This window comes from Populus alba, chromosome 1, assembly GCF_005239225.2.
Source record: "Populus alba chromosome 1, ASM523922v2, whole genome shotgun sequence".
Lineage (NCBI taxonomy): Eukaryota > Viridiplantae > Streptophyta > Magnoliopsida > Malpighiales > Salicaceae > Populus > Populus alba.
The window spans coordinates 29882428-30009548 of NC_133284.1; the positions used below are offsets into that span (position 1 = coordinate 29882428).

The 127121-nt window shown below is 34.0% G+C and overlaps 11 protein-coding genes across 25 annotated transcripts; 4 read left to right on the forward strand and 7 right to left on the reverse strand.

The window, feature by feature from the left end:
* Positions 1 to 3435: 3435 nt before the first annotated feature.
* Positions 3436 to 8228, reverse strand: LOC118032930 (probable magnesium transporter NIPA6). Of its 5 annotated transcripts, none has more exons than XM_035037733.2 (9): positions 7879 to 8221; positions 7733 to 7789; positions 7214 to 7304; positions 6943 to 7103; positions 6732 to 6859; positions 6108 to 6245; positions 4928 to 5020; positions 4386 to 4506; positions 3436 to 4261 (listed from the first exon to the last, which is right to left on the reverse strand). In XM_035037733.2, the coding sequence occupies exons 1-9, from the start codon at positions 8006 to 8008 to the stop codon at positions 4131 to 4133; spliced, it is 1050 nt and encodes a 349-aa protein (XP_034893624.1). In that variant the 5' UTR covers positions 8009 to 8221; the 3' UTR covers positions 3436 to 4130. The 5 variants fall into 5 exon arrangements, 3 of the variants coding, with proteins under 3 accessions (XP_034893624.1, XP_034893625.1, XP_073262480.1); XR_004684744.2 differs by lacking the exon at positions 3436 to 4261 and adding an exon at positions 5168 to 5341 and having other exon boundaries at positions 4490 to 4506; positions 7879 to 8228; XM_035037734.2 differs by lacking the exon at positions 7214 to 7304 and having other exon boundaries at positions 7879 to 8018.
* Positions 8229 to 12130: 3902 nt separating this feature from the next.
* Positions 12131 to 18775, reverse strand: LOC118032933 (exosome complex component RRP45A). Of its 6 annotated transcripts, none has more exons than XM_035037737.2 (11): positions 18625 to 18775; positions 18261 to 18431; positions 17713 to 17922; positions 17311 to 17406; positions 17057 to 17171; positions 15702 to 15782; positions 15403 to 15591; positions 14901 to 15193; positions 14307 to 14365; positions 13216 to 13461; positions 12131 to 12805 (listed from the first exon to the last, which is right to left on the reverse strand). In XM_035037737.2, the coding sequence occupies exons 2-10, from the start codon at positions 18395 to 18397 to the stop codon at positions 13250 to 13252; spliced, it is 1392 nt and encodes a 463-aa protein (XP_034893628.1). In that variant the 5' UTR covers positions 18398 to 18431; positions 18625 to 18775; the 3' UTR covers positions 12131 to 12805; positions 13216 to 13249. The 6 variants fall into 6 exon arrangements, with proteins under 6 accessions (XP_034893628.1, XP_034893630.1, XP_034893629.1 ...); XM_035037739.2 differs by having other exon boundaries at positions 18629 to 18745; XM_035037738.2 differs by having other exon boundaries at positions 18578 to 18677.
* A 1514-nt stretch (positions 18776 to 20289) lies between these two features.
* Positions 20290 to 24953, reverse strand: LOC118033013 (serine--glyoxylate aminotransferase). Of its 2 annotated transcripts, none has more exons than XM_035037847.2 (6): positions 24797 to 24953; positions 23571 to 23783; positions 23035 to 23319; positions 21733 to 22099; positions 21413 to 21623; positions 20290 to 20614 (listed from the first exon to the last, which is right to left on the reverse strand). In XM_035037847.2, exons 2-6 carry the CDS (start codon positions 23773 to 23775, stop codon positions 20477 to 20479), a joined length of 1206 nt encoding a protein of 401 aa, XP_034893738.1. In that variant the 5' UTR covers positions 23776 to 23783; positions 24797 to 24953; the 3' UTR covers positions 20290 to 20476. The 2 variants fall into 2 exon arrangements, with proteins under 2 accessions (XP_034893738.1, XP_034893740.1); XM_035037849.2 differs by having other exon boundaries at positions 23571 to 23804; positions 24797 to 24952.
* A 2046-nt stretch (positions 24954 to 26999) lies between these two features.
* On the reverse strand, positions 27000 to 43075 carry LOC118033012 (protein CHROMATIN REMODELING 5). Of its 4 annotated transcripts, none has more exons than XM_035037841.2 (31): positions 42738 to 43075; positions 41093 to 41898; positions 40881 to 40948; positions 40091 to 40534; positions 38960 to 39184; positions 38670 to 38753; positions 38155 to 38214; positions 37940 to 38043; positions 37656 to 37707; positions 37488 to 37551; positions 36930 to 37023; positions 36749 to 36836; positions 36517 to 36651; positions 35169 to 35360; positions 35002 to 35069; positions 34320 to 34413; positions 34107 to 34231; positions 33952 to 34015; positions 33504 to 33716; positions 32533 to 32775; positions 32324 to 32434; positions 32059 to 32145; positions 31675 to 31854; positions 30872 to 30952; positions 30471 to 30728; positions 29753 to 29908; positions 29463 to 29640; positions 29193 to 29374; positions 28302 to 28655; positions 28100 to 28193; positions 27000 to 28017 (listed from the first exon to the last, which is right to left on the reverse strand). In XM_035037841.2, the coding sequence occupies exons 2-31, from the start codon at positions 41793 to 41795 to the stop codon at positions 27515 to 27517; spliced, it is 5304 nt and encodes a 1767-aa protein (XP_034893732.1). In that variant the 5' UTR covers positions 41796 to 41898; positions 42738 to 43075; the 3' UTR covers positions 27000 to 27514. The 4 variants fall into 4 exon arrangements, with proteins under 4 accessions (XP_034893732.1, XP_073265029.1, XP_034893731.1 ...); XM_073408928.1 differs by having other exon boundaries at positions 40881 to 40945; positions 41093 to 41912; XM_035037840.2 differs by having other exon boundaries at positions 41093 to 41912.
* Positions 43076 to 61793: 18718 nt separating this feature from the next.
* Positions 61794 to 65844, forward strand: LOC118032885 (signal recognition particle subunit SRP54 2). Its single transcript, XM_035037670.2, has 9 exons — positions 61794 to 62196; positions 62274 to 62373; positions 62477 to 62630; positions 62714 to 62864; positions 62971 to 63119; positions 63209 to 63309; positions 63423 to 63580; positions 65012 to 65126; positions 65257 to 65844. The coding sequence occupies exons 1-9, from the start codon at positions 61966 to 61968 to the stop codon at positions 65583 to 65585; spliced, it is 1488 nt and encodes a 495-aa protein (XP_034893561.1). The 5' UTR covers positions 61794 to 61965; the 3' UTR covers positions 65586 to 65844.
* Positions 65845 to 66724: 880 nt separating this feature from the next.
* Positions 66725 to 71287, reverse strand: LOC118032978 (phytochromobilin:ferredoxin oxidoreductase, chloroplastic). The gene is made up of 8 exons (XM_035037790.2): positions 70873 to 71287; positions 69786 to 69902; positions 69128 to 69222; positions 68611 to 68704; positions 68374 to 68505; positions 68095 to 68199; positions 67241 to 67291; positions 66725 to 67156 (listed from the first exon to the last, which is right to left on the reverse strand). Exons 1-8 carry the CDS (start codon positions 71104 to 71106, stop codon positions 66968 to 66970), a joined length of 1017 nt encoding a protein of 338 aa, XP_034893681.1. The 5' UTR covers positions 71107 to 71287; the 3' UTR covers positions 66725 to 66967.
* Positions 71288 to 76216: 4929 nt separating this feature from the next.
* Positions 76217 to 79350, forward strand: LOC118032976 (sugar transport protein 14). The gene is made up of 4 exons (XM_035037788.2): positions 76217 to 76805; positions 77614 to 77936; positions 78020 to 78649; positions 78741 to 79350. The coding sequence occupies exons 1-4, from the start codon at positions 76664 to 76666 to the stop codon at positions 79194 to 79196; spliced, it is 1551 nt and encodes a 516-aa protein (XP_034893679.1). The 5' UTR covers positions 76217 to 76663; the 3' UTR covers positions 79197 to 79350.
* A 141-nt stretch (positions 79351 to 79491) lies between these two features.
* On the reverse strand, positions 79492 to 85833 carry LOC118032977 (uncharacterized protein At5g02240). Its single transcript, XM_035037789.2, has 9 exons — positions 85414 to 85833; positions 82685 to 82797; positions 82473 to 82526; positions 82280 to 82364; positions 82037 to 82142; positions 81449 to 81535; positions 81235 to 81332; positions 80511 to 80620; positions 79492 to 79870 (listed from the first exon to the last, which is right to left on the reverse strand). The coding sequence occupies exons 1-9, from the start codon at positions 85712 to 85714 to the stop codon at positions 79805 to 79807; spliced, it is 1020 nt and encodes a 339-aa protein (XP_034893680.1). The 5' UTR covers positions 85715 to 85833; the 3' UTR covers positions 79492 to 79804.
* A 2244-nt stretch (positions 85834 to 88077) lies between these two features.
* On the forward strand, positions 88078 to 93288 carry LOC118032975 (pseudouridine-5'-phosphate glycosidase). 2 transcript variants are annotated; one of them, XM_035037787.2, is made up of 13 exons: positions 88078 to 88260; positions 88328 to 88424; positions 88684 to 88794; positions 89599 to 89681; positions 90199 to 90258; positions 90365 to 90416; positions 90684 to 90790; positions 90870 to 90947; positions 91587 to 91632; positions 91736 to 91856; positions 91953 to 92038; positions 92192 to 92275; positions 92814 to 93288. In XM_035037787.2, exons 1-13 carry the CDS (start codon positions 88183 to 88185, stop codon positions 92825 to 92827), a joined length of 1017 nt encoding a protein of 338 aa, XP_034893678.1. In that variant the 5' UTR covers positions 88078 to 88182; the 3' UTR covers positions 92828 to 93288. The 2 variants fall into 2 exon arrangements, with proteins under 2 accessions (XP_034893678.1, XP_034893677.1); XM_035037786.2 differs by having other exon boundaries at positions 88080 to 88260; positions 90365 to 90425.
* A 3992-nt stretch (positions 93289 to 97280) lies between these two features.
* On the reverse strand, positions 97281 to 98387 carry LOC118032973 (protein GAST1). Its single transcript, XM_035037782.2, has 4 exons — positions 98045 to 98387; positions 97895 to 97951; positions 97763 to 97796; positions 97281 to 97657 (listed from the first exon to the last, which is right to left on the reverse strand). The coding sequence occupies exons 1-4, from the start codon at positions 98117 to 98119 to the stop codon at positions 97476 to 97478; spliced, it is 348 nt and encodes a 115-aa protein (XP_034893673.1). The 5' UTR covers positions 98120 to 98387; the 3' UTR covers positions 97281 to 97475.
* Positions 98388 to 100152: 1765 nt separating this feature from the next.
* Positions 100153 to 108491, forward strand: LOC118032974 (nuclear cap-binding protein subunit 1). Its single transcript, XM_035037783.2, has 5 exons — positions 100153 to 100990; positions 101460 to 101522; positions 101805 to 101981; positions 102736 to 102871; positions 107980 to 108491. The coding sequence occupies exons 1-4, from the start codon at positions 100961 to 100963 to the stop codon at positions 102757 to 102759; spliced, it is 294 nt and encodes a 97-aa protein (XP_034893674.1). The 5' UTR covers positions 100153 to 100960; the 3' UTR covers positions 102760 to 102871; positions 107980 to 108491.
* The last annotated feature ends 18630 nt before the right edge of the window (positions 108492 to 127121 follow it).

Consider the following 127121-nt stretch of genomic DNA (forward strand, 5'->3'; position numbering starts at 1 on the left):
AACCAACTAAACAAATAAAGAATCTTTATTAGTTTTATTGGCCTTTTACTACAATAGTCATAACATTAACATTGAGTTTAAATAATTCATCACATAAATATTCCTTGTTCATATACATCTCACTCTTGATGACGATAAACTCACTGGACTCATGAATCAAACTAAACCCATTCTTAGTTCTTAGTTGGTAGCAAGAAGAAAACCAAGTTCTTTTGAATATCAAAAGCATTAACCACATTATTCATAGTCTTTTTTTTAGATGTCATCCTAGCACTTTTTGGCCTCGGATTTTGCACATTAAAGAGTTATTTAGGAATAATTATTCTTCATCAATAGTTAGCTCAGAAAAATTATTCTGTCAAAACATACATGATAGATGGTTTTTATATCAATCCATCACTTTTTAGCATTGTTCATCAAATTACTTCTAACATAACTACAATAAACTTAATGAGTCCCTCGATAACATTTTGAATCATGTTACTTGGTGTATTATTCCTTTCACTATAACAATTGTCTTTAATGTGGTGTCTTGGCTTGTAGTAAACAGAACAAGTTTCTTTGAACTTTTTTATTTATTTTTGCCACCATAACTATTATAACCCTTGTAATAACTTGTTCTATCATGCTTTCTATTTTAAAAATATAAAAAATAATACACTTGAACACAAATTAATCAGATGCCAATTGTGCAAGGACAAGAAATTTAATAAATGTGCTAACTATTTAATAAATATCCCCTCGATAAGTGGGCTAGAATCTTAAATTATTCTCGGCAATTCCTAACTTTCACTAAACTATTTTTCAAATTTGCACACTACAATTCTTCACGGATGCACAAATAAAGTAAACATAGAACTATGAACTTGCCCAGAAGCATATTTTTAAGCAAGCAGAACATAAAGGTGCACAATATTTGGACTTAACAGAACAGAAGCAAACCAATTAATAGTAGAAGATAAACACATAATACCCAGATACTTTACTTGAAGATGTACATCAAGTCAAGAATCAATTCTCTAACCTTAAAATATATGTTTTTGTCTGCTCTTCGGTGCTAACAATGTAATTACAATATTATTTTACAGGCTTATATAATCTTTTATCCTTAATAGTATAGCTAAAAATAAACTGGGAATCAAAATTTATATGTTACTATGTAAGAATTTAAACACATAAACCTGCATTTTGATGAAAAAAATATGATGGGATATATACTTGTGAGTGGAGTACAGTTCGAGCAAAGAACTCATTGAGAAGCTCAGCAAGCAAAAGGAGAGTCTAATCATTATGTGTTTTCAGGAGTATCATGACAGTAATTTCTAGCTGAAACTTGAAAAGGAGGGTGCGAGCAGAAATAATGACCAATGATCAGCTAGTGTCTTTATTAATTTATAGAGAGTCATGAATTATGATAAATAATATCCGTACTTAATTAGTTGTGCTATTGCTTGTTCGATTTAGTGACCAAGAGTGAATTGATTGACACGTTCACGTGCGATCTTGTTAAAAAACAATTAATGGTTTTTTCAACCCTATCTTAAATGTGAAAAAATACGTTGTTAAATTATTAAACCATAAAAAAAATTAAGTGAAATAGAGAGATGATGACATTTTATATTAACCTAAATTAACATGCAAACTTTACAATTTAGATAATGGATACAACCACGTTGAACTAACTTGGATGGACAATTTATTTCTATTTTTTCTTTCTTTGTTCTCTTCTTGGTTGGACCTTGATTGGGTCTTGGTTGGGTCTTGATTGACATCTAGTTGGATTAAATATAAAACTAAATTGAAGAGTTATAAAAGAATTAGAGATGAAATTTAAGAAATATATAAATGTTAAAGAATAAAATTTAAAAAAAATACATGAGCATAAAAAAAGAAAAAAGAAAAAACCATGCAAGCTCCTATGAATCTTTTAAATCTGGATTAATTTTCCAAATCCACAACCCGTGAAATCTTAAATTAGGGTCCAACTAAGAAGCTCCATTCCTATCAAATTTAAAATTGAAGAATGAAATCGAAAAAATATTTCAATCTAGGAAATTTGCCAATGTAAAAAAAAACAAAAAAAAAACAATGACCAAATTCAACATAAAAATAAAATAAAATCAAATGTCAAGCGATGAAATTAAAATATAAATTCAATTAAAAAAATGATTCAAAACAAAACAAATAGCAATAAAAAAATAAAAACCAAATATGTAAAGATGAAAATTTTGAAGGAGGATGGAAAGGAATTCAATTTTATAAATCATTTCAAATAAAACAAATAATAATTAAAATAACATGGACCACATCTGAAGAAAAACAAATTGAAGAGTTAGTCTGAAATTTTAGAGGTCGAACATTGAAATCAAAAAGGGAAAAGAAAAAAAAGAAAAAAAAAAGAGAAAACAACCATCAAGGTCAAATCATAGGCCATTGGCCACACGTGCTGCCCAAAAATGAAGGGGATGTTAAGCCTAAGCAAACCCTGCCATGGAAGTCAGGCCTATGCTAGCTTTCAGGAGACATTACATGCATTGCTTGAGGAGTGCACACACCTCCCACACACTTGCAAGTACATTGTATGCGTCAATTATTTTTTTTTTAAATAATATTTTATATTTAGTAAAAGATTAAATTGCCCTTATTTTACTTTATTATAACAAAAAAAAAATAAACTAAGAGGAAAAGAGGGGAAAACCCTTGAGGCATTGTAAAAATTTTACCTTTAAAGATAATATTGTCATTTTATTGTGCTAAAGAAAGTGAAAAAACTAAAAAGTGATGTAATTATTGTATTTTTAAAGAATTTTCTTTTAAGAGTGATGTAATTATTGTATTTTTTTTAAAAAAAATGAAAAAATAATTTTATTCTCATTTGATAATAATCAAGGCGCCTTGAAAGGAAAAAAAAACCCAATTTACAACCCCCACCCCCCAAAAAAAAAAAAAAAAAGGGCAATTGATTGTTTTTTAGGAATGACAAAATAATAATTAGTGGATAGTGAAACGCATCTATTTTAAGGGTATTGGTTTATTAAAATGTTAATCAAATTGAGCTCTTTTAAATTGAATTACCTGCCAATAAAACTTGCAAATTGAATCTTTCAATTGCTGGATTAGAACATCAAGTTCTTATAATTAGAGATCACAAGTTTAATTATTGAGTTCTTCTTTTATAACTTTGAGTTGCCTTGTTATAATGTTTTTAAAAGATTATATATATATATATATATATTCATCTACTTATTTTGGTTTTCTGATATATATATATTCATCTACTTATTTTGGTGAACATGTAAATCCACTTAGTTCCAACAATTAAAAAAACATCAGGTTAATGTTAATAGCTGCTGCTGCTTCTTTTTTCTCTCTCTCTATACGTATCTGCATCAGCATACTGTAATTGAAGTTAAAATAAATAAATAACACCGTTGGTAGGCCTGTGGAATGAAGAATAATATTTCATTTTCACAATTCCTGTCTTGCTAAAATGACAAAGATACACGCCTCATTCTTTGCTCAATTATTATAAGAAATCAAACAATCTACAAACAAATATAATACTACAAGAATCTCTGGTTTTGCCTGTTCTCGAAGAAAGGAACCTATGGGACAAGGTTACCTAACAACAGATACTAACTCAGAGCTCAAGTTTCCAATATACCAGTTGCAGGGCATAGACACCATCCAAACCCTTCTTCACTAAAATAGGTTTCAGGGTCTTCTGATCACTCTCTTTACTCCGCCATTGACAATTAAAGAAGCTGAATAAACCATCCTTTACATTGGCAATCCCAAACACACTGTACAAGTATCACTAGATTCAGAGTTTCCTCGTCTCAGATTCAAGTGCAATTCACTTGTAGATCACAAGTGAAATGAAGACATGCTACTCCACCAGGGTTATTGAATAATTTCTCCCATAACTTATAGAAAAAAAAGAAAATTAAGAAAACGAGATTTCAAGGATTTCTGAGGGACACAAAATGTTCGTTCGCTTTCTGTTTGGAAGTAACCAGACATTCTGTGGTAACAAAACCATCGCACAGGAATGCTGTCAAAGAGTCTGAGATACGGATTGTGCCTTGCATGAACTTACATGAAGGAGGGATTCTTTTTGAGGTACACATCTAGTGCATTTCTTGTCTCTGAAAGAAAACTGCTTCATCAGGTAACAAATTTTCCTCCTCATGCTTCATAAATTCTCCATTTCCATTGCAAAGTCGGGCAGATAATGGAGGGGATAAAGATGCATAACTACCTGATTTATTTGAACATTCACAGCCACATAAAATTTGTAAAAAAGATAGAGAATATTGCTCGTAATTCAAAGTTGATTAAAATGATCTGGTGGAAATCAAAGAGAAAGGGTCTGAACAAAGCACCTCTAAAGGATGAACTTCTTTCAAACTCTCTGGTTGTGTGTAATACGATGGTCCCTGAGAGAACAACAATGAAGCCACATATTTCTGATATGATGCTTCCCACATTCTGGCCATCCCAATCCTGATATGATGTATTTTATCAATAGATAAAGTCAAATCAGAAACAGGATCAGAAATGATACATTTTACTGTTTGAAATCCGGGTCTGGAGAAGAAAAATTGGACGGATCCCAAACTAAGCCTAATGGCAGCATCCTCAACCAGATTACTAGGCTTGTCATAGCAAGTGAGGCCAAAAAAATCACACAAAGAAACAGATTTGCTAGAAAGACATCATTAAATAATTGCATCTTAGAATTCAGTCAAGAAATTTTATTTATCCCATCATGCATTGATTTACAAATCCATGCTTCAGAAAGATGAAGCTACATTAGCGTTCTGCCAGTGAAATCCAATTAAAATGAAAAGGCACTAGCAAAAATGTAGAAAGTAATGATATAAATGCAATAACACAGTGTAAGCTTCCTTACAAGAGTTCTTACCTTGAACATGATTACACTGGCAAGAATTGTAAGTGACGTGAACATGACATAATAAATGGGGGAGACAACTGCAGTATTGAACGTATCGAGTGCCTGAAACACCAAAGATTGCAGTTTTTAAGCAAAAAAGAATTTCAGATACAAGATACATTCTAACCGTCTTTAGGGTCTAGATTCACAGCAAATATGCAGCACGTATGTATGTAAAAACCAGAAAAGTTGCAGTTTTGGGATAAACACAATTTGATAGTTTCTTTTCTGGCTTCAGAAGTATCATTTGTTCCCAGCCACCATATCTCTGAGAGAATTATCCATGAATGAAAGGTGCGCTTATAGCTATGGCCTATGGAGCGATCCAGCACTTCACCTAAGAAGTTTTTTGTAGGTTAGTGGGATGTTGATAGTGACAGCCTCCTGAGACAAAATTAATAAGTCAACTGTACTGGGGAACACTTGATCAATTTGGGAAGGTTTTTTTATAACTTGATGCTTGTTGCATTTAATATCATTGTCAATCATCATATTAAATGCACAGATCAGCTTTACAACTCATTTTCTAGCAATCCTATTATACAGAATCTATATTTGGAAGTGGTTGCTCCCTCCACTCATTTCTGTTTGTGAAGTTTTAGTGAAATTATGACTACTACTTAACTATCTTTAACTTTAACATGGTATCCTGGTTGAAAGTAAAGGTTAAGGAGGTAATGAAGGCAGGATTAGCCTACAAACTCGTGCATTCCACTTGGAGATTAGGATAGGCTAAAATTGATTGGATTGGAATTTCTTTGGAGAAAGACATGATAGCGTGAGAATCAAGACAGAGAAAAAATGGCAATGCAACAAATGGGCTCATAATTCAATGATGCTCTTGCAAGCAAGAGGGGTGAGATCTAGAGCTCAAGTCTCAACTTTGTCGATCCATCATATGTGTAGAATTGGAAGAATGTCAAATATTCTGGACAGCAACTAGCTGCCGAGTAAAACAATGGCAAAAGGTGCACCGGGTCATGCCATATGTCCAACAGCAAGTCAAATTCATTGGACATCACTGCTTAAAGATATGAGTGATTTAAGTAAAAGATCAGGAAAGCAAGCAATCCTGAACATAGAGAAAAGACATCTAAAAGGAAGCAATACAGAAAATAGAAGATCAAGGAGAAATCTCCACATTTCTAACCTTGTTTAGATAATTCATTTGCGTGATGACACATGTGGCCACAATAAACACAAAGAACCAAGTCTCTGGATAGAGTAATTGGTTGTTTCCTTCAAACGTTAATTTCAGTGCAGTTCCAACAGCCTTAACACTCATCACCTGCACATGATATGGAGACAACGTATTACAGAAAATTAAACAAAAGGAAGTGAGGTTTACTCAATTCTTCCATCCTAGTCAAAGAGGATAAATATTCAAGCAATTGTATTGGCCAAAGCCCCATTACATAAACATGCAACATCATTGCACTCAGGGAAATATTTCCCACCTTATGTTGGCCAAGAAACAGAACTGATAACATTTTTATCAATCACCAGGTTTAAAATTATCATAGGAAAGTTCTTTCTGCACATAATTAAATTTGTGTTCATTGAGTAGTGAATTTCCGAAGCAATTCAATGATTGCAGACCTTTTCACTTCAAAACGAATGAAACTCCATCCCCATCAATGCAGAATGGTTTGTTAATTTATTGAGTTATTTTATTTTTTAATGCAGATTGAAATGAAAGAAAACTGTATCTACATCCATAAATTTGGTCTTATAATTGAAAATAAAAGTACCATTGCTGGTTCAGATGATTTACCGAAAGAGAACCCATAAATGAGCAGATGCCGGTGAACACTAACACATTTGAGTGACCACATTGTGGAGCAAAATGGAAGATCAGAATGAAAACCAACACAATCACTGAACCCACATAAAGCAAAAAGGCTGCAACAGATGATAACAAGGTAAGTTAACAAAAAGAACAATTTAAATCAAAGAAATACAAGCATGTGAAGTTGCAAACTAACCTGGTTGAGTAGCCATACTCCATATTTCCTGCACAGAAGTTATAGGGCGCTCCTGTGGTGCATGGATCACAATTACAATAGAACCAGCAATGCACATCACACAACCCAAGATCCCTAGTTGGTGTAACTTCTCATTCAAGATAAAGTGAGCCAACACAGCACTATACCATTAAAAAATAAAAATAAAACACAAGAAATGTGGTTAAGAAGAGATTTAATATAAAAATTCCAAAAGTTTCAGTATGCAATACTAACTTAACAAAAGATAAACCTGACAATAATACTCAACGCGCCGAGGGGGGTTACAAGAACTGCTGGAGCAAACGCATATGCAACAAAGTTTGCAACCTCTCCAACAATCACTATATGAGAAACCATACAAAAGGAGATATTCTACGAACAATCAGCGATTATCAGATGGCAATTACAAATCACAATTCCCGTACCCGTAACCAACTACCACTCCTCAATTTGACTAGAACAAGAAAACTCAATCAATTCATAAGCTACCAAATGAAAAAAGAAATCGACTTAAAAAAAATCTTAGTAACATTAAGCTGACCAATGTAAGAACCTGAATTCAATGACATAACGAATCATTAACTTTCACAATTACATCAAAAGAATCACAAGATACAACCAACTTATAAAAAAACAAAAACAAAACACCTATTCATTTCCAAAGAATAAGACAACATGATCATAACAATTTGCAGTTCCCGCACAAGAAATACATAAAGTTTTCCCAAAACCAAAAGAGAAGTCGTTAACAAAGAAAAGGCCAACTTACTTGTGATCATGCCCAACCACCATAGTGGCTCTAAGAGATATGAGAACCCACCAACACCTAAAAATCCAAACCAAACCAAACCCATTTCACAAAACCAAAAACCCATTTCAAAAAACCAGAAAAAGAAGAAAAAGAAATTTTTTTACCAGCTCTAGCACCAGAAGCTGCAGCAGCTCTTCTAAGGCCTTTCTTTTTAATAATGAAGCTAGCACCAATAAACGCACTTGACGACAAAGCCAAAACAAACCCTTTCAAATTGTCTTGAGAGAAACCCATTTGAAGGGCTCTTCTATTCCCTTCCCTTCCCCTTCTCTTCTTTGTATTTGTTCGTTTATTATTATGATGCTGATGCTCGTTTCCTTCTCTTCATCTGCCAATCAATCATTGACTGCGTTCACTTTCCGATTTGTTAATAATAAGAGAATAAGAAATACGCTGCTCTCTTGTCTTTTATATAAAAATGAAGAAGAAAGACAATATCTTTTTTGTTTCTTTCTTTCAGTTTTAATCCACGGAGGTCTTAAATTTAGACCTTCTTTGTTTTTAATGGAGAAATGCCGTTTTTAAAAAAGGTTATTTTTTTTAAAATATTTTTAGATGATATGCTAAAAATAATTTTTTTAAAAAAAATTATTATTTTAATATATTTTAAAAAAACAATAATTATCCCAATTATTTTAATATTTGTATTACACACTAGTCTTTTAATGTTATTAGTAACATTTGTTATACTAATAGTTTTTTTCTATATGTGATAGTGGATAATTTTTTGGTATGGTTATTAAATCTAATCATTTAACCTTAAAAAATCTCAATTTAATTTTTTTTATTTAATTTAAGTAACTAAATTTTAAATTATGTAAAAATTATTTTAATATGATTTAATTAATTTTATGGTTTCAAAAACAATCCAGATAATTTATAAAAAAAAATATGATTTGATTTTTTAAAAAAATCAACATAATATTTTTTAATAAATATTAAGACATTGATATATTAAATCATGACTATATTTTACTTAATGATATAAAAAACATGATTTTATTGAACAAATTTTTTTAAAAAAATTATATTTTACTTAATTATATGATAATAAAAATAAATACTCATGAAATTAAACATTAATTAAATATATAAAAAAATGTTTATCTGAAACTGTGATGATTTCATATATAATAAAAAAAAAAAAACTTAAACAAATTACAAACATAAATTCTAAATGAATCAAATGTTAAAGAATATGAAATTAATATAAAAAGTTTCTGAAAAAAAAAAAAAGAGAAAAATAGAATTAAAAATGAAGCAAAGAAACTATTTTGCTATGTTGTTAAACTTAACCCAACGAATCAATTTTAAAATCTTTCGATTCCAATTCTTTATCTAACCCGGGTTTAAAATTAATTTATATGAGAGTTTACTTACTTGAGTTGGCTAGTTTAAAGACAACACGATAACAAGTAAAAACTTGGTTTAGTTTTTAAGAAATAAAGATGATATCGTTTTTTTTTTTAATGAGATGGCATGTCCGCGCTCTACCGCGGATTTATAAAACAAATGTACTTGATAGTATTATAATTATAAATCAACATTAAATAAGTAATACAAACTAAAGGTATGATGGAGCTAATATTCCATGACGGTAAAAAAAAGAAGAAGAAGTTGTGTTGGTGATAAAAAAACTAGAGACTGAACAAAATGATTTGTAGCAATCCATAGAGTTTTGTGAAGAAAAATACAATATTTTCCCATATGATTTAGCTTTTTTGTTAATAAAAAGAAAAAAAAAAAAAAGAAAAATACAAATCTATATTCTCTACCAATTTGATATTAAAAAAAAATCGACAAAGATAATTTTAGAAAGAAAAAAAACTCATGAGAAAAAACATTGTAAGCAATTGATAATGTTTTGCGAGGAAAACTACAGTGTTTTCCCCAATAAAATCGACAAAGATAATTTTAAAAAAAATCATTAAAAAACACCATTTAGAGAAATATTGTTGCAATTCATAGTGTTTTGTAAAAAAAACCACAATGCTTTTTTCATATAATTTAGCTTTATTATAATTATAATTCTTAACCTAACTCAATATTAAAAAAAAAAATCAACAAAGATAATTTTGAAAAAAATTATACATAAAAAAATCATGTGGAAAAATACTGCAGCAATTCACAATGTTTTTAAAAAAAATTACAAAACTAAATTCTCAATTAATCAATATTAAAAAAAATAAAATCGATAGAAACAATTTAAAAAAAAAAACATAACAAAAAAAATACAAAAAACCAAGAAAGAAAAACCATGTTGGAAACACTATAGCAATTCATAATGTTTTGTGATGAAAGTTATAGTGCTTCCTCACACAATTAAGCCTTATTTATAATTACTTGCAATTGTAATTCTCAACCAGCTCAATATTAAAAAAATAAAATTGACAAAGATAATTTTAAAAAATTTATAAGAAAAAAAAAACCATGTAGAAAGGCATTATAGCAATCCATAATGTTTTATGAGAAAAGCTATGGTGCTTTCCCCACATGATTAAACTTTATTAAAAAGCTAAATTCTAACCAGCTTAATATTAAAAAAATAAAATTGAAAAAAGATAATTTTGAAAAAAATTATTACAAAAAATAAAACAAAAAGAAACAGGAAAAAACTATGTGAGGAAAAACTGTAGCAATCCACAGTGTTTTATTAGGAAAACTACAGTATTTTCCCCACATGATTTAGCCTTTGTATTATTGTAATTCTCAAACAGCTCAATATTAAAAAAAAAAAATTAACAAAGACAATTTAAAAAAAAAAAAAAACCATGCGGGGAAAACACTGTAGCAATCCACAGTAATTTGCAAGGAAAGCTACAATGCTTTCCCTATATATTGTAACTGTAATTCTTAGCCAGCTCAACATAAAAAAATAAAATCGGCAAAGATAATTTTGAAATTAAAAAAAAAAAAAAAAACATTGTGAGAAACTGTAGCAATTCATAGTATTTTAAAGGTAAAAAATTACAATGCTAAATTTTTAACTAGTTTAATATTAAAAAAAATAAATCGACAAAGATAATTTAAAAAAAAAAAAAAAAAAAAAGGGGAAAGTATTGTAGCAATCCACATTAACACAGTAACATGTGAAGAAAACTACAGTACATTCCCCGCATGTTCAAGTTCTATATATAATTTTAAAATGACGATATATTAAATTGATTTAGACTACATGAACTAACTTGTAGAACTCAAGACAAAGATCATGGAACTTTGTTTTTTTGTACTATTTTTTAATTCATGATATGATAAAAAAAAAAAAATTAGACGCTTATAAAAATTGAGCATCATCTATATATCGAGATATTTATATAAGACTGTGATAATCTTGTAGAAAACAAACCGAAACAAATAATGATAACTAATTCAAAATCAATAAAGAGTTGAAAGATGAAATTATAATTCAAGATCAATAAAATGTTAGATGATGAAATTGAGTGAAAAAAATTAATTATAAGTAGAATTAAAAAATAAAAAAAAAAAAATAGAAAAAAAAAAAAAAAAAAAACCTGAACCATGAAGCTACATAAACTTTTCCATTCCAAATTTAGTAGAGAGTATAATTAATACACAGTACATTTGGCTGTGTTCTTGGCATCTTTCTTCTTCATGTAAATTATACTTTCTATTTCTAAAAACAACTATATTAATTAAAGTATTCAGTTTAACCCTTCAGTTCTAAAACACTTATATGATGCTTATGTTCTTTTTTACTACTATTATTCATGACAAGTGCATTTTCAGATCACTTTTTATATGCTAAAACTAAATTTTTTTAATTAAATTTTAAACAGATAATCTATATCTAAATTAATACATATTTAAAAATATATATTTTTATCAGTAGTCGGGTTTGAATTTTTGCAGACACAAGAACATATACATACAAGTGAAAGCAAGGACATGAAAATGGAGGGTTTTATCCCTTGCTTACAAATGGGATCCTTTTCCCGACAAAACAAGTTAACGGCAATCTACATTTTCCACGTTTATCCACACACCATGATCATCCATGATTGAGGTGGTGACAAGCGACCCATTTGAAGAGCACATGAAACCACCTTGCTTGTAATCTACCTTCTACAGTACCGACACTGCAATTACGTGTTTTAGCTTCCCATTCATCAATAATGGCGGGCAGAGAGGATGCCAACTCCAAAGGACCATGTATCATCAGTTTTGCGGTGGAAAACATAGCATGTTTGCATTCAGGCTGGGGCGTCGGCTTGTCCTAAAGCCAGGAGTCTCGCCCACTTGAAACATCACCGCATTTCCCGGTGCATGGCATCAGGAGAATAACAAAAGTAACAGAAGAAACTATTAAGGATATAATGCATTTTGAAAAAATTAATCAATCGCATGAGAAGAAGATATGTAAAGAAATGAAATGATACATATTCAGCAGAGAGGCTTGCATATCAGGGTTTGCACCAGGCTTGGTTGAATGGATGTTTCCTATTCCTGTATTGCTTGAAACAGAGAATGCTTCCTCCTATTCAATGAGGAATACGGCGAAACAAACCGACCAACCGACCGACCCCTCGAGAAGAGATCGGCAGCCAAGAGATACCTGATTAAATCACAATTCTTCTCTACAGAGGAGAATGACCGTTTGAATTCATTCCTCTACCTAACTATATGTATTAAGGAAACAAAAATACTTGAACACAGTAAGAAGCGGCATTTGGCGTCAAAGCAAAGCACCGTTGCCACTGAAACAGCATCTCTAAAAAGTTAACCTACTATCCAAAATTCCAAAGCAATAAATGGCCGAACAATGGGCAACTTAAGCAGCACTAGCAAAGTTGGTGACAACACTCATGCAGCCAACACAACATGTGAAACTCCATTAGCATTAGCGAGAGAAACATTCAGAGAGTTTAGAAAAGCTTCTTTCAGGTCTTCACTTGTGTATATCCTGGCTGCTGCTGATTCATTGTCTTCTACTGTTGAATATGAAGTAAAAGATTTCAAAACCAGTGACCCTCCATCATAACAAATGGATTGAAGGAAGCATGTTTCAAGAATCTGAAAAGGATCAACCATCAGTACAATGAATATCCAAGGTGGTAATTCACTTCATTAAAAGAAGAATGCACAAAATTTGTCAGGAGGAACCAACACATGATATGGCACTGATATTCCACTCATTTAAGATGGTTTTAGAAAAGAACGAGGGCAGGTTTCTCTCTCTCTCTCTCTCTCTCTGATAACTACCGTCCACAAAAACAAAACAAACAATTATACAGCAATTTGCTTTAGGAAAGACTTGATGTTAGCCTCTCCTTGCACCTCCCAACCCCTTCTCCTTCCAGCAGGAAGCACAATACAAGAAATAAATGTTTCAAATACTACCAAACAGTCCATCTGAGTGTTATACAGAGTGGTGATACACGGAGCTTCCATACAAATAAAAATAAAAGCTTTCACTGATATACCTGCAAGGTCGATGTTTTCTGCTCAGAAGTTCATCTAACTTGCATTCATGCTGGAAGCCCTCTTTCTCCTCTTGTTCTTGGGCTTCACGGCATCCTTCAAAGTTTTCTCTCCATTCGTTTCCAGTGCAGTTCCAGATGTATCTGTAGCTAAAGTGGCTTGTTTAATATCTTCTGTTGGTTTCTCTGTGTCCATTTTGGGACTATTTTCCTTGCTTTCTTTTTGTTCCATATGCTGCGCTGATATTCCTGCATGTTTCACACGCAAGTTAGTGATGCATACTCTCTGTATCCCATCACAGAATCATCCAAGTAGACTGCATACATGCAGGAATCAAAAAGGATTGGAATGTAACCCTTCCAATGCATTTCAAAGCTGGAACATATGATTCCACGACCACTAATAAGCTATATGTTGCTTTGGCACACAAACAGAATTAAAAAAAAAAAAAAGTACACCAGGTTGCCTGTTTTAAAAAAATATAAGCATTCGCATTGCATGTATGGGTTCATTATCCACTATTTAATTAATGATCAAAGCAGCTGCGCACAGGTGGAAGGTTTGCAGCCACTGTAAGGTCGTCAATGTATTAGATTAATCTATTATAACTGCACCCTGTTCTATGGAATAAGTCTATTACTCTACTCCCCTACACCCAAATGCCCAGGCATTAAAAATGTACCATTAATTCACAGAAAATGCTATGCCTCAAAATAATGAAGGCTATAACTCTAGCCATAGAACAATGGAATGGCAGGAGATCTGCTGTCTCCTTGTCAGCTAATTCATGCAGCACCAACTAGCCATTCTGTATCCTATCGAAAAAATAAATACTGGAATGGCAGGAGATCTGCAGTCTCCTTGTTTGCTTTGTGAAATGTATTCGAGAGTTGTCTTCCCAGCCAAAAAGAACTAGTCTAAGTCTGCTTTGAATTGCCTTTGATGGGGAAGTTTTGCTTCACACTTTTATACAGTATTACAAATGAGTGAACTATGAATGAAGCTTGTAGGGAAAAAGAGCAAAACCATTTACAAGCAGGATAGAAGCGAAGGTAATTTTCATACTTCTAAGAAAATTGTACAAGTTGCATACCACGTGAGGCTACATTAGCTTTCAGGGAATCATCATCAACACCCTTCAAATAAGGATCCCTGAGGAGAGAAGAAGATCTGTGTCACTAATTATAAGTAATTATTCAAAGATAGGAAACAAATGAAGTTGAAAATTCCTTAAACCATATAGAATAGAGTTTCAAAAGGCTCAAGAACAAGAAGAAAGGTCTATTATAATCCTATAGGATTTCTAATTACCACAAAACCAGGACAGCTTGATAACTAACCAACTTATGAAGTGGTTAATTAGAACCCATTTCCACATCTCTTCACTCTCTCTTTCCATAAGTTGTGATCATACAGACTTGAATCCATTATACGGAGCCATAAACTAATATTAAAGTACATAACTGAGAAAAGGTCTGGAAACTAATGTTATTAAACTATGTTAGGGCCAAGAGATCCTTACCCAGTAATCATATTCATCATTCAGTCAACTTTTCTTCCATTTCCAACAAAATGCACACTTGTTATGCTAAGCTCATGATTATGATTTTAGCAATAGATGTAAAATCTTCTTCTGGCAGAGATAGTTTGTGCTTTAAAAAAATATCAGAAAGTGCTAGCACCATACCAGCTTGATGTACCCCCAAGAAAACTCACAGCATTGCTCTCTCCTCGACTTGTTCCACCTTGTTCAGATGATTTGATATCACCATCATTGTCATTACTTCTACTGCTGCAGGTTTCCTCAGATACCACCCTCAATCTCTCCATATGATGCCTCGACAACTCACTACCTCCCACCTGCTCAACAGTTTTATTTTGCTCTTTTACATCACTACCAGCTACACTAACATTGCCAGCAGCAGAAGTAGGGTGGCGCTTGATCTTGCGCAATGCTCTCTCTGTGCTGTATGCTTCAACCTCCATCAATTCACATGATAAAATTAGATTTGGATCAAAAGACATAGTCCCATGGCTACATCCTTGAAAAAGTAGCAAATTGACAGAGAAAAAGAGTAGATTGCATTAAAAGTGCATGAATATTTGGTATCAAAAAAGAAATGGCACCTCAACTTTTGAAATCTTTTTAAGAGAATAAGCTCACTGCATTATTAAGAGAATAAACTCACTGCATTATTTATCTTCTTTGTTATGGATTCAGCACTCATAGAAGCAAGTTGCAAACAATGCATAATAACACTCTGTGGCACACCCTCCCCTCCAGCTTTCTGAATTGAACAAATATCACCAATTGCATTAACTGTTACAGTCATTCTTCCACCCATAACAGCCTCCTCACTGTGGGTAGGATCAACCACCTACATAGCACTCATTCAGATTAAAAGAACTGGCTGGTGAGCTTCTCGAACTCAACATCAATATGCATAGGGAGTGAACACAAAAGAATCTAAAGGACAAATCTGCTCACCATTTTGCCCTGACTGCCTAAAAATGCAAAAGTTATTGCTATAGGGAGATGGTGGACTATCAAAGGAAGTGGTTCTCTTTCCTGTCACAATGCAATGAATAACAATCAACTTAACAATATGAAAAATGCAATGATGAAAGTTAATAAAACATCTGAAATGTTGCTGCCACAACAATATCATTAAAGCCTACAACATTTACTGGGAGAAGAAAAAAGGAAGATGCAGACTTTCTAACAAGGACTTATTAATATCCAGATCAGAGTAACTGGTCCATTTGTTATGTGGACAAGTTCAAGATGCAGATCATGGAAACATGGCCACTTATGAGATATGAAGCGTTCCTCTCTCTGTGACTTTCTAGAGACCCTATTAAAGAGTGTTGTATTAGACTCTTATTCTGAAGGAAAACAGTTGATTTAAAATACAATGCCTGAGCCTGACTTTCAAGAGAACAATTGCACTCAGCATCAGAGATGAAAGCTTTCAATTACTTCTACTGAGCCAATGACATGGTTATTTCGATGGAAGGAAATACACACAGCTGCAATGCCTGAGGATGGTGAACATAGTTCTAGTGAGCATTCCCTGGTATTACCCTTATTCTAAACAAGACACATTCCAATCTTCATTGTGTACTTCCAAGTCCCTATTATAGGAAACTTCGAGGACATTAAGCTCCAAACTTTAAGAGAATAATTTTAGTTCAGCATAGCATGAAGAATCGCAGTTTCTAGGATTATCATTCTGTTAAGACCTCTTAGATACCCTGCGTGGAACAAAATGACTTGAACAAAATGAATTATTGCGTGTAAACCAAAGGGATGACACAATAACCAAGAAGGCACGAAGCTTTCTAACAATCATGGCAGATTAATGCACATTGCTAATCTATATAATTTATCAAATGACCTTATGAGAAGAAACAAAAATTCTTCATGAAGTCTATCACATGCATTATGATGAAGCCATTTTTCACTCCAAATCCACACTTATGTGATCAATCTGATACATGAACGCGTATGGGGTTGGAAGGCACTCTGATCATCTATAATTGTGTATACAGGCAACCGGAATGATAGCTAGGCAAAGTAGGGTAGTCAGCCTAAAAGTTCTTGAGTGTGAAATGATAAACAAAATCAGTTTAACAGGTATTTATTTTACTATTTTCCGAAGTATCAATTCAGAGAGTTATCCAAAATTTCAGAGACAGATACAGTACAACTACAATAAGGGGTACATTTTACAGGCCAAGTTGGTTCTTCAAGGTAAAAACTCAAAACTAAGAAAATGCTTCCTTGGTAAAAATTCAAGCTTCCATTACAAGTGAATATTTAAAAGCATTAAATGAGCCAACCTCTGGTGGATGTACTGTTACTTCTTGACCATCATCACCACCTAAAGTGCATTCTGGTCTTCGAAATGTTAAGAGAGCAGCCAAAGCAGCAATATTGGCAGCATCAACAAGATTTCTGTTTGCAGGATAGATGAGATAACTATTAGGTATTAGTAAAAGAGGAAATAAAGCACAGATCTGCAGAAGAACTTAATGAGAGAAATTTCTAAGATATGAAAAATAAAAAATTTAACATTAAAAAAATAATAGCTTACCCCCCATTATCTAAGATATGAAGGTCAATACGAATGGCCCACACTAATTTTCCTGAAAGAACACAAAGAGATTCTGTATCCACAGCCCTGCTCTCCCTGAAAGGTCAATTAAATATTCAAATGAAGTTAAACCATCTTATAAAAACATTTGTATTCTTCTGAAGGATTAACATATGTTTCATGTGCAGCGCTGACACTTGCTATGAAGGCCCCACCATGGTAATCCTTTATGAGAAATGTATGATTATGAAAATGCAAGTGAACACACATATACACCTAGCTTGTACAGATATGATATTCTTAGGGAAACATTTCTTGATAAAACCGCCAACAAAGAATAACATCAAGCCAGTAAACAAGAGAAATTCTGCTCAAACAAATACAAGTAAAGAGATTAATCACCTTAGACCACGATCTACTATTCGACCCAACTCCACTGCAGATTCCCCAGGGTGGCCTGGCTCAAATGAAGGATCAGCCATTGGAGAGAACTCTGTGAAAATCAAAAGCATCCCTTCATTCTGTCGGTCTTGATAAGGTTGAACTAATTGACCTGTCACAAAACCCATTACATGAGTCTGTCCTAGATGCACCTCTGATGACCCATCTTCTCTGCAAATTCACAATGAACAACATACCATTCAATCAAAATCAACACCCAATATAATAATTTCAGCCATGAACTTTGCAATCTTCAGAAATAAAACCACACTATGGCAAGACACCAGCAATTATGACACGATAACAACTCGTCAAAGAGACCCCAATATTCTTTTCCTCTTGCAGCTCCTATGCGTCATTGAAACAAAACTACATCAACTTTTTTATAATAAAAAACAGGCATAACAATACAGTAAAATGTGGAAAACCAAAAGGAGAGCTTGAAAGATGAAACATAAACTCAAGAACAAAAGAAGTACAGAAAAAAAATGTACTAACAAGCCACTCGCCTGCCAAACTTGATGGTAATTTTACGATACTCAAGAGGATTGCGACCATCAATTCTAAGGTTTGAAGCCAAAGCAGTCTCTATGAATTTCTTCTCGTTCACTGTTAATCTCCATGTATTCGCTAATCTTCCATCCATTGTATTCTATGCTTTCTCAAATTCTACTATCAAACTAAACCCAAAAAAAAAAAAAAAAAACACTTTAGGTTCTCTCTCAAGTACTAGAACAAACAGTTTACAAGCAAAAACTAACGAAGCTAAAGGATAGGAAAAACAAGAAATTGCAAGGCAAGAGAAGTGGGTTTTGCAAATGCAGACAGAAAGTTGAAGCAGAAGAAAACACAGGAGTGATTGCACCAAGTTACTTGCTGTTTTGTTAGCTGTCGAGAGCTCAGGCTTCAGATGAATGAGCTCAGAATTTTCCAAGTTTCGACCACCTTAAAAGCCACAACCCTAACGTCTATTTTTCACTTCTGCTCTCCAGTCACAGATAAGCGGGCTTGGCTAATGGTCCAGTGGGCCGCTCAGTCCGGATAACTAGGTCTAAATACATCCTTAAGTATTTATCTTCGGTTACCTTCTATATGGTTTATTAAAAACTCAAATAAAATTACAAAAAAACACTCCAAAAATGGTTGTTGTCCGACTCAGTTCTATGCCCCGTTTAGGATTACAAATCAAATGAAAGTTGATTAAAAAGAATTAAAATTATTTATTTTTAATATATATATATATATATATATTTTTTTTTTTTTTGAATTGTTTTAATATTAAAAAAAATTAAAAAAATATATATTTTTAGACAAAAAAAAAAAAAAAAACTTCAAAAAACAATTCTTATAATACTCTCCAGCACCTTGCAAATAAACTCGTGAAATAAATTTGGTTAAATTTATTTTTATATTTAAAAAGTTTTAGTGAATTCAGCATTATTTGACTAAAATAAATTAAATTATAAGATATCTATCAATTAGATTTTTGAAATGTTTTAAAATATAAAAAAAAATAAACATTTTCATACTTTTTCAAAAAATAAAATATTATCTTAAACTTTTCAAGTTTTAATTATAATTGTTGAACAATCCATCAGGGTTTAACTTATATAAAAAAAAATTAGTGATTAAATTATAGAATCAATTTATGATTTAGTTGATCAATTCGGACATGATTTTTTTCCAAAACAATTGTAATTCATTTTTTTTTTAAATTTTTCTTTAGTTTTGCCCTCCTTTAATTGATTTAAAACCAATTCAAATTAAAACTTGAGTGGATAAAATTGTAACTTTATTGAATTAACCTTTTAGAGTAAGCCGGGTTTAACTGAATGTAGTTTTAGAGTGTTTAATATTACAGTTGCGTTATGATTTGAAAAAAATTATTTTATAAAATTTACTTTTAATTTTAATAACGAGAGAATTAGCCACAGCTTTCTGGTGTATTTTAGTGTTCCATGTCCTTTTCTGCTGCAGATGACATACCCCGCCGGTAATTTTTTTTAAAAAGTCTTTTTTTCCCTGCTCTGTCCTTCCAAGAAGCCACGAAAATTAGTAAATCTCTTATCACTGATTCCTGGGGAAACCTAAGCTAAAATCGTGTTTATGTAAGATCCACAGAATGATGAGCTACAGAGATTCCAAGTAACGTGAGAGATATTTCAGAAACATCAAATTAAATGACCCTCTTACTCTCATCTAGCAATAAGCATTAGGATTTGAAGCTATGTTTTGTAAAAACAAGAGAATTTATGCATCTGTAAAGAAAAACAGATTGAGAGGCACAAGTCAATCAAGAAACTACAGCCATGTGAAATAAGTATCTCTCCATATAGTTTCCTCAGCATCCATGAACTCCAAATATTGCTACCACCAAGTCCTAGGTCTCATCGGTATGATTTGACATACAGTGATTGCTCTTATAACCAAAATATATAGCACAAGTTAGTTCCAACTAGTACTTGTATAATTATTATCTGCATCATAAGTACCTGTCTTGTTGATGAATTACTAGATAATACATTAAATGTACAAGTATTCTCTAAAAAAGAAAACTAGACTTTGATTTGATGTTTCAGATACACGATACTGTAAGGAGCAGAGATTTCCATAAAGAGACCTTTGGAGTCTCAATTAGTACAAGCACGGGAAGGAAAACATTCATATTTTAGAGTTTCTGGAAGCGAATAGCAGAAAAAGAATAATTACATTGATGGTATGTGAATCAAATCCTGGAAGCGATCAGAGGGGTACTGTTCTGCAGAAAAGCACAAGCAGCTGCTACTCCACTTCCCAACTTTACAGGGTAACCAACATCCTTGAGTATCATCTCCACTCCGGCAAGGCAGCCCAGCAATTGCAACTGAGAAAAGAAATTAAATGCAGAGAAGGAATGAAGCAGAGCAACCATAAAAATGACTTTTTGGTGGGTTATAGGCAAGGAAATATTAATGAAAATGCTTGACAGATCATGTTGCACAGGAAGAGAATGAGGGCCTAATTCAGGAATCAGGATCCATTTGGCAGAGTTATGACTGTCTTGACACTAACAATTTATCATGACTGATAATTAAGATTCAGTTTATCCGCTACTACATCATAGTTATAAAAGCAAAAGGTTGAATTTTTGATAGAACTACAGCTACTTAATCGAGTATATTGTTATCAGAACTGAAAAGATATTCAGACAAGAATTGAAGTTTAAACAGTAATAGGATTTTTATATCTTTAGTTTAGCTCTGAACCCCATGAAACCCTTCAGATGCTATTATGACTCTTAAGAATCTGAGTCTTTAAACATTCCAAAGCAGTCTCCCTGCCCACAATTACCAGTTCAAAAGGCTGATAGGAAACAAATTGAAGCTCCCACTGGCAACAAGATGCATTGACCTCTTACCGTTGATCATATTCTTTTTTCCCTTGATGCATGACTGATGAATTCATTCATGACAGGCAAATTGTTTCATGATTCTCTAATACAATTTGAAGGACAGTTTTTTGTTTTATTATTTATTTTTTGTGCATTATTTGTTGCTGCTGCCAGCAGTGTCTTCATGTGCTCAAATATCCTTCTTGGATTTATTCATAAAATGGTTGTCTGAATGATGTTTAATGAATCACTAAATGCACATGCCAATGGATATGGAAAAATGAAGGTTACCTCGTTCAGGTTGCCAAGATGCCCTATTCTGAAAACCTTGCCAGCTACTTTGTTGAGACCCAAACCTAAGCTTAAGTTGTATCTTTTCCATCCCCTCCTAACAATTTCTGCACTATCAATGTATGGGGGAACAAGAACTGCAGTCACTGTGTCACTGAACCATTCCTCCTTTTGAGTACAGTTCTTCAAACCCCACGCCTCCACAGCAAGCCTACATTTTAAGATTCAAAGAGTCATGACTTGGCATCTGTCCGACGAAACAATAATTTAGATAACTTAATTGAAAGGAAAACATTAAAGTGGAAGAGGAAAGGAGTAACCTTGTTGCTTTTCCTAGACGAGCATGCCTTGCAATCACATTGTCGAGTCCTTCCACGAAAAGGAGGTCCAGCGCTTCTCTTAGTCCATACAGCAATTGGATGGAAGGGGTATATGGCCAAAATGTTCCAAGCTTGTAGAACTTCAAATAGTCCTTCCAGTCAAAGAATACTCTAAACGACTTGGCAGTTTCAGATGCCTCAAGAGCTTTGGGGCTTGCACACACGATACCCATCCCGGTAGGAAGAGAGAGAGCCTTTTGAGAGCCGGTTAAAGCCACATCTACTCCCCATTCATCCATACGGAAATCAAGAGCACAAATGGAGGACACCCCATCAACAAGGAAGAGAGCTGGATGCCTGTAGTCATCTGAATCATAAAAAAACATGTGATTGATTTTAAGTGATGGAGATTAAAATTAAACGATGAAAGAACTGAATTATCATGTCCCAAAGCCACAGAATCGGGAAAAAGCTGAATGCTGACACACAACTTTATGTTGTTTGTCAAATAAAGCACAACAATCAAAATAAATAGTAAGTTTAGAATTGATCGTTTCCAATAAATGGGTGAGGAACATGATATTTTCCATGTATCTTGCACTGCATAAGCTCTACCCCATAAAATTCCAGCACAAAGTACGCTGGAGTATGCCTCCCTCGAGCATTTTGAGCTCTATTGATTTATAAGTGCTATGAAAAGCTTCTCATCCCTAGCGAGATGGACAATTTTAAGCAAGGATCACAATTCAGTTTTGATCTATATGTACTCGAACTTATCATCCGAGTACAATGCATTATCTACATTCTATTAATGCATTTATTAGGGGATAGGTAGAAGAAGCGCAACATCACTGGAGCAAACATAATAAGCATTAGAATATACCCACCGTAAGAAGTGCTATTTTGCTTCGGGGGAACCTACATCATGCTTGAAGATCAGAATACAAGTGGGACAGCACTTTCGAGTATCAACCCAAAACTCTCGGGTAGTTGGGGATTTTTCTCTATATATATAGGTGCCTCAGTCGGTCCCCTTGCAACTGAATCTGATGCAGGTGTAGCTTTCATGATCCAGAACTTAGAAAAACACAATATGCCAACGACACTTATAGGATTATATATTGATATCAACGCATATTTTAGCTAGTCTGTGTTGGAAAAGATCCTTGATTTCTCCTGAGAAAAATCTAAGCAAGCAATATAACAATCAAGGATATTAACATGCATAGGGATTCATACGAGGAGGCACTTTATTATTGCAGCTAAGGTTTTCCACTGATAGGCGTTATCATACACACTTACCAAGTATTTTTCTAACTTTAGCCAAGTTGTTGGTAACTCCAGTTGCTGTCTCATTGTGAACAATGCAAACAGCCTTAATGGTATGCGCAGTATCTTCCGCAAGTTTTGAGGCTAGGATGTCAAGGTTGGCACCTTGACCCCAGTCGCTCTCTACAACATCAACATTGAAACCAAGGCGTTTTTGCTGATCAATCCAGAGCAAGCTGAATTGGCCTATCAGGAAAGATACAGTTCGATCTCCAGGAGACAATGTGTTGGTAAGTGCACTCTCCCATGCACCAGTGCCTGAACCAAAATAGCAATGTCAACTAACACAAACTACGATTAGCTAAATAACATAGAAGTAATCGCCAGTTATTTCGTTCCTTCAATAAGATGGCATAAGTTAGCAAATACTTCCAAAAACAAATTTTACTGTAACCAGGTAAAATCAAGACATAGTAGTATCCAGGGATTCTGAAGCATTTTGCTGGATTTGTGCAGCAGATTAACTACAAACATTTTAGAACTTTAAGTCTTGGTCGTGATGAAAGTACCTGTGGTTGGGATGATAAATGGAGTTCCTGAGGTAGTCTTGAAAATCTTCTTCACATCCTCAAGAAGAGTTTTAGTCATTGCTGGAACTGCTGGAGAACGGTAATCCTCATTGTTCCTGTTCATTGCCCTCAGGACTGATTCAGGAATATTAACCGGCCCTGGAACAAACAGATGATTCCTTCCTGGTCCATAAAAGTAGTCCATCTTCCCCCCTATGGAAAATCACCAACAAACTATTTTTGTGTCAACGCACTAAAATTTTAGAATTTCATTCTAAGCAGTTTCATTTGGACAATTCATGCAGTGCTGTTGACTTCAAAATAGGCAAGTTCATTCATAATGGTCTGATTTTAACTCCATTGAAGACATTAAATAGACAAATGATAGCAAAATAACCGTATTCTAATTCCCTAAATTTCCAGCCAGCGATCCTGCAATTTAAATTTGAGACGATTAAGTGGATTTTTCAAGTTTAACCACACGGATGACTCCTTGGAATATCATTGTCTACTTCTTATAGGTTGCTTCTATATATATATATATATATATATATATATATAAAACAAAAAAACAAAACAAAACAAAAATCATTAAAAAATCGACACTAAATTAAATTTGAAACACAACATGATCTTAACTACATCTGGTATCTACCTCTAGTTCTTCTACTTCCAATACAAATTGAGTATTTCTTAAAATAGAGAGTGCATCAGCACATCATGTCTTAATCATGCGTTTCTTTTTTCTAAGAAGTTCGATTGTACATGGAAATGTAAAGCATGCTGCGTGCTTATCAAGAAAACACAGATAATTTCTATCAACACGTTCATGCTATCACATATTATAAGAATTAATGAAAATATATCATGCCAATAATTTACACAATCAGCTTTCAACTTCTTAAAGAAAACAATCTTTTTCTTTTCTTTTCTGCAGTGGGAGTAGAGGAACCAAAACAAGATTGAAAGCAGTAACATAGTAGGTGTATTTGTGTGGCTTGAGTCCGTGTCTAAATTTAGTGTAACTCACGAGCAATCAAAACAAAACCATACCTCTGCTAAGCTAAGAACAGAAACATAAAAGATATGATGATATATACAACAGATATACTCAAAAACATAGGCACAGAAGGATGGGAATAACAGGAGAGAGCACTGTTTTCAGGGATTACATGCCTGATTGTGGTGACTTTTGATCAAAAGTTAGTAGAGAAACGAGTCTTTACCTGTTATCTTTTTTCTCTTTCCTTGGCAGAGTGTGGAGGGGACGAGTGCCTGTAGTAAGATGCCAAGGAAGATTTCAGTTTAATAAGAGGGCGGGAGAGCCAATCATTGTCCCTTGCGGGCTCATCTTTTCACTGAGTTGGCAGATAAGAGTGAACCTATTGGAATCCCGCGGCTAAGAATGACTTGACATGTTGGCCTGCGTTGAATCTCCAGTAACACTGCATATTTTCTAGTTTAGGGTTTTTCTTTCTCTTATTTGCATCGGTATCCCTCTATTTTACTGTCCTTTTCTTCTGCCTTTGAAGTATTTGGCCAAGTGAAATACTTAGCATTAAATGTTAGATGAAATTCAACAATGTTCTATATTTAAGAACCCTTTTCAAGTTCATACAAGAACCAGAATATCACTTATAGTCATAGTTTCAATACTCTCGTTCTTCATTTCAATAGAGATAGTAAAGCTTCAAGTTAGAGAGCCTTAATATTGTCACCATTGAATCATAAAAAGCTTGGAAAAAGGAAATCGAGATGGACTAATTTCCATTCAAGCGAGTCCTCGTCTTCTCCTTCAAACATGAAATACTAGAAATCATATCCAATCATCATCATCTTCTTGTCATTTACTCTAGCTTTTTGCTGTGTTATTGTGATTAGGGCATAAGGGAAAATTATATCTTCAATTGGTGGGCACAAAACAGATTGTAAAATATCAGGGCTGTTAGAAGAATAATACTTAAACTATCTATTTTGCCAAGCAAAACTAAGTGTTCATCTAATTTTTCAAAGATTCGGAATGATAGCCTTATTTTGGCACTATATGCATGGTTTTTGGAAGAAGGTGGTATGAGGTTGAGAAAGCAATGTGAAAGATAATGTGATAAAGGGTCATCAACCACACCTCTCCTGTGGTGTTTATGACCACACAGCACCTTTCAATCTTGTTCCTTATACTTCCTTTTCATCACACTTGTTTCTGCCTTGAGTTTTTTGACGGTTGGACTTTGTGGGGCTCCCTTACTTTTTTTTTTTTTCTGGAGATTACTTCCCTTGTGTGGCCTCTCGTGAACGATATGATACGGTGGTGTTATTTTGCCCTCATGTCTTTCACAAATTTCCAGCCATACAAGTGAGATTAAGTTACTTAAATTGACAAAAAAAAAAAAATTAATGACCCTGCACACTTCAGGAAAACAAAAATATCCGGCAATTTATAATCTTCAGGAATTACAGCTTTCCTAGTTGTCCTCCAAACATGAGAAAACTCTTCTGACAAGTTACTGTGACTAATCCCGTGCCCCAGCTAGGATGAAAACAAAAACAACCCGCACTAGCAGGAGGCAGATTATCTGGTACAAACAATTAATGGCTAGATGATTAATGATATTAGATTAATCGACCCTCTGTGGACAAGCTAGCATCCATACTTTCAATTAAAAGGTTTGTCCGCGAGCATGCGGGAAGAAGAAGAGGGTCAAAAGACCATTGCGCTGGACAAACTCTACAAGCAATTGAATGGACATGCAGCACAGCTTCTGAAAAAATTAGACCCAGACTAGGGTTTAATATACAGGAGCACGAGAACTAATAACCTTTCAACATCTGAAATCCTGGGAAAAAGTAGCATCAACGATATGGAAGGGCGGACCACTTAATCGACAAATAGCTATTTGCATCATCAAGACGTAGTTGCTCGCACAGAGGAAAATCTCAATTTCAAGTTTGCAGATACCAACATTCCACAATTCTAATGCAAAGCACTCCCAGATGTTAAAATTAGCCTAGTTTATAACAGATAGCATCGGTCAACACAGAACTCCACAAGGAAAACAGGAAAGCGAGGTCATAACAGCACCTCACATATCTGTCTACAGCTTTTGGGTAGTCTCTCTTGACTCCACCTACATTCATAGGTGATAACAGCAGCTTTTCAGTTTTCACCTCTGATCCATGGCCAAGGCAATTTCATTTTTCTGCATTATAAAGGTGAGGGCAAGTATACATCCCAGCACTTCATATAGACTGAAAAATAACTTGCAGCGTCATATAGCAGAAAGCAAAATGAAAAGTGAAAAAAAAGGCATTATCTAACACTACTGTCATGTGTATAGTAGAGCTGGATCAGTTTAAAAGCAGACAATAATAATACCACATCAGAAGCAAAGCTAAAATCCAACAAAATGCCAGAAACAGAACTCAACCATCAGCACAATTACAAGTTTTATTAGTGTCAGACAAGACTAACACAAGGTTCATAATATTGAAAAACTGAAATTATTAAAGGTAAAATGGAAGGAAAATTATGCAAAAATGATAATGTACACTTCTCTAAAGGCGAATGAAGATGTTCCGCTCATTTATGTATATTTCAAATTGAATGAGATTTTAATATTTCTTTCCCTAACTCTTTCACTATATTCGTAAAACAAATTACTTGACTCATTTCCTAACAAACAAAAAATTGTAGCACAACCACATGCATCTTGCTCATGTCAATTGATTTTGGCCATTCCCTCGGCTTGCCTTTTGTACAATTATGCAGATTCCTCATCCAAAGGATATTTCAGTTAAGCCAGAAAGAAACCAAATAGGAATTGGCACCTTCTTACCGTGATGTTTGAAAAGAATTCCACAGTATAGCCAATGACTCAAGAAGTAACCGGCTAGGGGAAACATACAGGCTGAAGCCTTTTTAACCAGTTGCTCTCCTTCCACTAAGCCTACTTTATACCTGAAGTGAAATTTTGTTTTGGAGTAAAACCAGTTTGACGTGCTCGAAGAGGTCTCTCAATAAAAGGCCTATTATCAGCTGGTCCAGCCCCAAGAATCCCCAATGAGTTAGGGTCAGATAAACGGGTACCATTACTAATAGGTCTTTGTAAGGGGGGCTGAAATTGGGGTTGAATATCAGCTTCAGCTCTTCTGCGTCGTTTCCACGCTTCAAATTTCCCAGCATCATGACCTCTGTTTATTGGTTCTGACATTGGATAGGCTGATGCATTTTTATACCCTCTTTGCCTCTCAAAATTACGAGAAAGGGGTGGAAAATTGTTGGAATCACCGTCTTTGTCAACAGAACCATATGCAGCACCATTGGCATGAGATGGTCCAACCCCTGCATCTTCCTCTTGCTCTTGTTTAAGTTTCGAATAAATCTGACGAAGTCTCTCACCGGATAAATTTGAAAAAGTTGAAACGTACTTCCATAATCGCATAGTCATTCCTGAGAAGACATTGATTTAAAAGAAAATAAGTGGCAGAGCACCAAAAGTAATTGAATATGTGCAGGATGGAGAAACACATACTATCTTGTTTATAAAGCTCTGCCTCGTATTCGTAGACAATTTGGTCTATTCTCCGTCCAATAAGCTGTAAATAATTCCTTATTTTTGAAAGCACCTGCAAGATAAGGTTGAACATAAACTTCTAGCATACAAAAATAAAAATTGCTAGACAATGGACTAAAAATTGCTAGACAATGGACTATCAGAACAAAAGATGTTGTACCTTTTCCTTTGGAAGGTCAGCACTGGTAGTCTGCAACTTGTTAAGACGTTTCAGGGTTTTAATTTCATCAAACATGACTTCTTCACACCATTCCATCCATTTTACTTCCTTGAACTGCTCACATAATTCCTCATTGTCTGACATCTCACCCTCCTCTTTTGCTAACTGTTCAACTCTCTGGGGTCTCTGAGGCCTGTTCTTGTTTGTTTGTACACTCACCATTACAGACCCAGGCTTCACTTTCTTGTCCCTGCCCCGAGCTGCAGAGAAGTTCAAAACATTCTCTCTCTCCTTCTTGGAGGCCTTCCGACCACCCTTAGCATTTGCATTCTTTCCACCAACAGCTGCAAGTTCCTGATTGAAAAGGAGAGGTATCAGAACATAAAATCCACTGCACTTTGTAATTAGATGTGAGATAGAACTGTAATGAACAATTAAAAAACAGGGAAGCACTTATGGAATTACTTCCATATTTAGACAAGCATATTATAAGCAACAGATGATGAAACTTCAAGTCTTGAGCCTGCACACTTTTGTCTGCCAAACTGCGTAGCTTGCTCAATTAATTTACTCATGTATGCTCTGGCAATTTTTAAATGGTAACCAGAAGTTTAACAATAAACATAGTATACAAGTATTGTAAGGTTGGCTGCGAATTTCAAGACTTGAGCTTGCACAATTGTCCGTGGAACTATGAAGCTAGCTAGATGAATAGACTTGTGTCTGCTGTGGCAATTGTTTGAATGGTAACCTCAAGTTTCACAATAGAACATAGCATAAAAGCATAATGGAAACATAACTTAGCAAGGCTGACTGCAAGAAACTGGATGAAGGCATAAAGAAAGCCCTGCATTACTTTTGGGTTTTCCTGCTTTCTGAATCATAGCTTACCATCTCCAGGAGTGCATTAGCACGTTCCTTCAAGTTTGGAGCACGTGGTAGAAAGGTCTCATGATGCTGGAGTTCGGCTGGAGCAATCTTCTTCGAAAGGCCAAGCCTTTCATCTAACCGTATCTTCTCCCAATTGCCAAATCCATGAAAGTGAATTCCCAGAAGCAACCTCGCATCATCAACTAAGGAAATACCATAACCAATCAGCTAAAGGAAACCAATCTATCATTATCCTCTAAGATAATAATACAAAAAACAGGAAACACGTACTCTGATTCCAGCCACATCCCTTAGACCAGTTTGAAGGCTTCAGGTCCGTCAAAACTCGAAATTGTGCAATGGGATTTTCATAACGGCTAATTCGCTTTGCTAGCAGCTGAAGTACTTGCACACGGCTCAATAGATCATTTGCCTTCACAGCGGCACCAAAAAAATCCAACAAAGGACCCTGAAGTAAATCCCATTTGAAATTGTTGTATCAGAGAAACTTATTATGGTATTCAACCACATACAGACAAGATGCAGCCCCAACAAACAGTGTGCATTGTCAGAAAACCAACCTTTGGGTCCAGATTTCCAACTTCAACTGCTTCTCTACAACCTTCAACCAAAGCATCAAAAAGCTCTATCTGTTCTTCAGGGGGGGCTGCTGCCACTGTTCCACCAACCTCCTCAACTATCAAGTCTATTTGGTTCAAGTTCCCGAACTTCATCACCTAATTCAAAACGATAAGAAAAGAGAGACAATCCAAGATTTAAGAAGGAAAGGCCAGCAGCTACATCTGTTAATTAAAATGAAAAAAAAAGGCAAGAAAAAAGAGCTGTCTCATAAACTTCCAAGATGGCAGAAGCACTCCAAGCTTGACCCGTTCTCGCATTTCAGCAAGTTTTCCATTAGGATGACAATGGCAGGTCAGAAAAATAAGAAAACTGATTCTGACTGGCTAAATTTGTCTAGCGAGTTGGAAAAAATAAGGGGAAGAAAAGAAAAACAATATTCTACCAACAAATTCACAACATAAGAAAGAAATGAGGGTTAAAAACCAATCCTAGCATTAAGAAAGTAAGAAGGCTGAAATTATCTACAAAGGATGAATTTGCTGATTATAGTATAAATTAAATTGCAAAACTAGTTGAGGAATCTGAAAACATTGGTTATTACTTGACAAATCCAATAACAGAAAATGTAGGTATGCGAGGCTCTAGACTGTCTAAAACAAGGATTTGTTTTCACTTTTAACAATCTAAGAAATTCAAAAGATAAATTAAGAGCCATACCACACGAGAAAAACGTAAAGCATCTCTCTTAGGCAGATTCCCATGAGACCATTCTCTTACTTGAGCGGATGCTCCCTCAATCATTGATGCTAGGGGGGTAGAATAATCTGCTTTGCGACGCTTCTGCACTCTCTCCTGTGGTTCTGATGCTTCCAAACCTTTCTTTTTCCGTTTGTTACTTCTCTCATTACTTCTCTCAGGTTGATTATCCTCCTTGTAACTCTTAATATTTCTTGCAGCCCGAGGAGCTAAAGCTTCCTGCAAAAAAATATTACTCAAATAAAAGCTGTGATAGTTGCAAAAAAAATGAACTGAAATTCACTAGTCATATTAAAAAAAAAAATGTTTAAGTGGTCAAATCTATAAAATCTTAAATCAAATTCAGCAAAAGAGATGCATACTTCAGCCTCAGTTACAGCATCTGGTTTTATCCATCGACTCCAGAAACTCCCATCATCTTCAGCACTACAAAAATTTGCAACCTGAATAAAATCCAAAAATTAAATCAATCAGCAAACTTAATTGTAAGGGCATCAATAAATATGACAATGCATCCCTATGCAAACCAGCACCCACCCACCTCCACATCCACCAAATAAAATGTCTCCATACACAATTGAGGTTGTGCTTACTTTGGTGCATGTTTGGTATTGTGGTGTGGGGTATTTTTTAAAAGTGTTTTTCACCTAAAAAAGCATCAAAATGATTTTTTTTATATATAATTTTTTTTTATATCAGCACATATCATCAAAAAACACTAAAAAAACATCAATTTGATATTTTTTCCAAAGTAAATGCACTTTTAAAAAACACCTAAAAGCAGAAGTTACCGCACTCACAAAAAGGATGAATGGGCAACAAAAACTTTTCTTACCTTAAAAGCACCCAACAATTCAAGTGAGGAAATTTGTCCTATTCAGCATTCTCTATCTTCATCGAACTTATAACCAATATTTCTCTCCCGTACATCCAGGTATTGGACCCGTGATGCACAATACTTAGTTTAGTTCAATTTAATTCAAAATCAATTTGATGTTGGGGTGCATGATACAATTTTTAAACTATCATTTTACCCACTTTTTACACTCTTAAAACTACCCCAAAGTAAATGTGGCGGCAGCCTGGATATAATCAAAATAGAGAGAGTACATAAATAGGCAGGCGGCAGCATTCTAACAGTGAAAATAACAAGTTATTTACTTACCTTAAAAGCACCCAACAATTCATTCCCATCCTCTCCTTCAGCTTCCTTCTCTTCAACTTTCTCCGCTCGTTCAAGAATTTCATCAATATCCATACTCAAGAGTCTTTTCTTACTTTCTTCATCATTGTCCTCTTTAAAAAGTTCCTCGGCCCCAAATCTTAAAATTGCTGAGAGCTCATTCTGCAATCAAAAAAGGCGGAAAAAAATTTATGTGCAATAGTTCCAAGGGACGATAATGCAGCAGCAAATAGCAGAATTTTAGAATATCACAAAAATCATAAAAAGAAGAACTCAACCTACAGTTCAATACCCATATTTATGCTTAGAAATATAGGCTAGTACCAAAAAAACATGGACACAACTATGGTTTGATTGTGTTCTTACTTTGTCAAAATAACTCCCTTTTTTTGCTTCTTTCTTTTCCAATCTACCCTCTGCGTTCAGTTTTTGGATCACCAAATGGTCAAGAACCTGTAAAGAACACATGCAGCACAAAAGACAAGTAAAATAACCGAGTTGCATATTATTAGACAGCATCACAGAATGTCAAAATTTTAAATGACTATTGTTTTTGTGTGTCTCTGCAAATAACGACTGTTAGGATGAAAGAAATGAGAAGCACTAATAGACATCAGCTTCACAAAACTACCATCTTTTTCTTAGCTCTCTCTAGGATATCTTCCTCAACGCTTTTGCTTGTCACAAATCTATAGATGTTAACAACTTCTTGCTGCCCAATCCTATGAGCTCTACTCATTGCCTGATACATCATCAAACGATTAAGTTAAGCAATGTATGTTTCCCCTAAATAATTCAACAGGAAGACATGAAGGAAAAAGGTTGTTGTTGTGCTCCAACCTGCAGGTCATTTTGAGGATTCCAGTCTGAATCAAATATTATAACTGTGTCAGCAGTTGCAAGATTGATGCCTAACCCACCAGCCCGAGTTGAAAGAAGGAAGCAGAAATCATCACTGCCAGGTGCATTGAAATGGTCCATTGCCTGCTGACGCAACTCAGCCTTTGTGCTACCATCAAGCCTTTGAAACTGGAACCCTCTGAGTGACATGTACTGAGACAGTATATCCAACATTCTGACCATCTGCAGCAGTTGGTTAATACCACAATTCATTAGTCACTTCATGTCTATGTGCCAATTAAGTTGAAATAAATTAGTTCAAATAATGCATCCAAGACAATGTTTCTATAATGGATATTTACATGATTAAACTCAATTTGACACAATAATCATCATAACACGCATAAAATTATCATCACAACCCACTGCAAAGACTTCAGCTACATGTCATTTCAGGCTAGAACTTGGTACTTGTCTTGATTTGTGAGATAGAATGGAATTTTAAGAGTGGAAAAGAAGATGTGTCAAGGAAGGTGAGTATAAGCAGTTCCCAAGTAGACAGCCCTGGTACCTGGCAAATGCCCAAACAATTTATCTACTAAACAAAGGCTGACGTCCATATGCAATATTTGTTCCCTGCTATACCAAATTATCCAAATTTAACTAAAGACAATAAATCACGAATATCAAGAAAATGCCTGATATCAATTGAACATGCTGTTTGTCAAGAAAATAAGTTTCATTAAATTTTAAAATTGTAAATTGTATACCAATAACATAAGAAAATGTTGAAGCGACCATTGTTTACCCTCCAGATAATTAATCAGCTTATCCACATTTAACTGAGAGGCTGACCCAAAATGAAAGAGATCATAATATCATTTATAGTTAGAAGGCATGCCTAAATAACATACAGTCAGAAAATATGTCTGTCCAAGGGGCATAACAACAAAAATGCTTTTGAAAAAAACCTGGGAAAAAATCAGGACACGATGTTTTGTCTTGTGCAATCTGACAAGTAGTTTGTCAAGTATAACTAGCTTTCCACTGCTTAAGATAATCCTCTCCAGTTTACTGCTATCATTGGTACTGATGTCCCCGCCATAACCATGATCTGCACTTTCAAATAGGAAAGGGTGATTGCAGCATTTCTTCAACTCTACCACAATATTCAGAAGTGAGACCTGAAAACATAAAACTGATACTGTCAATTTTCAACACAATACAAAGGAGCATATAACTTCAGTCAGTTCTTATCCATGAAAGCAGTGCCTCTGCCATCTTTTCAATCCCAACAGATAGAGCATCATCAAGAATGTTTTGACTTGAAATTCTAGTGATGTCACAAATAGCTGTAAAACTTACTTTCCAAGCCTAGAGTTAAGGGATAATATCCATAACTTCATCATAGATACTAACCTGATTCCCACGAACTCCTTTGTTCAGGTCCTGGAAGTTACGTTCCAAAATCCATTTATAGTATCTGAACACATGCAAACCCAACAAATTACAAAAGTTGTGAACAAACAATCCAGAAGAATGTCCTTTTATCACAAATTGAAAACATCACTCACTGTTTCTGTAGAGGAGACATTTCAACCCTCAGAATGCGCTCTATTTTTGGAGGCAAGGATTTCTCCACATCCTTGATGACTCTTCTGAGAATGTGAGGCCTCAATTCCATGTGAAGATTAGCGAGCTAAAAAGAAAAACAAAAGAAAATCATTTATGCGAAGAACAATATGTGTATGCCAACAGCGATGAGCAAAAATGACAGCGTACTGTACCTCAATTTCATTAAAAGAGCTAAGATTCTTATAATTGTGAATAAAATCATCCTTGCTCCTAAACTTGTCAGGATCAAGGAAATGAAGCAAAGCCCTAGCATATTATGAGAAAAAACAAAAAATCAATTGGTGCAAGCAAACAAGAGAGATATGCAGCAACTGAGGGAGGAAACACTTTATAGGAAAAGGTCACAAAAAATAATAATCATCAATGAACTTCATTTTACAAAACAAAGCAATGAAGACGGCTCTCATGTAATGCTGGTTTGCAAGCTATTGTAAACAATCAGCAGAACCAACAGATCAATCACCTCCTAAAGATTTCCAAATGCAAAGTATGCACAAAAATAGATCTGACCAACATTAAAATATCATGATTAGTATCATCAGTTCTCCCCAGACAAAAGGTGCTTTGTTCGGGCATGTTTAATAATGTGCCTAAATGAGAGTTAAATGAAAGAAATACAAAAAAAAACGTGAGTAGAACATGTGAATGCATGAGCAGCTCTTATCTCAAAAGGTGGTAAAATAAAGATTATATGAAAAAAATCTATGCTATAAACAGTTTCCTAAACTTCACAGGCCTTCATAGTTATTACATCTGGGCATGAATTTGGCACACAATAATTTAAGTTTGACTATCAGAAATTATAGTAGTGGAATTGAGAAAATAAATAAATACCATAGCTCTTCCACACTGTTCTGTAATGGAGTGCCAGTAATTAGCAACTTGTTCTTGGTGCTAAATTCCTGTAGAGGAAAAAAATGACATATCCTAATAACAACCAAAAGAATCAATCACAGCATGCATACAAATGCAGAACAAAATTATTTGGGAAATGCCACTACCAAAAGAGTTGTGTACAACTGCGCTTCACTGTTCTTTAACCTATGAGCTTCATCAACCATTAAATAATTCCACTTGATCTTAGAAAGCACTGCCTTATCCTTCAAAACAACTTCATATGTGGTCAGCAGAGTACTGAATTTTATAGGCCGCCCAACTTTCTTATCATTGTAAAATTCATGCTGCTGACAAACCTGGAACCAAGCCACAAAACATCTTGGGATCAGATAAAAGAGCACAACAACTATTGGTGGCAGAAACCAAAATCCTTTTCTATCTGGGTCTTTATCCCTACCATCCCGTTTGTTAAAAGAATGAGGCCATTAAGACTCTGGGTTGGAGTTTTGACCATACCAGTGGATAACAAACCCCAAGTCTCAGAAGGAAACAAAGGAGAGAAATCCAAAAGCCCTGTCACATGACAGTATGAGAGTTACACAGACCCAAACTAATCAACTATTGAGGCATCATGCACTGGTGCCGGAGAATGCTACTGGTGCAAGATTTTCTTAGGTCATGGAAGACAATGTTTGCATCATGGTGATGAACCAGATCATGAGGTCATGGCTTCCAGCATGGATTACACTTCTATTAACAAAGACATCAAAAGTTCCCCCCACCCCGCAGTTGACTGAGTATGGTCAACCATCAGCGCTTCTCAAGGGAAAAAAAAAAGGCTAGTGGCACGCATATACAGTTGTCACAATGACAACTAAATCAGGGCTTTTGAGCTTTCAGCTATCCCACACCTTCCCCAGATCAAGAGATTTTGGAAACTTGAGCTTTAATAGCATGGACCACTTGATAAGCAACAATTTCTTTTTTATTTTTGGATAAAAGAAGAACGCGCCATTAGAACAAAGAAATTACACAGAACAGAGCTTGAGAATATGAAATATTTCTAAAAAGTGAAAAGGAAGATGATCTGGATCAAAATGATAAAGCATCCCAATATCCTTGATTGATTCCTAGATAAGTGACCCTAAAAGTACCTGGGCATGACACTGACAAGAAACCAAGAAATTAAAGTAACTTTTAGATTGATTTTTTTTATTACTTCTGGAACTCTGTGGTCGAACTATTATGGTTCTCATTTACCAGCACTGATAAGATAAAACCAGCAGTTTGTACAATCTTTGAACCTTCTAAGTGCTTATAGTTGATAGAATGTCACATGATAAATAACAAATAATAGTGATAGTGATATAACAATAACTTAAACAAATCTTATAATTTTTAAGATCCAAAAATATAATTTATATTGCAGAAAGAAATTAAAGATTGAATGCCAACATTAACACCCAATTAAACTAAATACATTTACCTCAAAGACAAGAAAATATGACTAACCTCTCGACTAGCACGTGTACCAACATATACTATAACATTCATATCAGGAAGCCACTTTCTAAATTCTTTAGCCCAGTTAGACAAAGTGGATAAAGGTACAACAACAAGAAAAGGCCCAGAGATCTGCTGCCCATTCTGCAAATGGAAAAAAAAAGAAATTTCCGTAACATGACAAATGAACATGATATAAAACTACAAGGTTGACTGAAAAAAGAAAAGCAAAAAGCTTTACCTGCAAAAAACCGAGCATGGAAACTGACTGGACTGTTTTTCCAAGACCCATTTCATCAGCTAAAATAACATTTGTATTGTTTCTCCAACTGCGAATGCAAGAGACTAATTAGGAAATTTAATAATAACATTATGTTTCAAGTTAATCAACAATTTTCCCTTCAAGCAAATGATAACCACACCTGTTAACTAGAAAATTCAAACCCTCGAGCTGGTAATCACGAAGCTTTCCTCCTCTCAACCATTCAGGCTGTTCTTCAAGCTTCCTTAAACTTGCTAAGAAGAAAACAAAATGCTCACTCATTTAACTTCTATATTTGCAATGTGCCACACTAAATAACATGCAGGGAACATGAGTAACAACGAGTACAGCTGGTTTCACTCGTGATACAACAAAGAAAAAAATTGAAAAGATGTGCAAGTTTTTTAATCGAATAAGGAGCTATCCTAGCAAAAATAGGAGTCAGAAATTGAAAGAAAACAAAAAGATATTTGACTATTAGAAAAGGGAAAAAAAATACAAAAATGATGATGCAACCATGAAAAAATAAAACCGAGTACAAATTGCTAGAAGGACAGTGACATGAAGCAGCAAAGTGAAAACAATCAACCCTCAGTTTTCTGAACAGAAAACTTTAACATTTTAGATTATAATACCACACATATTACATGTCATAATTATCCAGCTTTTCAACCAAAACAAAGGCCCTAAAAAATTGCAGCAAAACCAAGTAACAGACCTTTTCCTTTCTTACGCTGTAGATCCACCATTTTCCCCTGTACAGCAATTGCAGCCTCACGTGCCTGAAAAAGAAATGATGAATACAAAAAATCTCTGCATGTAAATTGCCAGGGAAAAATTTTCTTGTAAAAATCAAGACCAAAAACACAATTTGTTTGCACCAAACCTTGTACTCATCAATAGCATCTTGTGCAAAAGAAATGTCTAAATCCTTTTCCCTGTACCACACATCATTAACTATTAAATGTCAGAGCAACTATCACAAACACCTACTCATACACCACTACTTCATCAGTGGATAGTCAAGAAGCTAATTTCACAAGCATGGTGTTGAACTCCATAACCCAGGCAAAAAAGACCACATCTATGATGTAATTATGCATAAAAAAGGTATATATGATTTTCAGAAGTACCACTTAAAAATAATAAGACTAGTATAGTTTAGAATACCAAGTAGCTTCAGCATAAGAGAGTCCTTGCCACTTGACTAAATACTCTGGCACAACATTTTCGGAGCTATCTTTAGTGATTCGATCAGCAATAATTCTCTCCACCTACAAAAACATATAAACAAGAATTGGAGTGAGAGATTTTAAAAACAGTGTAAGATTATAAAAAAGAAAAGAGAAAAAAGACCACAATAAAGTAATGCTAAAAAGATAAACCTGACTATTTTGCTTGATTAGATCCAAATCCATTTCCTTACTCACATCATTCACCTCGATCTGATAGATGAAAACCAAACATTATCCCAAATAACCAATTTGTCAGGCAAATTTAATTTGTATTTAAGTAAACTATGTAAAACCAGAAAGATAATTTGGATCGGGGAATATAATGTTGAAAAGACAAGCATTTGTGCATTTCTATAATTACAAGTATCAACATGCCAAGTTGGACTACCATCTTGGAAAAATAAACATCTGACTTGCAAGACAACTAAATTCCAGTTATATCACCTATTCATTCTGGGTCCTTGTAAATAATAAACTAGTACAACATATGAAGCTATTTCATTGTTGTAGAAACAATGTTTGTGTATTTCTATACAAATATCTCACATCCACAGAAGGTAACAAAGTAAACTCATATCAAGAGTTTTTTTATCATATATAACCATGCACATCCCAACATTTCTCCCTCTTCTTCTCACATACTATTATGAAAAGAAAAGTCATACCTCCTCGCGTGTAAATTTTCTCCTGTACCTCACATCTTCCATCACTTTTTTAGTGTAGTTCAGTACCTTCTTAAAACCACTCAGCTGGCGACACAAAAAACAGGCAGAAAATCAGGCAACGTAAACAGCAGATAAAAAAAATCAAAGCAGCGTAAATCAAAACCAAAAAATGCATCTAAAATTAGAGCTTAAATTGCATGCATAAGGAACAGAATTATAGCAATCAAAAATTCATCTAAAAAATAGAGCTTAAATTGCATGCATAAGCAACAGAAATACAGTAATCATACATTTTGTAATTCAGAGAATGATTTCCATTGGCAGTGCAAATGTGACTGGCCTTTCCACTTTATCAAGAACTCCATTTCTTTCCAATCAGGAGCAGAATCAAACAGGTGGCTCAAGAGAATAGGTGCTGTTGATCTATTGTTCCTCACTGCATCTTCAGCCATGCCCCTTGGCTGATGCCACAGTACCCTTTCAATGGAGTCACCATCTTCTTCTTCAACTTCTTCCTATTTTGGGGAAGACAAAAATAAGGAAATGTAATAAGAGCAGACATAGTAATGAGAGGATCCATTAAAGCACTGAAGCCTGTGAAGACTAGTATAATAAAATCCAAAGCACTACCACAATTGCAAAAACAAGAAAAAAGTTAAGATAAAATTATCTTTAAGAGCAGACATAGTAATGAGAGGATCCATTAAACTACTGAAGCCTGTGAAGTCTAGTATAATCCAATCCAAAGTACAACCACAATTGCAAAAACAAGAACAATGTTAGGATAAAATAATCTTTAAGTACAATTACATATAAAATAAGAACAAAGAAGATTAGGAATTCTAGTTCAAATGATTTCCAGTCATCATTCACCTCTACCACAAAAAAAAAAAAAAAATTTGAGACCTACCTAGAATCCTCCAACCATACACCACAAGGACTGATCTGATCTCATTGATAGGATTTTGGACAAAAAAATTAAAATATCAAAAATTTGGCTAAACATAGAAATGCATGGATTCTGCAAGAATATCCCAGACTAAATTTCCCTAGAGAGCATAAATCATACACATTGCAAAACCCGGCTTACCAGCTAGGCTGGGGAAAAAGAGAGGCCTGACATAGTGAAACAAACAAGCATGCGCATGCAAAAAAAAAAAATGGAGTTGAGACCGGCGACCCTGATTATTTTGGGCACAAGACCAATTTACTTTCACTTGTATTGCAAAAACTCATGCACTTTCAGTTTTAAAAACTTGAAGAAAAGAAAGATAAAAGGAAAATTTAAAAAAGAACATCATACAAACATGCCCTGATCTATAAGATGATAATTTCTAACCAAACCGGCTAGATCATAATCATGTAGATAAAACAATAAAGCAAGTTAGGTTTGTGGTAAAATATAGTATGGTAGACTGCACCTTTCGGGCCTTCTTCTTTTTCCCTTCATCAATTTCTTCGCTTTCATCACTTTCAACATATGACACCTTACGAACCGACCTGCTAGAAGTTCGAACCTCATTGTTTCTTCCACCAATGTTTGTTGACATTGTCGACCGGGCATTAGATTTACGAAGATGTGCACCTCTCTTGGTCATGTTCTTTGAAACAGCATCACTATCACTGTCAGAATCCTCTGCTGAATACTCATCTTCTTCAAATGATGGTTTCCCTCTCTTTTGTCGTCCAGAAGCATGCAATGACTTGTTCTCTTTGGCAGATTTTGTATTCCGCCCACCTTTACCTTGTTGCCTACTCTTAGGTTTCTTTGTGTAATAAGAATCGTCACCGTCATCACCATCTGAGATGACCAAATCATCACTGTTATTATCTTCATCTGAATCTTCACCCTCCCAGTCTTTATCCTGATTTCAGAAAAAAGCACTTTATCATGGTAAAAAAAATTGGTATAAAATATTGGTATGCAAATATGCAAACAATATAATCTGAATCTACAGCGTTTTCTTGTCATATCTAGCAGCATGCACAAAAATGTAAGTGTGCCATATTATATAAATTAGGCAATAAACTAATGGAAGAATGTAAAGACAAAACAAGTCAAGGATTATACATTGGACTTAAAGCAGTAGATTGCACTATAAAATCATGACAATCAGCCCATAAGCTTTGTGATAAATCCACATGCTGTGCAAAATACAAAGGCAGTGAACCATGCTTCAAATAACAGATATGTGGTGCAAAGGTAATAACCTTGTCCCCTACATGCCCACTAGCAATGCCATAATCAGGGTCAAAGTCTGCGTCATCAGGATCATCTTCTGCAAGCAAAAAGAAAATAGATCCAACATCAAACAGCAAAAGAAATTGCCAATTACTACAAGATATTCATGCATCTCACCACTTATTCTAGTGGAAATGGTATTAAAAAAAATCAGAAAGCACAACAATAACAAAGAAATTACCAACTTCTTCCTCATAATCAGCATCGCCATCATTATTATTGTCATCATAACCTTCACTATTGTGCAAACCTCTTGGCCTCCTGGAGACATTATTCTTGATAGGGACCGGCTTCTTTTGCAGCCTAGAACTCAAATCAACAGACTGGCTAAACCCCCTATAATGCACCGAGTCACTTTGATCCTCCCCATCCTGCTCATAGTATTCATCAGACAACATCTCATCTGCAGGGACGTCAGAATGGCCTTTCCCCCCCTTACCCGCTTCTTTTTGCCCCTCTTCATCTTCTGAATCTAATCTATCATCCCTTCCATTTGATACATTATCTTCTGACCCTTCTGCATTTCTACCCTCTGATTTGGAATCCTGTCCAGAATCGGATGCCCCAGGATTACCCATGGGTTGGCAGTCCTTCCAAAAACTGGAGCCCCATTTTCCAGCCACATTTTTCCTTCCAGAAGGCTGCAGCTCTGAATTATTCACACCAGCATCATGGTCAGCAGCTACATTACTTTGCAACCTAACCACATCATCCGGTTCACTTTCATATTGCACATCTGTGTTCATATCCAATTCTCTTTCACTAGAAGTCATATCTACATCCTCATTGCCCAACATTCTACCTAAAGCCCGACCTTGCCTCTTTCCTTCTAGGACACTCTGTGAAACTGCTTCGTTTGTATAGTTCCTGAAAAATGCCATCATCTCACATGGAATTATTTACCGCCTTTCCCTATCAGAAATGCTTGCTATGAATGCAATGCAGGAGGTAACTTCTTCTGTTGTCTCCTACAATTCCCCACAACGCCTAGAAACCACCAACTAATTAAAATAAACAACAAAGAAGAAAAACTAAAATTAAGCTTCACAAAGTGCTTGGTAAAAACCACACTATAAGAAGAAGATATTTTTTGTCTTCAAAGAGAAGAGTTTAACTTTCTTCACTGTATTAGTTAGTAAGAAATAAAACCCAAATTTGAAAAAAGAAAAAATTATCTTTATTAAGTGAAGATTATAGTTAAGGTAGCAGATAACAGAATAATGGAATCTCTAATAATAAAACCTCATTCGTTCAGTAATACATTTAATAACTAGGACTAGAGAACATTCTGATCACAATTGAAACTGCCAGATGATGGTATTCAAAACCTAAAAAACTTAAATCGAACAAAACCCACCTCTCCGGAATCGAAACCAACCGTCAAAGACTAAACAGAAGCAGAAACAAGTGCCTAAAAGAGTTCAAATGATAGTAGAGATGAAAGAAACATTAAAACAGGCTCAATTCAATCAACAATAATTAGAAACCGAAACGAAACCGATCATAATAATCACTAAGCCCACTAACAAACAAAACAGAAGATAAAAACAAAGCAAACTATAGATCCATGAGTGAAGCCACAAATCAAATGACTGCACAGTTAAAACTCCAATTTATAAACCTTAAATGATCGGGAAACCCTAAATTCGGAATCGGGAGTGTTTAATTGACGAAAGTAAACATCGGAATGCGAAAATCGTGCCGAAAATCGAAGCCGACTATTTAACAAGAAGCTAACCTTCAATAAATGAATAACACGACTGATTTATCTAGCTAACCAGGTCACGATAATTTTCAGAAAAAAGGGAGAGAGGTGTACGGCGCACCTTAAAAATTGCCGGAACCGAATCGCCGGCGGGTAATGAATTTGAAAAAAGAAAAGAGCAACGGTGTCGTTTTGGATGTTTCGGTTTAAATGTTAACGGGTATGGGTTTTTGAGTATTGGCGGCGGTTTTTGCTTAGACGCGCCGAGGGTAAGGTTAAGAACGGTCACGTTTGAAAGGAAGACGACGAGTCGATTTTGGGATTAATCGTCGATTGGTGTCCGTGAGAGAGAGAGACGCACACAATGAGTCGGTTTTTTAGAGAGAGAATAAAAGATTTGTTTCTTGTGTTTTTCAATTTTCACAGAGAGACAGAGGAGAAAAATAAAACATTGATTTGGGTTTTGGGGGTTTTATTTATTTTGGGAAAAAAAGGTGTTTATAGTTAAAAAAAAAAAAAAATGTTAAAGATAAATCTCTTAATTTTGTGCATTTAAGAGAGGGGGGGTGACCCTTGGCATGGGCCCACCAGACGGTTAATCGGACGGTAAGCGTGAGACGAGTTTTTGGAGTGGTGGACGCTGCTTTCAATTTGAGGGTTGAGTTGAGTGACGGAAATGCCCTTGCAATTTTCTTACCTTCCAATAGCATCTTTTAACTTGCCTGTTTGTTTAAAAAAATATAATTTCTTTTTTTATAGTCTTTTAGAAAATGATTTCTTAGAAAATAAATTATTTTGTAGTGTTATAAAAATAAATTAAAAAATATTTTTCAATATTTGATTATATTATGAAAAATAGTTCATTAAATTCTTTTCAAATTTATTAAAATAATAAGGAACAAATCCTTAAAATTAAAAAGTTAAATGAGAATGGAATTGAAAAAAATCTAATTTCATAAATTATCTCAAATAAAATAAATAATAATCAAAATAATATAGATCAAATCTAATAAATAAAAAAATTGAAAGATAATGAAATTAAAATAATAATAACAACAATTTCATAAATTATTTTAAATAAAATAAGTAACAATTAAAATAATAAGAACCAAATTTGATAGATAAAAAATTTCAATTTAAAAATGAGAAGAGAAAAGTAAATAACAATCATAAAAATAAAAACCAAAGTTAATATAAAAATCAAATTAAATCAAATTTTAAGGGATGAACTTAAAGGAAAAAAAAAAGATTCAAACAAAATATATAGCAATAAAAAGTTTGAGGATCAAATTTAACATAATCAGCAAATAATGTGATATTTTTTAAATTTTTCTCAAGTTCTTTTAAGTGTTTTCCGCCCAAAATAAAAGGAAAATATTTTCCTAAAAATCAAACCAAATTTTCATTTAACAGGAAAGTATTTTCCGTTGATCGAAAAATATTTTTCATTGACCAACTTTCTTAATAGCAAGCAAACACAGGAAAGTTCGAGAAACAAATGCACCCTAAAGAGAGACATCATGCGATGAAGATCCTGTTAGGCCTATTTGTTTAAGCATTTTAAAAGCTTTTTTGAAAAAATTTAAAAAAAAATTATTTTTTTCTATGATTCAAATTAAATTTTATTTTTTGTGTTTTCATATCATTTCGATACACTGATATCAAAAATGATTTTTTTAAAATAAAAAAATATCAATGTGATGCATTTCTGAATGAAAAGCACTTTAAAAATCAACCACAGCCACACTCTCAAATGGGCTTTTTATCGGCTATTGGGTGGAGCGGATGTTCTGGGCAAAATTTTTAATAATGGCCTAGTGATTAATCTAGTTCATGGTTCATGTCATTGATTTAAAAAATGCAACCAAGTTTTGTTAGGTTATCGGGTTAATTTAATTTTTTTACCAAATCACCTGGGTGTTTTACAAGGTCACCTAGGTTTTTACTTTTCCTTAATTTTTCTTAAACTCGCCCTTATTCCTGCCCTAGATTTGTCGGGTATCAAGTCAACCTTCTAGACTAGTCTGAGTTTTAAAATTATGGTTCTAGGTTTTTTTTTTTGGTAAATGACTAATGTGAAACACTACACATTGTATTCACCACCAAAAATTCATCCATGTAATCATTAGTGGGTGTTTGAGAGTGCATTAGTTTTTATTTTTTGTGCTTTTTAAAAGTGTTTTTTGCTTAAAAATATATTAAAATATTATTTTTTTATTTTTTTATTTTTAACATTAGCACGTTAAAACTATCATAAAACACTTAAAAACATCATTTTTTAAAAATGTCAAACTAGGGACTATTCGGTATTGCAATTCAAGTGGTTTTTATATTAAAAAAACATCAATTTAGTATTTTTTTCTATAAATAAAAATTAATTTAAAAAGATGTTATCATTGTGATTTGAAACCATTAAAAAGCACTTAGCTTTTTAGATGAAAAACAACACACACACACACACAGAGAGACAAGGCATTATCAATTGCATTGTGGAATACACACTTAGAAATACAAAATAACCTCACAAAACCTTATTGTTGAGACTATAAAGAAAAGAACTTAAAACATGTGTTATGAAACTAAAAAACTTCAATGATAAATTTGTGCTTTCCATGGGCTAGAATAAGAGGTTTAGGGCTGGTGTTTGGACTAAAAGATGGACTGGATAGTTTGTGTTGTTCTTCCCATGAAATACAAGCCTCTTAAGAGGTTTAGAGCTAGTGTTTGGACTCAAAGATGGACTGATAGTTTGTGTTGTTTTTCCTATGGAATACAAGTCTTTTTATGGTTGGGGAACCTTTTGATACTTAAGCTAGTCAAGTACAAGAAAAACAACTTGTAATATAATTGATAGAAAATACAAGTTAAAAAAAATATTCCTCTCTCTTTTACTTGGTGAACAAATATTTATAATTCTTGATGTTTCAACTTATTAGTAGAAATGTTAATGCTCATTAAGTGATCTTGTTATTGGCAAGAAGGTTGATGAATGAAAGTGTAATGTTGAGGAGAAATATTGACGAACAAATAGGCTTCTATGATTGTGTTTATACTTGTAGATAGATCTTACAATAAAACTCTTGCTTGTTGCATAAAAGTTTGTACTCATAAAGAGGACTTGTCAATAAAGCATAAGTTTGCATGCATAAAGCAATGCTAGATATGTGAGTCAATAAAAGGTTTCGTTAAAATGTGTTGCATGTTACCAATAAACATTAACACTATATTTTGAGAAACGTATAACTATACTTGTAGGTTGTCCTGGGATGTACTTCTCATTCACCAAGATATTTTTATGCAGATTTGTTGCTTTAATGCTCGGGTCATTGTTTAGGTCAAGACCTAAATAGTATATGGAGCATTAATAAGGCCTAAACCCAAATGGCTTTGAAAGTTTTTTCTTTTTAAGTGCATTGCCAATATGAAGTTGGAGCATTAACTTCGAACTTTGCCAAGAACTAAAGTGGCATTTGGTTATTGTCTTAAGATAGAAGGGACAGAGACACTGGAAATAAAAATATGTTTAGTTGATGAGACAATGATGAAAACATAAAAATAAATTTGTCCTTTAGATAATTTTTTAGTGAGTTTCTATACTTTTAAAATAAAAGGTATAGAGTGGATATATTTCCAAATACAATATTTATTATTCTTTGTTCCTAAAATATCTATTAAAAAACCCTCAGTTTCAAAATTGTCCAACAAAGAGATATAATGGTAAAAATGGTTATTATAATAATTTTAAAACCCAACTCGAGGGTCAATCTAGGGAAAAGCAGCATAATAATAAAAGTGGTTATTATTATAATTTTAAAATTCAATTCGAGGATCGACTTAGGACAAGGCCCAAGTTACGTGTGGAGTTGATCATTAACCCGGGTTCATATAAGGATAAAAACAATTATTATCATAGTTTTAAAACTCGACTTATGGAATGACCTAGGGCAAAGCCTATGTCAATATAAAAATAAAAATAGTTATTATCATAGTTTTTAAATTCGATTCAAAGATTAACCTGGGCAAGACTCAAGTCATAAATCATGAGGGTCAACCCAAGCGATAAAAATTATTATTATCAAAGTTTTAAAATATGACTCAAAAGTTAACTAGGGTCAAGCCCGTGTCACGTGTTTCTTATGAGGAAAACATTTTCTAATAAAATATTCATCTCATTTTCAGTTCAAAACAATCATTACAAGATTAGTTAATGGAAAATATTTTTCAATCTTCCATTTCAACTAACAAAACACTAAAAGGCATGGTTAAATCATAATAGCCATAACTATAAAACATTATTTATTGAAATAGTGTTTTGTGATTTTTTAATTTCACCCCTCATCAACTCAATTTTTCTCATTGGGCCAGTAATCCATTACAATGTGATCATTTTTAAAAAATCCTCGTATTTTTTCACTGGGCAGGTAACCCATTACAATGTGACCACTTTTTGAAAAAATCATCGTATTTTTCTCCCTAGGTAGGTAACCCATTACAATGTGACCACTTTTGAAAAATCCTCGTATTTTTTCACTGGGCAGGTAACCCATTACAATGTGACCATCTGGGCAGGTAACCCATTACAATCTACCATCCAGAAAAATCCTCGTATTTTTTCCCTAGGCAGGTGACCCATTACAATGTGACCACTTTTGAAAAATCCTCGTATTTTTCCACTAGGCCGGTAACCCATTACAATGTGATCACTTTTGAAAAATCCTCGTATTTTCCCACTGGGCAGGTAACTCATTACAATGTGACCAATATGAGAAATCCTCGTATTTTTCAAACATCGGACAGGTCGCCTGGAACAATTAGACCACTCACGAAATTCTTCGCGTTCTTTTATCATCGTTCTAAAGGGAAATGAAAATTTCCAATATCTTTGCATTGTAAATATTATAAAGAGGGGGCAACTGTCATAACCCAATTTTTTACTATTATTATTTTATTTACTTAAAAGAATAAAAATGATGATAAAAAAATAATGATGATGAAAAACAAGTAAAATAAAGAATGAATTAAAATTTGGGTTAAGGGCAACATGATTGGAAGTTTTGGAGTTTAATTAAGCTTTGGAATTAATCTAATTAATCCAATCAAGGGCTTAATTGAAGAATTGATAAGTTTTGAGACTTAATTGAGCTTGGAATTAATTTAATTAATCCAATTAAGGGTTTAATTGAAGAATTGATAAGTTTTGAGACTTAATTAAGCTTGAAAATTAATTTAATTAATCCAATCAAGGGTTTAATTGGAGAATTGATAAGTTTTTGGACTTAATTAAGCTTGGAATTAATTTAATTAATCCAATCAGGGACTTAATTAAATAAATATCAAAATTTGGGGTTTAATTGGGGTCCAAATTGTAAAAATTAAAATCCAAGGACCAGCTTGAAAATAGCGCGAAAATGAAAGGATCCAATTACATTTTAACCAGCGGCTTGATTGCAAAAGTACAAAATTCCGAGGACCAAATTGAAAGAAGCCTTAGGAATGGGAAAACGGAGTCGTTTTGGGGAGGCAACTGTTGGCTCGTCTTCTTCCTCTGCAACGGCTCCGCCATTAAAGGCAGAGACGTTTATCCATTGAATGTAATGCCCCACGCCATTACTGCCGACCATTACAGCGCCGATCGACCTCTGGCCTTATAAAAGCTGGGCAAAAGGCGACCTCGCAGGAGGAGGGAGGAGTAGAAAAAAACCCAGAAAACCGAGACAAAGAAAATAGTATACAGAGATAAAAGCAAGCAACAAATTCAGAATACCAAAATTAACATCACCGTTTTCTTGATCGCCTCCTGCAAATAAAAAAAAAGAAAGAAGAACCCCCAGCATCGCCATCGTCTTCATTCCTTCATCTCAAAGAACCGGGATAATAGGCTAGATAACCAAAAGCAAAGGAAACGCAAAACCCAGAGAGAAGAGCGCAAGGCAAGGTGGAAAGGGTGCCCTGCCAAGCGTGGTTCAACCACACAAAAGGAGCTATGTCATCGCCTTCGTCGCCTCCGGCCAACCAGGTAAGCTGCTTCCTCTGCCTTTCGTTTGGTTTCAATTTATCAACAGCTTACTGCCTTTCGTTTGGCTTGTCGCACGCGTGTTGCTTTTGCTCGGCCAGGCCACTAGCTTGGGCCAGTGGCGGGCCGGGCTGGCTGGGCCAGCCCTGCCCATGTGGGCTAAGCTGGGCCCAGCCCAAAAAAATAAAAATAAAAATAAAAAAAGTAAAAAATAAAAAATAAAAAAGCGTATGCATGAATCAAAATAATATAAATTTATTAGTTTGTTCACTGACGCCAGAGTCAGGAATAAAAATACCGATTTAAATTTATATTATTTTATATTCATTGTATTTTATTTTATTTAGCTAGAAAAATAAAAAATATGTGCATGCATAAAAATAAATTTATTTTATTTGTTTATTCACTGACACCAAAGTCAATAATAAAAATATTGATCCAAATTTATTTTATAGCTACGTAATATTTACCAACGCCAAAGTTGGAATTATTCGTAGTTGAAGATTCACTGACGCCAGAGTCAGGAATATTGCAAGTAAACCATCAGAGCATAAACCAATAAATATTTAGCAATTTGAGACAAAACTAGTAATGCAGTTTGTCTCAGGCAGAACGTTTAAGGGGTGATAATATCTTCCCTTTTACGTAACCAGTCCCGAACCATAGAATCTCTGTTGACTAGTTAGGGTTACTAGTGACCATAATATTAGGTTCCCCTTTGAAACCCATCTATAACACTCGTTTGAGAAAAAGACAAATGGAAAATGAAGAAAGAGCCCAATTGGAAGCCCAACATCAAAAAGAGGTGGGCAATCTTAAGGAAGAAGTCGCAAGGCTTACTAGTCTACTCGAGCAAGCCTTGAGAGATAAATCCGGAAAAGTAACACTAATAGCTCGGCCTGAACCTATGCTCGTAAATCCCTTCAATCCACAGAATCTGGGAGAAAATGGGTTGTCATCTGATTTTTAACAAGCCATGCGTTTTCAACCAGCATACCCCACGAGAATGTCGTTTACCATTGATTCTATAGAGAAGGAATCTCAAAAGGGCAAGAGGGTAAAAGAAGATGGTATGAACAAATTAGTTGCCCTAGAGCAAAGATTAAGAGCATTGGAGGGAATTCACCTATATGATCCTATAAAGGTTGTAGAGATGTGTTTGGTGCCCAACATTGTCATTCCCAAAAAGTTTAGATTGCCCAAATTTGTCAAATATACGGGAATTCAATGCCCTATAACTCATCTTAAAGCATACTGCAACAAAATGGCCGAGGTGGTTGATGATGAGAAACTGTTGATTCATTTCTTCTTAAAAAAATAAGATGCCAGAAATCTGTTCTTTTTCCATAATTCAAGAGAATTATTTTTAGGACCGCTGTGATGTCGGGTGCGACAATGATCAAGAAATAAAAGGCAACAGTTTGAAAAAAATTAGCTTTTTTCCAAGTTTCTTCTTCTTCTCTTCGCCAGTCTCTTCCTCCTCTCTCTCTCTATCGCTTTTTTAATCACTACCACTTCAGCACCACCGTGAAAAACAATAACCCAATCTCCTTCACTAATTCATCTTCTCATCGGCAACAAAAACATCCATTATAAGCTTCTCCCTCTTTGCCAAAAGTTTATTCTTCTAGCAATAAAAACCAGCCTTGATTGCTAGCTGCAACTCCAGCCCCACTGTGAGCCACCAACGCCTCCACCATCCTCAAGCTAGACTAGTGATGATAATCATACCCTTCACACTAGGTAGTCTTCTTCTCTCCCCTTCCCTCTTCTCTGCAACAATCACAGTTGTTGCATGCAGAACGATAATCCATACTACATGCAATATAAATAATTCACAAGGTCAGTTGGTTAGGTCAACAACCATGTGAGCTGGGTGAACCCATATTAGCCCAACTAGAAAAGAAAAAAAAAAGATATGTTGGGCCAACAATCAACCCATCACGACTGAGTCGGGCTGGACCTATCTTAGCCCCACCTAAATGGCTAGGCCCAGTTTAGGCCAAAAAAAGACAAAGAAATGTTGTTGGGTTACTAGTTGGCCCAACTCGACTGAGTTAGGCAGGCCTATTTTAGCCCAAACCGAATGGCGAGCCGAATCTAGGCCAATATATTTATTAATAAAATATTTATAAAAAAAAAACTATAAAATTTTCAAAAGGCATTTTAAAAATATTTATAGTTCCCCACTTGTTTTTCTAATAATTTTTAATAATATCAGGCTATAGACTTACACTGTAAAATATAAACTTGGTATTAAAAATAATTGGGTTTCTCCGAAACTTTTTTTAAAAAATCAAAATTGTTTGTCAAAAAACACAAAAAAAATGTTTTGTTTTTATACAGCTGGTCAAATCCTATAATTTTTTTCATGTAGATTTTCTCAAAAGAGATGAAGTCATTCTTATCTTATTTTAAAAATGCAAAATAGATATCGTAATCAGTTTATGATTATCCATTGGGGTATAGCCAATTTACAAAAAACTTGTAACAATTATTTTGCTCAAAACATTAAGAATTAATTATATTTAGGAAATAAATATGATGTTAAAATATGAACCATAGAAAGATCAATATTTAACTCAATAAGGTAGAGACTTTTGTACAAATGAAAATATATCTTGAACCTTAGGAAAAGACCAACGGTAAAAACACAACCTAAAAAAAGATCAAACAATAATGCAACTTACCTTAGGTAGAGTGCACTAAATTAAGGTGATGCATCTTTTCCATTCACAATTAGTCCCTTATCCAAAGTCTTGCATACCATAGTTTTTTTAGTAACTATACTAATCATAATTTTATGATTAAACTCAAATTCCCTTTTCAACACACTCTCAGGAGGTAGACTCATTGTTTGGTGCTGCATACGCCGTGACAATAATCACAATTATAAATAACACCACTACAACCATCATTAAAGCTACCACCATAACCATTGCCATCACCTTTATCATGAATGCCCCAACAATTTCTCATTTCATTACAGTCATCAAAAAACCATAAATGGAACATCAAATTTACTCTAGTGAAATGTTTTTTCTTAAATTTTATAAACACAAAAAATAACTTCTTTTCAAAAAAAAATTGTTTTTGCAAAACAAAAATAAACTTTATGCATAAGCCTCACAATTCTTATTTGTTAGACAACAAAACTTTTTTTTTTATCCATTAGAATTTTATTTTGAGATTATTATACATTTGGCATGTAAATTTTTATTTTATTTTATTCTATTTAAATGTATTTTATTTTATTTTTTTCTATTAGAGTGTGTAAGCTTTTATTTTTTTTTCCTCCAATTTAGTGTTTGTATTGTGTGTTGTAACCCATTTCTAGGTCCCCACATAAAAAATAATAAAATACAAAAAAATTAAAAAAAATACATTATAAAACAATATAACAGTGAAAAAAATGCCAGAGCGCCCTAAAAATGCTCAAAAATTGATTGAGGATGTTCAAAAATATAAAAATTAATTTTTGACAATATATCATTGACTGATGAGAGCCTCGATGATAAAGAAAATTCAATTTGAGGAAGAAAAATGCAAAATTAGAAGTTTATGGAATCAATTAAATTTTATTGAAGGTTTAATTGAATTTATAGAGGTTTTAATTGAAAAAAAAATTGATTTTGGAGTTAATTTGGGATTTAATTAGAAGAAATTAATTTTCTGGGGTCAAATTATAATTTTTGGAAGTTAAATTGGTCAAATCAGGCGCTTAATTGCATAAATATTGAGTTTAATGGCCAATTAGGGACTTAATTGAAGAAATCCGAGACCAAGGACTAAAATGCAAAACGCGTGCAAATTGAGGGACTTCTTTATATCTTGGCGCCTTTTTCTTTTAAATGAAACAACGCGTTTTGACCAAAACGGCGCCGTTTCATGCACTGTTTTTTTTTAAAAAAAAAGAGCCCAAAACGGTGCCGTTTTGAAAGGGCACCATCGTCTTCTTCCCTGCGCACGCAGAGAACAGGGGAGAAGAATTTTTTGTCTTCTCCAGTTTTCGTCGAACTTCTTTCCCCGATGGCTTCAAAAAGACGCCCACAATTCAGCCACTTGCATACTTTTTTGGCCACTTGGATAGTGGAGGGGCGGCCAATAGTGGCCGCCCCAACAGTCGTCTCCCTTGTTTTTTTTTTTTGCCTCTAAAAACAGGGGAGGAAAGACAGAAAAAGGAGGGAAAACAGAAGGGAGAAGAGAGGGAGAAGAGGGAGAAGACTGAGAGAAGAGAGGAGAGAAGGTAGAGAAGAGAAAGGAAGAAGCAGAGAAGAACACGGAAAAAAACACAGAGGAGAGAGAGAGAAGGAAAACCGCCGACCATCGTGCCTCTGCCACCATCGCCACCGTGCCTACGCCGCCAGCAGCACCGCCACGACACCACCGCAGGTAACCTCTTGTTGCCCCGTCTCCTTCTCCTTTTGCAGCTGCCTTCTCTATTTTCATGCAGAACGTGAATTAATTCACGTTCTGCAACTGATGAGAGGCTGGTTACTGTGCATAAGCACAGTAACCAGCCCATTTAGTTTTGGGCCGGGTTGGCCCAGCCCACTAAAATGGGTCGGGTCCGGCCCATTTCAATTTTTTTTAAAAAAAGTTTTTTTTATATAGAATTTTTACAATTTTTTTCAGCACATTTTTTTTATCAATTTTGCTTAATCTCGGGTGGTATTTTACATCGTAAAAATATAAATCCGGTATTAAAATACCCGGTTTTCGTCCCGTGGTACTGTTCACACATGTATTTGGACATGACCCGGCCTATTCAGAAAGAAAAAAAATCAAAAATATTTGTTTCAACATTTTATAATTTTTCCGCGGAGTTTTTATGTCATTTTGATTAATATCGGGCAGTATTTTTATGTCGTAAAATACAAATCCGGTATTGAAATACACGGTTTTCGACTTTCAAGAATACAAAAACAAATTAAAAAAAAAGAGAAAAAAATGTTTTTGTGCATACGGCCAAGTGTCTCAAATCTAAAAAATCATATTGTATTTTTCATATGTCAATAAACAATATTTTAGCATGCATTTTGGCTTTAATAACCAGTTTATTAAAGTCAAGAGAACATTGGCCAAAATCTCAAAAACAACAAAAAAATTTATTTTGTTTGATTTTAGCACCAGGGATTATGAATTTATACGTAAATCGTATTCCTGATGTTAAAAAGATATTTTCTTTTGACAACTTTGAATAGTTAGTTTTTTACCCGATAAAGATAAGGATCTCCTTATAGAGGAGGACTTTTCTTAAACCGTAAACGAACCAACAAATAAAAAAACCACAACACGATTTTAGATTTTATCAGACATTAAAACAATGCAGCCTACCCTAGGTAGGGCGTAGTTGGAGTGCTAATACCTTCCCTTTACGCAACCAGTCTCCGTACCCGATCTCTAAAGAAAACCAGTTAAGGTTCCTAGTAACCAGAATACTAGGTGGCGACTCCCAGTCCATATTTTCACTTGTAGAGACAAGAAGTTTCTTGTTTCTCCCTATTTGCCAGAAAATAAATATTCCGATTTTTCCTTGAGGGTGGACGATCGCCGCGCCGCCGCACACGTGCGACATTGTGTTTGACCAAGTACATGATGAGATGGTTGTTAAATTAAAACACCACCATGCTTGCTAGCATGTATGCCAAGTGTGTAACACTATTTCATCTTCAATTGAGGGTGTATTGTTTTATTATTACAGAAAAAAAAACTAAAAGGAATTAGTAAAACATTGTAGCCATAGATACATCTTACCATTCATCGGAATAAACAAATTATGCTTTTACCTTTTACAAAAAAATATTGATGAAACTTGTAATTGAGGGTAATTTTTTTTTTTTCAGATGATACATTGGACATTGTAAAATTAACTAGGGATAAATTGGATGGGACACTTTTTTATTATAGTAAAATGACTTTTTTGTCCTTAAAAGAAATAAAAAAAGCTCTTCTGTCTTTGAAAAAAAATACACAATTAAGTTACAGTCATAATCTTTAGGAGAAAATAAAAGTGAACATGCACAAAGGGGCTTCTTAGTCTTTTTAATTATTTCAAAAAAAATTATATGGTGGAAATTACCCTTAGAATTCGATATTTTTCTTGATTATTGTGTTTTTGCAATTTTATCCGCTACCATTTTACTGTATTTTTTTTTTTAATTTTGATCCTTATTCTTTTGATTGTTATATTCATATCTTATTCTTGATTTTGTCCCATAACATTTAATTTCATGTGGTTTTTTATTCAATTTTAGTTCTCATTCTTTTAATTATTTTTTTAATTATATTTTTAGTTTATTTTGTTTTTCAATTTAATCCCTAATTAATTCCTTTCATTTTATTTTTATATCATATCTAGTCTGCATTGTTTAAGTTTCAAAAACAAATTTGGTTGGATATTTTACTTTGTTATTTTTTCGTAATTGCCTTTCAACAGTGCAATCATGGCCTCATGACCAGGCCCGATTTAAGTTCGCCTTTTGTAGGGTCCTTTATTGAAAATTGATTTTTTTTTTTCAAATTTATCATTTGACTTTTGGTTAATAAGCCCTTACCTTCGTTGTTTGTTTCACTTTCTTTTTTGTAGACTTATCTCGATCTCATATCCCATTTATAGATTAGTTAAGTTAGCCATGATTGATTTAGATTCTTTCTCCTCGATGTTTTTTTATGAAATTTATTTTTTTAACAATTTCATACTCTAGCATTAAATTATTAGCCCTTGAGCTATGTTATTTTTTGCTTTTTGTTTTTGTTATCCCGAACGTAAGTTAGTCAAGTTAGCCCGAGTTAACTTGCATTTTATTTCTCAATGTTTTTTATTTAACTTTGATTTTTTTCCTTGGTTTTTTTATGATTTTTTTTTTTAATTTCATCATTTTGCATTAAATGTTTTGTCCTTGAGTTTTGTTATTTTTTCACTTTTCTTTATGTTTAGTTATTCCAAGGGTGAGATAGTTAGGTTAACTGGTGGTTAGCTTGCATTTTCTTTCTCGATGTTTTTTATTTGACTTTGGTTTTTTTTTTTGCAAGGTCCGGTTTTTGAAACTCTAATTTCTTTTTATCTCAATCCCATGTCGCAAGTGGTGGGTTAGTTGAGTTAATCCAAGTTGAATAAAAAACTTTTTCTTGGTTTTTCTAAGACTTTTTTTTTTTCAATTCCATCATTTTGCATTAAATTATTTGTCTTGAGATTTGTCATTTTTTCACTTTTCTTTATGTTTCGTTATTCCGAGGGCGGGTTGGTTAAATTAACCCAGGGGTTAGCTTGCATTTTTTTTCAATGTTTTTTAATTTGAATTTGATTTTTTTTCTTGTTAAGTCTTTCTATTTAAAATCTAATTTCTTTTTATCCCGATCCCATGTTATGAGTGGCAGTTCAATCGAGTTAACTCAGATCGAATAAAAAAAATTCCTTGATTTTTCTTGGACTTTTTTTTCAATTTCATCATTTTGCATTATATTATTTACCCTTGAGCTTTGTCATTTTTTTACTTTTCATTTTGTTTTGTTGTTTTAAGGGCAGGTTGGTAAATTTAACTCGAGTAAGCTTAGGTTTTTTTTTTTTGAACTTTGGTTTTTTTACTAGTTCCTTCTTTTGAAATTCTTGTTTTTTTTTATCTAGATCCCATATTGCGAGTATTGAGTTTGTCAAGTTAGCCCGAGTTTTTTCGAGTTTTCTTATCCAATGTCATATTTTTTTTCTTTTTTTCTTTTGTTTTCATCTTTGATTTCGAACGTGTACCTAGTCGTGTCTAACTTGGAAAATATGGGAAGTGACATGATCAAAAGATTGGTGTTTTATCTCAGGTGTAGTAGTGTCGAAGTAATAAATAACCCGGCAAGACTAGGGTCGAACCAAAGGGAGGTGAACCATATAAAATTATAAACAAACAAATGAAAAGGAGTTGAAGAGAACTTTTGAGATGTGATATTGATGTGAGTATTAATCAAAGATAAAAGCAATTGTCAAGGTTAGAGGATCCACTAATAGTATTAAAAATAAATGTAAAATAAACTTTTTTTATTAATCAACTGGAAACCACACATAAAGGAGGTTCCAACCCAATGATTTATCTTTAATAGTTCATTATAAATTTTTAACATGATCATATTAATTATTTTATTTTAGTAACACCATACTTTTAAATATTGTCAGAAATTCATGATGTTAACTTATGTTAACAACGAATCAAGTTCCTTTCATAGCACAAGTATAGGTTATACCATACAGATGTCTATGAAAGTGCCAATCATTTATTGTATCAAGTGTTATACAACACAAATCTAGATTAATCATTTAACAAGCAAGGTATTAAGAATTAGTAAGATAAAAAGATAAGACATGTTAATAACAAACTTTATTGGATATAAACATTGAAGTCCATGTTGAGTTTATATTATATCTATTCTTACACCATTAGTGAAACCTTTTCACCTTGACATAATAAACTTAGATAAACATTATGAAGAAGAGAAACATAAATAAACTAGATAAGAACAAAGTTATAATGAAAAGTATAAACAATAGATTAATGAAAGCAAAACTTAACATTACAAAAATACAAAAAAAGAAAGCAAGAATATGATCTTGATCTGAAAACTAAGATGCCTAAAGACATGGCAAATGCCTTTTTTTATAGGCTAAAATTCAGAACTATTGATTTGATGACTAATTGTTGAGTGGGTGGCCACCTTTTAACTTGGTAACAATCAATATCTTATTGTCTGGAGAAAACGTCATTGCTAACATCAAAATTTGAACAGATAGTCTTCATGAAAGTTTTGGGAAATTGTCTCAGCTTTCTCACAAAACTAGAATGAGGTCATTTAGACTTCTAAAACTTGAGATATAGGCTGAACACTGAACAATGTCTGGGTTACAAGACAGATTCAAATTTCTATTTTAATGCTAAGATTTGGACTTCCAAATGGCATAATTGATTCTTGGACTTTTCATGAATGTTTTAAGCCCATGTCTTAGCTTTCTAGCCATACAAACCAAACTGAACCAAGATCTTTTTTCTAAGATTAGCCCTCTCTGTCTTCTCAATTTCAGTAGTTAAACTCATCAATCAATCATTTGATTTATATGTTAGACTTGTATTTAAGACGAACATTTACCATAAATTAAAGGTATCTTATATTATTAGACATGTTATTATAAAACATGCTCTAGTTAAGGAGTTATTGATACTTCAAGTGCAAAATGATGATATAAAACCTTGATAAAAATGCATTTTTAAGTACTAATCAGGAAGACAAGAAATTCTTGTCTTTTATCAGTGGAAAAAATGAAATGGGAGTTGTCACCTGGTATTTTGATAACTAGGAACCCTGATACTCAGAGATTGGGCACAAAGACTAGTTGCATATGGGGAAGATATTAGCACCCCAAATACGCTCTACCTAAGGTAGGTTGCATTGTTTGATTTTCTAATATATGTACGGTTTTATTGTATTTCTAATTGTTGGTTTGTCTACAGTTTAAGAAAAGTCCTCCTCGATAAGGAAATCTTTATCTTATCGGGTAAAAACCTAATTGTTTTATGTCATCAAAAGAAACACCTTTTTAATATCGGGAATACATTTTATGAATAAATTCATAATCCCAGATACTAAAACAAAACAAAATATATTTTTTAGAATTTTTGAAATATTGGCTAAATTCTCGTGACTTTAATAAACTAGTTATTAAAGCCAACATGCATGTTAAAACATATTTTTTTTGACGTTTTCTTCGTTGAATGAAAATACAATATGATTTCTTAGATTTGAGAGACTTGACTGTATGCATAAAAAATATATTTTTTTACACAAAACCAGGCATTTTAATACCGGATTTGTATTTTTACGATATAAAAATACAAACCACTGTTGCTCAAAATTGATAAAAAAAAAAAATACCCAAAAACATAAATTTCTAAAAAAACATGTATTTGAAATTTTATTTATTTTTATTTTTAAAATTATTTTAAAAATAATAAATAAATAAGATGTTGGGTTTGGGCCATGGGCCTAAAAAGTGGACCCATGGATGTCGGGGCCGTGCCGAGTCCTAAGAGGAATTGGATCCAGGCGGACTCAAGCTGAGGAGGGCCACACGCCTGACCCAACGTGAGGGGGTCAGGCGAGGCCCACCTGACACTGGGCCACGCGTCCTGACCCGCTGTAAGATGGGTCAGGATGAGCCCATAAAAGAATGGGCTGAGTGCCCTGACCCAATATTCATTGGGTTGCGCCAACCCTATAAAAAAATGACGGGTCGATGTCGATGCTCGACCCAAAAAAAAGCTTTGTCGAGGAAGACCTGATTGGTTGCATGCAGAACAATATTTCATTCTGCATGCAGCACTCTTAACATGCATAAAAATTCAAGGTGTTGGTAGGAGGAGAGTTACCTGTTGCAGACGACAGTGCAAGCAACGGCGACGACTGTTTCTCCCAGTAGCAACTGCGATGATGCTCCTCCCTTTTTCCTTATTTTTCTTAGTTTTCTTTTTCTTTCTTTGATTTTCCTTCTCTCTCTACTTTCCTTCTCTTCTTCGTCCCCCCCTTTTTTTTTCCTTTCTTCTCTCTTTTCTCCTCTGTCTTTCCCTCTTCTTTTTTTTTCGTCCTCTTTCTTTTCTTTCGGTCTCCTCCCTTCTGCTTTTTTTTTTTCATATGATTTCTACTCTCTTTTTAGTTCTTTTTCTTTCTTTATCCTTCCCTTTCCCTCCTCTGTTCTCCCTTATTTTTCTTCCCTTTCATTTCTGTTGTTTTGATCTTATTGGTGGTATTGTTTGTCTCTCTCGAAACCTCTCTTCCCTTTCAATATCTCCTCCTTCTCTGTAATATTTTCTCCTTTTTTGTGCGGGGGGCCAAAAATATGTTACAACATTTGACACTAGGTTATTAGACTCTGAGTTTTACAATTTCTTTTTGTTTTCCTTTATGTAGGTTGTTTCGATCTCATATCTTGGGTTGTGTTTTAGTAGATTGAACTTGAGTTGTACCATATTATAGTTGCTTGAATATCCTATTTTAACTTTGGAAAAAATTTGGTCCACCCGCGGCATAACGCGAACCACCTATCTAGTTGTTAATAATACACGAAAACAGGTAAGGAAAGTACTTCCTCTATGTGTTTTGTTATGGATTTAATAAAACATCTACCTTTTTTTTTCTTTTTTTGATTTTGTTAATTATTATTATTATTTTTTAATTTTATCTTGTAATATTATATTTGTATTTTATTTGGTTATCCCACTCTCATCACACATATAATGGGTTCGCTAGGTTCTTTCTTTTTATTTAACTTTTTTTTTCAATTTTATCATTTAATATTGAATTAATTAGGAATTAGGTTTCATGATTTATTTTATTTGGTTTTTATTAGGTTATTTCATTCTCATGGGCCGAGAATAGTGCTTAATAAGCTAGCCATAGTTGACTTAGTTTGTTTTGTGTTTTTTTCTCCAATTTTATAATTTAATATGGAGTCAGTTGATAATTAAGTTTCGTAATCTGTTTTGATTTATTTTTTTTGGATATCTTGGTCTCATGATTAGGGTCTCGAGCTATAGTATTTTAACTATGGTAAAATTAGAAATTTTTTTTCTAGGAGGTTATCTTGGTTTCATATCCTTTAATATTTGATTTGCTTTTTATTAGGTTGTCCCTATTTCATGACTTGGGTTGTAGGTTTGGTAGGTTAATCCAGTTAACTCAATTTTTTTTAATTAATTTGTTTTCCATTTTCATCATTTAATATTGTATTTGATTGAGAAATAGGTTTCATGATTTATTTTAATTTGATTTTTATGAGTTTATTCCAATCTCATGACCCAAGAATAATGCTTAACAAGTTAACCCATATTAACTTTACTAATTTCTTATGTCATTTTTAATTAAAATTTCTATAATTTTCATAGTTCAACATTGTGCCCGACAAGATCAATAAGAAATTTAGCTTCATAATTTGTTTTGATTTACTTTTTATAGTGTTATCTTAGTCTCGTAACTAGAGTTATGGATTTAGCAAGTTATTTCGAGTTAAATCAAATCATTTTTTTTTTATTTTCTTTCTATGAGGTTATCTCAGTTCCATGACCCGGATAATGGATTTAGCGGATTGACTGAGGTTTTTTTATATTCTTTTTTAATTGATTTTTTTCAGCCTTGTCCTTCAACATTGAACTGATTGAAAATTGAACTTTGTAATTTGTTTTGATTTTCTTTTTACAGGGTTATTTTGATCTTATAACCTGAGTTATGAGTTTGACATGCTAACTCAGGTCAATTTTTTAAATTATTTTTTTAGTTTCATTCGTCAACATTTAGTTGATTTGAAATGAAGTTTTATAATTTATTTTGACTTGTTTTCTATGGTTTTTTCATAGTTTCATTACCCGGATCATGAATTTAACATGTTAACTGGGTTAATCAAAGTCAATCCAATATGTTGTTATTTTAATTTTTTTAAAAGATTTTATATTTAATTTTTTTTTGAAGTCAAACTATGTTTTTATGGGTTCGTTTGGGTTGCTTTTGAACCTACAAAATTAATTAGGTTATATCAGGTCAACCTCACACGATTTAATTTTTTTTCACTAAAAAAATATTATAAATATTTTAATATATTTTTTATATTAAAAAAAAACATTGACCCAACTCACAATACTAGTCAATTGTCTAGTTTTTTTTTGTCTATTTAGATATACGTACCTCCATCCTTTCTATTCAAGTGTTTATGTTTTCAAATGTTTATCAATAGTGCTTTTAATTTTAAAGCTAAGAAATATCCAATTTGTAATCCTACGTAGGTCGTATTTGACCAAGTTTGGTAAAATTAATAACAAGAAATGAAAATAAAAATAATATTAATTTTTTTAGAATTTTAAGTGGGTTATTAGTTATTTTATCGTTCAAATTAGATGTAGGATGCATGAGAGTGTGAATTGATTGTTTTTTAAAGTATTTTATTTAGAAATATATTAAAATAATATATATTTTTTTTATTTTTTAAAATTTATTTTTAACATTAATAAATTAAAATAATTTTAAAAAATAAAAAATATATATTTAAACTTTCATGAAATGTAAGTTGAAGTGTTCACGGCGACACCGTATTTTTCATTTTGTTTTTTCTTCAAATCAATTCATTAATATATTACTGTACAAACTCGTCTTTTCATTAAGACAGATAAAAAAACCCAAACAAAATCACTCCTTCCATCCATCCCTCTTGCGTTTTCTGAAATTCACCAAAGAGAAACCCTAATCTCCAAAATCATCCCATCCGTCTCCTCCAATAAAAAAATTGAACCTGTGGAACTGAAAAAAGAAAGCAAAAATGGTGTTGGCGCAGTTAGGAGGGAGCATATCCCGAGCAATCCAGCAAATGAGCAATGCAACAATCATCGACGAGAAAGCATTAAACGATTGCTTGAACGAGATCACTCGCGCTCTTCTTCAATCCGATGTCCAATTCAAGCTTGTTCGGGACATGCAAACTAATATCAAGAAAATCGTCAATCTCGACGATCTCGCTGCCGGTCACAACAAGCGCAGAATCATCCAACAAGTAATTATCTTTTATTTTATTATTTTTCAAAAAATAAACACAATTTTATTTGACTTTAACGAGTTCAATATTTTTAGGCAATATTTAATGAGCTCTGCAAGATTTTGGACCCAGGGAAGCCCTCATTTACCCCAAAGAAGGGGAAAACTAGTGTTGTTATGTTTGTAGGTTTACAAGGTAATTTATTTTAGATAATAATAAAACTTTCATTTCAATTTCTGTGCTCTTGGATTTATGATATTTATTTAGAGAAAATATCTAATGGAATTTAATTGTTTAGGGTCTGGAAAAACGACTACGTGTACAAAATACGCTTATTATCATCAGAAAAAAGGATGGAAACCCGCCCTCGTTTGCGCTGATACGTTTAGAGCTGGTGCATTTGATCAGTTAAAGCAGAATGCAACTAAAGCTAAAATTCCATTTTATGGAAGGTAAGTGATTTTTAAGTGGAGGAGAATTAAAAAATGGGTTTTCTGTAATGCGATCAATTATTTACTTCTTGTTGTTGATACAGCTATACGGAATCGGATCCTGTAAAAATAGCTGAGGAAGGTGTAGAAAGATTTAAGAAGGAAAATTGTGATCTTATAATTGTTGATACAAGTGGACGGCATAAACAGGAAGCTGCACTTTTCGAAGAAATGCGTCAAGTTTCAGAAGCAACTGTCTGTTATTCTCTTATTAGTTGTTTTGCATGCTTCAGTGTTTTTATTGTTAATTATTGATTGTTAGTGCACTGAAATTTGATCCCTTTTCATTCTGTGTCTTCAGAAACCGGATCTTATTATATTTGTTATGGATAGCAGTATTGGTCAAGCTGCATTTGATCAAGCTCAAGCTTTTAAGCAAATGGTTGCAGTTGGAGCTGTGATTATTACTAAAATGGATGGTCATGCAAAGGGTGGTGGTGCGCTTAGTGCGTGAGTAATCTGGCAGTTGTTCTAGTGTACCAAAACTTCCTCTTGCTTAAGGCATTTATATTGATTTCTGGTTTACAAACCATGTGCAGAGTTGCAGCAACTAAGAGTCCTGTCATTTTTATTGGTACTGGAGAGCATATGGATGAGTTTGAAGTCTTTGATGTTAAACCTTTTGTTAGTCGCCTTTTAGGTATCCACTTCTTTCCGTTTGACACCTTTGCTTTGATGTTCTACTTACCTCTGAAATTTGTATGATTGTTTTTTATGTCCATAGTGTTCACATTATTATGATCTTCCAATTAGGCATGGGTGACTGGTCTGGATTCATGGACAAAATTCATGAGGTTGTTCCCATGGATCAACAGCCCGAGCTTCTACAAAAGCTGTCAGAAGGGAACTTCACCTTAAGGATTATGTATGAGCAATTCCAGAATCTACTAAAAATGGGTCCCATTGGCCAGGTTCTTTACTCACTATTTTGTTTATTGAATCTCTGTTAGAGAGTGTTCTACTTCAAGTATTCATCTCAAATGTGTGTGTATGGTAGGGAAAAAACCAATAATTTTGATCAGAACTTCCTTGTGACTGATAATAAGTGTGCTAGTTTATAGACAGTTGCATACCTATTGGCACTGCATGTGTTTAGAGAAAATCATCATCTTTGGAGAGAGTTCCCGTGATCTGTTGTTAATTTAAGGAATTTGTAAGTTGGAGACTCGTGATTGCGTATCAGAGCTTGTTAGGATTTTACCGCACACAACAATTTCAACAGGAATAATTATGGATGCTTAATTCATTTAATTTTGAAGGAACTGGTGCCGTTAGAGAAACTCATAGTCAATAGTATTGGTTGTTAATTGGCTCTTAAATTTCAAATGAAAAGCGAGAAGTGACATGAATATTTCCTTGCCTAGGATGGGGTCAACTAATTCATTGCACTGGAAAATTCAAATTTTGTGGATCACTAATTACTTATAAGAATAAATGAAATAAAATAAAAGGTTAACCTATGAGCTTGTGGTATTCCTGCACAAGCAGGTAGGGTGAGGTCTCAAGTTTGAGTCCCGCCTTTGTCAGTTTAACTTAAAATAAAAATTGGAAGACACTTTTAATAAAAGGTTCATGCAACTGTAAAATATGGATTGTGATCAGATACTTTTTTCATTTTTGACTTTTTTGCGTTACAATCTCCTGCATTTAGAATATGAGAATTGGAGTAGACTGGAAAGAGATCTATCAGAAGTCAATAAGATGAACCCTCCATTAATAAGCGAGCTTTTCTCTTTCCCTTCTTTTGTCTCTGGTCATCATGATGCACATCAACACCCTCGTGTATCATAACATATGGTTCTCAAGATGATACGAGTTGTACCAGAATCTAACACATACTTTAACATCATAGCGATTCATATGGTCATTTCAAATATTTTGCCTAGCTTAGATACAGGTCCAATTAATTTGTTCTCAGCATATTTTAACATCTTGTTTAACAAGAATACCTTGGAAAGTTAACAAGATGAAAAATGACAGAAATTATGGTTGAGGACAATAATGCCTATGAGAGAGAAAGGAGAAGATAAGTGAGGAAGTATGTCAGACAAGGAGAAGATAACTGAGAAAGTATGGTAGACTAAGATAGCTTACAATCTGTCACTGATTAACATTTTATAGTTTTTTTGTGAATTTTCTATTTGCTGAAATGTTATGAATTTGGCAAAGGAAGTAGTAAAAACTATGGCCTCGACTTAGGTAATGAAATCTCAAGAGTATTGATTTTACTGTTTCCATCTTGACTGAATTTTTTATTTATTTATTGTCCCATCACCTTTCTCCCCCGTTCCTATTTTGAGTTGTGACTTTTACTTTAATACTATTCGGGTCACCTTCTGTAGGTATTTTCAATGCTTCCTGGCTTTAGTGCTGAATTAATGCCAAAAGGTCATGAAAAGGAAAGCCAGGCTAAGATTAAGCGATACATGACCATGATGGATTCAATGACTAATGAAGGTGAAGGAGGGCTACTTGACAAATTCACATTTAGAGCATTGCATTGCCGCATGGATATACAAAACATACCTTCTTGAATGAAGTTATTTGGTACTTTTGCTGATATCTATTTGTCATGGATGTGATGCAGAGTTGGATAGTTCAAATCCAAAGCTCATGAATGACTCACGTATGATGAGGATAGCACGGGGTGCTGGCCGTCCAATTAGAGATGTAATGGAAATGCTGGAAGAGTACAAGCGACTTGCTAAAGTCTGGAGCAAAATGAAGGGGCTTAAGATTCCGAAGAAGGGTGAGATGAGTTCCCTGTCTAGAAACATGAATGCACAGCACATGAGCAAAGTCCTCCCTCCACAGATGCTGAAGCAGATTGGTGGCATGGGTGGCTTGCAAAACTTAATGAAGCAAATGGGTTCAGCAAAAGACATGATGGGCATGTTTGGAGGCGGGGACAAGTAAACGAGTGATTGCCAACAACTACATGAAATGAATTCCCTTGACAATAACCTTGGTCTGTCAGGAGGATGGTAATATATGCTAGTCGATGCTTCAACAAAACTTTGTGGATACTTGTTCTTAAAGGATCAATGCATTTGAATCAATTCTCAGACCCCCCCCCCCTGCTGGTACAGACTACAGAGGCCGTCTTGTAGCAATAATTGTATTTATCTTTTTTCTTTGGGCACCAAAAAATGTTAAAGAAAAGGGTTTTAGGTCATGAAGCTGTGAAAAAAAGTATGTTTTTACGTCATTAAGTTAAAAAATTACGTAATTCACCGTTATAGCAGAAATGTTGCTGAGAACATTGCATTTGACACTTAAAATTTGCCTGGGATCTTTGCACGACTTCTTCGCCCTTTATACGTTGGTTTAATCACTAATGGGGGACTAGGGCATCTTTCCTGGCCTGTGAACATGGTCAAATGCAATCTACCAAGACTGAGAAGCAGTGACTAAAAGTTATGGACGCCATCTTCCTCCTGATTGCTTGAGACCTTTACATGTATAGAGCAAGCGACTGCCCAAAAGAATTGTTAGAATGGCTGCTCTGTTTTATTCACTGTCAATTCTCAAGCATGGTATTGACACTTCGCGGTAAAAAAGCTCCTGTACGGAATGTGTAATCTATTGATGTTTCTTGGGTCGGCAATGACCTGTTAGAGTTTCAATCGGTCGAATGTTCCTAAAACTATACTCGTCGAAATCAAAGAACTTTGGGCCCAAAAATTTAAACTTGTTTCAAGTTTTAACTAGTTCATAATGATTTCTGAAAATTTAATGGACAGTGAAAAAGCCCTCATGCTAGAAGTTCTGTTATCGTCTTCATGCACAAGTCTTATGCCCTTGTTTGACTTAAAAGTGAGCGTTCTGAACATGCCGGCGTAATCATGAGGATGACCGGAGGACAGGAGGCACCAACAGGGCATATTTTAGCTTGTTATAAATGATCAAATAGGGAAAACATGAACGCAGAAAAGGTAGAATAATCCATGTATCTTCAAATATTTTCTACGCTCCAGATTCCTTATTTATTAATGCATTTTGAAAGGCAAACTTCGTAATTAAATACACAAATACAGTAAATTGAGTACAAAATGTGATACCAAGGGGTGTTCCTAATGATATATTCCTGACAAAATGTATATTTGGTAAATACACAAATACAGTATCAAACTTCGTAAATTCACTACACAAATTCAGTATATGATTCAAGGGGATGTCTCTATTCTTCTTAGGGAGATTACAGACAAGCAAAATTCCCTAAATTTAGAGAAAAGGTGAATCATAAAGACACAGGATGAGAAAAACCAGAGAACTCATCGGGAAGACGGTATAGTACCCTAGATTTTAATATCACCACCGATGAACTCTCCTCTTGCATCCCAAGGACGATTTTCAAAAGACTTTCCAAGGATGCTGCGCTTGTCATTTACAGACCCATCTTCACAGCGATATTCTGGAAAGTAATCCAAAAACCCTTTACTTCCTAGTTCATCAAGTCCATTGAAGAGGAAGTTTCTAACCAAGTCCTATAGAGCAGATGTGAATTAAGAACTGCGTCAGCAATTAGTTGCAAATAATGGACAACAGATCCAGTAAGTTGAGAGTGATACCTGTGCATGCCTTTCTCCAATCAACCTTTTAAGAATTCCATGGCCGGGATCCTGCTTCCAGAATTTACATTAGCCATATATGCTGGGCCAGAAATGAGAGAAGTTTGAAAAGGTGCCAAATATTTATCTGCTCAAACATTGTAATTGTGGAATTGCACTGCATAAATGATACTGTAATTAAAGAATTTCACCATAGATATCTACCTGAAGGCACCAATATGCCTTGTCAGGTGAGAGTCCAAGACAAAGTATGAGTTTGGATAGGACCCTAATGATAACAATTCTAGCTACCAAGTTGATTCTTTGCAGCCCTTTTATTTTCGAAAACTGGGTAGCCAGAAGTTTATCCTGCCTGAAATCTAAAATCACTCTTCAAGATGCTAGTTGTTCGAACAACTTTTTGCAGTTGAGAGCATCTATTCTTTTTTTGATTCATTTTATTCCAAATGAATTGTGAGGCTAATTAAAATAACATAGAAAACAAGTATTTTTCTTTCTTTCTTTCACCTCAAGGAACCAAATTTCTTATATAGTTAATCTAAAAGGCAATTTGGCTCAATTTCTACCCTTTTATTTTCTAGCATCAAATGATCATTTCTAATCTCTGAAGTTCAATTCAAGGGCTTCAAAAGCTTATTACTGCCCGGTTGATTGGCACTCAAATTATAGTTACATAACATACTCGAAACATTTCAAAGGAAGAAAAGTAGAGAAATGAAGACATGCTATGATCACTTCAAGCATCTGTGCTTTTAGAAGTCCAATAGCCGATCATGAGAGACTGACAGATATGATGGTTCACATGAAATAAGGTAAGAGGAGATCAAAAAGGGAAAAAGACATCAAATAATCACCTTTTCTGCTCTCCATGTTAGATACTTATGCTGTGCTTCACGATTGCATTTAATATAAGATGCATCTATCTCCTCTGGTGCTTGGGCAATCAATTCAAGCCATGCCTAAAAGAGAACAAGATAATAATAATTGACCAGCTCAAGTTGGAGTTTTACATTTTATTTCAAATATGAACTACCAAATCCATGCCGATTCTCATTCCAACTCCAGTTTATATCTCATCATTAGCATATTAGCTTAAATGTAACATAAACAAGCAGCTAAAACCATTAAGCAACCTTGTAGTACTCTTTGAAAGCAGAATATAAACATTCATATCTATCCTGACTCGGAGGAAACTTGGTCCATATCACGATCGGTGAGAAAAACTTCAAGGACTCGCTTGTGAGCTTTCCTCCCCAAGGAAAAAGCTGCATGAAATCTGTGTTCAGTCACCATACCATTGATTTTAGATTGGATCAGGAAACAAACAAGTCACATCTATTTGATGTTCCAGGAGAAAGAATTGAAGTTACCTCGCTATACCTGAGACCTAAAGGAATTAATCTCTTAAAGTACTTTTCCTTGTAGTTTCTTTGGTCAATGACATTGTGCAAGGGGTTGAGGTCCCTACAATGGGTTAGCAGTTCCAGAAACCTTAGTGCTTCGGTAATTAGTTCCAGCTTAAAGAAATATGATGTAAGGTTGGATGCCACAAAACAAGCTGGGAAGGTGGTTGATAGCTGAAACAAGCAGCAAAAAAAGGCATGCGTGCAAATCAAAACAGAAAGTGGGAACATCCTATGGTGCCAGTGAAACAGTAGAGAGAACTGAATCTCCAAATGATGAGCTTCATTTCTTTTCCTTGCTCCACATCAGATTTGCATAAATAAATTATCAAGAGAAACTCTGAGCAATAGAATGAAAATACGAAGCTGAACAAGAAACTAAAAACCCAAACAGAAGCAGAAAAGGCTTCCATATATATATATATATATAGAATATTAAAACAGGATTAGAAAAGCACAGAGAAAGGAAGAGAAGAGAGCTTACAACACAATGATGTTCATGGTAGCAGTGGTGAAAAAGTTGGCACAAAATATGGGTACATCAAATTCAGGTCTGGAAAAAACAGCAAAATCCAAAATCTGCACAAATTTTCAGAAGTCAGTTATTACAGATGAAAACAAAAATGCTCAATGTCTCCATGCAGCCAAATAATTTTTGTGGTCCTAGAAAATGTGCCTGTAACTGTGTTTGCAAACCTGGAAGCTCACGGAAGCACAAATTCCTTTATGACGAGATCAGAAGTCATAGGGAAAGTTGGGAGAAACTAAAATGGAGGGAATGAGAAAAAGAACTTAACATGAATAGGACAAGAGCATGTAGCACAAGCGCTGCCATGAGACTTGTGATGAAAAAACCTAAATAAGCAGGAATGGAATTCTGAAGAAGTTTGATTATTTCCTTTAGAAGGGTATGTTATAATCATAACACATATGCCAGTGATAATTAAGGCCAAGTACAAGAGATACTTTTTACTATGGCAGGTAAACACAAAGCCCGATACCAAAAATGAGTAGCTTAGGTGAAAAATGTAATATCATAAGAAAAAACTCAAATTAACATTACGCACTCATGATTTCCCCCCCTCAAACACCCGAGGGTGCAAGAACACATAAAAAGAAACGAGCTTGCTACAGAATCATACCTGGATTGCTTCATTTTCAATGCTCAAACTACGTAGGAGTCTCATCTTGGGGGCTTGGAATGAAAGCATCTGAAGTTCTGTTGTTCCATCCATTGCAGTCATGGAGCTATATTTCTCCTGGTCTCAAAAAAGTTCTTCTTGTGATATATGTAATCATAATATACAACTAAAATAATCGATTGTTTTCGGCTGCCAAAGAGTTTTGTTTGTTTATTGAAATTCAGTGAGCAGCAATCAGTAAAAGAATTTCTTCGAATTTGGCTGATCATGTAGCGAGAAATCAATAAACTGACTAACCACAAGTTTTTCCTTCCGCAGAAACCAGAAGGCACAGCCATCTGAAACAGAGTGCTGAAAGAACTGAGAATTGTACACTCTAGAGGTCATTGTGTCTGATACTAGTGTCCTAATGCTGTGTAATCCATGTTAGTAAATTGGGGAGGGAATGAGAAACTATCTTCAACTGTATTGACCATCAAGGTCCATATTTGTGAAATGACCAACGTTGAGTACAATTACTAGAGCCAAAACATACAGGCAAACCAAAACGGAATCTTTTGGCTTAGATACTAAGCACCCACTCTGTTACAAGCAGCTAAAGAGAGGCATCTCATCCCTTGCTCAACTCTTAGCTCGCATTTCTTAAACAAAATTGGAAGATGCGTAAAATATGAAAGAAATTAAGATTAAAAGGAAAAGGAGAAAAGAGTCTCTAAGCCCTTGGAAACCAAACATATGAAACAACAAAAATGCAGTTTCTCTGTAATCTATGGCCGATAGAATATATGAGAGATTAAGCCAGACTTTTAAAATTTTAATAATCAATGGCCGAAGTATGACAAATCACAGAAATATTTCTATGGTATTATCCCCTCAATTTCCCAAGTTACAGACCAAAAAAGCTACCATAAACCCCTTCTTAATTCAAACACCAAAGCCCAGCTTCATTTCCAACCCTCTAAAAACAAAACGCAATAAAGAATCTCAATACAAACTGAAGAGAAGAGCTCGATTCAAACAAAACCAACCCATTTCTGCTTCCCACAAACAATACAAGAAAAAAGGGAAGCGAGAAATAAAATAATACCTGGAGAGGAGAAGGGACCAAAAGGGTTCGCCGTTTGGTTTCGTCGAGGGCGAAATGAATGAACTTCTGGTAAGAAAAGGGACCTGCAGAGGCTTTCAAGACATGACGAGATTTACACTTCTTGCTTGTGCAATTAGGGATGATGCTGTTTGTGATTAAGCTGCTGGTTAGTAACTGAGGTTTTATTAGTGAAGAAGATAAGGAAGAGGTTAGTAAAGAAGAACGTAAGTCCATTGAAGTGAAGCTTTCACTGAAACTCTCAACATTACCTCACCGTTTCCTTAAAAAAAAAAAAAAAAAAAAGGTACTCGATATCTGCTGTTTCTTTTATTCTTACATGACATGTCCGCTCAAGTACTTTACTACCTTTCTTCCTGCACATTTTTTAGGCATTCAAATCGATGGTTCCATTCTCCTATGTGTGGTCATATTTTTCAAGTCTATCTACCAGGTTCAGAATAAACTAGATGTCATGCCCCGCGTGTTGTTACTTGTTACGGGCTTGTAATATGTTTCTATATTGTCATAAATTTATGAAAAACACATAAAAAAAATTATATATATAAAAAAATAATGTTTTTTTTTCAAAAAAAAAATAAAAAGATAATTTTAAAAAAATAAAAAGAAAAAAAAACTATGTAAAAAAACACTGCAGCAATCTATAGTGTTTTCTGAGAAAATATACAGCTGTAATTCTTAACCAACTCAATATAAAAAAAAAATTAAAAAAGATAATTTTAAAAAAAATTATAAAAAAAAACTATGTGGGGAATGACTGTAGCAATCTATAGTGTTTTAAAGAAAAAAAAATGTACAAGGCTAAATTTTCAACCAGTTTAATATTAAAAAAAATTAAAACAACAAAAATAATTTTGAAAAAAATCATATAAAAAAACAAAAGAAAAAAAAAAAGACTCATGTAAGGAAACACTATAGCAATTCACAATATTTTGCGAGGAAAGCTACAGTTTTAATTTTCAACCGGCTCAATATTAAAAAAATAAAATCAACAAAGATAATTTTGAAAAAATCATATATATATATATATATATATATATATAAACCATGTAGAGAAACATTGTAAGCAATTCACAATGTTTTAAAGAAAAAAATTACAAAGCTAAATTCTTAACCATCTCAATATTCAAAAAATAAATTCGACAAATATAATTTTAGAAAAAAAAACATGTGGAAAAAACATTGTAGCAAATAAAAAATCATGTGGGAAAACACTGTAGCAATTGACGATGTTTCAAATAAAAAAATTATAAAGCTAAATTCTTAATTCCACTCTAAGATGAGTGCTTTCCTATTCCGACTTCCCCAGAGCCTCTAGTAGCATGGCCGAGACAGCGACGGGTTCTTTTCCCCTATAGGGATGGAGCGATAAAAGTTTTGAGAATTCAAGAAAAGGTTATGGCGAGACGAGCCGTTTATCATTATGATAGGTGTTAAGTGGAAGTGCAGTGATATATTATGCAGTTGAGGCATCTTAGCAGACCAGTACACTTGAACCTTATTCCTACATGACCTGATCAATTCAATCATAGTAAAAAAATAAAATTGACAAATATAATTTTGAAAAAAAAAAACCACAAAAAAAAGATAATTTTGGGGAAAAAAAACATGCAGGAATGAAAAAAAAAACATGTGAGAAAAGCTACAGTACTTCGCCTGCGCATTTTAGAGTGTTAGTTAATAGGCATGACTAGTTCATTGGCTAGTGATATTATGTGGATCTAATTATTATTTTTTAATGTAAAAAAACATTTTGGTTAAATTAATATTTTTTTTAAAAAAAATTAATCGTATGTAAATTTATAATTGATTTAATGATTTTAAAAGCAATATAAAAAATAGTAAAAATATAATATAATAAAAAAAAATTCAAAACGATATGTTTTTTAAACAAATATTGAGATAACAATATATTGGATTGACTCGGGTTAACTCGGGTTAATCTTATAAAGAAATTATAAAGTTCAATTCTAAATCAATTCAATGCTAAATGATAAAATTAAAAAAAAAATTAATTTAAAAATAGACATAAAAAAATGACCGGGCTTCAACTTGAGTTAACCCACCAAACCCTTGAACCGAGTCATGAGACTATGATAGCTTCATAAAAAGTAAACTAAAAAATAATCTAAGTCAACTCAGGTTAACATGTCAAGCCTGTGATTGGAATAACCCTATAAAAAAAATATAAAATCTAATTCTTAATAAATTTATTGTTGAATGACAAAATTGAAAAAAAAAATCAATTTAAAAAAAAAACACAATAAAAAGACCTGAACCTACCTAGAGTAATTCGCAAAACCTGTAACCCAGGTCATGAGACTAAGATAATTTCGTAGAAAACAAACCGAAATAAATGATGAAACTTAATTCCTAATTAGCTCAATGTTGAAAATGTTGAAGGATGAAACTGAAAAAAAATACTAACTAAAAAAAAGATAGAAAATAAACTTGAGTCAACTAAATTAATTTGTCAAATTCATAACATGAGTTATAAGACTAAAATAACTATATAGAAAATAAACCATAATAAATCATGAAACCAATTTTAAAAAAAATCAAATGTTAATTGATGAGATTAAAAAAAAAGAATTATTGCAATGAATAATATTTTTATGAGGGGGTGGTGCACCGCCTCTTTTAGTTTTTTTTTTTTTTTATATAGATTTTTTTAAAAAAATAAAAAAAAAAACATTTTGAGAACTATATTAAAACTATCCATATAAAATCATACAATTATTTTTGTTTATTGAATTTGAAATCTTAGAAAAAAATCACCTTTTATTCTTGAAGTTGTTTTCAAATTTATTACGTGAGAAAACTCTCCATGTAAATTCTTGAGAATGTAGGTTTGCATTTTAGAGTTTAGATCATTGTTATTAAAATTAGCTCTTCTACCAACCTTACTTTGATTGGATCGGGTTTTTACAAACTTAAACAAAGTTAACCCGGTTTGATTTTATCAACTTAATTACTCTAATGAACCACCCAAAATCCCCCCTTGACTCTTTGAAAAAAAAAAAAAAAATTCTTCAAAACTATATAATTTTTATTCAATTAATCAAAACCCCTCTAGAATTTAGAAAAAAAGATATGAATATTAAAATACTAAATAGAACAAGCAATTAAACTTATGACTTTCTAAATAATATATCCAACAATAATTAAATCAAATTCAACAAATAAAATATTTATAAATTAAACTAAAACATAAACTAAAATTCAATTCCTCAATAATTTGAACTACCTTCTATCATCATATATAATCATGCAGTAAATAAATAATGTCTCCGGTTGGTGTACCAACCACCTTTCCCCCTTTTAGTCTGTCTAATCGCTTGACATAATGTTAGTTCCGAGACCCATTGTCAGCCAGCACCATTGTCTGAACAATGCTTGATGTCCTGCTTTCAGAGGGGCTTAGTTCTAGCTGCCTCTCCATAGATCAAGGCTCAACTAGCTGTTATTGTCCTGGAAAGTTTCTCACTTCAATTTGAGACTGTTAGATGCAGTTTTCAGAGTAGCAGTGGGCCTCTTTAGGAATAGTCAAAATTATCTTATTTTCATATTCACTAGATAAGCTCCAGTCCAGTGAACATGATCCTGTGTTGAAAATTTGAACTAACAAGGCCAAGATTACAGACGAACTGCATGTTTAAAATATCCAGAAGTTTGACTTTGCTGAAATCTTTGAATCCTTTCTTCGTCACTAGTTTTTTTTTTTTTGGATAAAGACTAGCCTCAGCACTCATGCAATTTCCCGTGGGGTGGGATTACTTTTTATATAAAAAATAATGTCTAGACACTTGTTTAAGAAAAGAGAAAAAATACATGACTTTGATAGTACAAACCATTGGATCAACTTGTTTTATTTCAATTAAATAAAAAAAACAATAATAAATAGGTCTAATTTTAAAAAAAAATTAGATAACTTTGAGGATTTTTTTTTCAAGAGAATATAAATGATGTATCTCAATTCACAACTTGTTAAATACATAAGAATGAAACTATATAAAAAAAAAATGGACATAAAAAATCAATTATGGTCAACTAAAGTTAGTATGATAAACATGTAACCTTGGTAATCAGGGTTAAGACAACTTCAGATATTCTGCCTAATTCATGATTCGTTTCTTGAGATTGAAATAACCCGATAAAAAAATAAAAATCATTATTATAAGGTTTTTTTTTTTTTTTAAAAAAAAAAACCTTGTTAGATTTTCAAACTTGTGACTTGGGTTATTAGACTCGAAACACTATAATTGAAATAATTATGAAATTCAATTCTCAATCAATCAAATATTTTAAAAAAAAATTTCAATTATACAGAAGGATTACAAAATATATAATTAAAAACCAAGGATCAAAACCGAAATACAAAATAAAATTTTTATTTAACTGAAATGTGAAATTGAAAAGAAAAAACAAATTAGTAGAAGGATTCAAAAAATCAAAAGAATAAAAATAAAAATTAATATAAATAATAAAATAGTGTGGTTGCCTTCCATGTGTCTCTGATGTTTTTTTATCCAAATACCAAATCATTCTATAACTAATATCATATTAACGTAAAAATCTTGTGAAAAGACAAAAAAAAAACAATTAAAAACCATTTTTAATTTATTAACTTTCAGTGACATTTTAGTTATTTCACAATATTTTTTTATATCTAGTCATATAAAATTACTTATTGTCTTACATGATAATAACAAAAAAATTCCATTTTAAAAATACCAAATTGCCCTAAAAAATCGGTATCGGATTTTTTGCTTTTATAAGTATTTCAGTCTATTCTGTATAATTTTAAAATAGAAAAAAAATATACTCACTCCTAACCAATTTGATAATAACTAGTTTCAATTGTTTTTTTTTTTCCACGAGGAAGACAAAAACATCGTTATACTGTACAAGTAAATAGAGTCGGCATCTACACTCGGAATTGTTTTATCTGGCCTCGTCCACTGTTCCCTGTCCACCCTGCCTGTCATTATCGCCATCAAATAGCGAATACGGACATGGACAATGCAGCTAGACATAGTTGGCATCTGTGAAGAAAAATGGACTCTTTATTGTTATAAACAACAACTTACCAAAATATATTTGCAAGTGGGTGCTGTATACTTTAAACCTCAATTATAAACCACTAAAATAACATGGATAAGGTTGATGTGATGACTTCAAGAACCAGTAATCCTAGTCAAAGAAAAGAAAAAGCTATGAATCCATTGGCCCAGAAAAAGAAATTAATCCCGTCATCTAAGGAACAAATTGGCAATCCCTCCTTATCCATGTCAAGGAGTTCCCATGGTGTTAAGTTCTATTCCACTTCACCGTCACTAATCTCATCTTTAATCTTTTGCAATCGTCTGGGAAAACTCTACAGTCTCAGCAACAGAATTATATTAAAAAATACATCCCCTCTTGGTATATATGTATATATACGTTGTTAGATGTGCATATCAATAATAATAATAAATACAATAATCTAAGTTATCAACAGTTCATGAAAGTTTGTCCTTGTTCCGTAGACGTAAAAAACAAAAGATTTTTTTTTTTTTTAAGGAATTAAACAAAGCTTATTAGATATATTTGAATTTGATTGTTTATAGAATATTGAATATTAATGCAAGCACCTCAGCAGTTGACTTGCAAAAACAGACAACAGATTTTCTCTTTATATCTCTACTCTCCTTCCCATTCCAGTTAGTGTCCTCTCATGTTCTGATAGCAGAATTTTGAAGAGAGGGAGAGGGAGAACAGTAGAGAGAACGCGATGGCAGGAGGGGCGTTTGCTGATGGAGCAACCCTAAAGAGGGCTCATCTCTACGAGTATAAAACCACTGGTTACTTCATCTTTTCTTGCCTTGTTGCAGCAATGGGAGGGTCCCTTTTTGGGTATGATCTTGGTGTATCCGGTTAGTATCTCTTTTACTTCTTGTGTTTCTTGACCAGTCTTTAAAGCTTTAGCCTTATCTTTTATGTATATGGATCGTGGGTACAAAATATCTGTCCAAACATTAGTTAATTAGATGCCTTTCTCTTATTAAAACATGAGCAACTTCACTATAGAATATAATGAAATTGGTAGTGGTCTTGGCTCGTGGATTTATCATCATCTGCATAGTAATTAGTAAGAGCAATGAGGAACCAAAAAGTTAAACAATTTGGAGACAAGTTGGTTTACAGGCGCGGCAGGCTCTACAAATGAAGAGCACCACAAATGAGCCCCATCATTTGATCTTTCTTTTCTTTGCTTCTCTTTTCAATCTGATAATTGCAAGGGAATTGAAATAGGCAAAATGTTTTCTGGAGAAAACTGTTATGGCAGATTATACATACATGTACATGTATGGTGTTAAGACTTTTCTGGTTAAACGAAATTGTGCATGCAGACTGATGAAACAGAAACTTTAGTTATTACATGTATTTTTCATTTTGATTAGAATATTTGCACGATATCCTCTCTCAAGATCATAGAAATTAATATCTAGAGATCAGAATATAGGTAGGACCCCAGCTTCACCCTGATTCGTTCTATAAAAAAACCAAGAACAGGTTACTTTTGTAAGTAACTTTTAATTAACAAACCGTTCATAGTTCAAAGTAGATTTAATATGCTGATATAGAATGTTTGCATTGCACATCGGTTCATGTTCAAGCAAAACCCACTCTACACTCGTTGCAAAAGAAGACGATAGCTTACCATGAGAATGGATGTTTCAGGTGGAGTGACTTCCATGGATGATTTCTTAAAGAAATTCTTTCCACAAGTGTATAGAAGGAAGCAGCAGCATCTCCATGAGACCGATTACTGCAAATATGACAACCAGATACTTACACTATTTACATCTTCATTGTACTTTGGGGCCCTTATTTTCACATTTGCAGCATCCCACTTGACCAGAAGTAAAGGCCGGAAAGCAAGCATAATTTGTGGATCATTAAGCTTCTTTTGTGGAGCTATTATCAATGCATTTGCAATGAATATTGCAATGCTGATCATAGGAAGATTACTTCTTGGGGTAGGCATTGGATTCAGCAACCAGGTATGCTTAATGCTCCCTAAGCTAAAAAAGTATTATAGCATGCCTCTTAATTTTCTTACAGCATTTTTGTTCTAATGGTACAGGCAGTTCCCTTGTATCTGTCAGAAATGGCTCCTGCAAAAACCCGTGGCCGATATAATCAGCTGTTTCAATTAACAACCTGCCTGGGGATCCTTGTGGCAAACCTTGTAAATTACGGAACTGAAAAAATCCATCCATGGGGTTGGAGGCTATCTCTTGGTTCAGCTACAATCCCTGCAATTTTAATGGGTGTTGGTGCTCTTTTCCTTCCTGAGACCCCCAACAGCCTTGTAGAACAAGGAAAATTAGAAGAAGGCAGAAAAGTATTGGAGAAAGTTAGAGGTACAACTAACGTTGACGCTGAGTTTGCTGATCTTATTGATGCAAGTAACGAAGCAAAAGCCATAAAGCACCCTTTCAGGAATCTTCTTACACGGAAGAATCGCCCACAATTGATAATAGGCGCTCTGGGAATCCCAATGTTTCAACAGCTCACTGGAATGAATTCTATACTCTTCTATGCTCCTGTCTTCTTCCAAAGCTTGGGTTTTGGGTCAGGAACTTCTCTTTATTCATCTGTCATTACCAGTGGTGCACTTGTTGTCGGAGCCCTCACGTCAATGGCATTAGTAGACAAATTTGGCAGAAGAACTTTCTTTATTGAAGCTAGTATTGAGATGTTCTGCTACATGGTAATTAGAGGAACCGAACAAGCCAAGCCTCAATCGATTCTTTAGCATTTCTCTACGGCTCTGAATACTAACTCAATTGTTTGATCTGCAGGTGGCTTTGGCTATAACTCTGGCCCTGAAGTTTGGACAAGGAGTAAATCTCCCGAAAGCAATCAGCGTGTTCCTCGTCATTATCATTTGCTTGTTTTGCTTTGCTTATGGAAGGTCTTGGGGTCCTCTAGGGTGGTTGGTTCCGAGCGAGCTCTTCCCACTGGAGACAAGGTCAGCTGGCCAAAGCATTGTTGTCTGTGTCAACATGATCTTCACAGCTTTGATAGCACAATGCTTTCTCGTGTCTCTCTGCCATCTTCGTTATGGGATCTTTTTGATCTTTGCCGGCTTGGTCGCTTTCATGGGCAGCTTCATCTTCTTTCTCCTTCCAGAAACAAAGCAAGTTCCAATAGAGGAGATATATATCCTCTTCCAGAACCATTGGTTCTGGAAGAAAATAGTAGGGGATGGCACTAATGATGATGGATTGGATGGAAAGAAGGGACAACCAAATTAGAACAAATCTCCAGATTCGGGGAAAACTTCTCCTTTTCAAGTTCATTGTTTAATTTTCCTTTCGATTACATTTCTGTAGATAATGTTTGTCTTTGGTTAGGCATTTCTATGGATAAATACACATTCAATCCTGGCAGTACTGTTTTTGCCAAGCATTTCCTCTCTCTGTTTATTATTTTTGGTGGAATCAAGTTGTTTTAAAAATTGAATATTCCTATGACTAATATCCAAGGAAGGGTTGTTTCCATTACTTTTGAATCGAAATCCAACACTCAAAAAGAACCACACCAGATAAAGGAAGAAAAGAAGAGACCTCTCGAACTTGTCTCTTGTATCCACAGAGATTCCTCTTTCTTAGACCATGACTCTTGCATAATGACACCATAGATATTTCTCCAGTTGTAAAAAAAATGACCCCTCCTTTTAGCTTTTCATTAACATTAACAACAAAGTAGTGATGCAATCTTCTGTGTTCACAGGATTGTGCATATGCCTGTCTTTAGTTGTTAAAACAACGAAGAATACTATACAAGCTCGGAAAGTCATCAGATTCAACTGGACAGTGTATATAGTTTGTATACTTCTCTCTACATTTCTCATCGGAGGACATCATTGTGATTGAGGATTTTTGAAAAGCTCTTTCCACTTTCGCGGATCACATCCAGGACCTTCTCCCTGCACAAGCAATAACTTCGGTTCAATAATGAAGCAATTCCTCAAATCATATGTCCACAAGAGATAGTTTTAAAGATAACTAGACAATAATTTGGTTGGGATCAAGGGGTTTGCTCCCCTGCAGTTTCAAGTTCGAACCCTGTGGTTGTTAATATAATGGTCACTGGAGGCTTATATGGCTGTTAACTTCAGAGCCTGTGACATTAGTCGAAGTACACAAAAGCTGGTCCGGATACTCATATTAATTAAAAAAAATAACCAGACAACAATGTGGCAACAAGGATGATTTGGAAAGGACTGCAGGAATACACACAAATGGAGCGGAAACAAATTATACCTCGTCAAAATTTAGTGATTGAATGATATCACAGACTAAGTGATCTAGTTGTCAAAGGTGGTGAATGTGCCTTCATACATTCACCACACAGGAGTAAGGTCACATCACTTGCCATATGGTAGGAGGGGGGAAAAAAAAAGGTCCTTGAAGCCATATAGCAATAGTATGCACCTTATCAACATGATAAATCGACAGCAGGTTCTATGGGCACCTAAAAGGGAAAACAATTTGGACTGAAACTTTTGTCAACCTATTACTCTATTGTTCCATAAAGTTACGGAATAATTTTCATTACAAACATACCTCAACTGAGTTGATTTCATAAATTTCACCTTCGGTAAATTCAATGTCCAATGCCTGAATGCAAGCTTCAGCTACCACAATTCTGCTAACTTCTCCAACAAGCTTATCTCCTGCAAACCCAGATAAAAATTCAATAAAAAGAAGAATCATGTGAAAGAGAGGGGATATCAGAACTGTTGGATGCAAACAAGGCATACAAAACATAAGAAGTGCTGCCACTTTCAGCAATGGAAAGATTGACATAATTGTATCCCAAAAGATCTTGTTACAAGAGGATTCTGTTATCATCTAATTCATGATGAAGCTTGAGAAAACCAAGGTACCAGCATTTTTTAAAAATTACGAAAATGGTATGATGAGAAAAGAATGGATTTTATCATTGGGCAATGGTCACGAAAAAACACTAGAGAAATAACCCAACAAGATAGTTTTGATGCATATCAGCCAGTATAATTATCAAGCATTAAACTCGTATAAAAAAATATTTTATTATGTTCAGTTCATCCTAAGGAATGTAGGTTCATGATAGAGTCGTTGTCGCAATGTAGTGTTAAATTCCAAGCTGCACACTTCAGATCCCAAATGAAGAATGAAAAGAAAATCCCAAGATAGCAATAACAATGAACACCACAACCCCCCTCCTCGTAGCACCTTATTCACCAGAAAGTAAAATGACCATTGGATTATAGAATCCCCATCTTAAAAACACAACAAGATTGTGTACCTTGACCAATGACAACTGCACGCCTTTGCCCAGAAGTAGCTTTGAGCAAGGTATTTAGATCATATGATGTGTAAGGTCCATCTGTTAATCTACCAGGTCTGAAAACATACATGTAAGAACATATAGGCTTGCGCTGCAAATTAAAATTCTTCTGCAGTTCCTAAAATAAATCTCTAAGTTTCCAACATCAAGCGGGGGTAAAGTATTTCCAAACCTTATTATAGTAAATGGAAGACCAGATTTGAGAACAAAATCTTCCCCCATTTTCTTATACTTGAGAACGCCAAAAAGATTCATAATGCTGCAAGGAGACAATATGAAACAAATGAATTTAATCCAAGACAAAACATGGTAGCAGGTGTTTCATTTGTTTTGTTAGAAAAAAGAAGCCCAGGGATTGATATCCACTTTAAGCAGGATTTCAAATATTTCCAGAGACTGAAGAAAAGATGAATCCTTACATTTATTCAAATATGCTAGCCTATACAGGCTCCCAAGACATTGCAAGGTTAGAAACAAAGGGCTGGTCTAGAAGCCAAATTGAAGTGTAAATATCTCACTCTAATGAATGTGTGCCAACCCAACCACCCAGATAGGCTTGACTTTATATGGAGTAAGCTTCAATTAGCCAAATACCTTGAAACTATTGTTAAACTGTTCCTGCTACAACTAAGTATTTCTAGATGGATAATCAGAAATGACGTTACTATTTCATTTGTTGCTTAATGTAATCAACTCTTTGATTTATTGATTTCAAACACAGTCAAGCTATAGGCCCGCTGCAAATACAACTCATTCTCACCTCCATGGTAGTTCGTTGAATTTGGTTACACCAACTGATGAAACAAGAACAATTCTTTTAAGTGTTGAGGGCAATGCAGAAACAAGATTCCTGACACCCTCCCAATCTTCAGAAAAAACAACACAGTCAATGTAGGCATAAACTTCTGTCAGATGGAGTGTGTTTGTGTATGTATTTTCATGAGTTGAAGAGATGAGAAAGTTAAACACTTTCAAAATAATATGCAGCTGGTAAACTTCTGACCTGTTCTTTCTGGTGTATTATCTCCATCCCATCGCCTTGAAGGAAAAGCTGTTGTCCCAGTGCAGCAGATCACATGTGTGACTCCCTGCAATATAAATTTACAAAACTTTAATAACTAGATTGTAAACTAGCCAAGCATTTTTGGCATCCTCCAGAAATATGAGAAAAAATATATAGGTAGATGAACACAAACCTCGAACAAAGATGGATCTAGATCCTCTGGGTTCCGAGTGTCTCCTTTATATACCTAGAAAGTTTTAACAGCTCTTTATGATCAAGTTTTACATCCTGAGGAAAGAAAACAAGTTTGAAGCGAGGAATTTGTATGCACCAGAATGCTAATGAAAATGGTATAAGGTGATAATGATCAGGAAAGAAGGATCAATCAACAGATAAAATAGGCACCTGCATTTTCTCCTCATCTTGTTTGCCAAACAGTGCTACTGCTTTCTCCGGATCTCGCAGTAACAAACGTGATTTAATATTCCGGTTTAGCAATGCTGCCACTACAAGCTGCCCTGAAAAGGGAGCAAAATGCTAATATTTAATGTAGTAGAGAAAACTGTAGGTAGCATTTAGTTACCGTGGGTCATTAAAAAACAAACACAGAAGAGACAGAGACATAATATGTCTCTCGGATTATTTTTTAGTAAATTTATATATTTTCAAAACATGAAGAACATGAAACATGTCTCATTATCTCTATCTATTCTGTTCTGAAACAGAAACCAAACACTAACTTAATAAACTATCTAACAGTAAAATGTAAACAAAGAATCGGTCACAAGAACTGCATTATTGATAATTCGGAGTTTAACAGGAACCAAAATGATCCTGCCTTGATAAAAGATAGGGAAATGCGTGACAGTTATGTTGTTCCCTGTTCTTAAAGTAGTAAAGGGACTTGAAATCCAGCCATCCCCCCTCCCCCAGCTTTATAGTTACTTAAGCCCCGTAATGTACCTTCATAAGTTCCAAATGTGACGCATGTTTTACCTGTTTATTTCATCATATAATGTTCGAAGGCTTGGCCACAACCATGCATTTGCAATAGCACGAATTAACTAGTAGGTTAAATTCCTCCGAAGAGTGCACAACAAAATCCCTCACAAATTCAATACCTGTGCTAAAACTTGCATGTTAAAATAGTGTCCTGCAGACAACAGATACCCTTCATGGAAAACATGATTTTTTTATCAACGCAAGTGGAAGGGCAGTATAGGATATAAAATAGAGGAAGTTTAATATTAAGTTTGGGAGCTAAAATAAGGAGGGGAAAGGAGGAAGTGGAGGAAAATGGGAGTAGGCAATGCAGTTTGAGCTAAAATAGATTTCCTTTTGGGTCGCCAAAAATTTCCTCTCACTTGTGGGAGGAAATCAAAATACAGAAATGCAAAATCTTGCTTCAAAATTTGTAACATAAGTCAACAGATACAACAAAGCCGTGTAATAAATCAATAATATACGGTAAAAGATACAATTTATAACTTTGCCCTTTCTTTTCAACTCACGCAACAAAACAAGAGAAATTTAATTAATGAGGAAGTTCAGTTTCACTTCCTTTTCTTTTCCTCCCAAATCTATGACGGATTGATATCTTTTTAGCACAAGCATTATCACTAACAGCTAGCAACAACTATTCAATCAACCACAAGTATCAATCATTTCATGAAATTACAAAATGTTAGTTGATGTATTTTTAATTTTAATTTTAATTTTTTAGCCTAAGACCGTATCAAAAGACATGAAATAGAGAGTGATAACTCAATATATTTAGACTTGACAGAATATCAGACCAGATAACATGGGTCTCACTTGTTTTTAGACCCAACATCTTTGAATTCAACTACGTGCTGAGTCCAAATGAACATAGATCTGGTGAGTTACAGACCCAGTGTTCTTAGATTCAGCTATGCGTTGAACCCAAGTGAATATGAATTTGATGAGACGTCGGACCCAACATCCTTATATTTAGTTACGCGCTTAGTCCAAGCAAACATGGGTCTAACAAGCAGCCAGAATCATCACCCGTGGACTTAGCATCGTACCAAGTCCAGGTAGGTATGAGCATGACGATCATTAGAGGCCTCATGTTGGGTCATAAGGCTTTATTTGTTTATTCTTACGACTTTTAACATAAAATATAAAAATCAATAATACTCATATCTCAACACTTCTAGGTGTATAAAAGTCTTCTGCGAGCCCATTGTATTCCTGTCAATATTAATATCGTGTAAGAGATATTTGTCCCTTATTAATGTTATGGAAATGATATGTATTCATTATTAATGTTTTGTAATTGATACTTATCATCTTTTAATACTATCAAGAAAAAATGATATTTTAAATCTTTTTATTCAAACAACATGACAAGGTTCAGAGGTTATAAATGATCCTTGAATCAACCAATTAAAGTGTTTACGATTTTTCTCGTATTCACACTTTAATTTACAAAGTATTTATCATACAAAAACATAAACAACACTCTTGTGTTTGAAATTTAAAATTTATTCTTTTATTTATTGCAATCTTTTATTAAACAATCACTAACTTTATCATATAAGAATCTCTAAATCTCACAAAAAAACTGTTTTGCAGGTTTCGATCTTTCTATCACCAATCATCATCTAATTCCCAAGCTTTAGTGAAGAAAACATTGAATTAAAAATGTGATTAAAATTGATATAAACATGTGATTAATCAACATCAATATCTTGATTATTGAGATTTTAGAACATCATTATTAGTGTACTATAACAACTAGGTTTACTCACACCCCACGATCTAAAGATACGATTAACTTCATTATCTAAAAGTCTCTATATCTAAAATAAAAAACTGTTTTTGCAGGTCTTTAGCTTTTTATCATTAATCATGTGCTCTCCAAGCTTTAGAGAAGAAAAAAATGACATGAAAATATGATTAAAATTCACATGAACGTGTAATTAATCAAAATCAAATATCTTCATTATGAACATCATTATTAGTGTACTATAACAGCTAGGTTTACTCACACCCCACGATCTAAAGACAATACCACAAATTGTTAATTCATAAATAACAGTACCATTAGACCACAAATTGTTTGCACGTGAACGCATCATTATCAGTGGCAGGGTATTATAAGTGCGTACCGACACCACCAGAGCCACCAACGACGAGAACAAGCTTGGAGGAAGAAGGAGGGGTGGTTTCAGAGTCAAGGGTAGCCTCTGAATTCGGCGACTGATCAATCACTTCTTCTTTCACCGCATGAGCAACTAAAGGTGATGCCATCCTTCTTCTAGAGCTAGCAAAGCACTTAAAAGAGCCATACTCAGAAGAGGTATTGAGAGGTAGAAGAGGAAAGGGATGGATTCTTTGAGGGTGATTTGGGAATTTTTCAAGTGTAAGCGGAAAGTCAGTGATGGCAGTGAAGGAGAGGTTGGAAGCCATGAAGAAAGAAGTGGCAGAGCTCGCTGGAAAACTGAAAACGGTTGGGTTTTGTGATGGTTATGTTACCAGCAGAGATTTCATTTACAAGAATGTCCTCCTGTGTTCTGTGTTGTTTAAAATGTCAATAAAAAAAGCTTTTCTTTTTCTTCACTATAAAAATATTGAATGGCCGAAATACAAAAGCTCCTTGTTAACCTCAAAAGGCCACTTGTAGGTGTCTGGATAACAATAAATTGAGTCCTTCAAATATTTATTCAATTTTCTTCTTAGTGTCGTTTATATTTTAATGAGAAGAAGGAATAAAAATTTTATATCTGAAATTTAGCAATTGTGAGAAAGAAGAAGAAGAAGAAGAGAGTAAGCCTAAAGAATTACACTAACCATGTAAAAAAATCTTTATTTTTTCTTTTTTTTTCTTTTCACAATTGAGTTATTTTGAGCTTAAATTAAAATCAATTTGCATAGTTTTTAGGTGAAAGTATTGAATTGAAAAACAGATTACTCAAACAATAAAAACAGATAAAATAGATATCAAGTGTATAATTTATTTAAAAAGTTCATTTTAATCTTTTCATCTTTTAAACTATTTGGTTAATTAGTTCCAGTAATTTTTAAAAAATATATTTTAACATCAAATTTTTTTTTTTTTGAATGGAGGAGATAAAAGGGGATTTGAATTCTGACAATTTAAAGAGAAAAGTTGTCATTGAGAAAGCATTTAGTCATCAAAACAACCCTTGATTTAAAATATTCCAAATGACGGGATTAGTATTAGGTTTTTTTTTTTTCCATTGAAAACACCTAAAATATATATATATAAGCTCAAGAAAATTTTTGGTATTCAGGTTGATTTTCATGTTTCCGAGATTTTTTTTTTTTTAAGATTTTTGGAAGCAATGAATTAGTCTAACAAGGTTTTTAGGGTATTTTCCTACATGTGTTTTGAGTAAAATGCGTTGAAAATGTGTTTTCCAAATAAAAAAAGAACTTTATTTTTCTGAGCACACTAGTAGCTGGATTCTAGGATTTTAAACGACACGTAAATCTGGCCCATTAAACTAAAAATATAAAGGTCCGCATGAGCCTTTCCTTAATTGGGCCACACAATAGGCTTGACACACTAAGCCCAACAATGCCTAGCCTTATTGTTTCTTTTTTTTAAAAAAAAAAAATTATTATTTTTTATATTAATGGCTTTTTAATATGTGTTTTGTAAATAATTTTTAAATTTATTTTTTAATTAATATTCCTTCTCTGTGATTTTTCTGGGTTTTTTAGCCTTTGTTGAATAACAATTATTTTTTAATTATATTGTGAGTGTTTAAATTTTTTTATAGGTTAACATGATTTATCTGTAATTTTTTATATATATTTTATATAAATGAAATATTTTTTATAATATTTTTAATAAGTGCAACCATACATAATGTTTTTTTTTCTTTTTATTTTATTCAATAAATATTATGTACGTGTCAATCTTTATTACAAATTTATTTTCATAAACAAATTCATTAAATACAACTAGATAGATGATCCATGTTGTAATTTTAAATATCTTTATTACATTGGTCTCTTAATTTTTCTAATAATGTTTTTATTTATCATTAATTATTATTTTTTTATTTATTTACACAATTTTTTGTGATTTTATTAATTGTATTCATGCATAAGTTTTTTAAATTATATTTATGATTTTTTATATAAAAACAAGTTGACATGTTTAATTTTTATGATCATATATTGATATTTTCAATTTAATTCTTATTTTTATAATTTTTATAAAAATTTTATTGTTTTTAATTTCATCCATTTAATCTAAATTGATAATTTTTTATTTATTTTATTTATTTTTATCCTCATTGATCTTTAATTTTACATATATGTTTTTCTGTTTGTTATCATAGCCTTTTTTTTTTCTTTTCCATATGATTAAAATTTATTTAGTAGGTTGAGACTATAATTCAAGTTATTGATTTTTTTTTAAAAAACACCCAAATAATATTTAAATATTTTACTGAAAAAATAATATGGAATTACACTATAATGCCAGTTTCGATCTAGTATTTAAACATTTAATGTTTCTAGATAGAATATAATAATAATAATAAAATGTTTGATAGAATTAATTAAAAAATACACTTCCTCTGATTCCGATTAAAATGAAAAACTCCCTTTATAATTTGTAGAATATAAATATTTATAAAATAAAATAAGATTAAAGAGAAAGGAAGAATAAAAATATTTCAAAAAGAAAAAAAATGAAAGTAGACAAAGCTAAAAATTAAACTTATTTGTACATGGACATGGAGAGGTAAAAAGGACCAAACAAGAAAAAAAACAAACATAAAGAGGACCTATCTATCTGGTCGTTGGGATTATTGTGACCGACCTTCAGTAGACGCAACCAGCACCAAACTCCTCTTCTTTCCTTCTGCTCACTTTCGTGGACCAAAATAAAATAAAATAAAATGGAGTCTTCGTCATCAGCTCTGTCAAGATTATCGAATTTACATAGGCACCTTCACCCTCCACAATCAAACTCCAAGGCAAGATATTCACCATCTTTTTTATTTTTATCAGTTGGTTTTATATACTTAATGGTATTATTATCAGATTCAAGAAGGGTTGCTGAAGCTATCTCCAGAGGTTGCTGAAGCTCTTTCATCTGGGCATCCTGTTGTTGCTTTAGAATCCACTATTATTTCTCATGGTATCCTTTTCATATTCCTCAACTTATTATTTTTGTTAAATTTTAAACCTTTTTTCTAATTCTGGGTGTGCAATTTATTTTCATTTGATTTCCCGTTTACCTGTATCAAGTCCGTATTTTTACAGTGCAGTAGTAATGCGTGAGATGAGATATAGAAAGTGCTCAGCTTTCTTTCAATTTTTCGCATACATTTTGTAAAATACGTTCTGGGTATTGCTATTGCATGCTATGGCTTCTGATGGTTTTAAGTTATGGACAGGTATGCCTTATCCTAAAAACTTGAAAACAGCGAAGGAGGTGGAGGCAATTGTGAGGGAGAATGGAGCAGTTCCTGCCACCGTTGCCATTTTAGATGGTGTACCTTGCATAGGTATTTTCATGTTAAATTCTCTCTTTTCACTTTCTGTGCATGGTAATGAGAAGGCTCCCTTCATCATTGTGCTGCAGTGATCTTGATTTGGTAAAAGTAAAATAGATCGCAGCATATGAATTGGTTGATGGAGAGATCTCTCCTGATATTTTTTAATACTTTGGCAAACGTGCCACATGTTCATTCAATACAGCAAATACGTTAAATCATTAAATTGACTGAAGATAATTTAGGAATTATATTAATCCAGTGGCATTTTTTCTGTGTATTTGTCGTGCCAATTATGTTAGCTAGATCCTGAGGAAGACATCCTTACAGACCAGTTGTTAAAGATACATGTTAAATAAATTTAAGACCTTTTAGGAATTAGAGCCTGCGCATATTAACCAATTCTGTAAAATAAGAGAATGGCTTTGCAAGTTTAGAGGTTGAACTTTAAATGAATAGACTGTTGTCACAGAATCAATAAGAACTCTCTATTTCTGGATTAATAAGAAAAGGATAATTGGTGGTTATGTTGATGCTTTCTTGCTCCATGTTTTAAATACTGCACGTCATGCTTATTCACTTCATTTAGTTTAACTTACAAGGAGATATAATGAACTCTTTCCAGCAGTATTAGACTCCTTGCTATGCTTGCATTGGTTGGGGATGGGATTGAAGGGGGTTGGATATGCCTTTTGCTCTTCTCTCAATTGGCCTATCTGCTGCAATTGTGGAAGACATGAAGTTGCTTTGCCCATTAGATAATTACTCATGTTTTAATGTGATTTTCTCTTGTTTCTACGCTCATTATGTTTTTAGGTTTGAGTACGGGAGAGCTAGAGAGACTTGCTACTCTTGGAACTAAAGCACAAAAGACTGCTCGGAGAGACATTGCACATGTTGTGAGTAGCTTTGAATATGACTCGCTTTATGATGCATTTTTTTCTCTTGTAATACATGTATATAAAAGAACTGCAATGTAGCTTTGAGTACTTTCTCTCTTTATATTATTGTGCACTTGGGGAGTGTTTTGATCTGGTATCAATGTGCTAGGTCAATAATGCTGCAAGCAACTTTTGGTTGCACCTTGTTTGTTGATCAAGGTAGATCTCATGACAAAGAAATCAACCAGTTGTGTAAATTAATTTCTCATTGATTTATATGTAGTAAATTTTGATTGCTAAGAATTAGTTAAGTAATAAGTTTGTCAGCTAAAAAGATGTATCTCGGAGCAACTGCCTATGGAGATTTTAAGCACATGTAGGAGTAATATTATTTTGGAACCTGGGTAATTCCTGTGCTCATTGCTCTGTTACTCCTTACATGTTTGACATATGGAATCCTTAAACCAGTGCTGTAATATTTGATTGCTTGTTAAGTGTTGCAGCTAACTTTACATTCTTGTTTTTACCTTTTTAGGTGGCTAACAGAGGGAATGGTGCTACTACTGTATCTGCAACCATGTTTTTTGCTTCCATGGTGATCTCTCTGTTTCAAATTCTTATACTTTTTGCTGCAAATAAACAGCATTGTTGTATGGTTCAAATGTGTTCCTAATGTGGGTTTTCCTTATTAACCCATACAGGTTGGTATCCATGTTTTTGTTACTGGGGGAATTGGGGGAGTACATAGACATGGTGAGCAAAGTAAGTTCCATAATTCAGCTTCCATCTATATCCTGGTGATGTGGTCGGCCTAGCATTAGTAGCAGTCTCGTGTAGTGGGAGCACCCAATGCTCATGACTTGTTCATTGTGATCATGTGATGTTTGGAATACACATCCACTACTAATTCATTGCTGACGGGCAAACTTCTTTCTGGCCTGGAAGAACAGGGGGTGATTTTCATGAAACCTTATTTGATTGCTGGAATTGATATACATTTTTCTCATGTTTTCTTGGCAGCGATGGATATATCTTCTGATCTTACAGAGCTTGGCAGGACTCCAGTTGCAGTAATCTCTGCTGGAGTAAAATCTATATTAGATATTCCCAGAACCCTAGAATATTTGGTACACATCACCTTTTTTACCCCATATAACTTTGGAAGCAATTCAATTTCAGATGCTCATATCAGTTCTAAAAATACAGGAGACTCAGGGCGTTTGTGTTGCTGCTTATAAGACCAATGAGTTTCCAGCATTTTTCACAGAGAGAAGTGGCTGCAAGGTACACACCCATTCTCATGAATTGATACTTCATTTGAAGCTGCAATTTGCAAAACGCAAGTATCGTTAAACCTGTTAGGTTTGGCTGCAATGTATGCCCACTTTCTATGATTGCACCACCTGATGACTTTCCCTAATATTATCTGTCTGAGGAAAAAAATCCCCACCATGTTATGGTCCCTTGAATTTGTACTGTTTCTTTCAATCTGAGATACAAATAATGGTTCAAGTGTGCTTACATGGGTGCTGGAGTGGTTTAGGTGGACCAAATCAACCATATTGGTTGTGCTCACTGCACCTACCAGTTACAATAGCAGAGTCCAGTCTACCGTATTTCAGGCTACTTTGGTCTACCTAAGTCCAATTTTATCAAGATTTTCAAGGATCAGAACCTAGGACATGGGGTATACACAAGATGAACCCAAAAAAGATTGATAAGTCTTGTGATGGGCTTTATACAAGAGAAACACAAAAGACACATGCATCTGAAAATAATACTGCATTCGTGAAAAAGCCTGTGGCCATAAAAAATGTTGCTTCTACACTGCATTAATACATGGTGTCTGCAAGTTTTCTTTTTAACATGCAATTGCATATGATCTAATGAATTTTTCTTGTTGATTTATGACAAATAATACAGGTACATTGTCGTGTTGACACCCCAGATGACTGTGCTCGGCTAATAGGCAAGTGAAAAAATTTGGTCAATTTACCTTTATTCCACCCCCAACTCATGTAAGAATGAGAAGAATCATGAGTAACTGTGCTTCCTTTTTTTGTTAATTGCAGATGCGAACTTGAAACTTAAGCTTGGATCTGGAATTCTAATTGCAGTTCCAATCCCCAAGGAACACTCAGCTTCTGGAGGCTTAATCGAGTCTGCTATACAAATTGCCCTTAGAGAAGCTAGGTTGGAAATTTCTCGGCTCCATTTTATTTTCAACTTTTTTTGCTATTTATTATCTATTTTGCTTTAAGTTTTACATTTATGGAATTGGATCCTTAGGGACAAGAATATAACTGGCAATGCTGAAACTCCATTCTTGCTTGCAAAAGTGAACGAACTCACTGGAGGAGCCTCACTGGCATCTAGTATCCTTTCTCTTGTTCTTAACACCTGATATTCAAATTTGGGAAGTTTTATTTTGTGGCCACGAACTTGACATGTAAATAATCTTGCTCTGCTCATTTTCATAATTTCACTGTTGTTGTGATGATGTGAAGTTGATCTTAACTCAAGCTCAGACATTGCACTTGTGAAGAATAATGCACTTGTTGGTGCTAAGATTGCAGTAGCCCTTGCTCAGCTAAAAGAACATTCTAATAGAGGTAATCTTGATGTTTTGTTGATTTCTTAGTAAAAAGTACAAAAAAAAAAAAAAAAAAAAACCCGACATTTCTGGGTCTGCATAACCTTGTTTGTCTTTCTCTCAATCAGCTTGACTGTAAGGTTGCCATTATTATTTGTGCTTTCCTATATCATTTTTTTCTTGCATATTGTCATTTAGTTCTTCAAGTAGCAGAGCTTGTAGAGCAATGTTCACAAATCTTTTACTTGATTCTGATTGTTAGCCAAGACCTTCTCTAAAGAGTGACTAACAATAGGTATAGGCAACAGTACCTGTTCCATTTTGAAATGATTGCAAGTAAAAAGAATGCCGAAAACTTTTGGAGGCAAGGACTGGGGCATAGTAAAGAATTGCAATGCGTTACTGAACTTACAGGAATCTCAGATTCCTCTAGATAGATAATATTTTGCTCCATTTCTTTCTCCTCTATCTCCCTTGGTGGCCCTTTGTGATGCATTCCAGACCCTAGTTAGGCTGTCAGTTGTGATAATTTTAATTGATGTCTGATTTTTTGGCAGGAGATGCTGAGTGAACCCCATGCTCTCGAAATTGGCCTCATGTGGCAACCAATCATCTTTGCAAATTGGGAAGTCGGACTCCTCCTTCAGTAACGCATGCACATGGTGTCACATCAGGTGATCAAAGTTGAAAGCTGATTGAGAGCTTACAGCTAGGACTTTTGAGGTCAGTTGCTATTTAAGTCCCGGGATACTTTTGGTAGGGGGTTCAGGAGGTTCAAATTTAACCTTGGAGGGGGAGGGGGAGGGGTGGAGGTTTTTTAGGCACTGAGGGGTTTTTACCTCTCATAGGAATCCTGAGGAAAAATGCATTATTTACTTGGAACTTTCCTGAAAGCAGGAATCTATTTCGGACTAAAGTTACCGGTGCTGAGGATTGCAACTCAAAGGGCAGTTTCATTTAGAACCCTAATAATCTGTTTATGTATATTTGGAAAGATCTATTTTAATTGCCCCTGCAAGCTTAGATTCTTGAGATTGACCCTCAAAAATGCCTTGAGAATCCAGCTAAGAAATCAAACCAAGGCCCCTTGTCATGGAACCTTAACCACATTAAATAAATTTTAAACTCTAATAGATTGGTTTCATCATTATCAGTAACCTTAACAACAGAGGACTAGCAACTTTTTTGTTCTTGGGAAGCCCATTAAAGAACTCTAAAAGGCTTGGGAAAGCACTGTAGTTTCCCCACACCTTTTAATTGTACTTATATATATATATTATTTTTTGTTTTCATTTTTTTCTGTATTTGTTTTGGTTTTTTATGCCTTTATGGGTTTTTTTTGGCTTTTTTCTTAGTTTTTTTTCTTTTTAATTTTTTTTGTTTAATTTAGTTTGTTAATTGATCCCGAGTTTGACGGGTTAACCTGGTTTGATGAGTTAACTAGATATTTTTTTTTTGTTTTTTTCTTTTTAATTAATTTTTTTTCATTTAGTTTAGTTTGTTAATGTTAAATTTCTTTGTATTTAATTATCAGACTTTCATGACACGTATTCCAAGCTTGACAGGTTAACCCAGTTAATTATGGGCTAACCCGTCAATTTTTTTAATTTAATTATTAAACTTTCATGACGCGAATCTAATGTTTGACGGGTTATCCTGGTTTGAAAGGTTAATAAGAACTCTAAAACGCATAGCTTTTTCACTGTAGCTCAAGTTGTTTTTTTTTTTCGTTTTTTCTTTTGTGGCATTTTTATTTTTTTTCTGTAGCAGTTTTTTTTTTTTTTGCTTTTGCTTTTGTTTTTTTAAATGTTTTTCACTGTAGCTCAAGTTGTTTTTTTTTCGTTTTTTCTTTTGTGGCATTTTTATTTTTTTTCTGTAGCAGTTTTTTTTTTTTGCTTTTGCTTTTGTTTTTTTAAATGTTTTTTCACTGTAGCAGCTTTTTTTTTTTTTTTTTTTTTACATGTTTTTTTTTAACGCATGAGTTTTTCACTATAGCAGCTTTGTTTTTTTTTCCTCGCTTTTGTTTCTTATGTTTTTTACATATAATGTATTGCTGTGCACACAGTGAAACACTTGACTTTTTTTTTTCCCCTTTTGCCCATGGTTTTTTTTTTTTTTTTTTGCTTTTTTCTGTGTTTTTTTTCTTTTAATGAATTTTTTTTTTTGTTTAATTTAGTTTGTTAATGTGAAAAAAAAATTAATTCAGTTATCACACTTTCATTACACGGATCTCGGTTTTTTTTATATATATTAAGCTGGTTGAGAACTTAGCTTTGTAGCTTTTTTTTTTAAAAAAACACTATGGATTACTACAATGTTTCCCTTAAATGATTTTTGTTTGGCTACAGTGTTTCCCCCACATTTTTATTTTTTAAATTATCTTTGTTAAATTTTTTTTTTTTAATATTGAGTTGGTTGAGAATTTAGCTTTAGCTTTAGCTTTCCTCATGTTTTTTCATTATAATTATTATTATATTATATGACTGTTTTTTCTTTTGTTTTTTCTTTTTAATTTTTTTTAATGAATTTTTTTGTTTGATTTAGTTTGTTAATGTTAATTTTTTTTTTAATTTAGTTATCATATTTTCATGATACGAATCTCGGTTTGATGGGTTAACCTGATTTGACGAGTTATTTTTTTTCATTTAGTTTAGTTTGTTAAAGTTAATTTTTTTTCCTATTTAATTATCAGACTTTCATGACACGTATCCTGGGCTTGATGGGTTAACTTGGTTTGATGGGTTAACCCGGTTAATTCTGGTAAACCCGTTTTTTTTTTTATCTATTTAGTTATCAAACTTTCATGACACAAATCCCAGGTTTTACGGGATAGCTTGGTTTAAAGGGTTAACCCAATTAATTCAATTTCTTTTTTTTTCATTAGTTTTTTCCTCTCTGTTGATTTTTTTCTTTGTTTTTTAATTAATCTATTTAATTATCATACTTTTATGACACGACCTTATAGCCAGATCCACATCTAATATTCTTGGATCCAGTGTTACAGAGGAACTTGGTCATGCAAGTTTAATTTTATTATTAATATTATAAATATTTCTTAGGTCAGGCGTTGTAGCCAAACCCAAGATTTTTGGGTATAATTTTACAGAAAAACCCAAGATTTTAAATTTTTATACAAACAAAATGACCCGCGTCATCGCACGGGTATAAACTAGTAAACTAGTAAAACATGTGAAGTTAAAAGACAGGAAGCCGCTTATTTCACCATTACCGAATTCGAATTCGCAATCATCAAACTATATTAAAAGAGAAAATTGTCCAAATCCCTGAGGGTTTTTTTTTTTTTTATCTTTGCTTTCATTACTCAATTAATCCGAATATGATCGATAGTAAACTTAATTACCCCCCTTAATTAGAATTAGGAGTTTAAGGACTTGACAAAGTACGCAAAAGAGTATCCTAATGAATTATTTTCTTCATTTCGTACCAGGGACTCAATGTGTATTCATCTTACTTGAATTAGACAGGCAGCCAAGCCTTCTAAACAAAAATCAATTACTAATAACGTGTTATCCCGGGCAACAAAACACATGGACCTTCACCTCCCCAAGCCATGATCCATGTGCCCTAGCATTCTGCGCATGCATTTTAGGTCATACTGGGTATCCATCCTACTCTACAAGGACAATTTTAACCCTCAATTTCAAAAGATGGCACCTGGCTTTTGATTTGTGAAGGTTCCTTTTGTTTTAAAACTCATTCTGAAAAAAATCTTGGGATAAATTAGGCCACTAGCATACAATATAAGAAAAAAAAATGATGAATTAATGTAGTAACAAAAAGTTCTCTAGTGAAATAATATATTTTTGGATGTAGCGATTTTGAACCTTAATACTTGAATAATATCACAGTTTCAAGACATGACATGTAATTTATATCGTGTTTCTGAACCGCGATAATTATTTAATGCCATGATACTCAATTGCAACATTAATTAAATTCCAGTGCTCTTATTAAAGCACTGGAAGTTGAACCCGTTTGCTTTTCACTCGCGTCATCACCCCACTCTAGCCATTTTGGTGGCAAGTGGGGGAAATTTTGGTGGCAAAAAAACCCGATGCCTTATTCACCAAACGTGGATGGTGGTAGCATATCTATTAGAGTGATGCATTTTGTCATTCGAGCGGTGATTTGATGACGATTGGTCTTTTTTATCCTTTTCTTATTTTTTCTTTCTCGAGCCTTGATAGTCATGCAAAGTTTTTAAAAATTCAATTGTGTCCTCTAGTTTGTATTATTTTGGGTTTGGTCTTTATTTTTTTAATTTTTATTTTTTTTAGATTCGATGCTTCTTTAAGTTTATTTTGTTTTTAATTTCATCCCCTCATCATTTAATCTCATTAAATTATTTTTTTTATTCAATCTATTTCTCATTTCTTTTGATTGCTATTTTTTAATCCTTTGCATTATTTTTTTTTGGTTTAGTTCTCATTAGCTCGGGCTTTTTTTGAAGTTTTCTTTTTGTTGAACTTTGTTTTTTTAGCTAAGTGTTTCTTTTGAATTTTTTTTTTTTATCTCAATATCATATTATATGAATTGTAGGGTTATGAAGTTAGGCCAAGTGGATTTGGATTTTCTTTTTTAGAATTATATATATATATATATTATATATATATATATATTTTTTTTTTTTTTTAACATTAAGTTATTTTGGTTTTAAACTTCATGATTTTTTTATGGATTTTTTGATATTACATTCTAAGTCGTATTTTAGTAAATTTAACCTGGTTTATCGGTTTATCTCATATTATTCTTTTTTGAATATTATTTTTTGCGTTGAAAAAATTTAACCTTACTTCTACATTCAATTCCAGTTAGACCGCACAACCAAAGTTCGAGCAACACAAACCACCCTGTCCATGCTAAAAAATCCTTTTCACTTCTGGTGCAACAAGCTTGCAAACACAAGGAACATCCAATCTATAATTTTTTTTTTCTTACGAAATTAATATCGTTGTCTTAAAAAAAAAAACCCAATAAATTACTATAGATTAAAAAAAAGGACAAAAATATAACGATGTCGGCCTCATAAAATTTCCAACCAGGCTACATTTTGAATTCTAATGACATATAATAAGAGGTGCATGTTAATAGGGTATATGGTAAAAAGGGAAATGACTTGCTGACTGGTTACATATATAGCGATTACTGATAAATTAAGTAGCTGCTAAAAGGGGACGGTCCAGTAGAAACATGAATTTTCAAGGGCATTTGGGCCCTCCTCTCTTGGTCTTCCAGTTGTTGTAGCAAGGGCAAGACTGTTTGTTCCCATACGTGCCGGGAGGCACACACAAGCACTTTGCACAGCACTTTTGACAGAAGAACAAGCATGGCTTCTTGTACGCCGTCGCTGAGCACCTGGTGGTGCACCTTGGTGCACATTCTGTCCACAACAATTCGTGAATCAGCTGCAGTTTTGCCAGCTACCTAGCTCGCTTGGGTTAAACTCAAGAAAATTGGAAAGCAACAGAGAGAAAAGGCAACTCACCCTGAGGACGAAGACTGCCTTGAGTGGCCCCATACTGCAATACCCAGAAAGGAGTTAGCTTTGAAATAGTACAATATCATGCACTTCATGGATTGAAGAAGGGCACTTTGTAAGTGCTACATATAGTCTCACCATTGCATGGTTGCCCTGTCGTTGTGGCTGTGAAGCTGAGATTGGTGTTTTAAGAGCCTGGAAAACCAGTTCAATATGATCATTAGCATGAACGCAAGTTGAAGCAAGAATTTCTTGAAAGACAAAAGAGACAGCGTCGTGGATCCTTACCTGGTTTTGTCCTAGCAGAACAAGCACCAGCAGAGAGCATAACAAAATGACAATGCTTGATTTGCCCATTTTCATGGTGGGGAGAAATTAACAGTACAACAAGTGAGTTGGGATGGGATGGAAGAGAGTTGGTGTCGAGCTATGGTGGAAAGCAATGGCATTTATAGGCAATCGCCTGTCGGCTGGCTGAATTTATTGCTCAGTGGATAGATATATAAACTCGTTCAGGATTTTTTTGTGTGGGAACAGGAGGAGAGAATCGCAAGATATATTTCTCAGTACTGCTATATGGTTTTCTTTCCTTTATTATCAAATGACACATGTACCCTTCATAAAAAAAAGAAACATCATCGGAGTACCCTTCTCGTTCACAGAGCGATACGTTGGATTGTGGCTGGGCTTCTGTTTTTCTCTTACCTTTATCTTGCTGCCACCGTGAAGCTTATCTTCATCACTCGCCGCCCTTGCAATTTACACAGCAGTCACACAGACCTTCATTGGAAAGAAATTTAATCTTACTATCCGAGAATTTCATCCAAGAATATGCCAAAAAATAAAAATAAAATCAATGTACAACCAACCGAACTTCGGATAAAAGAAGAAAAAATAAATTGCCGGCAGAGGATATATATGAACTTTACGGTAGACAGCTGGGCCAGTCACAGTTGCCACTGTGGGGTCATAGGCGTCCGTATTCCATGTGCATTTGCAAGCAACTTGGTCACCACAGGCCCGGAAAGCATGTGCCCATAACATGCCCCCTGTTCTCATTTGGGACCCGCCATGAGAAAGTTATATGAACCACAAAATGCTGCTCTCGCAGAACTCATCGTCATCAATGTCATCCTATCTCTTCTCTTCTGCTACTGTTGTTTCAGGGCTCTTTTTTTTATCATCATCATCATCATCATCATCCAGAACTGCATTTAAAGGCTTAGTACGGAGGTAGCTCTCACACCCTCGTTAAATGCCATGTTGCTGGCTCCACCACGTTAAAGAACTTCTTTTACGTAGCTATAGACACAGAATAATTGAAACACCTGCTGACGAACTGTAGAGTTCACCCTGCGCTTCATTTGGTTTCAATAAAACCTTTACCGACAAATTTATTCAGTTTTAACAGTTGGTTGCAGAAATCTCAAGGATAGATTAGCTGATTAAGGGCGTTTGTCTTCTTCTTCTTCTTCTTTTTTTTTTTGAGTTATAATATTGAAATTAACATTTAAATGATTTCGAACACCTTTAGATTCTTAAGATTGTCTGGAGAGAATATATACTTGGTTTTGGTTTTAGTTGATGCTTGTCAGTTACCCGCACTCCGCTGCGGGGTAAATAATGACATCATATAAACAGATAGAAGTAAAAGAGGGAGAAAAAAAAAGATAGCTGTGGATGATCATTTTGAAGCAAAGAAAGACTCAATCAAAAACATCAATTAATATAACACATGAATACATTTTGGTCACAGACGACAAATATAGCAGACCAGACTCTGAATGGTATAAGAACTTTGATTTCTGTTTCCGAAGCTCGGAAGAAGAATTAACACAAGTTGAAGAGTTCATTGTCTGATCTCCGACAATGAGTAATGCAGTTATATATATGGAGAAAATATTTGTTTTTATTTTAATGTATTGATATTAAAAATAATTTTTAAAAATAAAAAAAATATTATTTTGATGTATTTCTAAGTAAAAAATATTTTAAAAAACAACCGTAATTATACTCTAAAATCTTATTAGAATATATTAATGTTTAATTTCATTAAAGTATTCTTGTTAATAAACTTTAAAATTGAATTTAATTTTAAATGTTAAATCAATTCATGTGTTCAGAAATCTTGCGAGGATATTGATTTCAATTTTAAATAAAATTCAAATGGTAATAATAACAAATGAGCAAAAACAAAAAACTTTATAATTTGTTATAGTAATTCTAAATAAAAAAATATTATTCCAGAAATATTTTTTTAATATTTCTATTTATATTTATCGATTTTCTTCACTGTGGTTTATGGGATACCGTGCATGCAGTTCATGTTCCTTCTTGCTAACATGCATTTATATCCTCCTTAATATCTAACTTACTGATTCGATGATTTACATGGCGGTAGTGGTTTGATCTAAAAATAATTAGCTATAATGGTGTCAACATAATAGGTGCACAAATTAGGAAAAAGAACAATAAATTTCTCATGAATGGTGGCTGCCACCTGTTAGAAGTAGAACAACCTTGATGACTGCAAAATCTTGATGGCATGAATTCTAACAGAAAAGAGAGGACCCCGTGACTGCAAAATCATCTTCTTTTTTTTTTTGAAAGATCACCTTGATGCTCTTTCTACCATGAAATCCATTCCAAGTTAGAACATTTAATGGTCTATTTAGTCTCCTGTAACCTTAGTGACATCAGCCTAGATGTCCTAATTAATCGAACATGATATAGCATCAAAAGATGATAAAGAGACCACAAAATTCTACAATAACAAGACTTAAAACTATGAAGGGAAGAAAACTCATTGTCTTTTGTACCACAATGATATTTTGGTGTGTTGTGATCATGTTTAGCATAAAACTCATTGTCTTCTGAGTTTTCTATGCCAAGTCCTTATTCTTCCCTGTGGTGGAGATGACTTTTTGGCCACTAAGCCCCAATAAATTTCAAGAACATACACAACATTCAATGTTACTTGTAGAGAATATAGATCTCATTGTTTTCTGTTCTGCATATTTCCTTTTTGATTCTGTCTGGTTTTGTACTTTGTCGAATTGGGTACCCTTGTGATTTACATGCTTATTAAGGTGAAGCTTTATTGCAAATACAGTGAATCCACCTGCTTATTCTGTTCTCTCTCTCTCTTTCACACACACACAGGTTGGCTTACTGAACTATGAGAATGAGGACTTTGTGAAGAAAATGGTGGAGACAACCCAAGATAAATTTCAGGTGAGCATACCTGGCCTGAAGAGGCTGTTATTATACCAGTTCATTTTGTTGTGCTCCTGGTAACCTGATCAGATCTAAATGCTTATATGTTCTTTAGGGTTTGTGCAAGTTTGCTGGCATGCATTTACTAATTGTTCCATTAATGGCCATCATGTGCAGTTATTTCTTCAAATAAGAGCTTCAGTTGCCTGATACTATCACAAAATATTGTGAAGAGGGAACTTTTTTTTTTTTTTTCCTGGTGTCACTGCATATCAGCACTAGTTTGGGGGGCTATATTCATATGTGTGAGAGGTGAGGAGAGACTTAGGTGTGGAATTTGTAGCAAGACCTTGTTAGTGCATCACATATGTTATGAGAGGGTATCTTGGATGCATTGTGTTTTGTTCTTGTTTAATTCTCTTCTGCACTGTTCTCACTGATGTACTATTCTTGCAAATGACCTTCTCCCTGTTCGTGAACGTTGCAGGACGCCTCAGATGATGGAAACTGTGACAGGATTCGTATTTTGATGCGATTTCTTACTGTTATGGTATGTTGATATATTGGTTCATTAATGCACATCTGTAGGTAATTGCTTTTGCAAAGAAGATGAGGCATGTTCATAATTTATTGTAAGCTTTCATTTCAATCAAGCAGTTAGAAATTATCTTGTCTGCCTTTTAGGTTATTGGTGACACTGGGTGGTAGAAAGTGTTGGGATGTGGAGGAGATTTAGCTCAGTTTGATATGGCATTCATGGCATCTTGCATTTTCCTCGACTCTTTCAAGTCTAACTGGAAACCTTTTAATCTGATTCTATTATTTGTTGTAGATGTGCAGTAAAGTTCCCGTACCGTCTTCTCTGGTAGTTATCTTTGAAACATTGTTATCATCTGCTGCCACAACGTTGGATGAGGAGAAAGGAAATCCTTCCTGGCAAGCCTGTGGGGACTTTTGTGTAAGCTGCATTTTATCCTGTCTCCCATGGGGAGGATCAGAGCTGATTGAGGTAATGCATCTGTTGGTTATATAATTGTTGGTTAGCTTAGGCATCTCTCTTGCCATAAATTGTATTTCATCTTGCATTTGTTAATTTGATTGCACGCTTTTTATAATCTTCAGTTCTCATAAAATGTACTTGTATCCATTACTATATATTTGTGTTGGATGAATATCAAGGCTGCCTGGAAAATGCTTGTTGGCATATTCAAAACTAATATGATAATTGGGATCCTTATTCAATTGACACAAGTTAGAAATTCTTTTTTATCATGCATATTTCTTAATTAGACTGCACATTTTGTTAAATTAAGTTCTCAGACCAAGTACTTGCATTCTGGGTTATATACTTATATATTTCTTTCAAAATGAATCTCAAGCACTGTTTGGAAGATGCTTCCTTCTTGGTGTATTGGAAACTAATATGGTCATTGTATCCTTACATGGAATTGACCAAAGTTAGAAATGGCAGACTGTTATTACTTGCTTGTTTAGCTATTGAAATTAAAATAAATATGAAATGCCAAGTTTTGAATGTAGGCATGTGATTCATCAATCTGTATTTAACTGCAGTAGGTTTTATGGAAGATGCTCCCTATTAGGGTTTTGTTTGTTAAATTTGCAGAATGTCTCTGTACTCTGTTGTAATTTTACTTATTTCCCTACCCAATTTTGTGTATACTCATCCAGTCTGTGGTTAAGGGCACTCAATAACACATGTGATACTTCTCTCTCTCTCCCAATTGCTAACACCACATCTACAGGCAGCAAGTTCCAGAAGAGATTGAGAGTGTCATGGGTGGTATAGAAGCATATTTGAGCATCAAAAGGCATAATTCTGACACCGGTTTGTCTTTTTTGGAAGATGATGATGAATCTGGGAGTGATGTTGTCGACAAGGTATTGTTTCTCTGTTATTGGTATTCTCTTATGTCGTTATTGTTAAACTAATTGAGATCAAACACAAAAAGGAGGCTAGAATTCTGAATAAACTGTATATTATGAATGCATAGTCTTAACCTAATTACAAATAAAGTATATATAGGTTAAACTGAAAGTACTATTCTACCCTTAATAAATAAGACAACATAAATATTATTTAACATCTCCCCTCAAACTCACGATGCGGCAGCTACAAGCATCGAGAGTTTGCCAACTAGAAAACGAAAACGAGATATGGAATGCGCCTTGGTAAAGAAATCTGCAATCTGCAATGAAGAAGGAACAAAGGGCAAAGTAATGGTTCCATGCTTGAGATGATGACGAGTAAGATGACAATCGATTTCAATGTGCTTAGTCCGCTCATGAAAAACCGAGTTGTGAGCAATCTGAATAGAACTCTGGTTGTCACAATACATAGGAGTAGGATGGGAAAAGGAAACTCCCATATCAGCAAGTAACCAACGTAACCAAATAATCTCTTTGGTAGTAGATGCCATGGCACGATATTCTGCTTCGGTGGATGATTGAGAAACAATAGATTGTTTCTTACTCTTCCAAGAAATAAGAGAATCACCTAAAAAGATACAAAACCCGGTAACAGACTTGCGATCTGTGGGATCACTACCATGATCAGCATCAGAGTATGCATGTAACTCCAAGGAAGAGGTGGATGAAAGTAAAAGACTTTGAAAAACTGTACCCCGAAGATATCGCAAAATACGAAGAACAGCTGCCCAATGAACAGTAGTAGGAGAAGCAACAAACTGACTAACAACATGAACAGCATATGCAATATCTGGACGAGTAATGGTGAGATATACCAAACTCCCAACAATAGTGCGGTATAAAGTAGGATCTATCAAAGGTAAACCATCAGAAGAAGAGTACCTTGCGTTAACCTCAATAGGAGTATCCACAGTCTTGTTATCAGTAAGTCTAGCCCGCTCAAGAATATCTGCAACATATTTCGACTGAGAAAGAAGGTAACCTCTAGGTGAGTATGCTACCTCAATACCCAGGAAATATCGAAGATAACCCAAATCCTTCATCTCAAATCGTCTAGCCAACTCTGTCTTCAAAACTGAAATACCATCAATGTCATCACCAGTAATAATCATGTCATCAACATATAAAGACAGAATGATACGACCTGCATCAGTGCACTTAATAAAAAGAGCAGAATCATGACTGCTAGAAACAAAGCCAAGTGACGAGATCACAATAGAGAATTTCTCAAACCAAGCACGGGGTGCTTGTTTGAGACCATATAATGCTTTCTTAAGCTTACAAACATATCCAGAGTCATGTGAAATACCAGGAGGGGGTGCCATATAAACTTCTTCTTGAAGATCTCCATTCAAGAAGGCATTTTTAACATCAAGTTGAGAAATATGTCATTGACGAATCGAAGCTACGGCAATAAGAGTACGAATAGTAGTCATTTTTGCAACCGGAGCAAATGTCTCCTCATAGTCCATACCATACTGTTGAGAGTATCCTTTGGCAACCAACCTAGCTTTATATCGCTCAATAGACCCATCAGAATTAGTCTTGATCTTATACACCCAACGACAACCAACAACACTCTTACCAGGAGGTAGAGGAACCAGATCCCAAGTATCTGTCTTATGCAATGCAGAAAGTTCCTCATCCATAGCTTGCTGCCAAAGCGGATCAAGAATTGCCTCTTTATAGGAAGAGGGCTCAACAAGACAATGAATAAAGGCTAAAAAGGAAGTAAATGATGAAGAATAACAAGAATAAGCAAAATCTGGTAGTTTTGTAGACTTACGAATACGGATGGACTGACGTGGAGGTGGATCCACAATCTCAGATGAAGCTTGAGGGGCTGTAGATGAGAATGGAGCTTCAGGTGTGCCAGAGAGTAAAGTACCAGTACCTGCAGAGTTATGAGTACAAATTGATCGAACATGGGGAGAGCTATCATTACCAGAATCCTCAGAAAATGGATCTATACTAATAAGATCAGATTTAGTCAGGTTATGAGTAGTGGATGGAATAGAAAAGAAAGGTATATGCTCAAGGAAGACAACATGACGAGACACATAAAGTTTCTGAGTGATTGGATCAAAACAACGATAACCCTTTTTACCTCCACCATAGCCTAAAAAGACACAAATAGCGGATCGAGAGGATAGCTTACTTCGTTCTACATGAGGACGAAGAACGAAACAAGTACAACCAAAGACTCTAAATGAGGAATAATCAGGGACATACCCATATAACTTTTCAAAAGGAGATAGACCCGAACTATGAGAATATGGAATTGTATTAATCAAGCTTACAGCAGTAAGAACAGCTTCTCCCAAAAACTCACTAGGAACAAAAGCAGACAACAAGAGAGAACGAGCAGTTTCGACAATGTGCCTATGTTTTCTTTCAGCAACACCATTTTGCTCAGGAGTATCTGTACATGAAGTTTGGTGGATGGTTCCATCTAGGGCAAGCAATTGGCAAAATTTATTAGAAGTGTATTCCCCACCTAAATCACACCTAAAGCATTTGATCACAGTAGAATATTGAGTTTTGATAAGAGCTCGAAAAGCTGCATATATCTCAAAGAATTCAGAACGATGTTTCATTAAATAAACCCAACAATAACGAGTATGATCATCAATAAAAGAGACATAATATCGAGACCCTCCTTTTGTGGCAACAGGAGAAGGTCCCCATACATCAGAATGAATCAAATCAAATGGTGAAGAAGAAACAGAAATACTTCGATTAAAAGGTAAGGCGGAAAATTTTGCCAATTTACATCCACTACAATCAGAAATGTCACAAGTTTTCAAATTTCCTAAAGCTCCTGTGGATGCCAAAAATCTCAAACGAGAAGACGAAACATGACCTAGACGGGAATGCCATAAATAAAAACTAGAAGATGAAATACTCAAACGAAAGGAAGACAAATCAACTGTAGTAGCAGCAGCGGCAGCAGCAGCAACTGACACTTTTAACTCATCCAAAATATATAGTCCATTCTCTCTACGGCCTGTCCCAATCAGCTTCTGAGACTGCAGATCCTGTATACAATAAAAGGAACCAGAAAACATGACTAAATAATCACCAGAATCACATATTTGACCAACAGACGCAAGATTCAATTTGAGTTGTGGAATAAGATAAACATTAGGGAGAGACATGTGAGGTGTGATAACAGAACCAACACCTGCTAAGGGCATTTGAGTGCCATCAGCAGTCATAACAGGAATGGAGGATAAAGGGGATACAGAGGTAAAAGATGAGGAATCTGGAGACATATGATGAGAAGCACCAGAATCCAAGACCCATTCAGAATGTGACATACCTGAGGAACTATGAGGCAACTGACCTATGGAAGAAGAAGCGGACATTGCTTGTGGCTGCAAGGAGAGAAACTTCTGAAATTGCTCAGCCAAAATATTAGGATCGGTAATAGAACTCGAGGAAGCTACTGCTGCAGTATTGTGGTGTTGTGGTTTATAACCCTGAGGTGGTCTATGAGCATTAGATTGTGACTGATTTCCAGGCTTCCAAGCTTGATTCTGATGTCTCAACTTAGGACATTGAGCCTTCCAATGACCTTTCTGCTTACAGAAGCTGCACTCATCGAAGCCAACCCTTGTGTGAGACTTATTCTGATGATTAGAGAATGACCTAGAAGGTACTGCTAGTACTGAAGGATTTGAAGCAGAAAGAATTCCTTTTTCAGAATAAGACTGAAAACGTATTTCTTCAGCCAATAACTCACTGACAACAGAGTCAACAGAAGGCAGTGGAGAACGATGCAGAATTGAACCTCTAAGTCCTTCGAAATCACTGCGAAGTGCTGTTAAAAACTGTACCAATCTTTGCTGCTCTCTACGCTCAATATAGGCACCACATGCCTTTAATTCTGTCGATTCAGTAAGAGCCAATTGATCCCAAAGATCTGTCATAGCAGAATAAAACTCTTGAATACTCATATTCTTCTGATGAAGAGCTCGTATGTCATTCTCTAATTGATACTGTTTTGCAAAATTTGATTGTGTGAATAACCTTTGCAGATGATCCCAAACCTCTTTTGCTGTCTCATATTTCGCCAACTGCGTACCTATTGAATGATCAACAGAATTGTTGATCCAAGTAATGATCTTTGCATTATTTGCTTCCCATGTATCTATCAAACCAGCATCCCCCTCCTCAATATTCTTAGGTATCACATAAGTTCCACTAACATACCCCCACATCTTCTTACCCTTAAGGAAATTTCTCATTACATAACTCCAATATGAATAGTTCTTCCCATCCAACCTCACACTCACAGACTGAAGCGAATCATCTCTTTCAGTAGCCATAATCAACAATCACAAATAACCAGAATGCAAAAGCAGCGGAAGACAAAATACTCAATTGCAGAAACTAAACAAATATCTTCTCGAAATTATACGATTACTCCCAAAACACAAAACAAAGAGTACGAATTCAATTACAGATACCAAATTGCAGAAGCTGAAGGGAAGACGAAATACCAAAATAATTGCAGAAACTGTCGAAATACCAAAATAATTGCAGAGACTGTCGAAATACCTAATTTTGCAGAAGCGGAAGACAAAATATCACTCCAAAGAAAAAAGTTGGATCCGCGAAGCTGTATTTGAGATTAAGCTTCGTTCCATAAAACCAGCTCTGATACCATGTTAAACTAATTGAGATCAAACACAAAAAAGAGGCTAGAATTCTGAATAAACTGTATATTATGAATGCATAGTCTTAACCTAATTACAAATAAAGTATATATAGGTTAAACTGAAAGTACTATTCTACCCTTAATAAATAAGACAACATAAATATTATTTAACAGTTATCACATATTTGCAGAAGTAAAAACAGGTGCATCTTAACCATTTAGAAATAACAAATGCATTTATGGAGAAAATTGGCTCCTTTCTACAGATATTATTTTTGTTGAAAGCAGGAATCGATCTTCATGTTCTGCAATGTATTTAATGCAATATTCTTTCTAATTCTTTGAATTGTGCTTGTTGCTTTCCTATCTCAACACTGATTGTTTATGTTTTCTTCAGGATTTCTTGGAAGATTTATGGGGTTGGATTCAAGTACCATCTGGCAATGGATGGAAAGTTGACAGTGGTAAGCTATCAGTATTCTTTGGGTTTATTTCGTGTCTCAAACTTTTCTTGCATTTGTCTTTTTTGATGTCAACAACTATATTTTCTATTTATTGTGTTAATGCTATTATTGTCCTCAGATAACTGTTCTTCAGATCATATCAGTATAAATGATGAGATAGGAAGGAAAATATGGCCTCCTAGGAAGAAAAAATTACAAATAGATCTTTCTAGTCTAATAAAATCACATCAGTGTTTGCCTTCAGCTAGAAAATAATGAACCCTTTTTATCCATCTTGTTCTTTTTTACTGGACCAGGGGAGGGTGGTTGAGGTTAAATTCTACTCATTTTCTGTGCCATTGAGAATATATGAAAAAGGGTGCTTAAAAACTCCTGAGAGAATTTCAGTTAAGATTCAATGCAGTTGAAATTGGTTTTAACCTATTGTTATGAAATTTGCTTATTTATGAGAATATATATATATATATATATATATATATAGAGAGAGAGAGAGAGAGAGAGAGTTAATGGATTTTTTACCTATGATTTATTTCAAGTTGATCAAGTTACAAGTTGATCTGAGTTTTTGACCGGGTTGGGTCAGATTAATCCTTCTTCTATTTTTTTCTTAAAGCAAGACTAGTCCAAATCTTAGATTAACTGAGGCTCTTCTAGTATTTATTAAACACAAAATAAGATAAATTATCTAGTTGAATTCAAAACATACTAAATATAGGAAAAAATAGTTATTTATCAAGTCCTATTCTATCCAGTCTAATCAATAGTGTCTAGTTTACCAAATACTACCGAAGTGTGGTCAATTACGGTATTTGTCAATGAAACTGACAATAAAATATATACTTATATAGAAGCATGTATATGTGTATATCATTTAGTACTATATCCATTTAATTACTCATGTGCATTAATTGATAATTAGGGGACTGATTTCCATTAACATATGATAGTTCAAAAATGCCTTAATTTTAAGAAAAGAAGAAAAGAATTGCAATTAGTATCACTATTAATTTTAAGCAAATCAAAATTTAAAAATACATAACTTAAACATTATCTAGAGTAACATGACTAACAAAATAAAACATTATTTCTTGTATTCAAATTTCACTCCCTAACAGTCATCTAGTCTAAAGTTTCAATTTGAGAATATCGAATATTCAATCCTTAATTTAAAGAAAATCAAAATCTCCTTTTATATCATTAATGAAAGCAATAATGACAATTTTTTCCCTTTCAACTCACTTAAAATAAATAACTAATTTACCTTCAATCAAAATAAAATTTAATTAAATATAAGAACTGATCTTGCAAGTCAAATTGAATAAGTTGTTATGAATCATTAAAGACATTACCTCCTCTCAATGCCTATATATATAAAATTCAACAAGTTTGACATTCATTATCAAACTATAAATGCCTTTTCTCCAAACCTAAAAAAGTTTCTCGAACTAGTTTCAGAAGTTTCAGATGAATGTCTTCAATCTCCTATGAAAACTTGTTAATGGTATATTTATACTATGTATATTTCCCAAATAAAGTACATGATAATATAAATTTTAATTAAAGATACATATGTTATTCATTTGAATTGCTTTATCTAAGAAAGAGTAATGACGCCATGCTTTACTGAGTGTACTAATGATGAGGTTGTCGAAAACCTGTGTAGTAAAGGAATTTAGAAAATCAAGAATGTTAGACTTTATTTGGAAGTGTGGTAGCTGTTGCTTTTTAAAATGTTTTTCATTCAGAAATGCATCAAAATAATGTATTTTTTTATTTTTTTAAAATTATTTTTACATCAACATATCAAAACGATCCGAAAAACATATAAAAAATTAATTTTAAGCAAAGAAAAAAGAATTTTGACAAACCTCCGTTGGGGCCACAATCTCAAACAAATCCTTAGACTACAATAATACCAGCAAGACAAGTTTTATTTGATGGGTTCCAGAGACTATCTATACTTCAATTAGTTTTAGGTTAGCAAAAAGTCTATTTGAAATTGTATGTATTTTATCGTAAACAATATTAGAGTTAAAGAAAAGAGAGGAGGTTTTCATGTATGGAAAAGAATGACTTACCTTAGAATTAAATACTATTTTAAATTCATGTGAGTTTATCCATGCATGTACGGTTTTGAACTACTTGAAAACAAAGGTCTAAAGTCATAATTCTGAATTTTGTAAGTTGCGTGCTATTAATGATGAACTTCAAACCACTCATTATAAGACACATATTGAAAGGACATGTTCTCATCTAATGCATGTACGTATGTTCTCTCAGTTGGTGGAAGTTCCCTTTTTCTATTGGTCAAGGTCGTTAAGAAAAATGAGGTGAAAACACAAAGGCATCCATTAAACTAACCTAATCCAGCAACTTCTTCTAGTTTCATCAATTTATTTTTTTTCGATCACAATCTCAAAAGAAAAGGAAAAAAGTATACATTGGATGTGTTTATGTTTTCGATTCATCCCTCTCATACCATTTAAATTTCCAAACCTGCAAAGACTTAACTACCGACACAGGCAATGCACCTCTTAAAATGTTCTTTTTTCTTCTTCAATATGTTGTTTTCAAAATGTTTTCCAACTAGAAAAAATAAAATTAATTGATGAATTTTTAGGTGTTTTTCAATGATTTTAATATATTGATATCAAAATTTAAAGAAATATATGTATTTTCAATTGAAAAATACTTTTGCAAAAATAACATGCACTATATTACTAAACACACATTTGAGTAACAAAATACATATTATATCATTTGGGAATTTTCTTTCATTATCTTGAATATCATTTTTATTATTCAAAAATCATTACATGAATCTGGGATATATATTCTAATGGATCAACATTTATTGTTTTTTGTTTGTGTGGGATTGTCTTTCAGAAATATGGCCAAATAGAGGGTTATGACTCAAATATCGATGGGATTGTTGGTCAGAGACATTTCTACTCAAATGAGTAAGAGATGTTGTTATCCTGACAAAACAAGGATCTCATATCCTGATACATAAGAGACTTTTTATCTTGACAAAATAGAGATATTTTGCGAACACACAACCCTTTTCCCTGGAACAAAAGGAGGGACCTCGGGGCTATAAAAAAGGAAAAATATAACCTTCAGACATGTTTAGTTTTTTCTTCTCTCTATTTTACAATGGCAGATATATCGTAAAAAGCTATTTTCTTAAAAGTATAATTTATCTCCCTCTAAACCAACACTAGTTTAATCATTGGAGAGTACTTAAGTATATAAAAGAGGATCTTTTGTAGTTAACAAGTATAATTTACCATCCACTCTGCCAAGGAATGATGGATCAAATTGTCAAAACCAAAATATTAACAATCTTATCTGAGGCCTTAGCTTGGCCTTCAAGCCCATGAGATAAAAATAGAATTTATCAATGGCATCGTCTATGGAAAACTGATTAAAAAATCATCGATTTCTCTTTCAGAAGCTAGACCATTATCATTCCTAATTACCAATGGATTTGGAGCCTCAAAGTTTTGGAAGATTTTCAACAAGTACCTGCAGAATGTTGGTTCAAACCGTGTAACTTTGGGAGTTATTGGAACCCAAAGGGTTTATTTCCATTATCATCCCTATTTATTATCGAAGTTAGAACTTCGAGGTTTTGGAAAGTCTTCAATGGTTACCAACAGAATGTTGGTTCAACCCATGCAACTTCAAGAGTTATTACTAACCAAAGACTCTTACCAAGTTTGCAGATCTGATATGGTAAACGATCCCTAAATAGAGCGGTTATCTTCTTTTTTGCCAATCATATTTTCACAATAACTGAAGGAACTATGTTTATCTGGGAAGAGTTATTTTGATAAACCTTTATCGGAGAAATGCCATTCCCTCTCTTTTTTAGGACCAAAACTATAATCGTAACAAAAATGTTTTTTTTTTATTTGTTGCACCCTAAAACAAGATAGAAATATATTATGGTCAATGACTAGAAATATAAGTTTCTTGTATGTGAATTATATTGTTCAAAATAACAAATGCTTTCTACTTTCCAGGTCTTAGATCTTCTAAAACTGGGATGGATTTACTCTTCTTAGTGCAATAACATATTTACTTTAGAAGTAATAGACATCTTCCTAGTGCTACAACATATTTTACCTTAGAAAGGAAAAACATGTTCTCCTTAGTACGATCAACTTTTCTTCAAGGATGGGATAAACATTGCATCAGAAATAGGGATAGATACGATATTTCCAAGGCGTAAACCTCTCAAATCTTTTAAAAATAGGATGAATTTACTCTTCCTTGTGCAATATCACATTTATTTTAAAAGTAATGAATGTCTCCCTAGTGATATGACATATTTTACTTTATAAAGGATCAACATATTCTTAACATGTTTTTCTTAATGCAATTGCACTTTTCTCTAAGGATGGGATAAACATTGCATCAGAAACAAGGATGGATACAGTTTTATTAAGGTGCAAGCCTCTCAAATCTTCCAAAGATGAGATGGATTTACTACGGTCTTCCTAGGGTGTAAGCCTCTCAAATCTTTCAAAGATAAGATGGATTTACTCTTCCTAACGTGATAACACATTTACTTTGGAAATAATGAATGTCTCCTTCGTGTTACGACACATTTTACCTTAAAAATGATCAACATGTTCTTTCTAGTGTGATTGCATCTTTTCTCCAAGGATAGGATAAACACTACATCTTTAATAAATGAACACCTGCAAATGATATCCTTTCTCAGTTTCTAAAAGGTAGAACCATCTTAAACCCTGCTAAGGTTAGATGATTCACCGCCCACCACCAAAAATGCTCTCTTAAGAATGAGCGTTGGACCCATAAATGATCCCCTAAGTATGAGCATTGAACTTAAAAATAATCTTTAAAGTATAGGCATTGAACCTATAAATATTTAACTAAATGAAGACATTGGACCTAAACAAAAACTCTGCACAAAGACTTTAAACTTATGAAAAAAAAGATGGAGATAAAATAATTATATTATAAAAGAAATTATGTACATGAAAGATGATTACATATATACATATATAAAGGGATCTAAAAATCTAGTATAGGCTCCTCAGCTAGATACTTTCCTTAATGGGCTGCAATGACCCTGACCAGGAATATATCTGCAAAATTAGGGACATGGACTAAATGGAAGGCCACACTAAGATCTATATATATATATATATTCCCCTTGAGAGATTGAAGAAGTATTAGTTGAATATGGCCAAGAAAATCTTGTCTCTCACTATCTCGGTCAAAGTTGTCGAATTCCTGAAAATTCTTGAAATTCCTTAGGAGAATCTCTTAGGGCCTCTAACTTTACCTAGGAACATTGGGCTTCTTCCCTAGCAGCAACAAGCTTGGCCTGCAAACTAACTTGGGAGGCTTTATCTTCAAGGAGCTTTTACCTTAAGGGAACCACCTGTTAGTAAGAGACCTCAAACGTTTTTTCTCTCTAAAAGTCAACTTAAGGAAAAGGTCTTGTGTTTTGTTTTTCAACGTGGTATAGGCCACCTCTATACTCCATATTTTAGCCTTCATATTAGTTTTATCCTTTACATACGTACGAAGGTAGTTTGATTATCCCTATTTGCAGTCGCCCTTACATAACCCCTTTTAGTCGCCCAACACCTCCAAGAGTGGGCGTATATTATAAAAGTTTGCCAATGGTAAATGTTAAAAGATGTAATCATCAAACTAAAGCAAAAAAGAAATATGAGTTTATTTTTTTCCTTACATTAAAAGCCATTTGGGTAGTTAAAGCCAGATGTAGATGAAAGCTTTCATCAAACATCGCTGAGATATATGATGGGATGATAAAAACTCTTTCTAGTGTTCTCACCACCTTAAGGCTAGCCTTCTCGGGGCCTATTCTCTTTCTAACCATAGCCTCTATGAGCTACCTCTCTTTGTCCATTAAGGTTGGAAAATCAAATGGATTACAGCCTAGAGCCAAGTCTAAGAGAATGTCCGTAAAATCCTTGGTGCCAGCCTTGGTAAAAGTCCCAGATGCCACTTTCTCAGCTAGTAAAGCATGAAGTTGAGGCAAAGAAAATACCATTACATAAGCCTTTGATGCGAACCTCGTGATCACATGGTCACGTAACCCACAATTAAGATTGAGATCTGATCCTGGAAAGCCGAAATAGGTCTAATAGGAGTGTGACACAATGGAAACCTGCCCCAAGGCACCAACACTATTGGAATGAGTAGAATGACGCCACGAAGCCAGTTAATCTTCAATAAGTCAGATTCAGTTCGTTCAAGAACTGAAGAATGCAAGAATCACTCACACATTAAAACTGAAAAATTCAGAATAATAATCATCAAAGCTGCCGAAATTTTGGCCTACATGAGTTTAAATAGTTCTTGAAAAGTTAACCCTAATGGACCCCTTATGTGGACTTATATGAGGTCCACTCAAAACTGGCCCAAAACCCTAAAATGAAAAGCCCATAACTTAATCCAAACAAGCCTTGGATCCTAGCTTAAAACAAAGTATTAATTAAGCCCAAACAAGCCTTGGGTTGTAGCTAACAAAATAAAATAAAGCCCCTAATATTAAATCCATGTTCTGCCATGAGAAGAAGAGAATGAACTAAAATAATACAGAACTGATTGAAGGCTTATTTATAGCCTTACATGTAGCCCCTTAATCCTAGAAACAAAAGGAAAAGGTAGCCACCATGTTGTTTCCAAGTTGTAGTAGGATTATTTTGTTTCCTTTGTTGTCCTCATCTCATGGCCCAAATAAGGTTGTATTGGACCCCTCTTGCACATGGATAAGATGTACTAGGATCTCCTCTTGATACTCCAATGGACCTTCCAATTCTGACTTGGTAGAAAACTTCAAAACCAATGCATTCAATGAGTCTTTCAATGTCTTTGTCTTGGACCGAGTCATGGTCCATTTGGAACATGTAATGGGTCCTTAGTGGTGTTTCTGGGCTGGTCCGCATCATCCCCTCTCTCCTCGAAAGGATTCGACCTCGAATCAAAATCTGTGTCAAACAACGTAAGATCAACAACATTAAAGGTAGCACTAACACTATACTCACCTAGAAGGTCAATTTTATATGCGTTGTCATTGATTCTCTCTAAAACCTGAAATAGACCATCACCACGAGGCTGTAATTTTGATTTCCTTTGGTTAGGAAATCGTTCCTTACACATGTGCACCCAAACCCAATCACCGGGTTGGAAAACAATCAGTTTACGTCCCTTATTTGCTTTAGAAGCGTAAAGTCTGTTCTTTTTCTCTATTTGTAGTCGAACTCCCTCATGGAGTTCTCTCACCATCTTTGCCTTCTGTTCACCATCTAAACTTACCATTTCTTCAAAACGTAAAGGAATTAAGTCTATGGGAGTTAGTGGATTAAAACCATAAACAATTTCAAAAGGAGAAAAAGTAGTAGTCGAATGCACAGTTCTATTATAAGCAAACTCAACAAAAGGCAAACATTCTTCCCAACTTTTCAAATTCTTTTGAATTACAACACGTAAAAGTTGGGATAATGTTCTATTCACTACCTCAGTTTGTCCATCTGTTTGAGGATGGCATGTTGCCGAAAATAAGAGTTTAGTTCCCAACTTTCCCCATAAGGTCTTCCAAAAGTAACTAAGGAACTTAACATCACGATCTGACACTATACTCTTAGGAATGCCATACAAATGTACAATCTCCCTAAAAAACAAGTCTGCGATATGAGATGCATCATCTGTTTTATGGCATGCAATGAAATGTGCCATTTTAGAAAACCTATCAACCACAACAAAAATAGAGTCTCTACCTTTCTTTGACCTAGGTAAACCTAAAACAAAGTCCATAGAGATATCTACCCAAGGTTCAGTAGGCACATGTAATGGTGTATATAGTCCATGTGGTTGTGCGCTAGATTTTGCCTTTCTACAAGCAATGCACTGTTCACAAATTCGTTGCACATCTCTTTTCATCTTTGGCCAATAGAAATGCTCATGCAATACATCCAAGGTTTTTGCAACCCCAAAGTGACCCATTAAACCACCCCCATGTGCTTCATGAACAAGCAATTCACGCAAAGAACTAGCATGAACACACAATCTATTCTCTTTGAACAAATAACCATCCATCAAATAAAACTTACCTAACAATGCATTATAAATCTCAGCAAAGTCAGAATCATTATCATACAATTCCTTCACATATTCAAAACCTAACAATCTAGTATTCATGGTGTGTAAAAGAACATACCTGCGCGAGAGTGCATCAGCTACGATGTTCTCTTTCCCTTGCTTATACTTGATTACGTAAGGAAAAGTTTCAATGAATTCAACCCATTTTACATGCCTCCTATTCAACTTACCTTGTCCTTTCAGATGTTTCAAGGACTCATGATCCGAATGGATTACGAACTATTTTGGCCATAAGAAATGCTGCCATGTCTCAAGTGCTCTTACCAAAGCATAGAGTTCTTTGTCGTAAGTGGGATAGTTTAAGGTCGATCCACTTAACTTCTCACTGAAATACGCAATAGGTCTCCGATCCTGCATCAAAACAGCACCTATTCCTATTCCAGACGCATCACATTCTATTTCAAATGCTTTCGTAAAGTTAGGTAAAGCCAAAACAGGTGCAGAACATAATTTGTCTTTCAAAAAAACAAAAGCCAACTCTTGTTCCTCCCCCCATCTAAACCCAACTGACTTTTTAACAACTTCATTCAAGGGCGTAGCTATTGTGCTGAAATCTTTCACAAAACGCCTGTAAAAACTAGCTAGCCCATGAAAACTCCTTACCTCACTTACCGATTTGGGTGTAGGCCAATCCCGAATGGCCTTAACTTTCTCCTCATCCATCTCGATACCCTGTGCAGTTATAACATAGCCAAGAAACACAATTTTCTCCATGCAAAAGGCACACTTTTTAATATTAGCATACAATTTCTCACTACGCAACACACTAAGTAGATTACGCAAATGATCAAGATGCTTAGTTAAGTTCTTGCTATATATATCAAAATGTCATCAAAATACACAACCACAAACTTACCTATGAATGCACGCAACACATGATTCATTAAACGCATAAACGTACTAGGTGCATTTGTAAGTCCAAACGGCATTACTAACCATTCATACAAACCATGCTTAGTCTTAAATGCTGTTTTCCACTCATCACCTTCTTTCATCCTAATTTGATGGTACCCACTTTTCAAGTTAATTTTAGAGAAAATATAGGATCCATGTAACTCATCTAACATGTCATCAAGCCTAGGAATGAGATGTCTATACTTTACCGTTATGTTGTTGATGGCTCGGCAATCAACACACATCGTCCATGTTCCATCCTTCTTTGGCACAAGCAGCACGGGTACAGCACACGGGCTCATACTCTCACGAATGTAGCCCTTTTCCATCAGCTCATCAACTTGCCTTTGAAGCTCCTTCATCTCCTCGGAATTGCTTCTATAAGCTGGTCGGTTAGGAATTGAAGCTCCGGGTACGAAATCAATATGATGCTCTATCCCCCCCAATGGTGGTAATCCGCTAGGAGTATCGTCGGGGAACACATCATCAAACTCCTGCAACAAAGAAGTACCAACACTAGGCACAATATGATCAAGATCATTAGTATTAAAGTAAGCCTCTTTGTACACAAGTAAAATCATTGGCTTATTTGTGAAAAATACAGATTTGACCTCACTCTCTCTAGCATAAAAATTAGGTTGTTTCTTTAGTTTTTCCACACAATCCTCATCACACTTACTGACTTTCTTCACTCCTCTTGTCTTACCTCCACTCTCAGCCAGATTTGGGTGTTTTTGAGTTGTGGTCGAATGGTTTCATTTGTTTAGAGTGTTGGCCGAATATTTGCTTGTGTTTGGATGGGTGGCCAAATGGGTTGTGGTGGTTTGGGTTCTAGCCGAATCTGATGGTCTTCTCTCCCCTTGTTCCTCACCTTGATTTTCTCTCCTCATCGCCTCATGCTCACTTTTTAGCTTTATTTGATCATCATACACCTGTTTGGGTGTAAGAGGTACAAGAGTGATGGTTTTACCATCTTTTACAATGGTATACCTATTTTTAACCCCATCATGAATTGCCTTCTTATCATATTGCCATGGTCTCCCCAACAAGATGTGACTTGCTTGCATTGGTACCACGTCGCACAGAACTTCATCAACATATTTCCCAATCGAAAATGGAACCATAACCTGTTTAGTCACTTTCACTTCACCACTATCATTCAGCCATTGCAATCTATATGGTTTAGCATGCTTAGTAGTACACAAATTTAGTTTACTAACAAGGGTGGCACTACAAACATTAACACAACTTCCACTATCTATAATTAAACCACACACCTTGTTTTGTACATAACAACGCGTATGGAAGATGTTCTCCCTTTGTTCATTAGTATCATCTTCCTTGACCTGAACCTGAAGTGTTCGCCTTATAACCAAGGACTCCTCAACCAGTAACGCTAACTCATCCCCATCACTATCCTCCAATGGTGGCATGCCTTCACAATCAGAAGTATCACTTTCAGATTCCACATCACCATTATCTCTAATCATCATGATTCTCTTGTTTGGACACTTTGAAGCATAATGTCCATGTCCCTAACACCTGAAACATTTAACATCACGAGTACGTTTAGGTTGAGTTTCAGATTTACCTTTGGCATCAGTAGGGACATCAACTTTAGCCTTTGGTGGTTCAAATCTATAAGGACCAAAGGATCTTGGCCGGACAATACCCTCTCTCTTTAGATTCAGCTTCCAGGATGATGACGAACCCGAATTAAACACTGGCCGAGCATGCCCCTTCCTAAGTTGTCTCTCCACCTTCGTCGCCATGTGAACCATGTCCTCTAGCTTCACATAGTGTTGTAGCTCAACCACATTAGCAATGTCCCGATTCAACCCATTAAGAAATCTAGCCATGATGGCTTCTCTATCCTCAACAACATTAGCCCGAATCATTGTTATCTCCATCTTTTTGTGATATTCATCTACGGTCTTATAACCTTGATTCAGACATTGGAGCTTCATATATAAGTCTCTGTAATAGTGGTTTGGCACAAATCGTCTCCTCATTAAGACTTTCATCTCCCTCCAAGTCTGAATGGGTCGCTCCCCATTCCTCCTCCTACTGATCACAATCTGATCCCACCAAATCAACGCATACTCCGTAAACTCAATTATCACCAATTTCACCTTTTTCTATTTAGAATAGCTATGGCAATCAAAAATCCAATCTACCTTTTTCTCCCACTCCAAATAAGCCTCGAGATCGTTTTTACCTTGAAAGGTAGGAATTTTCAGTTTAATGGTGTCCAAGTCCCCATCCATATCTTCATAAGTGCTCATGCCACGGAAATTCACATTCCTCCTAGCCCTGTTCGGTCCAGACCTGATTCCTTGGCCAGCTGATGCAAAATCATAGTCATCTTCACCCCCATCTGCGTTTTCATCAACAAACTCTTCAAAATCAGATCTGACATTCCGTGCCGCCATACGGACCGTATTTCCCCGTCGATCAGCCCCACTATTCTGTTGCTTTATCGAATTCACCTCATCTTTCAGATCCTTGTACGTCCTAGACAACAGCTCAAGTTGCTGGCCTATGGATCGCAATTGGAAAGCTATGTCAACGTTTTGTGTCGCTGATTCGTTGTTTTCAAACATTATTTGAATCTGCAAAATTTGGTCAGTAGCACAAATATATCCTCACACCTCTCGTGTATCACACAAAACAAAAATCAAGGTTTTCACTCTATTAAGCTCTCTGTGCCTTTTACCTCACAACTTGCTTTCTTTTTGTTCTTTAGGAACTAAAATCAACAAATCAAAGTCAGTAGCTTTTGTGGAGCACTCTAATTATAATTTTCAGACTCAAGAATCAAAAAAATATACTGAAAACAAAGCAAAATGAAACTACGATTACGATTTTGCGAGTAGCAATGCAAATTCATGCGAATTGTGGACGAAACGAAGACACGAAATAAAACAAAAGCAAATATTAGCGAAAAAAATTACTTGACTCCTAGATAACCCAAATATAAGAGAAATTAAAAGATTCAGACAAATCTAAACAATATAGATCATGTTCTCAAACTTGACGCAAATTACGCAATTTTTACGTAACAGAATTGAAACCCAGACCAAACGATCTCCAAATGACCTCAAATTCAATATTTAGTAATAGAATACTATAAAAACACCAAAAATCAATTTATAGGTCGTTCTCTTATGTCTAGGTACCCAAACCCTTTGTATGATCAGTTTGCGGCAGAATTGAACCTCCAATTAAAACCTCCAGAAACCGATATCAAAATAATCCCAAATTTAATATGTGGTGTGATCACATACCCAGTACTTAGAATATGAAGTTTCAATAGATTCCAAGGTGTTTTACCTAGGGTTCACTAAGAGTAGTGTTTCTATGGCAGAATTGAAACTTGAATCCAAACCTCAAGCAAATAATATCAGAATAAGCCCAACTTTGATTTATGATGCGATCCCACCCCCAAAAGACTGAATATGAAGTTTAAATTGATTCCGAGGTGGTTTGCTTATGGTTCACCAAGATTTGTGTTTCTGCGGCAAAAATTGAATGATCCTTCAAATTTCAACTAATAACTCTTTTCTCTATTTCTTTCTGTTTTTTTTTCTTTTTAATAAACTGATATGATTAGAGACTGTTTCCAAATGAAATATAATTTTTTTTCCTTAGATGACGTAGACTCGAAGAACAAGAAGATGGACGCAAACACCGAAAAACTTAAGGGAATACTAAAGAAAAAAAAACAAAAATAACAGAATGATATGACCTTGTTTCGGAGCCTAGCTCTGATACCAACTGATGCGAACCTCGTGATCACGTGGTCACGCAACCCACAATCAAGATTGAGATCTGATCCCAAAAGGCCGAAATAGGTCTGATAAGAGTGTGACACAATGGAAACCTGCCCCAAGGCACCAACACTATTGGAATGAGTAGAATGACGCCACGAAGCCAGTTAATTTTCGATAAGTCAGATTCAGTTTGTTCAAGAACTGAAGAATGCAAGAATCACTCTCACATGTTAAAACTGAAAAATTCAGAATAATAATCATCAAAGCTGCCAAAATTTTGGCCTACATGAGTTTAAATAGTTCTTGAAAAGTTAACCCTAATGGACCCCTTATGTGGACTTATATGAGGTCCACTCAAAACTGGCCCAAAACCCTAAAATGAAAAGCCCATAACTTAATCCAAACAAGCCTTGGATCCTAGCTTAAAACAAAGTATCAATTAAGCCCAAACAAGCCTTGGGTTGTAGCTAACAAAATAAAATAAAGCCCCTAATATTAAATCCATGTTCTGCCATGAGAAGAAGAGAATGAACTAAAATAATACAGAATTGATTGAAGGCTTATTTATAGCCTTACATGTAGCCCCTTAATCCTAGAAACAAAAGAAAAAGGTAGCTATCATGTTGTTTCCAAGTTGTAGTAGGATTATTTTGTTTCCTTTGTTGTCCTCATCTCATGGCCCAAATAAGGTTGTATTGGACCCCTCTTGCACATGGATAAGATGTACTAGGATCTCCTCTTGATACTCCAATGAACCTTCCAATTCTGACTTGGTGGAAACCTTCAAAACCAATACATTCAATGCGTCTTTCAATGTCTTTGTCTTGGACCGAGTCATTAGTCCATTTGGAACATGTAATGGGTCCATAGTGGTGTTTCTGGGCTGGTCTTCATCAGCCTCCATTAGTATGACTAGAGTACAGGTTGCCACCGGGGTCAAACACTTTTTTTCTCTTAAGTGGGTGGTAGCATTCGCAATCATTACAAAAGAAGCCAAGTTTACTTTTTCCCCAGATAAGGGAAGATCATGACCCTCGGCTTATACAAGGGCTATAACTTTCATTATTGTCTCTATGGAGGTAGGGCCCTCGAGAGCATAAAGTTCCCTAATAAGGGTGGGGGAGTCTTTCATCCCCGTTTTACCTCTTCCTCTACCAGTGGCACAAGACAAAGACCCTCTAAGAAAGCTCTTTATAGAAGGTTTCCATAATGCATCTTCTTCTTTAGTTATCAGCCTTTTAGGGACAAATAAAGGTTAGATTTTGAAACGAGATGAAAAAAAGAAAAAGAAAAATGGCAGGATGGTTTTATACCTTGCAAAATGGCCTGGTAATATCCCTTGGCCATTTTTTCAACTTTATAGTTGGTGTTGGTAAAATCCAGCATGGTATGATTCTTGTCCTTGTCTAAGCTTAGACGAGGTTTGCTGTTTAATTCGTGAAGAGACACTCCAGTAATGGGAATAACCTCAAACGGGCTACAATCCTTCTCGATGATTGGCTATCCTAATATATCTTATGACTAGTCATCTCCCCCTTCACATCTTAATAAGTGTTGGCTTCCCAACAAACATGATTTTTACAGTGTCATTGCTCCTGTTAGCAAAGGTAAAGAACCATCATATGTCTTTGCCACCATTAGTATTGATGACCATTTGGTAACAACTTCTAAAACTTTTACCATGGGCTCAAGCCCAACCATTTTGTAGAATTTTTTGAAGGAGAACACGAGGGGATCTTGTGTTCTCCTTCTCACCAAAGAAGGCCATCAATATGGCACACACCCTATTTATGGGACCTAATATGAGGGACCCATGTCCTTTGTTACTTTTTTTAGGTTCTGGTTGAAATCTAAACTCCTCGTTGGAGGATGAAGCATTTCTATTTTTAAGATAGGTCTAATGTTTTTGTGCTCCATTAGTTCTGATTTAAAAGGAAAGATTTGAACAGAGGTCTTGAGGATATCTATATGAGTTTTTCTTAGATTAAATAAAAGGTGACTTATGGTTTTTTTTTTTGTGAAAGAAATTTTTTCTTTCATAAATCACGTGAAGTAAAAGTGAAAGAAAGGTAAAAACAAGAACAACTAGGGTTATAAAGAAAAAATTCCTTCATCTCCATCGTCAGATGAATAACCTTTCATATCACTACATATCTCAAGAAGACTACTCAAATAGTATATTGAAAGCTAGTCGTCTTTTCATTCCCTGAGGAAAACATTCTCCCCATAAAAAAAAAAAAAGACACATAGACTTGAGGATCCTAACAGTATCATGAAAGGCACATAAAATATTATGGAGAAGATAAAAAAAGGTCTCATTTGTTGCTGATAGAGTCTTTTCAAAGTCTTTTGCACTATGATACCCAAACATTTGTGGGGCTTTTGATGGATCAACATTTATTATTTTTTGTTTGTGTGGAACTGTCTTTCAGAAGTATGGTCAGAGAGAAGGTTATGACCCCAATATATATGGGCTCAGCCAAACACTAATCCTAGACGTCTGTGAGTTTGATGCGCTGATAAACCTATAATCTTCTAACATCTATGAGTCAAACAATCTACTAGACCCATTGACGCTAAACCTATTCTCTCTTTTACTCCAAAATGATCTTAAGCTTCCTGATGGAACCATGAGTCAGAGATATTTTATTTTGACGAGTTAGAAATATTTTTATCCTAACAAGACATAGAATCTTATCTTGACATGTAAGAGACTTTTTTTTTTTTTTTTTATCTTGACAAGATGAAAATATTTTGTGAATATGCTACTCTTTTCCCTAGAACGAAGGGAGGGACCTTAAGGGCTATAGAAAAGGAAAAAGATAACCTTCAGGTAGGTTCAATTTTTTTTTATATAATGACAAATCTATCCTAAAAATCCATTTTCTCAAAATTATAATTGATCTCTACCTGAATTGACATTAATTTAATCATCAGAGAGTCCCCAAATATATAAAAAGAGATTTTTCACAAGTAACAAACATGATCTATCAACCACTCCTCCAAGCAAGGATGTATCAAATTGCTAGAATCAGGAGATTAACAATCTTATTTCAGGCTTCAGCTTGACCTTCAAATCCATGGGGATAGAAACGAACTTCATCACATGCAATCAAATTAACCACATGACCCGATCCATGTTACATGAAAAATGGATCAAATAGAGCTCGTGCACATATATAGAAGCCACTAGATAGTCGAGCTAATTTTTTCGGCAGCGTAAAAAAATGATGCCCAAGCGCTATTATTGGATTTTAAAGAAAAAAATCCATAACTTGACACCATAGAAAGAGAGCTAAAAAATAATGATCATCAATCCCCTAGAATAAAAATGTAGAAGGATGAAATCAGAAAAAAAAAATTAATAAAAAAAAGTATTAAAAAACAAAGTATCAACAAAATCAAGTGAGGTTGTCAAAAACTATGAGCATAACCAAGTGGACAATCATTATTTGATAGGTGGCTTGTGCAACATTGCAAACCTATCTTATTTTTATCGCAAAAAAGATATTGAGATGATGCATATTTTTTTTTAAACAACAAAATCCAAGATTATGATCATTAACTCGAGATCCAAAATTATTAATAAGCAATGAAAAAAATGGTCAAGCGAAACCTAGCGAACTTGTTAAATCCATGACTCGAGACACAATATCATGATAACTCAATAAAAAAAAAAAGGTAAATAAACAAAGAATACTAATTTTAAAAAAAAAAATTCCTTCAAGTATTACCTCAAATTAAATGTCAAGGATGCAATCAATAAATTTAATTTAATAAAAAAACAAAATAGGGCCAACCATATTTTTCATTGGAGAAAAAATATCAACACAATGCAAACCTGGGTTAAACTCTCAAACTTGTAGTCTATTAAATATTTGACTCGGCTCAACCAAGAGTTCAACACCTAAAAAATTAAATGTTGGATGATGTAATCAATTCATTCAATTCAAAAACAAAATTCCTTTAGAAAATCTAAATTTAACAAAGACCAAAAAAACTAAAAGCAAGGCGACCCATGCTATTTTAAATAAAAAAAATCTCATAGAAAATGAATAAAAACAATAACAAAATGGTAAAGGATGGGAAAAAAAAGCTTGAAAAAAAAACATGGAAACTTGTATCTGTGTTAACTTCATAAATTAGAGTTAATTTTTTAAATTTGTAAACCGTTAAATTCTAGATCCAAACTAAACTAAGAAGCTTAACACCGGTCCAATTAAATGTTGGAGGATGAAATATAAAAAAATCAATCTAAAAAAATTCTTGCAAAGGTAAAAAAAAATACAATAATAAAAAAAGATTAGATTTGACAGGAAAAAAAAACAAAAGAATGATGAAAATGCCTATTTTTTTTGTAAAAACCATCAAAAAAAAAAATAGCAACAAAAAGAACAAAAACCAAATATGATAGATGAAAATATGTTTTGGGGGAGAAATTAAAAAAAATCTTAATTTAGTAAAGAGAATAACAATGAAATTGAAAAAACCCCTTAATTCCATAATTTGTTTTTTAATTTTAAAAACTGTAAAAAAGAGAATAAGGATGAAATCTTAAGTATAACATACCTTAGGGGTTGATTCAATTTTTTTAAGACCAACATGAAAATAAAGTAGGAGAGAATGAAAAAAAAAACAAAACAAAAGGCTACACGCGCCACTTAGGCCACCATCGAACTAGATGTATCGTTTATTCATTGAGGGGAAAGCTGAGATGCTTGACCACCCCACATCTGGGATAACTCCATGTAAAGAAAGGTGGAAACAATGACAATGCTGAAGGGTCAATAATTTAATGGCAAAGAATAAAACCGAGTAAAAAATCGAGTCAAGCCGTGTTAACCCAACCAACCTGTGGCGCAAGATATGAAATGGGAATAACCCCGCAAAAAGAAAAGCTGAACAAATCACAAAGATCATAACCCAATAAGTCAATGTCAAATGATAAAAATAAAAAAAATATATATATTTTAAAAGGGATCTAAAAAAACACTAAACTGAAACCAGGTAAATCATTAAAATGAACCAAGTCTTGAAAATGAGACAACCCTGTAGAAGGCAAAAATAATCACAAAGCAAAATTCTCAATTATAAAAAATAAAAAATAAATAAAAAATGAGGACCAAATCTTATACCAAACAATAATTGAAAGAAACTAATTAGGGACTAAATTGAAAATAAAATAAATGACAAAAAGGATAGAAAAAGAGTAATGAAAAAAATGAGGACCAAAATTAAAAAAAAAAAAAAAGAATTAAAATTCTAAAGGGCAATAAAAAAAATACAAAGGATGAAAAAATAGCAATAAAAAAATAAGGCTAAGATTGTAAACAAAAACAAATTAAATTAAATGCGCAGAGGGATGGAATTGAAAAAAATAAGCTTCAAAAAACATTAAAATCAAAGCAAATAAAAATAAAAAGAATGATGACTAAACCTAAAACAAAAATAAAATGGAGAACAAAACTAAATTTTTAAAGGCTTGGCACGAAAACCAAGGCATAGGAGAGAGAAACAAAGGGCAAGAGAAAAAACTCCATTATCGCCGAATTGCTGCCTGCCTTAGTGAACGCACCACTCTAGCAATTACGCCACATCCTTGTGCATCGGATGAGATGGCGATTGATTTTTTTTGCCATCGTAATTGTCTACACCCGCCTTTAGAATAACGTAGAGGACTTTGACACGATAGCACGCGTCAACATATTTTACTAATTTATTAATATTTTAATAAGGTGGATTACAAGAAATGGCCCAAGGGCACACCATTATTTCAAAAAAAACCATGACGCAAAGACAAAAACGTTCTTAAAAGTTATTTTTTAAATTCAAAAAGTCAAAGGTTAACTATGTAATTTTACTGTACAAAAATTATACAAAGACAAATAAACCCTCTCCTGCAAGGCTATTTTTTCTAAGTATCCAAAGATATAAGTGTTATTTTACTGTGTAAATTAAAAGAAAAAAAAATAAAAAAAAAACCCTTAATAGAAGATCATTTTTTTTCTATTTCAAGGGCAAAAAAGTATTTTTATTATGTATTATATAAATTTGAACGACAACTTTGTTCCCAGTCAATTCTCAAGTAATATTTGAATATGATTTTACCTTTTAGTGTCAAGATAATTGTGAAGAGGAATGAATAGCAAGATCATTCTTATACTGTATGAATTTATAATAATTCTCCTCACATGCTGACCGTTACCTTTTAGTTTTTTTAAAAAAAAAATTCCTGATAT

Excerpts from the sequence above, each read along its gene's own strand:
- LOC118032930 (XM_035037733.2), bottom strand. The coding sequence starts at position 8,008 with ATGGGTTTCTCTCAAGACAATTTGAAAGGGTTTGTTTTGGCTTTGTCG. Across the intron at positions 6,246-6,731 it reads CATTTATGGGTTCTCTTTCG|GTGATGAGTGTTAAGGCTGT; the intron begins GTAAATCATCTG and ends TATCATGTGCAG. Across the intron at positions 4,507-4,927 it reads CCAGTGTAATCATGTTCAAG|GATTGGGATGGCCAGAATGT; the intron begins GTAAGAACTCTT and ends ACATCATATCAG.
- LOC118032933 (XM_035037737.2), bottom strand. The coding sequence starts at position 18,397 with ATGGATGGAAGATTAGCGAATACATGGAGATTAACAGTGAACGAGAAG. Across the intron at positions 15,783-17,056 it reads TAACAGTACATCCACCAGAG|GAAAGAGAACCACTTCCTTT; the intron begins GTTGGCTCATTT and ends GCATTGTGACAG. Across the intron at positions 15,194-15,402 it reads CAAAGAAGATAAATAATGCA|GTTGAAGCATACAGCACAGA; the intron begins GTGAGTTTATTC and ends GAATTGATGGAG.
- LOC118033013 (XM_035037847.2), bottom strand. The coding sequence starts at position 23,775 with ATGGACTACTTTTATGGACCAGGAAGGAATCATCTGTTTGTTCCAGGG. Across the intron at positions 23,320-23,570 it reads ATTTATCATCCCAACCACAG|GCACTGGTGCATGGGAGAGT; the intron begins GTACTTTCATCA and ends ATTTTGGTTCAG. Across the intron at positions 22,100-23,034 it reads TAAAGTTAGAAAAATACTTG|ATGACTACAGGCATCCAGCT; the intron begins GTAAGTGTGTAT and ends TTTATGATTCAG.
- LOC118033012 (XM_035037841.2), bottom strand. The coding sequence starts at position 41,795 with ATGATGGCATTTTTCAGGAACTATACAAACGAAGCAGTTTCACAGAGT. Across the intron at positions 40,949-41,092 it reads TGATTATGAGGAAGAAGTTG|AAGATGATCCTGATGACGCA; the intron begins GTAATTTCTTTG and ends TTTTGCTTGCAG. Across the intron at positions 36,652-36,748 it reads CCATGCTCGGTTTTTTGCAG|AATGGGCAGCAGATCTCTGG; the intron begins GTAAAGCTTTTT and ends TTCCATTTGCAG.
- LOC118032885 (XM_035037670.2), top strand. The coding sequence starts at position 61,966 with ATGGTGTTGGCGCAGTTAGGAGGGAGCATATCCCGAGCAATCCAGCAA. Across the intron at positions 62,631-62,713 it reads AAAATTCCATTTTATGGAAG|CTATACGGAATCGGATCCTG; the intron begins GTAAGTGATTTT and ends TTGTTGATACAG. Across the intron at positions 63,310-63,422 it reads TTTTGTTAGTCGCCTTTTAG|GCATGGGTGACTGGTCTGGA; the intron begins GTATCCACTTCT and ends TCTTCCAATTAG.
- LOC118032978 (XM_035037790.2), bottom strand. The coding sequence starts at position 71,106 with ATGGACTTACGTTCTTCTTTACTAACCTCTTCCTTATCTTCTTCACTA. Across the intron at positions 68,506-68,610 it reads TAGGTCTCAGGTATAGCGAG|CTTTTTCCTTGGGGAGGAAA; the intron begins GTAACTTCAATT and ends GATTTCATGCAG. Across the intron at positions 67,157-67,240 it reads TTGGAGAAAGGCATGCACAG|GACTTGGTTAGAAACTTCCT; the intron begins GTATCACTCTCA and ends TCTGCTCTATAG.
- LOC118032976 (XM_035037788.2), top strand. The coding sequence starts at position 76,664 with ATGGCAGGAGGGGCGTTTGCTGATGGAGCAACCCTAAAGAGGGCTCAT. Across the intron at positions 76,806-77,613 it reads GTATGATCTTGGTGTATCCG|GTGGAGTGACTTCCATGGAT; the intron begins GTTAGTATCTCT and ends TGGATGTTTCAG. Across the intron at positions 78,650-78,740 it reads TTGAGATGTTCTGCTACATG|GTGGCTTTGGCTATAACTCT; the intron begins GTAATTAGAGGA and ends TTTGATCTGCAG.
- LOC118032977 (XM_035037789.2), bottom strand. The coding sequence starts at position 85,714 with ATGGCTTCCAACCTCTCCTTCACTGCCATCACTGACTTTCCGCTTACA. Across the intron at positions 82,798-85,413 it reads TGGTGGCTCTGGTGGTGTCG|GGCAGCTTGTAGTGGCAGCA; the intron begins GTACGCACTTAT and ends CTCCCTTTTCAG. Across the intron at positions 82,143-82,279 it reads TAATACACCAGAAAGAACAG|ATTGGGAGGGTGTCAGGAAT; the intron begins GTCAGAAGTTTA and ends TTTTTTCTGAAG.
- LOC118032975 (XM_035037786.2), top strand. The coding sequence starts at position 88,183 with ATGGAGTCTTCGTCATCAGCTCTGTCAAGATTATCGAATTTACATAGG. Across the intron at positions 88,425-88,683 it reads ATCCACTATTATTTCTCATG|GTATGCCTTATCCTAAAAAC; the intron begins GTATCCTTTTCA and ends AGTTATGGACAG. Across the intron at positions 90,259-90,364 it reads CCATGTTTTTTGCTTCCATG|GTTGGTATCCATGTTTTTGT; the intron begins GTGATCTCTCTG and ends TAACCCATACAG.
- LOC118032973 (XM_035037782.2), bottom strand. The coding sequence starts at position 98,119 with ATGAAAATGGGCAAATCAAGCATTGTCATTTTGTTATGCTCTCTGCTG. Across the intron at positions 97,952-98,044 it reads TTCTGCTAGGACAAAACCAG|GCTCTTAAAACACCAATCTC; the intron begins GTAAGGATCCAC and ends CTGGTTTTCCAG. Across the intron at positions 97,658-97,762 it reads AGGCAGTCTTCGTCCTCAGG|AATGTGCACCAAGGTGCACC; the intron begins GTGAGTTGCCTT and ends TGTTGTGGACAG.
- LOC118032974 (XM_035037783.2), top strand. The coding sequence starts at position 100,961 with ATGGTGGAGACAACCCAAGATAAATTTCAG. Across the intron at positions 100,991-101,459 it reads CAACCCAAGATAAATTTCAG|GACGCCTCAGATGATGGAAA; the intron begins GTGAGCATACCT and ends TGAACGTTGCAG. Across the intron at positions 101,523-101,804 it reads TGCGATTTCTTACTGTTATG|ATGTGCAGTAAAGTTCCCGT; the intron begins GTATGTTGATAT and ends TATTTGTTGTAG.